The sequence below is a fragment of the Alligator mississippiensis genome, chromosome 7 (assembly GCF_030867095.1).
Source record: "Alligator mississippiensis isolate rAllMis1 chromosome 7, rAllMis1, whole genome shotgun sequence".
In the NCBI taxonomy this organism is placed as follows: Eukaryota; Metazoa; Chordata; order Crocodylia; family Alligatoridae; genus Alligator; species Alligator mississippiensis.
The window spans coordinates 47,976,218-48,120,396 of record NC_081830.1 but is presented as its reverse complement, the minus strand read 5'-3'; the positions used below and the strand labels follow the sequence as shown (position 1 = coordinate 48,120,396).

Sequence of the window (144,179 nt, the reverse complement as noted above, 5' to 3'; positions counted from 1 at the left end):
GGCCTGTCCAGCTGGTGGACTGTGGGCCACATGTAGTCCACAAGTGGTAAACTCATAGCCTATGAGTTTTTCCCTAACCACCACTCCACCATAGCTCTGTGGGTAGCAGTTGTGGTCTCCAGGCTCCCCTGCCATCCTCCAGCTTCTGGCTTCTGCCTTGGCTCCTGGTGGTAATGCAGTGAAATGGGAAGGGACTGTGGTGCTTGTGCCATACATACAGTGGGGCTTCCCCTGTTGTGTACTGAAGGTGGGCTGCCTGTACAACATATGCAGTGGGGAAGGGGCTGGAGCTGCTGTGCATGTGGCAAGGGATTGGATGGTGTTTATTGCCAAGGGAGAGGGGACCATGCATGTGTCTGGTTGGGAGAGGAGGCCTGGCTGTGCATGCAGCAGTGGGAGTTGGTTCCCCCACACAGGAGGACATAGCTGGGCTGCATGCATAACAGAGGGATGCTCAGCAGGGTGGCTCCTGCAGCACATGGCCTCCAGAGCTGCAGTCTGCACTGAAGTTAGACAGCTCTGCTCTATCACATCTACAGTGTCAGAGCTTTGTCTATCCTAAATAGTCTTCAGTTTGGACTGTGTGATGTCCTTTGCTTTATCCTGAGTTAATTTTGAGTCTGGTAGTATCCTTCCTCCAAGTGTTTTGTCCCAGAGGCCAATCCTAACCTGGTTTCTTATCTAGGGATCATCTAGGGATCCCTGAAAGATAAATTTATCAATTTCAGATCAGCTATAAACTCTCCTATGCTCCTACCTTTTTTGTGCTCTCTAAAATTTTACTGCTCATCTTTTTCATTTGTTATGGATTATAGCACTCCTCAAATGTATTTAATTAGCTTCCATAGGTAGCTTCCTCTGCCTGACTTGACTGAAAACTATTAAAACAGGGAGTGCTTTAGAACCAGTTTTTGACAGAAATACTCACCTTTTGACTCTTTTCCTTGTTGTCTGTTATTCACTACTTATAGATGTAAATAAAGTACTGGGCATATCTCCTCCAATCATTCTCCACATGTCTGCAAAAATGTAACTCCTCCGTTCTTTCCATTCAGGGTATTTTCTTCTGCTAATCTTGGTACCATATAGTGTTCAGAAATTACTCAAAGCCACAGAGTCAAGAGGTCATGTGTTTCCTTCACTGTCTGAGCTATAAATGACCAGCATTATGTAACATGAGCCTCTGCAAAACACAGTAATGGGAATTAACTAGTTAAAAAGTTAAAAAGTTAAAGAAATGGCTAACTTTTAACTTTAGTTACATTTTTCAGCTGTCAACTTTTAACTTTAGTTAAAAAAAAGGTTAACTTTTTAAAGTATAAGTTAAAAGTTTTTTAAAAATTGAAATCCGGCTTTCCCAGAGTTTTTCCTGACACAGCCACTCTCTAGGACTTACGTGGAACAATATTTCTTTATTGAAACTCTAGGACTTCTTGTTTGACAGACAGAGAGAAGTGTGCCTTCCTAAGAGATACGGTCTCTTAAGAACTACAAGTCCCAGAGTTCCTTAGTTCATGCTGGCATTTTCTGTGCATTTGCAGAAGTCAACAGGGTAGCCAGTTGGCTGCAGGAGAGGGAACAAGCACAAGCAAGCAGAGACGTTGATTTCAGTAAGAGTGGGAGCAAGTTGTGAGGATGAAGCAGATGATGACTTTTTAAATTTTAATGAAGATCCAAACCAGGGCCCAAGAAGTTGAGCCATGAACAGCGCATGCTCCCAGTGGCTGGGGGGGCACGGTTGCACTGGTGGCAGTGAGAGTGCAGCGGCAGCAGCCTGGCGGCGGCAAGCAAGCAGCTCCTGCAGACACCGCTGGCACTATCTGCGGTAGGGGAGGGGGAGGGAGTAGTAAGCACCGACCAGGGGTTGGCAGCCACCCACAGACGCCACTGGCAGCATCGGCAATGGCCAGGGGTGATCATGGACCGCTCGCAGATGGCACCGGCAGTGCCAGTGGCGGGGTGGCAAGTGGCAACAGCCCAGTGTTGGCTGTGCCTTTTTCCAGGGGTGCACTGCCATGCACAGGGAGTGCACGTGCACCCCCTACACATTGCCCCTGAGTTGAGCATTACTTCTCATCTGTGAGAAATTTATCTGAGATGTCACCTACTATGAGAAAACTATTCATCCATTATAACACAAGCATTCCCTCATCTGCCCATGTAGAGTGATTGTTCAGTAGTGGGGGCTTAGTTTTGCAAGACAGAAGAAGAAAATTGTCAGATGTAAGTTTTGAAAATGCAGCTTTTGCTGAAATTCAATACACATGTTTAAAGAGTTTCTGCTATGCAACTGAACATTCTTTTTCTCATTTAAACTGATTTTCTCATTTCAGTCTAATTTTGATTTTCAGACACTTTCATTATTTCTAATTCAGATGTATTTCATACCCTTTTGTTATCTTTTGAGCAATAAAAATTATAACAACAGAGGTTTTCTGTGGAAATAGCTTTCATTTGTCACCTAGCTATGAATATCTCCTTTCTATTATTCTGGTGTACCTATATGATGCATTGACTTTTACAAAGTACTTCACATAGAAAGGGTGAGAAGGATCTAATATTACATAGGTATTGGTAAATTGTTATTCTGAAAACTGTATGACAAGTATAACATTGTTTTCAGGTAAAGCAGGGTGAGTTCCAAGTAAATTAGCGTGCTTCTGTGGGATTATGGAAAAGAAACCCACTCATTGCATTTGAAAATGAAAAATGGTGCCAAGAGGCAATTCAGCATGTTTCACGCATTTCTCACAAATCAACTTAACTTCTAACTAGTTACTTTCTTTTTAACTTACCTTTTAACTAGTTGAAAGTGGAAATATTTAGCTTTTAATTTAACTCAAGATCATTTTAAAGACTGCTAACTTTTATCTTTAACTAGTTACATTTTTCATAAACTTTTCCCATGACTGGCAAAACAACAATTGGTTTTCATTGGCTTTTGCAAGATTTTAAAGGCACAGCTCTCTACAAATACAAGCAGTAGATTTAAGACAGAGATGTAAGTCCAAAAGACCAGAAATTAATTTATAGTCATCTAAAAAGAAAAGCCAACCATTACAAGATGTAAAAAGATGGGGGTGATGATATCAATCAAAAGAAACTGAATTGATTGCTTTCTAATTCTGTGTTAAAATATATTATAGCCAGCAGGCCCAATATCTCAGAGGAAACTTTAGAGTTACCTTCCATATGACACAAGATATCAAAGAACTCCATAGAGTATAAAGGAGAAAAATTAAACTGCTCATCAGTTCTTATTGTCACTGATTATTGTAGCTGTCCCCTTAATGCTCAGTACTATATAAAGTCAGCAGTCACTCAGGATGATAGAAATTGGAGGCATGTATAATGTATAAATAAATTTGGCATTTGTTCAAGTATACAATCAGCTGTTTATATGTCATGTCACTGGACCCTCTTATAAGCACATTCATGCTACATAAATAATATGTTAACCCATCACTTTGCAGGAGAGTACTTTACTGGGTGCAATTGCTTGTTTTACATATTCCAACCTGAACATATTCAGCAATTATGAACACTGGTATCAGGTACAAATATTGAATTTGTTTGTATATCAAAAGACTTATACCAGGTTATCGGGCACAGTAAATCTCCTGCCACTGCAAGGACAGGAAGTTGTTTGTTATTTACAGATAATAAATTTCAAAATGGAGAGAGCATGATTCTGATCCAACACCAGAGAAATATGGACTTATTTTTTGGACTCCATGAAACAAAATTGATTGATAGCAGTTATATCTGCTGGGTACGCTATAAATTAGATCAGCATAAGATCTCTTACATATAAATATTCATGAAAATGAAATTTTAAATCCACAATTTTGTAGGCTATATGCATGCATTTACCTGCCCTCCAAGTCAGTGGACACTAATAGAGTATTATATAAATGATCTATCATTACTAAAAGCTAGTTCTTAAAAAAAGTCATGATTGGTTCACAATCAGAAAATATTAAAAAATAATCAATGAATAATTTGCTAAAAATTGGAGGAAATCCTGATCTCGCAGACATTCGAGGAACAGAAAAGGCTTTATTTCTGAAATAAATTGTTTGCTGTGAATTATTCTTCCATTTCTAATTATAATCACGCTGAAGAGGAAGGTCTGAATATTTTCCTCTTACACTTCAAAGCGCTTGTTATTTGAGTCACTTTGGAGGGAAACTAAAGTTCTTGCCTGACTATATAACCCCTCTGCCTGTTTGCTAATATGTTCACTGCCTTTCCATCAATGAAAATTAAAATAGCCCAGACTGCAGCATATGACTGATTTGTTAATCTAACAGCCTGTATCCCATACTTCTCTTCTTCCCCAGGAAATGAAGGAAATGGAGTTTTGTATCTTCCAGGGCTATTCTCCCATGACCATTTTTAATGACTGAATCACATTTGCATAGGGTACCATCTGTGCAAATTCATCAAGTCATGGCTGTGAAGACTCTTAGGCTGATTGTAAAAGGAACTTGGGGGAAAAAAAAATCAATATAATATTGTGAGTTTCTTTTAACACTAAAGAAGAGCAGGCTTTGTTTATTAACTGGTGTCACTAGCTAGGACTGAATGTGACAGAGGAGTAAATACCTGAATTATTATATTATTTGAAACTGAATGAGTTGTCTGGCACCAGGATCCCAGCTGAGTAGCATGGCCTGGAATAAGTTTTCTTTCCACTGGCAACAATACCTTGTGACACTGGAGCAAACACCTGGGGAAATTTTTCCTCACCTTGTGGTAGCTGGCTATTACTGCTATACAGACACAATGATTGGAGAAACTCTCTGCTGAGTTTTTGACCTGGATATCGCTAACCCATATCATAATTGAATGTTACTATGGAAGAAAAGGAGTAGGAGGTAGTGAGCAAGATCACTGATGTAAATTTCATTTGGCACTGATAATATGGTATAATTCCCCCATGTGGGGATTTTCTATTATAACCACAACCATCATAACCCATGACAAGTCTTTAATAAAATACAAATGATCAAATTCAATGTACCTTTTTCAGCTTGCAGCTTAATTCAGACATATCCAACAAAGGCACAGACCAGCACAGTACAGATCAGGCCTATCACTCATCTTTATTTAAGGGGAATTCAGGTACTGTTTACCTCTGGGCATGAAGGAAAGTAAAGGGGACAGGAATTTCAACCCTGAGGATATCAACTGAGAGAATGTCTCAGCTATGCCATGTATAATGGCTTTCATTGCCCTAGGCAAACCAGAAAATTTTCCCTCCTTCAGATCACTCTCACAGTATATAGTAGGTCTGTGTGAAGCTTTGGTCCCTGATTCGATTCGGCAGAGATTCAGCCTGATTCAGTGGCCAGATCTCCAAATCCAAATCAAATCAACAGACCCTTTAATCTCTCCAACTCGAATCGGAACCCTCTGAATTGATTTGGAGAGATTCAGAAAGACTCGGTGATAGACAGCTTTAAATGTTTTTTCTACGTACCTCAAAGTACCAGGTGGCTCGTGAATGCTGCAATGCTGGGGCGGATGGAGCGTCCCACAGGAGCACAGGAGGCTCCCAGCGTGCTCGGCAGCAGACCCAGAAGTGGACCAGAAGCACTTCCAGTCCATTTCTAGGTTCACTGTCAAGCACATGGGGGGGGGCGGGGCCCACACTCCTGTGGGACGCTCCATCTGCCCCAGCATCACAGCATTCATGAACCATGCCTGGTACCTCAAGGTATGTAGAAAAAACATTTAACGCTGTGTCTATGTCCGAATCTCTGATTCTCCAAATCAGCATTGAATCTTCAGAGTCGGATTCAGCCAGATTGAACTGGGGACAGTGATCTGAATCAACTAATCGAATCAAATCACTGTCCCCAATTCAGGCTGAACCTGAATCCAAATTGAATACGACCGGCTTTGCACACCCCTACTATATAGCCACCTGCAGCCTGAGCCTGCAATACTGAGTAGTGTCTTTCTCTGCTAGTTCCACCAAGCTGAAACATTTATAATTTCTATTATCCTAGCCTGATCGTTTCTTACATACGGGTGCTGTACACAGAACTTGAATTACCTTAAGGAAGCGCTGAGATTCACTATGGAGTGTCACATACATTAAGGGCCTGATTAAAATCAATGGGAGTCTTCCCAATGCCTGCAAAGAGGTTTGGATTAGGCATTTGGTAAAAATAAATGTGAGCATGGTTTAAATATTACAGAATCCCAAAACAGGCTGGGAGCAGGGTGTCTATCCCAAAGGAATTTACACTTTAGGCAGACATACTAGACAAAAGCAGGGAAGAAGACATCAAAAAATGAACCAGAAGAGGAGTAGAAATGCACTTTTGTTGTTTCAACTATAATTTTCTTTTAATGATGTAAATTGGGAGGTTAGGGGAATTTTCCTAAGTAAATGCTCATCTAGCATAGTAATCAGTTCTTTGTTCTCTAGAAATAAGAATAATGATAATACTAGGAATTGTCAGAAAGATGTAATCTCAAAAGAGCATCAGCTTTAGCACTTTATATGTTGAACCCACATAAGGAACCACTAGCAATCTAGGGCGCTTCAATAGAAACATTTATGAACCACCTGGAGGAATTTTTAAAGCAAGCTGTAAAGCTATATGCTTAATATAGAGCTTAAACTTCTAATTTAGGTGTTGAAAGTCCTGTGCCCTATTACATTAGGACAACAGAAGTATTATATTTGTAAATCACTATAAATATTATGGTGAACACTTGTCTAAAATTAAAATAATTCCAGTCTCCCCACTCAGCTGCACCATAAATTAAAAACTGGCTCCTAGCTCCTAAGAAGCAGAAGCATTTGCAGAGTTCCCCCAGAGCCTAACATGACCCCAGTAACCTAGACACCTGCAAGCTAACTCCTTCAGCTCATGGCCTATCAATACTGACTAATTCCTTAGCCACCTCATGTCTTTAAAATCTCCACTTGCAACATAGACTTAAATCTTGAGCCTTTTCTAATTTCATTGCAAACATTTTGCACACCTCGGATATTAACTCTTAGCAGAATATTTTTTTTCCTGAATGGGGGATTAACCAACCTGATGAATACTGCCTTTTAGTCAGGCTCCAACAGTGAGGATCTGTTTCTTAGTTTTTCATAAAGCCAGTGGTGGAATAGGAGAAGATTTCTTTCCAACACCTACACATCTGAGCAGCCAAATCAGTGAACAAGATTCTCTATGAGTCATCAAACGCGTCACCAGGTTCTCCTTCTGCAGAACTCAGATTAATCTATAGTATAGTGTACTTGGATTCTAAGGTTCATTGTTAATTAAAAGGAACAACTGAAATTCATGAAGCAGACAGACAGGACTTCAGCGAAGGCTGGCATTAAGGTCTTAAACTGAGAATGATCAGCATAAATTTGTTGTGCACATTTAATCCTATAGGAGCCCCAGAGAGTTTTTGCAAAGGGAACAAATGGTATTCCAACTGTATGTGTTATATTATCATTCACCTCTGAGATGAATCCCTGACACCTGGTTGACAGTGCACAGAAATATGACACAGCAGGCTAGACCAGGAAGTAGAACAGTTTTTTATATTAAAACTGCAGGTGGATATTCGACAGAGTGCACATAATGATTCAGTTTGGAATCCAGCCAGAATGCTGGAGTTCACATTCCCTTCACTGCTTTGAGTAAAATCAGTACGACTTTAGGATGTGATCCTATTCCACCTATTAGGTACCTTGCTATGAACCTATTCCACTTTGCTTGGGACCCTGAGAAACTTTTAACATGCCCCTCTTGTAACATGCCATCCCTTTAAGCCTTAAGTCTCCAAAAGCAGTGAGGATGACGAAAACATACTCACCTTCCGTGTTAACAGAAGTTTTCCAGGGACTAACAGAGAAGAATTGGTTCACATTTAGGCTAAGTACAGACAGCCAAAAAGCTGGAGACTGAATTGATTCGGTCATTGCAGTTTAGTCTAAACTGTACAGATTAAATTGAAATAGAAGTGGGCAGACATTTACCTTTAATTGAGGAAATGCAGCCACATGGCAGTGGCTCAGGCCAGAAGTCAGGGGGTGCTAGAGAACAGCTCTCTGGCTGCGTGTTCACTTCCTCTTCCTGCTGCCCCCAAGGTCTCTGGGATTTGCAGTCCAGAATTACAGCTACAGGACTTTGTGGGTTTGCTCATAACTTCCTCTTCCTGCTTCCAGGTGCCTCTGGAATTTGTAGTCCACAGTTGTAGCCAGCAATAAGGTTGAGCAGGAGAAGGGGTATTTAACCCCATTTTCCTGCCCCAGACCACAGCTGGGGTTTGCCTGGGGGGGGCAGTCCCCCTGCCACAAAGACTGCATCCCCAAGGGGGCTTTTTGCCCCCCTCCCCAATCTTGTCAACTAGCCCCCACTGCTCCAGCAAGGGAGCAGAGAGGCAGGGCCAGCCCTGCTCACTGGAGCAGACAGCCCAGCCCAGGGCTGGAAAGCATGCTGGGAGACTGTGATTTAACTTGAACCAGGAAGGGGTCTGGGACAGATGTTTCATAAACTGACTTGACCCAAATCAGTTAAGTCTGATACTACATCCAACCAGGTTTATCTTACACCAGTTTCAGCCATTTTGAAACTGGTTCATGTGCACTGAACCTCTGTTCTGTTATAGGTTTAAACCAGTTTCTGATGACTTAAACCAGTTTATAACTTATGCCCCTAGCCTTAGTCAGCCAAGCCCCATTAGGCCTTGTCTACATCACAGCTGACTATGTTCTTGGAGCCAAAAAGCTGAACATACTCAAGTGTTTTTATTAATATGTTGTCCAAATCTGTACTAACTTAGATTACCCAACTCAATAGTGAAAACACCAGAGCTCTGACCAATCTACACCTTGAACCACAGCTAACAACAGTAGAAGATAGCAGATGCTAAACACAGTGCTAAAGTTTCCAAAAAAATACTACAGTACCTTTAGAACTGATCCTTTATGCATGCTATTTTTCCCTCTCCTGGAATCAACAAGAGCAATAACATAGGACTGAACTGCCTGCTTCCGTTTCTATCATTGTTCAAAGCAACACTGGCCATCATAGTGTTGATAAAATATATGAATGAAAATTGATAACTATTAGCCAAATTCTGTACTTGTTTGTTGAATAGTATCTTACTTCTTAAGTAGTTCCCTTGGCTTCCCTCAAAGTTTTGGGTGCATAAGTTACTGCTCAATATAATCAGCAACTCTGCAAAGTCAGCAGAAGTCAGCTGCACTGGAAGACAATTGTCCTTAATGTTTCAAGATGTGCATGCCATTTCAACACACTGCTCTCAGGATTTTTGATGAGAACTCTATTGATAAATTCTGTGCTTCTCTAGAAATTTAGATAAACATTTGGTTCTTATTAGGAAGACTAATGTTCACTTGCAGGGAAGTGGACTCATTTATAAAGTATCTTACCATAGCAAGGGAACTTTGAAAACTCTATTATCAGGAGACACTTGAAGAGAGAGGACAACAAATGTGGAATAGGGAATAAAGCCTAAATATTGCATTCTTAGCTACATCTCTTCATACTTCTACACTGAACAGGTGTAATGATTTATTGGTTTTGTTTACCTAGCTCTATGATGACGAAATGAATATGTACATGCATGTGTGTACCCAAGCAAATAGTAATCATTTGGATTTATAACAAAAGCCAGGCTTCTGAGAGATTATACCTCCTAAAAAGCCAGCCCCCCCACCCTAAATTGACACCTCTTTAACATACCTTTCTATTTTTAGCATTCTTACTAGGGTTTTAATAGATTATTCACAAACAGATGAGTTATGATCCCATGCACTACTGGATTCTATGCCTGGAAAGCACCTCTTATACACCTTTTACTAAAGCAACCTGAGCTGTCACTAACTTAACAGGAAATATTTCACCCTCTTTAGAGAAAAAGAGAAAAAGAAGTAATGAAAAGTAGCAGATTCATACAGTACAGATTTTTCCCTAGGGAGATTTTGGGCAGGAACCCAGTGAAGAAATCTACATTTGCTACTCCTGAGGGTATTGAGGTTGGAGAGAAACCACAGGCCAGCCAAATTCTGTGGCTTGGTTTTGACAGATGAAAAGTCATCATAGAGTTGTACATGACACGCACTTCTCCACTTTGGAAACTTTAAAGAAGCAGCTGTATGCTTTTGAAATGCTTAAGTAGTTTGCCAGGAGACTGTCATGAAAGCAGCCTAGTGGTGTTTTACACAACGGATATTTGAAATGCACAACTTGAATCCCTTATTGAACTGTAAAAATATTTGAGTTTGTGAAGGCTTGAGACACTTAACAGTACTGGAAAATAAGGCTTCATAGTTATTTTCAAGTCAAATTAAGCTGTACAAAACACTATACCATGATGCATACATATAATTGATACCTCCAACTACAACTCCTGAGAGGTTTTAAATTAATAATATGCAATGGAAAGATCAGCTTAATCATCACTGTTTACCTAAGTATTTGTTACCCTACCTGAGCATAGAGAATAGCATTGGTTGAAAATTTTGGATCCATCATGGAAATTTTTTTCCATCATGGAAATGAATTTTCAAATAAGTTTTTTATTTATTTTTTAGGTGGAGGGGAGGAGAGAGATGCCTAATTTTCTCAAAAATTATTTGGGGATGGGGGGGTGGAAAACCCAAATAACTACTTCTCTCTGAATGTTGGGGTTTCATCATTTTTGCCCATTAAAAAAATAAAATTTAAGAAAAAGTTGACATTTTCTGTGGAGGTTAGACAAATATTTTCTGAGCAGTTCTGATAGATTCATGTTTTGAGGAAGTGGGATCATTGAAATAAGTTCCTTCAGAACATTCAGAGCACTTTGGAAAACTGAGATTATCATCAGAGCTGTATAAAACGTACTGGCATGGTTTCAAGGGAGATCATGAAAACAAATTCCTTGAGGAATCTGTTGAGGGAGCTTAGGTGGTGTTCAGCATTAAGATTTGGGTTCAGAAATATGCTATTACTCCAAATATAAGTCCTAATTGGCAAGTTTTGCTAGCTAAAATCATGGGCCAGCTTCTTAGCAGGTGTAAATTATTATACCTCTGTTGAAATTGATCTTTTTTGCCTGGGTACCTATGAGGTCAGACCAGAGGATTATAATGACACCACTTAGCTTTAAAATCTTGAGCTACAAAATTTTTCACCAGCTGAGACTGAGGCCCAATAAAGTAATCCAAGTATGTTTGGAACTAAGCTAGGTCTTGCCTGATTTCTGAAGAACATTTCAGAAAATCTATAACATAACCATTGTTACAAGGACCTTTGAGGCTTTCAATTAATAGAAGGCACCATTTGATGTCCATAATTGGACTGGAACCCCTAACTCCATTATACACTACTTTCTGGCCCCTGTAAAAGTTGTTTCTTGCAGTTAGCCAAATACAGCAACAAGACAATGAACTAGAATATTGATTAACTATGTAATATTGGGGCATATTCTTATCTCAGTGATCCCAATTCATGGAACATTTAGAATATACTTGTGCGGGCTGGGCCCCGATCCCGCCGCCAAGTGCGAGTCGGGGGGGCGATCCATGGCCCGTCTTTGCGCACACGGGCTGTGGCCAGCAGCTCGGGCACGTGGGGTCGGAGAAAACCGGTGGCGAGCTTAGAATTAGTCACAAACGCGTAGTGGTTGATTAAAAGATGATTTACTTACACCCATAGATGGTAGTGGTGTAGGCTGGACAGCTTTCCAGGTGCAGCTCCGCTTAAATCCTCATTGGAGGACTACGACAAATTCTTTCCCACGGAGTTGTCGAAGCTCCGTGGGCCGTCCGGTTCCCAGGCCCCGGAGTTGTTAAGACTCCGTGGGTTCGAAAATTGGGTTTACAGGAAAGGGATAAGTCTAGGATTGCGCTTGGCGACAGGGAGAGGCTAGAGGCGGTTCGTTCTTTTGTTCCCCCCTCCGGAGTTGTTAAAGCTCCGTGGGTCAGGTTGTTAAGCCTCTATTGCCTGCTTAAGAGAGGCGCGTTGGGTCCTCAAGGGTCCACATCGCTTAGAGATCTTCACACAGCGCGAAGTCTCCTCCTCCTGGCGAGTTCTGTATCTCTCCAGTTTTCCTCTCTCTCCGGCTTGGGCGGAAGCTACCCAAGCCTTTTGTACGGCTAGCAAGCCAATAGCTAGCCGCCACGTATGCCTACATTTAGAACCGGCCAGTAATGTGGCGTGAATATAAATACAAATGGCGGGAACTCCTTTGCAACGTGCATCACTAGTATGCAGCAAAGAAATGCACCCTGCAAAGAAGCTACAAAACGGCGGGAAAGCCTTTAGCAACCGGAGCTCCCCTCCACAGCACAGAACTCCACCATGCAAAGAAACTATAATCTGGCGGGAAAAATAATTTAGCGGTGCCGAAGCACACACAAACAAAAACCACAACTTTGGGTTGTGACAATACTGACCAGAACAAATCCTCAGTATGTAAAGAAGTGTAATCCTGTAAAGTCAAAGCAAGGGAACTACGCTTATTTATATTAGCTGAGATTCTGGCCCGCAACCTTTCAGTAGAGTGGCTAGGGGTTTATGCTAGTGTAACTGAACACAATTTGTTTCCTAAATCAAGCCATTTTGTCTTAATTGGTTCATCTACATAAAATTTATTTAAATTGTTCTTATAATTACTTTCACTAACTGCAAAGATAGCAGAAGAATTCACAAAGGCTCCATGAGTTAAATTGATTTTCCTTTTTCAATGTCATTTCAGACTGATAAAATAATACATTTGGGGAGTTTGAGGAAGAGAGACCAAGTGATCATTTCCATGGTAATTTGAAAGCTTAAAAGTGACTGAGAAATTTAAAAAGTAGATCTGTGTTTATCTCTCACTATATTTATTCATTAAAAGTCAGAAGGGCTAAGAAAACACAACTTGGATGCTATATAAGATAACAGGAATGCTGACACCACAGTAGCTTCCAAAATTTTTTTAATACAATATAACAACATAACTCAGAACTGAGTGAAATTCTCACGCTGAACCATTTATTAAATTAATGTAGCCCCTCTTACTGTTCACAAACAAATTGTAAATTGATGGATTTTTCTAATTTATTATCTTAATGATTCAGCAAATAGATTATGTGATATATTTTGACTTGAGGCTGACATGCAAACTATTCATTATGCCTCTTCCTTTGAGTTTTTACTATGCCTAATTTAATATATGTATCCCCTAATTAACATAGTATTGATATTGCATCTGTTCCCAGTTTGGATGGCTTACAAACAACCAAAAAAAGTGTTCACATGAGTGATTTCAATGATGCAGTTCTGTGAATATGTATCCATATGAGTGCTGGTGGGCCACATTTTTACTAGTACTTATGATATTTTGTCATGATGTATCAATCCCAGACTACTCTGCTGTGGACATTTACCAAGAAAGTCCACTATGTGAATATAGTTACCAAAAGTGTTGCTGAGCAATGTACATCGTTGGTGATTTTATAGATTAAACATCTAACCAGACCATCTTAAAAATCTGGCTACAATTGATTTTGGTGGCATTTAATTTGCAACAACATTACCAATTTTAAAGAAAGTTCTTTGATAATTGTAACATTTCCATTTGAGCAGTTTTTCTTAAATACAAAATTTTACTTCTGCATCTTACACAGAAAGGCAAACACGCTGGTAAAAATAGCTGAAGTGAATTTGCAATTTGTAATCAAATGTTCACAAAAACTTTTTTGCAATATTCACCCATCTTTCATTACGGTGTGTTCTGAGTGGACAGAATATTCTAATCAAACTCTAAGATTTTTACTAATTTGTTCATACATGATAATAATGGCTGAGCTGACCTTAAGTTTGAAACTGTTTAGAGAAGGATGATCCTGGCTTGACCAGGGATTTGGACTAAATGACCTCTTGAAGTCCCTTCCAGACCTATTTATCTATACTTCTGTGATTCTAAAGATGATCAGCTAGATCAGTTGCCTAGCTATCTAAGATGACAAGTTATTCCTAAGACTGACATGCTTGCCTCACCTCCTTCTGTTGAAGGCTGACCTGCCTATAGAATAGACATTTTCAAGGCAAAACAATTTTAGACTCAGCAAGGGATGAACATAAAATGCTGTACTTTTCTGTAATGAAATATTATCTTTTTCACTCTTTCTTTGTTTTATGCCCTGCTTCATGCAATTTCACTGTAGATATAACATCTATTTTACTAAGTGACTGTTGCGGATCTTGACCACTAGAGGGAGGCCAAAACCTTGCTTCCCTGCATGGAAGCCTGTTTAATGATCCAAGGAAAAGAGATAAACATTAACTCCTTTTTTGTGTTCTCTGGCAGTCTGTGACAACTGTGTTACAGGGTGCTTCTCATGCTGCTACAGAGGATAAACACATCACAAACGGGGTAATAATACAGGCCTAGAGTAAGGATGAGATACATGGATGGGTTTTGATTTGACAAAACATGTGGTCAGTTGTCCAGTCAAATATTGGTCACGTATTTTAAGCATTCATTGATTAGAACAGTAAAGAGAGATTTTAATCTTCAATAGGTTAGATACTTGTGCTAATTACAAAAGGTACTTAACTTATTTTGAAATGGTGAAATAATAGTCTAAAAAATTGTAACGAGTGACTATAATAACATTAGCCAAGGGTAAATGTGAAAGATATTCAAGGCTGAAAGTTCTTTTTCTCCTTCTTGGATTTTATGCTGGAATCCCAGAGGCAGCCAGAACAGTTATAAAGTAAGAAGAAAAAGAAAAGAAAAGAAATTAAAGAGATATATAATTCAAAGAGCAAGTATGAAGGACAAAAGTCAGCTTTTTTGCTGCTGCTGGTTTTGGTTCTTCCATGCAGCCCTACATGGCTTAAGAGCTAGGAAGGGAAAGGAGACTCGGAGAACTCAAGGGAGAAGAGCACCTGCTCCTAAATGGAGCAGGGGGGGAGTACGGGGAAAGGGGAGAGAAGGGAGGAAATTTCATGACTCCTACAGATCTGAGGGACAAGGAGCCGTCACTCCTGCCCTTGTTAACAGAAGGCACCACTGTGCAATGAAAAAAGGTAAGCCACCACATACACAAAGGAAATCTTGGCATCATGGAATATTTGACAATATTTAACCATAGTCAAAAAACAGATGAGAAATCAATTAGCTTGCCAACCCCTGTAAAGCACGTTTTGGTTATAAATATCTGTGCTCTGTGTTCCCCAACCATAGAGTCCAGTGAAGCAGGAAACCAGAGAGTAGGTTATTTTCATTATGCAAGCTCAAGCCCTGTTTGTTGTCTATACTATCTGTCTTAACACAATACACTCAAATAACTGGACCTCATCCTTTTCCCTATCCTGAATTTCTAGAGCTGGTGCTACACCCTCCCCCCGCCCCCAAGAATTGTCTTAGAGAGAGACAGTGAAACAGACACAGAATTACAAATCTCAAAACACTTTGCAATTGCCTCATGCCTCCCCTGGGAAGCACATGTGTACTATGTTGTTACAGCCCCTTTACTTGTCAAGTGGAGATGTTACATGAGTCAGAAGCTATATCTAGATGTGGCAGGGATGCCACCGTGAACAAGGACTTACCTTGTGGCCGGGAGCGGAGAGAGATGCACAGCCAATGGGACACTGTTGAGGATCAAAGGCATGGCAGGAGAGAGCCTGCCATGGGAGGACAGGCCGTGCTGAGCCTGGAGGGAGAAAAGCCGAAGCGGCTGCAGCAGGCCGCAGGAGAGCTAGTGCATGCAGCTGTAGCAGCATGGGCATGCTTTATGGCAGTGTGCCAACACCAGTTGGCCAGCTGGCCCTCAGAGGGGAGACTAAAAACCCCACTGGCTGGAAGTGGGTCCTCTGGAAGGCCCAGAGTGTCCAGAATTATACAATGGCCCCAATGGGGGCGAGTGGTAGCAACCCCAGTAGGGGGAATGCCTGGACAAAGCTGGCTTAGCAGAGCCTACACTCTTACCTGGGACAAGACTGTGGATCCTGGATACAGCTGGTGTGGATTGGAAGAGCAGTGAGCCTGGGGAGAAAGAGAGAGGAGAAAACAGTCGAACGCTGTGAGTCGATATTGGGAGCAAAGGGAGCGTGCCTGGGAGTCAGGGGCAAATAGGAAGCCAAACCAGGCTGACATGAGTTCTGAAACAGGACAGTGCATTGTCCAAACTGGACTATGACTGTAAAGCCCTTACCATGGTGAGTGGACTTTGTCTCAGTCAAGGATCAATGCCTCAGGTTGATGCAAGGCAGGGTGTAAGGGAGGCAGAGCCCAGGCAAGAGTGCCAAAGGAGGGAACCAGGGGAGGCAGGATTTAAAAATGTCCTCCCAACAATAACCAGTACGGACAAGACATGGCAGGTGAGAATCCCTGGGGACCTTTCGAGGTAACTGACTGGAAGACAAGTTGTCAACCCAAAAGGAGATGGCTGCCCCCAAATGGCCAGAAAGGGCAAAGTGTGCTAGTGAATGTCACAGGAGGTTACACTAGACCACAGCAGGAAGCTGTGTACTAGCTGCATACACAAATCAGACAGGCTAATTAACCTTGCTAAGTGACAGCTATTAGCCCTGCTATGTAACATCTATTAGCCCACCTCTATTTCTGCATGTACAGTACTTCTTATCAGAATGTTGTTCTACACATGGAGCAGCACTGAATATATGGAGATGCTACTGCTAAGGATTGCCTGAAAATGGCCACCACAAGGGTGCAGACAAAAGTGACAAATTTCACCCCATCTGGCCATTGAAAGTAATCTATAGCTGTGACCAAACACAAGTGGACAACTGCGGACAGCTTTAAAAATGACCAATTGAGTGAAAATCTGACTCCTCATTGCATGAGGTATCAGATAAAGACATTTCAAAATGTAGCATTTTTTGTAACTTGTGTCTGCAAAGCTCCCAGCCTGTCACTGTTTTCAGAATGGGAGGGGGGAAAGGGAGCAGAGGAAGTTCAGTCTAATTTTTTTTCACACATCCCTCCCCCCAGAGGAGGAGCAGGTGTATTGGAGCCCCCTCCCCCTAAGGTGGAAGGGGCTCCAATTCACCCACCCCACCCTTCAGCACCAGCTGGGGAGCCCCAAGAACAAGCTCCCTCTGCTGCTTCCCCCCCCCCACCCTCCCCACCCCAATTCTGAAACAGCAAGCACTGGCAAAGCCTGGACATTTCTATGGGAACCTGGCTGAAGTCTCTCAGCCCACAGCTAAATTCACCTCCTTCCTGGAACCAACAGTGAACTTCTGTTTGGTCTGGAGTAATGTTATAACTCAGAAAGCTTTGCAGAAATTGTTCTGAGTTACAGCTGGGAGCTTCAGGAAACTTAGTCAAGAGCTGGAGAACTAAATGGGGACAAAATAGATTAAATGGGGTCAAATAGTCCTGGCTCCTAGTTTTGTATTTGATCTTTTAAAATATACTTTTGTTTAAAGCATATTAATTGAATGAGAGAAAAGTCAGCCAAGAAAATGGGCTTTGGTAAAGAATGTAATTCATCTCTTGGCCTTTAGCCTTGGCAGCAGGCCTGAACTTGGAAACTAAGGAGTCCTGCATCTACTTATTATGTGAATTGAATTGAAGACTGGATTGAGTAGAAAGCAAAAATTATAGTTTACTGCACAGGAATCCTGCTGCAAGTACAGATTCCAGGTGCCTATTTTGTATGAACCCAAAATCAATGTTTCAGAGCCTAAATACAAACTTACTGGAAACTGCAACGTGGCATCTAACCATCACAAAATAAAGCAGCTAAGACACTGGATTTGTGTCATGACATCAGTAGCTCAAGAGGATAATTTCAGCTGAGACCTAATGAGTCATGTTAAAAAAGACCTAGGGCCAGACCCTCAACAGCTGGTACAAGTGGGCAGATCTCCACTGACTTCAGCTGAGGAATAGTGTGAAAACTGTGAAAGGTTGCTCTGCAGCTGAGCTACTGAGGAAGGAAAAATAATTGGTTTACATGTCACTTGCTTCTGATTCTTCCTGCAATTTCTCTTGCTAGGGGCTGAAGTAACTGGCCACTTGCCTGGCAGATTATAGTAATTCAGTTCTGTGTGTATTATTTTGGCTGCCAAGAGCTGCTTTATGAAGATGGAGGATGGTAACTGCTTCCTTTAACAAGTGGAAGCCCAGTGAAACCCTGAAACACATATTTCATTTGGGTACCAGAACAAGCCAGCACATGGTAATAATTAGCCCATGGACTGTGCCAGTCAGAAAAAATATTGTAAGCAGCAGTGTGTATGCATACTACATTATCATAGTTAATGAGGCAAATTTCTTGCAAGCTACACAAGCAATAGCTATGTGATGAGCACATACAGAAATACAGTTGGTGCAGGTGCATTGGGAATTTTCACCCTGCCCTAGCATATGCTTCGGCATTGTTGAAGGGTGTTGGTGCATGGGCCTCAGAAAGTTAGATGTTGCCATCCATTCCTGTTTATGGCTTAGTTGGTTATACATCTGTCTAATGAACAGGAGCTAGCAGGTTTAAATTCTGATTGAGTCTGCAAGAAACTTTCTTTTTCAGGGCAATTAAGCACTAAAACAAGTTACTTAGAGAGGTTATGGAACTTCTTTTGGCTGGGATACTTGTGACTTAAATGATCGTGCCTTAAATAGAGGTTTGGACTAGATGACTTTATGGTCCCTTCCAGTTCTATAGTTTTATCATTCTGAAGGTGCTGTTTAGAGCTTCACCTTGGAAGCTCTAGCTCAGGTTAGCAGAGAGCAGGGTTTCAAATCACCCCACTGATACACACACATGCAGGAATTTGCATGTTGTGGAGGCATTTTGTGCTGGAGATAATGAAACCACCTCTTTCAGCTTTCCATTGCCCGGATAGTTCCCAACTTAGATAGGGATGTTTTTCCCCAGACTTTTCCACTGGGTATAAATCCACTCTCCATGTGGGACAAGGTGAATCCAGTATAACCAAGGTCCTTGGCATTTTTGCTCAGACATCAGGGCTAGGGACAGACATTACACATAAACTGGTTTAAGTGATCAGAAAGTGGCTTAGACCTGTAACAGTACAGAAGTTCAGTGCACATAAACCAATTTGAAAATGGCTGAAACCAGTTTGAGATAAACCTGGTTGAATGTAGTATCAGACTTAACTGATTTGGGTCAAACTGGTTTATGCCATGTCTGTCCCAGACCCCTTGCTGGTTTAAATTAAATCAGAGTCCCCCAGCATCCTGGAATGTTCTCTGGGCTGGGTGGGACTTTGCTGGCTGCTCTAGAGAGCTCAGCTGACCCCTCAACTCTGCTCCCTGGCCAGATCTCTGAATCTGAATTGAATCAGGAGACTCATTAAAAGGTCCAAATCAGATCTGAAGCCTCTGAATCGATTCAGAAAAGATTTGGAAAGATTCAGAGTATCAGATCAGCCGAGGAGAGGCAGGCACAGCTGGGAGGCTGCAGGTTCTCCCACAGCTCCTCCAGCAGTGCCTGCCTCTCCCCAGGCAGGGGGAGCCATGGGAGAAGCCCCTATGCTGCCCTGCCCGGCCCCACTCCCGCCTGACCCCAGCCTCCTGGCACTTTGAAAAAAAAAAAACAACCAAAAAAAAAGCCCCACACTCACTGGCTGCAGTAGCAGGGATCAGGGCTTCTGACGGCTTGGGGCAGAGTCTCCCCTGTGCAGTACGGGGCAGTGGGGGGCAGCAGGGATCTGCCTCCCGCTTGGCACCCGCACAGCAGCTGTTTTATCATGCAGGTGCAGTGTGACTCAGCAAGGCGCTGCATTGTCTGAGAGCTGGGGCAGCTCCAACAGTAACCCAGAGCCTGGAACCACTCAGCCCCAGTGGCCCCAGCTCCCAGACAGTGTGCAGTGCCCTGCTGAGTCACGCTGTACCCCCACCATGGGGCAGCTACCTCACAGGTGCCAGGTGTGGGGATGATCCCTGCTGCCCCTCTCACTGTCCCACAGTATGCAGGGAGGAGCTCTGCCATGAGCCCTCAGAAACCCTGATAGCCGCTGCTGAAGCTGGTGAGTGTGGGGTTTTATGGGTTGTTTTTTTTTAAAGTGCTGGGAGGCTGGGGCCAGGAAGGGGATCGGGCCAGGCAGGGCAGCCATGGGGGCTTCTCCCATGGCTCCTCTGACTGGGGATAGGCAGGCACAGCCAAAGGAGTTGCTGGACAACCTGCAGCTGCTGGCTGTGCTTAACTCTCTCCAGCTGATCCAAATCTTCAAATCAGTGCCAAATCTCTGATTCTGATTCGGCCAAATTGAATGGGGGCAGTGATGCAAATCACCAAATAGAATCACTGTCTTCTGATTCATCCGAATCCAAATCTGAATGCAATACTTTCCTATTTGCACAGGCCTATAGCATGCCACATGCTGGCTACAGTCTGTGCTGTGGAAGATGGAACAAAGACAGGCAGGACTATGTAGGTTTAGGGCTTTTTGGAGCTCATCAATAGGTAGCTGGTAATGTCCCTCTGTTCCTTGCTTGGAAAGCTGTTTAAGAAGAGCTTGAACTAATAGAGAGAGGCTGTAATTTTCTTAATGGGCTGAGAAACACTGAGTTAGGGATGATAAACACTGCATTATCAACTCCCTGCTGTGCTGCTCAGGAGTCAGGGGAACCCCTCCCTAATCAGAGTGTCCTGCTGGAGCCTGGCCATGCCCCTCCTCAGCTCAGCACTATGGAAGGGAAGTGGCTCTAGCCCAGGGGTCAGCAACCCCCAGCACATGTGTCGAGCTCTAAGCAGCTGTTGCCAGCCACGGAGCCCAGGCTGCTCCCAGCAGGTGGATGGGAAGCTACAGTTTGTAGTGAACCTGTGTAAAATTTTCTGAAATTTTATGAGAAGGCAGGATAACAGTTAATCTCAACTAAGATCGTATATTTTTTTTTTTCAGAGCAGTGAGACTTGAATAAAATTTAAACTTTATCTGCTGTAATAATTACTTTTGCTAACAGAAGGCAGAGGATACTTTCTTGTTTCAAATGAACAGTATGACAAAATGCACTTTCTGTTTTCCAGAAGTAAAGCCTGCCCTTAAAAATCCTGCTATTCAGTGAGCACTGTGTGCTCTGCTTTCACCCTCCCCACCTCAGTCTTCAGAAGACATTCTAGAGTCATTCTCTGCATGGATGGCTGTGGACTGTAGACCATGCCAGGAGACCTGCAAGACTGATTGTTCACGCGACAGAAGCCACTATACATATTCTTTCTTAAAAGCATAAGAAAAATTCTAGAAGTGCAATATCACAGGGCATTTTATCATTTTGCAAGTAGTGATAATCCTGGGCAGACTATCACTACTTGTGCAGCCCCAAGTTCTGGAACAGAGGCCTGCCTGCTGCTAAATCAGATGGAAGTCTCCATACACAATAATGTAAACCTGGGGAAGCTCTGAAAGACAGTGGAAAATCAAGAAGCTAAAGAAAAACAAAACTAAACAAAAGTTGGCAACAATGCTTGCCCAAAGGACAAGCAAAATAAACACTTCAACCTAAATCAAACATTTAAACCAGATCCTTTCCCTTTGCCAGACTCTCTCTCTATGTAGTAACTCTTTTTCAGCCACCCTTACAGGCTATCTGCATGGGAATCGCCACTGCCCCACCAAGATCTGCCATAGAGCCTGCTCTTCTCTCCTGTGGTGATCTTTCAGCAGGGATGGGCAATTCTTTTGGCCCACAGTCCACGTAGGTATATTTTCTGAGCTTTCGTGGGCCAGGTCAGCAACTCCTACCCAACCCCTGTGCAACAGCTCACCAAAACTTCCTATGTGGGATGGGGCCACACATGTGCGGGGAATGGTGTTCGGGAACAGGATGGGCAAATGAGACTGGGATTATGGGGGTCTCATCAGGAAATGAATTGTGGCTCTACCCCAGCCCGGACCCCACGCTGTCACTGCCCCAAGATCCCAGACGTGGCCCTATATGTCCTGGGGGCCCTGCAGGGACCCACACAGCTCCTGGCTGGTTTCGCCATGAAGCTAGGGCAGAGGTGCTTTCTGCTGCCTGCACATCCCTGCCTACAGAACCAGGGGTCTGCCCTGGCCCTGGCCCCCATTGTCACTGCCCTGAAATCCCAGAGTCTCCATTGAGACTGGCCAGAGCTGCACATGCAGCTAGGCAGATGGGCTGTGGCCGCAGCCAGGCAGGAAGCTGCATCCAGGGCCAGGTCCAGGATCTTGGAGCAGAGACAGTGTGGAGCCAGGGCTGGCCCACCCCAGCCCTATCACCTGCAGCTCCCAGCCCAAGTCCTGGGGGCATGGGCAGCCCCATGTGGCATCACAGAGTGGGGAGGGTCCTGGCCAAGATTGGCCAGAGCTCCCTTTCCCCTAACAGGAGTCCCTGTCCCATGGCCTAGTGGGGTCCATATCTAAACTTCCACTCTCATGCAGGGAGTGGGCTGGGAAACCAACCACATGGTTCTTGGGCAGAAGTTTCCTGTCTCCAGCATCCCCTATCTTGGGGCTGGAGGCAGATGAGGTGGGGTTGGCCGGTCAGGCCAGGCTGGAGTGGGGTAGGCGTTGGCTGCATAGCTACCGAAGCCAGAATTGCTGCTGTTGCTGGTGCCTACTGCACGGACAGCTTTCAGAGGGGCAGCCGCAGGTCAGATAGAATTGCCTAGTGGGCCAGATTCAGCCCACAGGCCATATTTTCTTACTTTCATAGATGTTAGGGGCTGGAAGGTACTTTACAGATCATTGGGTCCAGCTCCCCTGCATTTGCATAAACCCAGCAAGATGCCCCTGCTTTATAGGATTCAGCTAGCTACTTGTCAGGACACCTGAAACCTTTCAAACTACCAGGTCCCAACTTGTCCTTCATAGGGCTTCATTTCAGAACAAGGCTGCCCTGCCTCGACCGATTGTTGAAAATGGTCATTCTCATTAAGTTTGCAAGCTACTACCAACATACTAGTAGATGGTCTTTCCTGTTAAAAAATTAATTACCATGTGTTCACCAGTTTAAAAACTAATTACCATGTGTCTACCATGTTACCTTGTCCGGTTCTACCATGTGAACAATATAAGGAAGATAAGATAGCAATTACAGGGTGCAACTATGCATCGCGTTATGGTGACATAACAACACGCTACGTTGCTATACAGCACACTGTGGTGACATAGCGATCACGTGGGTCTACACGTGATCACTAGCTATGTTGCTGTAGAAGCATAGATATAGCTTACTGGATATAGCTTGCCGCTGAGGTGGGAAATCTAAGTATGCACCACCTGCAGGGTGCAGTAATCATCTATACTGAGCAGTTAACTGTGGACGTGTCCTTTTAGAAGTACTAAGGATGTGTAAGGCATTTAGTAAGTGCCTGTTGTGTAGTAGCTTGTGCTCTGTATTGCCCAATATAACTAAAGTCCAGTTGTCAGTGTTTAACAGTTTTTTTAAGAGTAATTATGGAAAAACTGGAATAGTTGAAAATATCCAGGAGTGCTGTCCAAGTACTTTGTCAAAACTATGAATGGTAAGCAGTTGAAATCAAAATTCTTATTTGGGCCACCTTTGGGGGTCCTTAGAGGAGAGACTGTGGGGAGAATGGAATCTTAATACCAGGCTTGGAAGGGGTGAAGAAGGAGAAGCAAGTTTGATGGTGACAGTTCCAGTCTTAGGGGTATAAACATCTTAGGGGTATCATGCGTTTATGAATGGAACAATTATTTATGTTTACAGAGGTTAGTGAGGTACAGTGATAAGTAGAAAAATCTCTGAATATATTGCAAATCCTATAAAAGGGGAACACCTCTGAAAGGCAAGCCTCTGATTTACAGAACCATTTCAAAGAATCCTTCAAATTTCCAGCACAATCTCATTCAGTCTTTAAAAAAACATCTTTCTAATCAACTGATCATTGCTACTCTTTGGTTGGTCCATAAGACAGACAATGATAGAACATAAAAACTAGGGGGATCACTCAGTATGAAATCTATCTGCAAATGAGTGTTCCTATTTTTTTTTTTCCTCTGTGAAATGGAAATATAATTCCAAAGATTTAGCAAAGCCCTGTGGTTTGTGTTGCACACATACATTAATACCATATGAAATAATCGGCAATTCAAGAAAAAACGGTTCTATTGATGTTAACATAGTGACTGAAATTAACTGCAGAAAACTGAAAATCTGTACTCACAGAACAAGTATCCACTAAGAGTACAACAGTAGGTTGCTTCTGACATGCATGACATATACTGTATTTGACTGCACTATTTCATGTCATGCTGTCAGGCTGACTACAGACAGGAGGACAAGATTTCCTTGTAATCTGCTGGAGTGCAGTAGAACCTCTACAGTTCTAGCCTGTAATTCACAGTGTGTTGCAGTGGTTAGCGCAAGTGATTGGGAAATTGAACTTTTAATTCCATTCCTGGTTCTGCCATTTACTAGACATATAACACTGGGAAAGTCACTTAACAGATCAGTGTCTCAGTTTACTCAAGTGTAAAAGTGGTAGTATTCAGGGATGTATTTGATAGTCATGCTGGTCTGAGACAAAAAGAAATGCAAAACTCTAGACCTCTTGGTTCAGAGATGGTACCTTTTATTAGACCACCTCAGACATCACAAAAAATTTATCTTTTTCTACAAGCTTTTGGGCATGCACACCCGTCCTCAGGCTCAGGGAAAATTAAAGATGATAAAAAGTCCCCATAGGTAGAAAGTAAACTTCATTTTTGCACAGAGGAAGCTGAAGGTGGAAGTCTGTTCCTCTGAGTCCATGAGAGTGTCTTTGGAAGTTGCTCTTTGATGTGCAGATAAGCAGGATTCCTTCCTTGCCAGTGTCAGATGGCAGAAAGGCAGGGAGGTATAGAAATCTTTGTTGTTCAGCAATGAAGTTTAATAGCACTCAACTGTCTGCAGGAGGTGTCATTAGTTGTTTTTTTCTGGACCCAATCTTCCATCTAGATGGTGTACTCTCCAACAGGAGCTGAAGGCAATCACCAGCAAATCCATATGACTGAGCCCTCAATGGAAAGTAGGCTTTGCTTGCCCAAAGAAACAATCTGCTCCATTCCTGGCAGTCTTTTTTTCTGTACTGCACTGTGTAAAACTGTAGAAACGTCCAAAAATTGGTGAGGCCAGGGCCTGTTTCCAATGCAATAACCCAAGGGTCCTGACACGGGCTGTGCTAAACAGGGTGTGTGTCATCTTCCAGCTACTTTAAAAGTGACGCGTTGTAACACCCCGTGACAGGACTCTTTTTATGTATATGAGGGGAAAAGGATGAGACTAATTAACAACAGCAAAATAAGTACCCCCCACCCCGGCAGAACACAGATGAGCTGACAGTAAGGGGCTAGGTGTGTGCGTGTTTTGGCATATATCACTGCACTGAACCTGTATTTACGGCACACTGACCAGCAAAATACATATTAGCATTGCATTGTTTTGTCTAGGGCATATTTCTTTTGCTAGGGAAAGAGTGGTTAGTTTTTGGGACTGTTTTTTGCTCCCACTATCACATGATGCTGAAGAAGTGAACTGTAAACTTAAAGCATACACAAGGGAGAACTCTGAGAAAGGGTGTGCTTAGATTACTCCAGAGTCCAGGTATTCATCATTTGTTTGGAGGACCTATGAGAGCTTGACCATGTGGTCCCATTTCTGTAAAGATGTTATACATAAAAAGAGAGAGTTTGCACCTGAGAAGTCTGCCAGACACATTCAGGAAGGAAGAAAAATGGCTAAAGCCAATTCAGTTCAAGGGAAGCTTAAAGCACAAGGTACCAATATGTGAAACCTAAACACAGCAAAATGGTGACCGTCTGCTAGCAGGGCTGGATTAAGGACCCCTCTCCCCCCCCCCCCTTTTTCTTTTATCATCTGTAACAGACAGTGTGGGTAATGCCACCCTTCCTCATGCTGTTCAATCACTTAGTCTCAATCTTGTTCTAAAAGAAGGCCATTAATTTCTCATCCTCTCTGCTGAGACTGCCAATTTATTTCTCACAGACTACTAAACAGCCTTCCAATAGTAACTGATTTAAGACACCAACCATCTGGTATGGGTACAAGTTTAGAAACCTACTTCTCCGCTTCCTGTTATTACTGCCTCATGCCACCCACTCCCCACCTTGTGATTTAGTTTATAATAATAGTAGATGGATAGAATATATTTAGTGTGAAATGTAATTTCTTTTGTTCTGTAATCCTCTTGATGGTACAAGAATTAATGAATTAGTGCCAGTTCATTAGTAGCTTAATGTAAGAAAAAAAGCAGCAGCCACAAAATAAGTTGGTTTTCAAAGCAAGCAAATAACTACCCATTTCCTTAGATGAGGGGTGGGCAAAATATGGCCCATGGGCCAGATCTGGCCTGCCATGGCATTTTGTCTGGCTCGTAGTAGGTCCCTTGGCTCCACGCGGCCCAGGCCTGGGAGACGTGTGCAGCTGGTCCTGCTAACCCCCAGGTGTGCAGTGGGGCTAGGACAATGTGGCAACTGGACTCCATTTACAGGCAGCTTCAGTGGAGGTTCCTTCCAGCTTGCTCCCGGACTCAGCCCTGCTGCCCAGACACTCCACACCCATCTGCCCTGCAGCCATCACAAGGGGTGGTCCTCATGTGGACAGGACATGGATGGGTGGCTGGGATGGGGCTGCAGGTAGACAGGGAGCTGTGTCCAGGAGTGGGACAGGCAGGCAGGGGCAGGGATTGGAATTGGGATTGGGATCCCAGGGCAGTGACAGCATGGGACCAGAGCCCAGGGTATAGGTATGATCCGCTCCCTATATGCCCCTGTCACAGGAGCTAATTCTGCAAACAGGGTGTGCAAGGAGTGGATTGGATTATGGCTCTGCCCTGGGTCCCAGCCCCATGCTGTCACCACCGCAGGATGGACTTACCCACGCCTGCCTGTCCCACTCCCGTATGTGGTTTCTTGGCCACACGTAGCCCTATCCCATCCACCCAGCTGTGTGCCCTGCCCATGTGGGTCCTAGCCAGTCTCCATGGAGATGCTGGGTTCACAGAGAAGAGACAGCACAAGGTGGGGGCCCAGGGCAGAGTCATGATCCGCTCCCTGTCCACAGAACTAGTGCCTATTGCAGGGGTGTGTGGACAATGGACTGCAGCTCTGCCCTAGCCCAGCCCCTCACTGTCACTCCCTCAATCTACAACCTCCAAAGTTAATGGGAATTGCACGTGCCCAGTACTCCTAGAGCAACATCGTTTCTTAAAATGAATTCATTAGACATCAGCAGCTCTTTTTATTTCTGTCCATCTGGTTAAACCAGGCAGATGTTCAGTCAAGGTTTCCCAGCATCTTTGTGTAATTTATCAGTCCACTGAGAGAGAGAGAGAGAGAGAGAGAGAGAGAGAGAGAGAGAGAGAGAGATTGTTTATCAGCTTGGAGCACAGCTAGATTGTTAGTCTTCCAGGTAGTAGAATTTATTGTTACATACCAAATTTAAATCCTTCCTCAATTGGCAATTGAACAATAAATTATGCAAAACATTTTAATCTTGCTGTGAATGAAGTTTCAAAACTCAGTTTAGTCATCATTTCATCTGCACATCAGGGAAAATGGTATAAACGCAACTTAGAGCCATGCAACTGTCTTTGTTAACCCTGTTAGTGCTTGCTGAAAGATGTGTCAAGTCCTGTAGTGTTGAATGAACAGTAGCTCTTGGTGTACTTACATCCTTTTCTTTTGAATGGATATTTTGTTGTTGTCGTTACTATTTAGATGCAAGGTCCTGGGTACGACTGAAAAATTCACTCTACTGTGGTTTGGGTCACTGTGGTGGAACTGCTTATGATGGAGCAGCCCCTAGATAGTGCCACAATGGCCAAACTCCAGGAAAGGGCGAGTCTGGGTCAGCCTAAAATGCAAGTCCCCGCTCCCTTGTGGGTTGCTCCTTGGCAGGGAAAGCTAGGGGAGCTGATCCCAAAATAAAAGTAAGGGCAGGGCCAGATTGTTAACCAGAGTGGATTACACCCTCCCTCTGGAAAATCCTTGCTAATGCATCAGATGGCCGAGCAGATATGCTCATTTCCCTGGCTGTGAAGGCATATGACAAGAGCTGTGTGGACAGTGTAGGGCATCAGTTTGGGTGCAGTAGGAACGGATGGCCATCCACTGCATCCAGATTTGTCTCTAGATGTCTCGATATTGTCATGCCACTGTATTGAGACGGGTCTGGATGAGAGAGTGAGGGTGACTCTTTGCAACTTTCCCTCACTTAAATCCAACTCTTGTGCAAGTCATGACATCATCTGTACCTCCCACAGACACACTCAAGTCCTGTAGTGATGGGTGAGCAGCAAAACAGCAGGTGGATACACTGGGAACTGTACCTGCAGACCTGCACACAGGTGACTCAGGGCATAGGGTTGCTTTTCACTGGACTGAAGCAGCAGTGGAATTTGACATCCCTCATGGGGGACTGAACAGCCCTACTTAGGATCACACTGCTCACCTCTGTAGTATGAGCAAAGGGCTAGAAAAGGTGCCTTAAACATTGTCTGCTTCACCTTACCCCTGGTTAGCATATTATGGCTGATGGGGATCCCATTCTAGTGGTCAAAAATCACACAAAAAGATCAAAAAGACAAAGATGACCCCACTCAACATCGGTGCTTGGGATGTGCGCACAGAAATGGACTGTACAACAGCAGATAGACCAGAGAGAACAGCAGCTATAGTTGGTAGAGAACTGGCCAGAATCAAAATTCAGATAGCAGCCCTCAGTGAAACTCGCCTAGCTGAAAAGGGAGCCGGCTATACCTTCTTCTGATTTGGCCATAGTAAAGAAGAGTGACGTGAAACTGGTTTGCCATCAAACACAGCTACTCAGCAAGCTTACAAATCTCCCACAGGGAGTGAATGACACACTCATGCTAACGGGACTCCCACTGTCTGGGCAAAGATGTGCCACTACCATCAGAGTTTATGCACCCACCATAACCAACCCAAATGTCATTATGGACTAATTTTACGAAGACCTGGAGTCTCTTATTGCAGAAGTACCAAAGGCAGATAAGCTCCTCATCCTTACTGACTTTATTGCTAGAGTCAGTGCAGGTCACCAGGCATGGCCAGGCATCACTGGAAAAAATGGCCTGGGGAAATACAACAGCAATGGGCTCCTCCTGTTGAGGAAATGTGCTGAACACAACCTCCACATCATCAACACGGTCTTCTACCAGCCAAACCACAACAAGATGTCTTAGATACACCTGCGCTGTAAGCACAGGCATCTCATTGATTACATCATCATCAGGAGAAGGGACAGACAGGATATCAGTGACAAAGGCCATGAGAAGTGCAGAATGTTGCACTAACCACAGGCTCATAGTCTCCAAGCTGAATATCTAGTTACATCCTAGTACACAACTACAAAGCAAAAAAGCATCCAAAAGACTTAATGTCTCCAAAGCAAAAACAGAAGAATGTGAAACAGGCATTCATTGAAGAATTATGCAGCCAACTAATAACAATGGATGTAAACTCCAATAACATGGAGGAAAATTGGGCAGCCTTCAGAGATTCTGTAGTGGGCCCTATTTGATTTGGATTTGGATTCAGCCCGAATCAGACACAGTGATTCAATTTGTTGATTCAGATCACTGTCCCCAATTCAATTTGGCTGAATCCAAATCTGAAGATTCAATGCTGATTCAGAGAATCAGTGATTCGGACATAGACACAGATTTAAAAGTTTTTTCTACATACCTTGAGGTAGCAAGCTTGGCTCATGATCGCTGCGATCCTGGGGTGCATGGAGAATCCCACAGGAGCGCAGGAGGGGCCCTTCATGTGCTTGGCAGCGAGCCTGGAAGTGGACTGGAAGTACTTCCGGATCACTTCCAGGTCTGCTGGGAAGCGTGCTGCAGCCCCCACCCCTCGTGCCCCCTCTGGCTCGGCAATCAGCTGCAGGGGGACCCTGGGTGCCCCCTGCCCAGACCCAGGAGGCACCAGTCACCGAGACGGGGAGGCATGGGGGCCCCCCTGCGCGCTCCCCAATGAATCCGGAAGTGGACTGCAAGTGCTTCTGGATCTGCTACTAAGTGTGCTGGGGAGCCTCCCCCCCCCCATGCTTCTGTGAGACACTCCATGCACCCCAGCATCACAGCGATCACGAGCCACGTAGTACCTTGAGATATGTAGAAAAAACATTTAAAGCTGTTTCTATGTCTGAATCTCTCCAAATTGATGGATTGATGGATTCATTTGGATTGATTTGGAGGGTTTTGATTCGATTCTGAGAGATTAAAGGGTCCTCTGATTTGATTCAGCCACCGAATCAGGCTGAATCTCCGCTGAATTGAATCAGGGACCGAAGCTTCACGCAGCCCTAATACTCAGCTGCATCTAATACCCTCAGTTCCACCTCACGTAAACATCAAGATTGGTTTGATGAAAATGATACTGATGTAGGAAGACTATTGAATGAGAAACATTGGCTCTATAAGGCCTGTTTAGAAGACAGCACTTCAACATCTAACAAGACAGCCTTCAACAACATCAAGAGTGTCATCCAACACAAACTCAGAGGTGCAAAACTCATGGCTGAGCAACAAGGCAGATGAGATTCAGCCTTATGCAGACAGAAATTATATGAAGAAATTCTATGATGCTCTGAGGATAATCTATGGGTCACAGTCATCAGGAACATCACCAATACTGAGTGCTGATGGTACCACATTACTCACTGACAAAGGAAAGATACTACAAAGACAGGCAGAACAAAAACATCATCAATCAACAATCATCTATTTGTAAGGAGGTAATTGACTGACTGCCCCAGGTAGACATTAACATCTCTTGCTGGTCCTCCAGTGCTGACTGAGACTGTGAAAGCAATTACCCTTCTGTCAAATGACAAAGCACCTGGAGCAGATGCTATACCAGCAGAGATCTACAAGGCCAAAGGCTTGTACATGGCCCCAAAACTAGCTGAACTCTTCCAGTCAATGTGGACTCAAAGAACTATACCCCAGAAGTACAAGAATGCAGCCATTGTCCACTTGTACAGGAAAGGCAATAGATCATCCTGTGACAACCATTGGGGCATCTCCTTGATGTCAATAGCCAGCAAAATCCCCACCAGAATTCTGTTGAATCACCTGGTGCAACACAATGAACAAGAGATCCTGTCTGAGAGTCAGTGTGGCTTCAGGAAAAGATGTGGGACCATCATAGACATGGTGTTTTCAGCTTGTCAACTTCAGGAGAAATGCCAGGAACAGAATTCCAACCTGTGCATTGACTTTCATTGACCTGAAAAAAGCATTTGATAGTCAGTCAGTCATGAGGTCTTTGGAAGATCATGGCAAAATTTGGTTGCCCAGAGAAATTCATCACAATGGTTTGGCAATTCCATGATGGCATGCTCACTTACATTATGGATGACAGTGAGTCTTCTGAACCATTCCCTGTCACCAGTGGAGTCAACCAGGGCTGTGGGTTGACCCCAACCTTCTTCAGTACAACATTCTCTGCCATGCTTATAGATGCCTTTCATGACTGTGACACTGGGATTGACATCAGATACCAGACTGATGGCAAGTTCTTCAATTTGAGACTACAGGTGAAGATGAAGTTACAGGAAGTGACTGTTCATAATCTGCTGTTTGCTGGTGACTGTTTCCTGAATAGCATATCCGAGTCTGACATGCAGTGGCATATGGACCACTTCTCTTCAGCTTATGACAACTTCGGTCTCACAAACAACACTAAGAAGACAAAAGTGAGGCACCAGCCTGCACCAGGAAAGTCTTACACAGAGCCTACCATTACAGTGAATGGCCAGACCCTCTAGGCAGTAGACAAGTTCACCTATTTTGGCAGTACACTGTCATGTGCAGTTCACATTGACAATGAAACTAATGCCAAAGCAAGTGTGCCTTTGGCAGACTATGTACAAATGTGTAGGAGCACAGAGGCATCAGTCAACAAACAAAACTTAAGTTCTACAAAGCCATTGTGTTGCCAATCCTGATATATATGCAAAACCTGGGCAGTGCACAGATGCTATGCTACGAAGTTAAACCACTTTCACATGGGCTGTCTGAGGAAACTGATGAGGATAAGATAGCAAGACAAGGTCCCAGACACTGAGGTTCTCACACAGGCAGGCATTCCAAGCATCCAGTTAATAAAATCAGATAAGACAAGCAGGCCGTGTCAATAGTATGTCAGATGAGCAACTGCCAAAGATCTACAGCAAGCTAAAGGCGGGAAAGTGCTCTCAGGGAGGCCAAAAGCAACGTTTCAAGGATTCCCTGAAGTCATCCTTGAAACATTTCAACATTCACCTTAAGTCTTGGGAAGATCTTGCTTATGATTGTTCCACCTGGCGAAGCCTTATCCATACTGGAGCTACAATCCATGAGTGAAGGAGAAGTGCAACCAGTGTAAATCTTGCAACAGCAGCACATCCACTGTTGACCAAGCAACCCAAAGAGGCATCTCTTTCTCAGTGTGCAAACAGGCAGTTCAAGGCACAAATTGGCTTGATCAGCCACTCACATGCTCGCAGAAGCTAAACTACCCAATGATGTCATGGTCATCTTTGAATTCAAAGGACAAACAACAACAATAACATTTAGATGTTTATCTCACCCTACCCAGAAAGGCTCAGAAAGGCTTACATTAATAGAGAACTCAGAAGATAATAGCAACAGACTCCCCAGTTTGCACCCTATAACTTTAAATCTCTATCCTATCCCACCATTCCTACTTCCTTGCCTATTACCTGAGAAAGCAAACTCTCTAGTCCCAAACCTCATTCCCACATAGCTATACAAAACCTTTTCCCATTTCCCACATCTGCATGCTCCCCCACTCTCATTCCCCTGCCTACACTCAGGAGAGATCCCTTCCATACACCTCCATCTCCCACAAATGGTCTTGGCTACTCCCTTTAATGCATCGATTCACTATCTTTCCCCAGAAAGAACAACATTAACCTCAAAAAAACATAACAAGGTAGTAACTGAAAAACCCTTTGTCCCCACCTCCGTAAGGCCTGCAGGCTGTCCTGGTTCTTCTCCCTTGGTTTGTGTGGCCAAGATGGTGCCTGGCCTGAGCCCCAGCCCTTCCCTAGATGAGAAAGGGGTCAGGAAGGATCAATGGTATTGGTTCTTCAGCCTAGGGAGAAGAAAAGGACCTACAAACAATCCATAACTGCTTCTCTCAAGCACAGCAATGTCTGGGGCTGACTCTTAACATCAGAAAAGCAATGGAGCTTCACCGGCCTGCTCCTGGCCAATTACACCCACCGCTCCTACCCTCAGCAAATATTCTTATTGCTGACAGGAGCTGAAGAATGTTAAAATTTTGCATACATCAGCTGCCATCTCTCAAAGAAGGTCAATATCAATGAGGAAATCCAGTATAGGATCCGACGTGCCAGCTTTGCCTTCGGAAAACAGAATCATCGCATGTTCAATGGTCATGACATCAGGACTCGAACAAAGCTTCTACTATACAAGGCTGTACTAATCCCAACTCTTCTCTATGGCTGTGAAGCTTGGGTGACCTATAGAGAGCACCTGAAAAGCCTGCAATGCCATCACCAGTGCTATCTCCAAAATATCCTTAGCATAAAGTGGGAGAATCGTGCACAAATGCCAGTGTTCTCATTGACGCAAACACCACCAGTATGGAAGTGTTGATTAGTCAACATAAACTGCGGTGGACAGGGCATTGTGTGCATATGTTTGATGTACATATATCAGAACAAATGCTATACTCCCAATTCAGCCACGGACAAAGGACATGTGGGGACCAGAGGAAACGTTTCAAGAAAACCCTCAAGGCAAACATTAAGAAGTGTGACATTGGCTCCACAAATTGGGAAAAACTAGCCTGGGACAGGACTACATGGCCTTGTGAGAGAAGGACCATCTTTGAGGAAACCCTCTATCCCTGGAGATAGAAAAATGACAGAAATGGAAGGAAAGAAAACAAGACCTAGAAATCCATGGTCCAACCCTCCATTTAACCACCACCTGTGGTGTTTGCCAGAGTCTGTGGGTCTAGGATCAGCCTTCTTAGCCATCAAGGGACTCATTTGCAAACTTTTACTTGACCTATGGGTGTGATCATCCTCAACTGTGAAGGATCACTGACAACAATGACTAATCCACCCAAGGGTTATATTTTTTCCCCACAGCACAACACCCACATTCAACTCTGTTAAACAAGGGTGACATATTGAAAATCTTAAATAAGCCACTGAATGGGCATAGATGGAGACTGAATTAGTCTTCTAGGTTAGTACAAAGGCACATTTGTGGATAATGAAGGCAAGCTTGTAATGCCGGTGCCTATACCACATCCATTCTGTTAATAGAGGATTTCAGTGCCTAGAGCTGACAAGTCTGTTTCTGTCACATTTATAATATTGCACAGATAATATTTTTTGTTGAATACTGGACGACATCCATTAGAAGGAAAACATTATGTGAATTCCCCATAAACTTAAATGGAGCTTAAAACAACATAGCATTGAAATGAATTCCTTATGAACTTTATATAACAGACACATACACTTAACTTTTCATCATAATATAGCCCATAGGCAACGTGGGGGTACATGCCCCCCCCTGAGATTGGCTGCCGCCAAAGTTGCTACCGGCTTCTGCAGGTGGTCACTGTCCCCTCCTCCCCACTTGTTGCCAATGCAGCTGCTGGCAGCTGCAGGTGGTCCCCACTTGCTGTTCACCACTGCCAACACTGTGGGCAACAGCTGCGGGCAGTCTCCGCTCACCACCATGGTGCCCCGCCCCAGTCTCAGGAGGCACCGGTCATTCAGGGTATAGCCTTTATTTCTCATTTTAAAAATAAGTTTCACAACAAGACAACTGAGTATGTTGGAATAGTAGGATATGAAAATGGTAGCAGGCACTTACGTTCTTTAACTATGATGCATACGCACAGCCACATTTGTATTGAGCTGTGTGTCAGAATGGGAATAAACAGACCTTTAAGCCCCATGTTTCATTATTACATGTTGTTCTAGTGATGCAGATCTCCTAAGCACTTCTCTTGGCCTCTGTTTAAATCCAAACGGTAAAAAGTATTCCCTGGTATACGTTCATTTACATAGAATACTACTGGTTCCTTTTCCTTTTTTAGGGTACTTCATATTATTTGGCACTGAGTTGATAGAAATAAGATGTTATGAGTGATCATCATTAGTTCAGTCCATTGCCTTGTAATAAGTAATTAAAGACCCCAGGGTTAAGTGTTTTGAGTGTACAGTTCTAGAAAAAGAAATGTGTGTTTTTCAATCCCCATTTTTTACCTTCTTAATGATAAACAATTCTGTGAGGGGCACTAGTGGTGACTGCTTGCTTTTCTGAAATCATACTGCTTCATATGAGCAAGCTGACATGTTCATTGCCTTAACCACAGCTGTGGACCTCACTCCTGGGAAAAAATCATGGAGCAGGTCCTTAAGGAATCCATTTCTAAACACTTGGGGGAGAAGAAACTGCTCAGGAACAGTCAGCATGGATTCACCATGGGCAAGTCATGCCTGACCAACCTGATGGTCTTCTAGGACGAGATGACTGGCTCTGTGGATATGGGGAAAGCAGTGGACGTGATATACCTTGGTTTTAGCAAGGTTATTTATATATTCTCCCATAGCATTTTTGCAAGCGAGCTAAGGAGGTATAGGTTGGATAAATGAACTGTAAGGTGGATAGAAAGCTGGCTGGATCAATCAAGCTCAACGGGTAGTGATCAATGGCTCGCAATCCAGTTGGCAGCTGGTGTTAAGTGGTATGCCCTAGGGGTCAGTCCTGGAGACGGTTTTGTTCAATATCTTCATTAACAGTTTGGAAGATGGGATGGATTGTAGCTCAAGGAAGTTCACAGATGACACAAAGCTGGAAGGGAGAAGTAGATATGCTGGAGGGTAGGGCTAGGATTCAGAGTGATCTAGACCAGGGGTGTCCAACCTTTTTGAATGTGGGGCCGGATCACAAACTTTTTAATCACCCAGTGGGCCGGTGACCCATATTCAAAGACCTCACAGGAAGTGGTATCATATCAGGAAGTGATGTCACATGACCTTTGACACCAATGAAGTTGCAGGAAGTGACAATGAAATGGGCCTGGAAATGTGGTTTAAAATCCAAAATAAAAACATTGCGGACACCTGCGGGACGCTTTGCAGCCTCCACTGCTCACTGCCTTGCAAGGGGCAGGTGGGAGGAAGGAGCAGGGGCTCCTCAGTGCATCCAAGAGGCTGCGAGAGAGACTTGCGGTTCAGCTGGGCAGAGAGCAGAAGGGGGTGGGTAGAGCTGCTGCCATGCGAGGGAGCCCCAGTCCGGGCTCCTCCTTGTCCTCCTGGCCACAGCCTCCCTAGGATGTGCGGGAAAGGTGCCCTCCGCTCCTCCACTGCCCACCTCACTGCCCCGTGTGCCCGTGCTGCCTCTCATCCCCAGCAGCATATGAGAAGTGGCCCCCTCGGGACTTGGGGCCTCACGTGCAGGCGGCCAGGACCAGACAGCAGCAGCACCTGGGGGGAGACTGGCCGGGGGAGCAGGTACCGCCTTACTGTGGGGCAGGGCAGGGCAGGGCAGGGCAGGGCAAGGCAAGGCAGCAGGGCTGGCTTGAAGCAGGCAGGTGAGGAGGCAGGTATGGGCCGGCAGTGCCAGTGACCACTGCTTGGCCTCCTGCGCGGGGCCGCTCTGGCAGCGCAGGGCATGGGCACGGGCTCGTGTTGGGGCGAGGAGGCGGGGGCAGGAGCACGGGCACTCCTCACCAGCGACTGGCATGTCCTGGGCCCACGAGTGGAGCCGCTCCTCCACCACCCGACAGCAAAGTTCTCACATGAAGGCTCCATCCTGTGCCTGCCCTGAGCCCGCGGCACCAGCTGCGGCTGCCTGGGTGGACACTGACTCCTTGGGGCGGGCAGGCGGGGCTGCTCAGCAGCTGCAGCCAGTGCCACCCCCAGTCGGGGTGGGATCCGGCCCCACGAGGGACTTGGCTGGGTCATGCTGATGCGGTGCGTGTGGGAACCTTGTCCCTTCCCCAGTCCTTCAGCAGCCATTAGGAAACTGCTGAGGGGCTAGGGGAGGGACAAGGGGTGGGAATGAAAGTAAACTGTGTTTACTTTCATTTCCTGTCACAGCACTGCAGGCCACAGAAAATGCCATGGTGGCCCGTGGGCTGTATGTTGGACAAGCCTGACCTAGACAAATTGGAGGATTGGGCCAAATAAATCTCAGGAGGTTCAACAAGGACAACTACAAAGTCTTGCACTTAGGGTGCAAGAATCCCATGCACTGCTACAGGCTTGGGACCAAATGGCTAAGCAGCAGCTCTGCAGAAAGGGACCTGGGGGTTATAGTGGACAATAAGCTGGATATGAGTCAATAGTGTGCCCGTGTTGCTAAGAAGGCTAACAGCATACTGGGCTGCATTAGTAGAAATGATGCCAGCAGACTGAGGGAAGTGATTCTTCCCTTTCTTCAACGTCTGGAGTATTGTATCCAGTTTTGGGCTTCCCACTACAGAAAGGATGTGGACAACCTGGACAAGGTCCAGCAAAGGGCAACAAAAATAGTTAGGGGGCTGGGGCATATGGCTTATGAGGAAAGGCTGAGGGAACTGGATTTATTTAGTTTTCAGAAGAGAAGAGGGGAGCTGTTCACCTGTCCAGAGGTCCAGGGCATATGGGGAAGACAACAGACAACATTAAATCAGTCCCGAACAAGTGAGAGTACTCTTAGAATATTTGGACACATTCAAGTCTACTGGGCCAGATGACTTGCATCCGAGAGTCCTGAAAGGAGTGGCTGAGTTCATAGTAAGGCCTCTGGCAAAGCTGTTACAAGAGTCATGGAACTTGGGAGTGGTCCCAAATGACTGGAAGAGGGCCAATGTGATACCTATCTTTAAGAAAGGGAAGAGGGATGACCCAGTAAACTATAGACCGCTTTGTTTGACTTTGGTCCTGGAAAAAAGTTTTGAAAAGTTCCTGAAAGCAGGAAGCCAGACAGGAAGATTGAAGAAGGGAACCAGGAAAGGTAAAACCATCCGCCCAATAACAAACTTATTCCAACAGGGCATAGTAGGCAAGCACCCCCAGGGACCATCCAAGACATCTGACCGAACGACAAGCTGTCAATCACTAAGGGGAGGGCAATGCCCAAAAAACCTATAAGAGCAAAACGTACTAGTGAGTGGCATGGGAGGTTACAAATTGGTGCATTAGCTGGGAAACACGAGGAAGGGGTGACCCTGGAGGCCAATGTAGAGATGGAGGTAAACCTAGCACCCCAAATCGAGTTGTTGGGCCAGACGTTACATGTTGTTACCAAAGTGCCAGAGGTCCAATAACAAGTGATGCAGCAATAAGAATGGATGCAGCAAAACCGGACCTCTTTCCAAATGCACAAGATGACCAAAGAAAATGATGTCGAGGCATACATTGAATCATTCAAACGAGTGGCAATATAAATGGGGTTAGATAGGCTGCAGTGGGCAAGACAATTAGGGTCCCTGTTAGTAGGGAAAGCTCTAGCGGCATACTGGGCCCTTCCTAGGGAGGAGGCCTATGATTATAAAAAAGTGAAGGCAGCTAAATTACACTGCCTAGTGCTTACATCCGAGCAGTATCAGAGGCTGTTCAGAGCCCAGAAAGGGAAGGAAGACAGGAAGCCCCGGAATTTAATACAACTTGTAAAGGATCTTATGAGTAAGTGGGTCCCACCAGAAAAGCTGGACCAGCTTCAGCCTATCAATTTTGTTAGAGCAGTTTGTGAGGGATTTAGAAGATGAGACCCAGTTATGCGTATGCTGATACCTCCCATGGATGGCAGAAGAGGCCTTGAGGGTCTCTGAGGCTTTTGGGGCATCAGAAGTGGAACACCCCAAAGAAAAGGGGTACAGAAGCATGGGAGCCAATACCAAAAGGGACAGACAGCCATGGCGAGGGCCACCCAGGTACCCGAGAAGAGGGGTAGCATGTTATAGATGCGGAAGGTCAGGCCACATCTCTCAGGAATTCACACTGCTCTGTGCAGTGACGTGTTAATCATTAACACCTGATTTTTCCAAAATGTTTATCCTACAGATAGATGCATCTGAGATGGCCACAGTAGCCACGTTATGCCAAGAATGTGAGGGCATGGAGCAATCAATTGCCTTCACCAGCAAAAAGCTAAACACGACCGAGAAAAAGTACTCCACTATTGAAAGGGAATGTTTGGCGATAAAATGTGCAGTCAATTATTTTTGTTATTATTTGATTGGAAGAGAGTTTAAATTAGTGACTGATCATGCTCCATTACAATGGTTAAATAAGACAAAGAATTATAATGCCCAAATAACATGATGGGCTTTGTCCTTACAGCCCTTTTAATTTTTTTGTTAGTTGCAGGCTTGGGGTAACAAACAAGGTCGCAGATTTCTTGTCCAAATGTAATGAGACAGATATGATGGTGGCAAAACCCATCCAGGACAGACATCAAGGCCACTGATGACCAAAACAGAGATACTCCTCTGCCACAAGGCAACTTAAGTAGGGGGATGTGCGCCGGGGACAACGCCATGAAGAGAAACTTACCAGAAGATGGAGAGGCGTGGAACTGATGGGATGCCGCTGAAGACCAGAGGTGCAGCTGGAATGGGGCTGCGGTGAAAAAAACCCACCGCGCCAAAGACAGAAGAAAAGTTACAACAGGACAGGGGAGAGCCAGGGTCAGCACTGGCTCTGGCACGGACCTGCTTTATGGTGGCGTGCTGGTGCCAATTTGCCAGCCAGCTCCCTGGAGGGGGTATTAAAAACCCCGCCAGACCAAAATCAGCAAGGCCCAGAAGTCGTCTGGTGGGCCCAGAGCGGCCTAGAGCTGTTTGTAGGCCCACTAAGGGAATGTGGTGGCAGACAGAGATAAATTAAGCCCAGGAGGGCCTAGATACTTAAGGACTGGATCCCAGATACAGCCAATGAGGAATGGGATAACAGTGAACCTGAGAGAGACAGAAAGAAGGACCCTTGGGTTGCAGCAGATACCAAGGTGGAACTGCAGTGGTGGAGGAAGAAGAAGGAGACCGACCCAGGGCTGTGAATCCCACTTCCGCGTGCAACATGACCCCATTGCCGAAGAATGTGTGCATCCAGAATCAGGCTCCTCAGTCACCTGAGGACCCATCAAGCCTGATGGATGTCATCCTCAACTTTGACAGACCTCCACCGACAGAGCCAGACTATTCTCAGTGGTGGCAGATCTCAAGTTGCAGCAAGGGAAGTTTAGGTTGAATATTAGGAAAAACTCTCTCACTGGGTGAAGCACTGGAACAGGTTACCTGGAGAGGAGGTAGAATCTTCGTCCTTGGAGGTTTTTAAGGCCTGGATTGACAAAGCTCTGGCTAGGATGATGTAGTTGGGGGTGGTCCTTCTTTGAACAGGGGGTTGGACTAGATGATCTCCTGAGGTCCCTTCCAACCCTAATTTTCTATGATTCAATGCAAAAAATGATGGCCAATTTTTTTGCAAGCACCCACTTATTGTGTATGCCCAACTGGAAGAAACCTGAACCCAATTTTAGAAGTGCTTTTAGAAAGTATGAAAAGGGAGTATGAGAAGGGAAGGGTATAGCAACAAAAGGATCACAATAGGGATGGAGGAGAATACGTGGCCAGCACCGAGTGTGAGAGGCACAGGAGCAGTTGGAGAGGAGAAAAGGCCAATTCAAAGAGACAAAAATGCTACCTGCCCATAGCACTGGTTACTTATGAGCCACCTCCAGACATTCACACACATAAGTGTTCCCCCAGTGTTTAGGCATGGAATCCTGTTGCAAAGCTCCAACACATTTGAAGGAACTCTTAACCCATTGGTTCCTTCTATCCAAGCCATTGCTTTGAACCCCTTATACAACTGTATTCTTCAGTTTTATATTTAGTTACCTTAAGGGACTGAACTAGACAAAGCACTCTCGTTGCATGAAAACTGCACCATTCTTGTGGCTTGGCTTTGCCCTGAGGCCATCTTCTGACTGGAAAAACTCTGGAGGCACAGATTTAGAATCCAGAGGCTGGGGTCCTACATAGACCCTACAGTGGCTCCACTGGCACTTGTGATCAGTCATTAAGGCTAAGCTATCAGCCAGCCTTGATTTTTACTTCAACACCTATTGCCAGTCAGGGCTCAAGTGTAGTGTCCTAACTATCTTTGACAATCATCATGGTGCCCAACTGTTTTGCCCTGTCTAGAGGTCTGGAAAGGAGCACTAATATCTAGTTTCATGGGCTTACCAAAGCCACAGACTATTCTGCCTTTCTCTTCCCTCTCACATAAGGGAAATCTATCTTTCACCTATTCCAAGGCATGGCACTTATGACAGGGTCAGCATGTTACAAAAGAAGCCGACAAGAATTTTAGAGAAAAAGGTAAAATGCTTCTCTGGTGCCAGTGCTGCATCATATGTGCACAACCCCAACTGATGTGGCTTTGGAAAAGGATGCTGTACTTCAAGAACTAAATAGTGTAAATTCTCCCAATTGGAAAGGTACAGAGGTCATCAGTAAAATTCAGGCTGGAAAGATGCTAAAGAGGTTATTATAGAAAACTTCTGTAGCCTTAAAAGAATACAATGTCTGGTTTGGACAAGCCGATCATTTAAATAAATATTGTAGAAAAAGACCCCTAACAAACTAACCATTTGTTCAAACCTACCTATGTGACACTCTTCTCATATTATATCAGCAATATACAACTAGTTCCTTGTACTGAGACAGGAAATCTGTACATTCTCTCAGAATAATATACAATCCATAAGCTTTAGATCAACGTGTTTACCAGCCTCTACAATGTGTCTACCAGCAACATAGTAAGAAACCAGAAAAAGATTTTAAATACACTACTGATGTAATATGATGCCAAATTGATACCAAAATCAGATTGGAATTATGCTAATTGATGCTAATTAATGATGCCAATTGATCCAGGACTGACCCCCTGAGGCATACCACTTGACACCAGCTGCCAATTGATGCCAATCAATGCCAAAATCAGATTGGAAAACAAGGTTTAAACACTGGATACAGTAAAGAGAAGTAAGATGGAACACACAAGTATACGAATAGTCCCCAAAATTTTATTTATAGAAACATGTTCAAATGCAGCATTTGAAAACAAAGAGAGACTGGAATGATAAAAGAGATAGCACGCCGCATGTTCAGGTACATTTCCTCTAATTAACTAGCACCACTGAATCATAAAATCACAGACTAAATCATAGTGATTTCTTGACATGTAAAAAACACCCACCGTTATAAAATTTAATATTCTAGTAATGAAAGTCTTTTCAAATACTTGTCTTAAAAATTGGGTCTAAATCAAATACGTATAGGAGATGAAAGAAGCTGAAAATGGAGTTTTTCATATCTATTATGGTTGCTGAAATTATCCATAAAAGCTAGGTTGTTTCTAAGTCTGTATATTCTGATTAAGGAAAAACCATCTAAAAATTGGCTTTTTGCAACCCTCTGCAAACCAAGCAAATAAGAAAGATTTAGTGTTCTAGAAGTGTACACAATACAGTAGGTACAAGACTAACTTTATAAAATAATATCTTCCTAGTCTATAAAAATACTAACCCAACTACAAAAGTTCTGAGTCTTCAGTCAAACTGTCTGTCTGCTACCTTACACAGCCACCACATCAAACAGTTAACACATTTATTTGTACCACAGTCTAGCAGCTTGAACATGTTTAACAATGGAAAAGAGCCCAACATTTTACCATAAGACTAGCTGATTTATACTTCTAATTTTCCACTCACATTTAGCAGTAACATTAGCATTTACTTTTTGTTTCAAATGACAGTCACAAGATTGCAATCATTTCTAGTGTGTGTTAAAACTATTTCTGAAAGTGCTGGAAGTGCAACCAATGAATAGAATTTTAGATCTGTTTATGGGGCTCACCCATGTGATGGACCTAACACATTATGTTTTCAGAGGTCTGTGTACAAAAGAAAAGTGTGCATTTGCACCCAGCTAAATAAAGCATGCACAATGCATGCACTTCTGAAAAACAAAAACCTGTCCCTTAATATTTCCATGCTGACAGAGGTAAGGTTGTTAATTTCAGGAATTATTTAGTATAGTTATAATACAGATTCAGGGAAATCAAATACTTTAGATAAAATTTGCTGCTTATTTGGTAAAACAACTGACAAGTTACAGTGGAGAAAGCATGCTTTCTTTTTAAACTGGAATTCAAGTTTTCCACATACTGATCTGATCTGGAGTAAGAGAGCAACTAAACCCAACATTTCACACTCTATCAAGCAATATCCAGTTTATAGTAGCCCACTTAATTTCTCAATGTACATCAGGCCCTCTACTGTTGTGGTAGAAAAGAATATTTTAAAAAGTGCTCAGGTACACAGACCTCACGTCATTACACAAATTCACACTTCTTTCTCTCACCTTCCATTTACAGTGGTCTCCTGTGACATGCGTCATAGTAATTAGTACTATTAAAAACAGAAAACATGTCCCTTTTGACAAAATGAACAAACTTTTCTAGAGGACACACAGGTTTGCTGGAATGCATGTTATGATCCTGACAAAATGAGGTCTGGAATGTGACATCAACACCATTGTACAGGATGCGGATAAAGTGTTCTCTGTGTTTTTTTCCATCCTGCCACAGCTCAAAGACTAGTCTGGCAGCAAATCTTGGAAACCTGGCTTCTGTAATGCCCAAAGCACTAAGAACAGGTGACAGTGTGACATCATGAGCTGAGTAAAGAACCAATACTTCTTCTTTCTTGCCCTCTGCAATACGTTGCATCCTGTTAACAGTCTGGTTAAGAAGAGGATGTGTAGCCAGTAGAGCATAAAAGAAATACAGTTTCTTTTCCCGTCTTTCTCTCTCATCCTCTAACTGGTGTGTCTTGATTATCTTAAAATGTTCAACATTAATGCAGCCGTTTTTAGTACAAGGGAAACTGACATTATGGCAAAAATAGCACAACAGAGAATCTATTGGATTAGATGCCCTTAACTGCCTCGTAGGAATGCCTACTATTTTAGCCATATCCACATATACTCTCTCCAAATCATTGTTTTTCACCCTTAAGCTATACTGACGCCGCTGCTCTTCTTCTAGATAATGGTTTCTCATTGGACAATCACAGCTTCCAGAACAAAAAATAGTGCTCCACTGATGTCTCACATTAATTTTCTTCCAATCAAAATCTGGCAGCAAGGTATAAAGAAGAGCCAGCCCACTCTGCAGGGTTCGACTTTTTCCTGTAGACTCCAAGTAGAGGTGCTTTGCTGTCCAGTCGCTCAGGAGCAGTTTATGTTTCTTTATATAAATTTCCCGTAATAGCTGTCCATTTTGCAAGTGTTGCACAACACCTAGAAACAATTGGAAAAAACCATACTGTTAGCATGGTTTACAAACAACTTGTGTAGAGTAGAAAAATATTGCCAGAACTTCTGTGCATGTGCACCAATTTGGTGCAAAGGTGATCCCACCCAGACACCAAATATTATCTATGCAAGGCTATCATCCAGGAAGAGTGCCCAAGCATAAGGGCTTTCTAACTCAGAAAAATAGCTTAGTTCTTATGTGTAGTGAAGTATACATGTAGATTGGAAAACTGAGTGTTCTGTAACTTCACAGTGTAATACATTATTCACAAGTAGTACTAGATACATGCCTCAAAAGTCAGGAAAAAAAATCACTACAATGATATATGAAAGTGCAAACCAGTTGTTTAAAGCAGTGGTCAGTAACTTCTTTAGACCTAGTTTGGGACAGAGATGGGCAAGAGTTAGGACCCAGCCACCAGCCTGTCTCTTTGCAGCATGGGGAAAGTACCTGCTGCTGGATTAGATGGCTGCACAGCCCTGGTTTGAAGGAATCCATGTTCAGAGAACAATTCAACCTCTGGATTGATTCTACTTGCATAAATGATATAACCACTCCATGGGAGAACAGCCCTGAAGTAATGTATACCAAACACTTATTAGGGAAGCATAAGCCAATATATAGATTTCGAGACCAAGAAAGGACAGAAGTCAACTCAATTGGCTTCTTCCCGTACCCCTCTTCAAAGGTGGCTTTATAACCACAACCAAAATACAAAGGCACAACAAACTGACTCAGCTTACTGGATAGTCTCTGACCCCAGGTCTTCCAGCCTTTCCCCACTCTGGCAGCCTCCTTTGCATCAATTTCCTCTTTCCTTTCATAACCCTGCCCAAAGCAATTACATGACAGACAGCAACCTTATATGGCTGGAGTATTTTTTTTACAGTTTGTTGCAGAGCAACTATGTCCTAGATAATAACAGAGTATGTCTTACTGAAGTATAAGCCCTGGGACAGAATAAAGTTGGCCTTCAGCACTGTATACATTATCCTGCTGTATAGATTACTTAAGTATGGAAAAGGAACGTAAAGAGCAGGTGCTGAGGCTGACATTGCTCCGTTGCTTTGATGCCCATGCAGCTAACAGTTTGAGTGCAGAATTTATGGGTATGACACTGTGGGAGCTACCCCAGGTGGCTTCTGGATTAACGCAGCTGGTCAGTGGTCACCACCTGGATCTAGTCTTTGGAATGGATTTGGAGAGGGTATGGTTACGTTTGCTATGGACTGGCAAATGATGACTGTCAGCAGTGTGGGAATGTGGCTGGGTACCTGGTACTAAGTGGAAACAGCAACTTCTGCTTGGCACCACAATCGCAAACACATGGCTACCTGTAGCAGCTGCTTTTTTTTTTTTTTCCCTTCACTCCCCTGCCCCCTGCCGCAAGCTGGCACCCAAGAACTTTGAACCCATCATATCCCCTGCAGTTATGCTACTGAACATTTCTTCCCAGGAGACACCAAAAAATGCAATAAACACATGGAGGTCTTGAAGTAACTTTCAGTAGTACCAACTGAGAATTATTAGAAATTCCACGGTGGCAAAGTTATAACAGAAGCTTCCTCAATACAGAAGAGAGTGAGCTCCTTAGTAGGGCAATCTCCACAGGGGACCCTCAAGCCCTACCCCACACAGCTTCCCTGCAGCTGAGGGCACACTTTAGTATACCCTGGCTTCCGGCCTGAGCCACTGCAGGCACGTGCCAGTATTTCTTGAGTCAAGAGGGAATGTTTATTCACTTGCAAATCAGTTCAACCTACCCAAGTTAGACTAACCTGCAAAGATTTAATCGATTCAACTCCGGCTTTCTGAATGCCTATCCCTAGCCAGGGGGATAGGGCATGGTGTGGGACTTGTTAATTATGGTATAATCATCTTGCATTGTTCATGATGGGAATGAAGAAGGAAGTTAGTGGTTAAGTACTGTTTTACATCTTGAAGAGGTCATGGGAGATGGGTGCTGCTGGTGTTTTGTTTTGTTTAAAAAAAAAAAATCAATATTGATGTGAGAAGTGTGAAAACAGCAAAACTAACACCTACTCCCAACCACATTTTAAACACTTACATTATGGCTATGTTTCTCTAAATTTAGGGATAGGGACTTAAAAAAACATGTTATTTGTGAAGTGTGTGTGCATATCTATATATATCTATATAGATATATGTAGACACACACACACACACACACTGTATATATGTATAAACAGGATTCTGCAAAACAGACTTCAAGCAAATTCAAATGCAGGTGCTAAGATTTTACCTTATGTATTCCATCTCTTGCTTACGTTGCGTCCAGAATTGATAACACACAAATATACATGTAGAATAAAAATAAACTTGAACCCAAAATCTTTACATATATCAATATATGGAATTTGTTTTTATTATTTAGGACATTATATGTGGTTTTACAAGTTGGAAATATAAGATATGCTGATATAGACATGTTACTAGCAAAAATGCATTCAACATTTTTCAAAGTGGAAAAGTCAAAAGTAAATTATGCATATAATATGAAATAGGTATGTATGTAAACCAAAAGCGATTTCCAAAAAAGTTGCAGACTACTTAACCATCTTGTTGGTTTGATTTTTTACCTTGTAATCTCTTAAAGCTCCCCTAATAGTAATTCAGTCCATCTATATAAAATTTAAGGTTAATAAAAAAATAGAGTACAACAAAAGGCACTAATATCATTTAATACAGCTTTTTCACTGCTATATCTACAGTGCCATTGCTTCACATCAGTGGTCTCAGATCTGCTTCAGCTAAAAAAAATGACTGCATCACAGGGACAAACTAAGAATTAAATCTTGACAATGGTTTCCAACTTTGATGCATTGTAGCTGAACCATAAAACAATTAATGGAACACTATATATTCTACCTGGACATTAAACTAATGCGAGTGTCAGAGGGCAGTTCCATATTTGGGGAAGGTAATACTGAATTTTGAATCTGTTAGAAACAGCCCCAGGGGGGGACAGGTTAGTAGCAGAATGAAGGCACGATTTTGATAAAATTCAGTTCATCATAATGCTATTGCTAATCTGTGTGATATACACTGGTTGTATCTTAGATACTCTGGAAGCTGAAAGACTAGAAACTTTCTAGGAAGAATAATTTTTAAACATGATTTACTTTACAGACTTTGAATTCTAGTGTAAACAGGAACTGGAAAGCCCCTTATAACATCTGCATTTAATTACAGACTGTAGAGGAAATTACTAATATTACCTGTCTGTGTAAGTTCTCCCATTTCGCATGAAGCATGACTGGGGTAGCGTGGCAGGCTGCTTAAGGTACCATCCATTTGGGCTTCAGATCCTTTGGACATATGCCTAATGAAAGTCTCAAGCTGAGGATGAGAAGGCTTCCTAAAATGGTAAAGCAAAACAGGAAACTCTCAAACACATAAAAAAAACTACTCAAGAAATGACTTCTAACTAGGTCAATTAAGATTATTTCAAAGTGAGGTGATATATTCTATTGAAAAAACTTCTGTTCATTATCCGTTCTATTAAAGAAATCCCTATGGTGACCCACTGATGGTGAAGAACTTTTGGGAACAGAATAAAGCTGAAAAAATTCTATGCGTTTGAAAACCAAGTTAACTACAGTTTGATTTTGTAAAGAGAAATTCTGAAATTCTCCCTTGTACTCTCATGCCATAATTTATACAGAGTTTTTTAAAGTAATGTTTCTATTGACTTTTGTTACATTAATGCACTAAATCTGATATGAAAACTTATGCCTAGGAAAATTAAGAATTTTCCCTTAAAAGTTTTTTTGAGCCACTAGAGGGTGTGACAACACCATGGTAAAAGAGCATATTTGCTGGAGTCCGATTTTCTCCAATACAAACATTAGTGTTCACATAGGTTCCAGATGGATAGTGCAAAGAGAGAGGGGAGAAATCTTTATTGTAAATAAAAAGAGAAGAAAGGTATTCTAAAAATAAACAAGCAGCAGCACCTCATTTAGAATCAAAATGTCCCTTCCAAACGGTTTGGTTCTGTAAATTTAAAGAGACTTGAAAAGGCATAATACTCTGCATTTTTATAAAAGACTTGGGGAGAAAAAAAATGTATTTTGACATTACAGAACAAATGCAAAAAAAAAATTGTTAAGCAAAAGTAAATATGAGCAAAAAACAGAAAGAAAAAAAGATAAATTTTACAATGCAATCTAAAAGATCGGGGTGAAAGAACAAATATGTGATAAATTAGCTAATTCCATAGCTGTTTCCAGATTTTGGTACTTTTATGCAAAGTGTAGCATGAGGAAGTTATAGACATATTAAAAATATTTTCTTCATTCTCCTGATGTGTCAGTGTTGAACATCATCTACAAAGCTTAATTCTGTTCTGGATTTAAAATGGGACCTCACAGCAACAGGATTGCTAAATGAAAGAATTAAATTTAGCAAAAAGTACAATCCCACCCAGTAGACAGAGAGAGAGAGAGTGTGTAACTGCCAAAGATCTAGGTAGCGAGTGTGTGCGCATGAGCATGTAACTGCCAAAGATCCCGTTAGCACGCACATGTGCATGTAAAAATGCTGAAGATCCAGTTAACATGTATAAACTGCATCTGACTTGAGGGCCTGTGGCAATGTGGTGGGGGTAGCTCCTATAAAATATCACAATATTTCTTCCTCCACAGTAAGGCGAATTTAGGTTACCTCAAAACCCTAGTCCCACTGCCTTGTTAGTATTCTTTTTTTGGAAAAATGTGAAGGGACATCACTCTGACTGAAACATGTCCTCAGCAACAGCTTTAATCTGTTGCTTTCTGGCAGAAGCTACAACCATCGAGGAACTGAACATCTGGACTCGGTTTCGCCTTCAGATTCTGTCTCAATGGTTTAAAGGGGGGTGGTAAGTCAAAGGCAGTCTCCGCTCCTCCATACTCTTGCCTACGCATACACACTGAAGGTCTTGGTGTGATCTACACTGGCCAAAATGAATAAAGCAAGTCGCATGTTGGAATGACCCCTGGGTTCAATTCGGACTCAGACTTACAGAAAACAGCAGCACTACTTAACTATGAATTGGTTAGATTTGGAATTGACATAGCTGCATTATCAGAAATTCCGCTCTAAAATACAAGTTCTATCAAGAGAATGATTACACCATATTCTGATGTGGGAGACCGGCAGGAGAAAGGAGAGCAGGGAGTAGGCTTTTACTGTTGGAAACATCTTACAATCTTTCTGTGTTTCATCGCTGTATCTATTCGACTCATGCTGCTCAGAGTGCACACAAAGAAGAACTTCATCATGTTGTGTAGTGTCTGTGTGCCTACCTTAGCAACAAAGACAAAAATGTTTTCTACCAACAACTTGAAGAAGAGATTGAGAAAACTCACAAGAGATCATTATAATATTTGGCAATTTCAATGCAAAAGTTGGATGTAGTTAGTTTTAAGAATTGGCCTGTTATTCTGGATAACCACAGAATTGGTAATATGAATGAAAATGACCAATGTGTGTTAGAACTTCATGCAAGTCGAAACCTATGTTATCAACACCTCCTTTGCTGGGAATATCACAAGACAGACATTTGGAAACATCCAAGATCAGGACACTGGAACCAATTAGATCTACTACTGACTAGGCATAACCACCTAAAAGAAATCTTGCTTATGAGGTCTTAACAGTGCTGACTGTGACATTGACCATGCACTGTTCTGCTGCAAAGTCAGAATCAATGTAAAAAGATCCACTGTAGCAAAACTGCCACTTGCCCTCAGATAGACACCAGCCAAACTAAAGCCATAGAAAAATGTAGACTAGTCAATGAAGAACTTGTGAAAGCAAGTTTACCTAACAAGTTAGTCACTGAGGCATGGGAAAGCTTAAAAACCAACACCTACAATGCTACTAGAACAGTGTTTAGCAAAAAAATGCAAGAAAAATTCAGGCTGGTTTGAACAGCACTCCGAAACCCTTCTATCACTAGTTGAGAACAAAAGGACAATGCTAACCAACTATAAGAAATCTCCCAACACCATAACACTAAAAATCTGAGAAAAGCTTGAAAAGAAATGAAAAGGATGCTAAGAGGTGTGCCCAAGTTTTTTGGTTGAAACACTGTGATGATATTCAGAAAGCAGCCGACACAGAAATGTATGAAGTCATCAAATGAGCAATTGGTCAAGTTAAGAAGAAAGCAACCCCACTGAAAGACAAACGGAAATGTTGTTACTGATAAACAAAAACAACCTGAGCATTGGATTGAACACTGTGGAATTGTATACTTCAGTGAGACTGAAATTAAACATGAAGAGCTCAAAGGATTACCACAGTTCAAAGTTATGATAGATTTAGATAATGAGCCTACATCAGATTTGCAGAAAGCCTTTTAAATATATTCCTGGGAACAAGACATCCAACGACTTTGCCTGCTGAAATCTACAAATGTTCCAATGACGAATTACTTCAAAAGCTTCATGAAGTTATACTACTCTGTTGGAAAGAGGAATTGGTACCACAAGATTTCAAAGATGCTTGGTTTGTACGATTATACAGAAACAAAGGGGATAGAAATGACTGTGACAACTATAGAGAAATTTCCCTGTTGAACCTCATTAGAAAAAATGTCAATCACATCATACTCCCTAGGCTGCAATCTCTAGGTAAAAGAAGATATCCTGAAAGTTAATGTGATTTTTGCTCAGGACACCACTGATATATTTGGTCAAGCAACTGCAAGAGAAGTGTAGAGAAAAACAGATATCACTGTACAAAGCTTTCAGCAATCTAATGAAGGCCTTCAATACGGTCAACAGACAGGGGCCTTTTTACTGTTCTGAAGAAACTGGGTGGTCCCCCCCAAAACTGTTGAACATCACTCGCTTATTACATCAAGGTATAAAGCAACTGCAATGTATCAAAACAAAGGATCAAAAATGCCTGTGACATCAACAATGGGGTGAAACAGGGTGCATCTTAGCCTCTGCATTTTTTAACGTCTACTTTTCATTCCTGCTTGTTCATGCCTTCAAGAACAGGAATGATGGCATTCATCTTTGAACCAGACTAGATAGAGGCTTGTTCAACACTGCAAGGTGTAAAGGAAAAACCAAGGTGAAAGAACTGGTTCTTAGAGATTTCCTGTTTGCAAATGACATGACCTATGTTGCCCACAATGAATCTTCCCTGAAAAATCTCTTGAGCAGATTTTCCAAACCATGAAAAAGCTCTGGGATGACAGTTAGTCTCGAAAAGAATGTGATCATACACCAAGAGGTAAAAGAACCAATACTTGGCATCATTACAGAGGATACATCTCCTGGTGTCTGACAATTTTTGCTACTTGGCTTCTATGATCAGCAAGAATCTTGACCTTCAGACTGAATGGACTAACAGAATCAGAAAGCAGCTAAGAATTTCAGACTATTACAGAAATATCTATGGAATAACAGCAAACTATCAGCTACGGTGAAGATGAAAATCTACGAGATTTGTGTGCTGTCAACCCTGGACTACATATGATGGGCACATCAAGCGACTGAACACCTTCCGTATGAGATGTCTGCATAAGATCCTGAAAATGAAGTGGGAACACAGAATACCAAACTCCAGAGGTACTGGAGTGCACAGGACTGACACACTTAGAAACCACTGTCAAGAAGAAGAGGTTGCAGTGGATCGGCCATGTCAGGAGAATGGGAAAAGACAGTATCTCCAAGAATAATTTGCATAGTGCTATTCAAGATGGCTCTAGAAAGTGGGGCTGCCCTCTATGCTTGTATTATGACGGGTGCAAAACTCCTATGAGGCTGAAATGAACATCAGCATAGAAAGCTGGGAAGAGTGCACAGAATCCTGTCGGATCTGGAGGAAACATCTGGCACTGGGTGCAGCTCAACATGAAGTGGCTTTTGATCCAGAGAATGGAAGCAAAGTGAGAAAGCAGCAGCATGCTGCAAACTTGGACTGCAACTCAGACAACATATGGATCTGTGAAACTTGTAACAAGCTGTGTCACTTTCAAATTGGGCTTGTCAGCCACACACAGATTCATCAAGCATCTGACTAGACCTCTTACATGTACACTATGATCCAGAGGATCAACTGTTGCCTACACAATCCCATCTGTCAACAGGTTTGCACAAAATCTGGAGACTAAAACATAATTAAAATTTTATTTAACATTTATACTTTGAGGCTTTATAATAAACAATAGTATACATAAACTATTACTTATTATGGTATTTTCTCCAAACAATGCTCACTTTTATGAATTATCCAAATATTTCGTGGTTAAAAATCAACAACCTCAAACAACAAAATACTGAGATAAACTGGAAGAAGCAGCATCCACCTGCTCTGTTGCTTCTGTTATAGCAAGTGTGATTCTAGGGGACTGAAACCTTTGCTGATCAAACTGTTAACAATCATTTAAGGAAAGGTAAAGCCACCAAACTGCAGGCAATTTCTCTCAAGACACACTAATTTAATCCAAGACTGGATAACAGATTGTGTCAATTAAGTGTTCTTTTTCATATATCATATTTAAATGTGTGCGTGTGTGTGCGCACGCGCATTATACTGGGGTGCACCGATAGAGATTTGGGGGGCCAATACCAATAGCCGATATTTAAGGGGACATATCAGCCGATACCGATCCAATATCCGATACAGCTGCTATCAGATGGTAAGTCCAGTGTGGTGGAAAGGGAGAAGGAAGGGAAGAGGCACGGTAGGGGAGGGACAGATCAATGCCCCTGTAGTGAGGGAAGGGGTAGGGGCAGGTGCTGCCCAGCTGGGGCAGGGGAGGAGGGTTGTGACACTGGGAGGAGGCTGCAGCCACCCCAATTTTCACCACAGCTCCGGCGCAGCAACCTCCACCCAAGAGCTGGGAAAAGCTGCAGCTGTGCTGAGCGGCGGCACAGGGCTGGGAGCAGAGCTGTGGCTGGGGTGGCTGAAGCCTCCTCCCAGTGCTGCCAGAGCCTGCTCCGAGCCCAGCCCCTGGCAACAAAGGCCCCACGCAGCACTGGCTCTACCCTGAAGTTGCAGCCGACCCTGCACTGTGTAGATCCGGGGGCACACGCCCCCCCACCATCTGGGATGCAAGTAGCGGTGGGAACTGCCCCTACCCCATGAGATGCAGCTCCATCCTGCATCTCCCCCTGCCCCAGTTGGGCAGCGCCTACCCCTGTCCCCTCCCTTGACTCTGGTGCCTTGATCTACCCCCCTTATACACCTTCCCTCCCCTACCCCCTTCTGACTTACCAGGTAGAGGCAGCTCTCCACACTGCTGGCTCTGCTCCATGCTGTGCTGCAGCTGCACACAGCACGGGCATTTATCAGCCAAATAGGACTGATATCCATTATAGACAATTTTCGTCATATCAGTACCGATCCAATATCGGAGCGATGTATCGGTGTACCTCTATACTATACATATAAATTAAAAAAAAAAAAAATACACACACACACACAGATCTGTATGTGTATATACCTATACACATATGTGAATTTATATATCGTATGTGCACAACTGAGAGAGAGTACACTTACAGAAACTGGTAAAGATTACTCTGTTGGATTCCCTATATTGAAAACTGAATTTTAGGCACTTAATGGAAATCTTTCTGTTTGCTTATTATATTTCAGAAAAATCCAAAAATGAAAGAGATTGACAATTTGGGGCACTCAAGCTAAAATGTGTTTCTGCCTTCTGACTCTAATGCAAACCTCCTGAACACGACAAAGATAAAAGTATGTGTTTTAATGGTGTTCTCTAGAAAGCCACTATCTGTAAAAGCAAGAGAATTTTTTCATAGTGCTGTAAAAAAGCTGTCCTTGCACTAGTACTTCGTGAGGACTTGACAAATTATTATTTTTTTTTTTATTTAGATTATGAATCTTACTGTCGAATTGGCCAATTTACAGATGCCGCAGGAGATGAAGTATCTAGGCAACACTGCTAAGGCTGCTGGGACTGTTTCTAAGCAGGAAGCAAAGAAAATTACTCAGTTGTGGAGTTGGAAAGATTAAGCCCTCAGAGAAATTCTTAAAATTTGATTTCCATAAAAACCACAGAAGAGTGAAAATGCAATAAAAGGTATTCATTGTGTAACTTGACTGAGTTTTTATTATTAAAGGAACAGCACAGTAAATTGTGACTGCAGTAACAGGGGTTAATCAAATGACTATTTCACATTATTTCAGGCTATAATTTGTTTAAATTGCTAGTACATGGTTTATCACTGAAGCTACTGCAGTAAATACACAGAATGTCTTCTTTTTCTAAATAAGATTTAATTGTTCTGAAATTAAGTTATGATTGGCTGAAACAAAAACCAAGACTTATTTCCTGTTAACAATAACATGTTTGGTTTTTCATTTTATTCCTGTTCTTAGCACACTGTATGGCACTGCTATTAGAAAAAGACCCATAGAGGGATGAGAGAACTCATTAGAAATTGGCAAGTAAGTTCCACTTTTCTGAGTTTAATGCATTAGCATGAATGCAGAGACCCATATATGCACTCAACCAAAACCTGAGCCGATTTATCTTTATACGGCAATTTCCCGTGTCTTTATAGGGTTTAAATGTAAAATTAGGAAGTATTTTAATGTTTTGGGACAGATTAGTCAAATTCTATTTCTCTTAACGTATGTAAATGTATAAATCCCTACTTTTGTGATCAGAGTTTAAGAACAAAAATACCAAAGCTACAACATACAGACAAAGGAGGGACAATGGCTGTGTGTAGATGAAACGAGAGGCGTGTGTGCATGACACTTTAAAGCAGGCTAAATGTTTTTGCACCACTTAAATGGTGTCAGTGTTTGCACGCCTCAGCGGCGTACTGCACATTAATTCCAGTCGCTGTAGGAAATTCATCAGCGTAATGCGCCTTAAATGACTTGGGGTGCAGCAAACTAAACTCCTTCGAGGAGTTTTAATTTGCTGCCCCTACAGCTGCGGAGTGAAGAACCGGGTTCTGTGCAGTTCCATGGCTCTGCAGGAAGCCCTGCAGGCAGCCTGGCAGCAGCCCGGGAAAGCAGCGAGCCTGAACTTTCTCCCCCTCTGCCTGCCTGAGTTGTGCAGGGGCCCGGGGCTTCCCTCCGTAGCTGCAGTGGACCCCAGAACCACCTGAGCCGGGTGCCTGCACGCGGGTGTCACCTGGGGGGGAGGGGAGGGAACCACAGCTGCTGAGGAGGGAAGCACCAGCCCCACCACTGCAGCCCAGGGACTGCTCTACCCACCAGCAGCTCGCCCTCCCCTCCCCACTAGAAAGGCAGGTAAGTCAGTGGGGCGTGTGAACGACATGGGGGTTTAATCAGCCCTAAATTGAAGCGGTGTTTTTTAAAACCCACCACTTCAGTTTAGGGCCCCTGTTTCATCTACACCCATCCTATGAGACTTGCCATTAAAATCTGCCATAAGATACATGGCAATGTGACATACATAAAGATGAGTGTTCGTGTTATTTCATACACGCATAAAGAATGCGACCTATGCAGTTCTCAACAACTCAAAGTGAAATCTACAGGCATTCTGCAGCATTGCCCTTTGCTCCAGGGGCACTCTACACCAGTGGGTTGACAATTTTGCAACAGTTACTTAAATTAAGAAACAGGAATTTTTCACTGAATTCAGTAACCCAACTCAGTCCATAGAAATGGTCTGGAAAGTAGCTGAGTCACTTTATCCTACCATGCCTGAGGTTCTGCTCTGAGGTGTTGCCAGAATGCTTGGAAGGCCATTCCATTTAAGAAGATTACCTCATTAAGGTCAATACATGTGTTACAATATCAAGCCTGAAAACAGAGTGCTGATGCTTTCCATGCCATCATTATGATTCAGAGTTAAACCAGACTTGGAACAGTTCATGTATCCCACAGCTAATGTTTCAAGATAGCTCAGGAAATGTATACAAGTCAGTTGATAATATTTACTAGAGCTGTCAAACAATTAAAAGATGCGCAACTAATAGTGATCACAAGTAAAAAAATTAGTTGCACAGCTAAGAAATTGCACAGAAATTGTACAGCTAAGAAATCAAAATTCTATACAAAAAAACTCAGTTATGAAAAATTATGCAGGCACTTTGTATGGTTGGGGGTGGGGGTGGGGTATGAATTTGTGAAGGTGTGGGGAACTGTGGGGGGGGTGGGTTAGACCCTAGGGAGGGGGGGTTCCCACATACCCTGGCAAGATGTGGAGTACTGTGGGTCAGGAGTGAGGGGCAGCAGCAGGAGTGCAGGTGCTGTGGCTTGGGAGTGAAGGACAGACACACACACGCAGACAGCCCAGCAGGTAAGTCTGTGGTAGGGAAGGGGTGTGGGAGAGGGAAAGAATGGGGGGGCAGATCAAGGCCCCATGGTGAGGGAGGGAGTGGGGCAGGAGCTAGGGTGAATGGGGCCTGGCGGCCAGGGCAGGTCATGGGACAGAGTCATGAGCGACTCCTCCAAGGACATGGGGGCGGGGGTCTCCTGCTGCAGCGCACACCCTGGGGGAGGCATGGGGAGTACATGCTCCCTGGATCTGTGTGTGGGGCAGAGGTGGGTTGCTGCTGTGGGCTGAGGAGCTGAGCCCTGCTGCGTTTGCTTCGGGAGCTGCGCATTGGCTGTGCCATGTCCCCTGCCCACCCAGCAGTGGGAAGCACAGCATGGCATTACGCAGCTCCCAAGCCAAAGGCAGTGAGGCACAGAGCCCAGCCCTCAGTCACAGCCTGCCTCCGCCCCACACGTGCCCTGATCTAGGAGGCACGTGCCCCCCATGTCTCCTCTGGGGTGCGCACATCAGCAGGAGCCCCCCTGTACCCCTGGACGAGCTGCCCATGGCTCCATGCCATGATCCACCCTGGCCCTGGGGTCACATTCACCCCTGCCCCACTCCCTCTCTCATCATGAGGGCCTCAGTCTGCCACCCCCTTGCCCCTACCCCTTCACATACTTGCCTGCTGGGCACTGCTCCACATGCCACCGGGCTGTGTTTCTGGCCACCTGCAGACTGCAGCTTCATGTCTGTATTTGTGCTTGTGCATGTCTCTCCCCACCCTGCTGCAGCTGCCTGGAGCCTGTGCCCAGGCTGCCCTGCGGTCCTCTGTGTTGTCACTGCTGCCCCGCAGGGCAACCCAAAGGCAGTGGTGACACCAGCACAGCAGATTAACGTGTTAAAAAAATTAACTCAAACAACAATTAATATGTTAATCGCACCAGTTAATCGTGATTAATTGACAGCTGTGGCAGGGCACTTGTGTGTGCCTGCCACTTTAAGAGCAGAGTCAGGTAGGTACCAGATGCCTGATGGTGGCAGCCATTTTGAGAACAAAGGGATATAAAGCCTGCAGCTTGCTGCTGCCAGACCAGGCAGAAACACTGCTGGGCTGAGCTACAGCAGGAACATCTTGAAGGTAAGAGCAGGAGGATCTTGGTCCTGGGCATGACCTAAAGCTGCACCCTGCCAGGGATGGGTGGCCTGGCAGGGCTTCTAGTGGTGTGGGAGCCCCCCAGGATATGCCAGGCCAATTACCACCCCGGTGAAAGGCAGGTCAAGTTGCCTTAATAACCCCAGCTTCCACAACCAGGTGGAAAACCCCATAGTAGGGCCATGTTAGAGAAAGGGGGCTAGATGCTCAATAGCCTGACTCAAGGCACCCTCGACTAGTCAACGCTGGGGCCAGGACCAGAAGGGTCAAAAGGGCCAGGGGCCCACCATGAGGGATGCCCAGAGCTGAGGGCCTGGGGTTCTGAGTGGCTTTGGAGATGAGGCCATGGCCTGTGTGGCCAAAGGTCCCAGAGGGGCCACACCCAAGACGGGGAAGAGTGCAGGGAACTAGGCAGCTCAGAACGAGGGCAAAGTAAGCCACCAGATAGAAGGGATCTAGTTGGGGTCCTGACTGGAGGGTTATGGGGCCCAGTGTGAGACTGGAGTCGTTAAGAACTTAGATGCCATCTGCGAGGCATGGGGCTGGGAAAGGGCAGCTTTCCGCATTATACCACTGGTTTATGGGGACAGGTGGGCAGGCTCAGCCCCCATTTTTTTTTTCTCCCTCTGCCTATGACAAACTAAACAAATCATTTCCTTTTTCAAAGTAAAATGAATGGAAAAAGACACAGGATCAATTAAGTTACCATAAACTACACAAATAACTCAATTCAGGCTTATTTATCCATAGAACTGCAACACCTAACATTTCTTTTAGAATAAACTGTCCTGCCTTTTGTGTACTCCCTTTTTCTCCTCCTTTCAATTTCAGCAGCATAGTCTCTAACAGAATAGGAACAGGTATCAGACAAGATTATCAGAAAAGGATTTATTTGAAATTTCAGGAAGTGAGGGTAGTTGAGTGCTATGCTCCAGTAAATAACAGTAAAAACAGTAAACTACAGTCAGTCATGAGCAGAACAGACAAGACATGTGCTAATAATATGGGAGAATCCAAACACTGAAATTGGAAAGCAAAACACTGGTGTAAAAAAAAGTCAGGGGTGCACACACTGTTGGTGTTATGAATTAAAATGTGAATTCGTAGGGATTTTTGTGCTTCAGGAGATTTTGGTGACTGGATAAAGTATGTTTCTACATAAAACTGATACAAAGACATTTGGATATACGTAATTAACCAAGCTAATGACAGTGAACCAAACTGCCACCAAGTCAACACTCAGAGTGACTATAAAACCCATGGCCCATATTGGGCAAACATACTGGAAACCTACCACAAAAGGATAGGTTAGTACAACCCATTTGAATAAGATATATAGTAAAGCCCACTACGCTCAGCTCCCTCAGTGCCAACTCTTTTTCACGTCATGGTAGGCCACTACACTGAGTACATTTCAACTTCCTCTTCGTTCCCACAGCTGAGCTGTGCCTTTCTTTCCCATTTCCAATCATTCCCGTTTCTTCACCAGCCTTACATTTTTGGCAAACATCACCAAATGGGACCCCAAACAGTTTGTCCAGAATCCCTCTCACCTTGCTGCATAAGATTAGTGTGGCCCTGCCCTCCATGAGATGAAGCTGGACCAGGCTGCCCTGTGCCTTATTTGAATATAAATTTTGGGAGGATTTCAGGACTCATGATAAGAATACCCAATCCTAGTCATGAGTGGGGAGCTAGATAGCACATGGATCTGGGGGGGAGGTGGTATCTGGAGTACACACACAGGCTAGGTCTAGACGGTCAAAAAGCCCAAGGCTGAATCAATTCAGTCTTTGCAGGTTAGTCTAAGCTGCACAGATTCAATTGAAACAGAAGTGAACAGACATTTACCTTTGATTCAGGAAATGCAGCCACATGCCTATAGTGGCTTAGTCCAGAAGCCAGGGGGCACTACAGCATGGCTCTCTGGCTGTGTGTTTACTTTTTTTTCCTGCTGCCTCAAGGTCTCTGGGATTTGCAGCCCAGAATTTAAAGCAGCAGGACTCTGCAGGGTTGCTCATCACTTCCTCTTCCTGCTTCCAGGTGCCTTTGGGATGTGTAGTCCACAGTTGCAGCCAGCAGTAAGTTTGAGTGGGGGAAAGGGTGTTTACCCCCCCACCCAGCCCCACACCCCAACTAGGGTTTTCCTGGGGGAGGCAGTCCTCTCCTCCCCCCCCCTCCAGCCCACCGTGTAGACTGGGCTGCATCCCCAGCCGGTCTTGTCCCCCACCCCCTTGTCAGCCAATCCTCACTGCTCCAGTTAGGGAGCAGAGGGGCAGGGCCAGCCCTGCTCTCTAGGGCAGACAGCACAACCCAGCTCAGGGCTGGAAAGCCTGGTGGGATGCTGGGGGACTGTGATTTAAACATGAACCAGAAGAGAAGTTTCATAAACCGGTTTGACCCAGTTAAGTCTGATACTATATTCAACCAGGCTCATCTTAAACCAGTTTCAGCCATTTTGAAACTGGTTCATGTGCACTGAACTTTTATTCTGTTACAGGTTTAAACCAGTTTCTGATCACTTAAACCGGTTTATGTGCTACTTCTGTCACTAGCTACGTTCTGAGCAGGGCTGAGCTATAGGGTCAGCATGGCTTGAAACACTGTTGGCACTGCTGGGGTTTAGCCCAATGAACTATGTGGGAAATCATGAGTATTTTGGCTTTGAACTAATATCATGCACAGTTTGTACTATATATAAATAGATACAACAGTGCTGCTTAAAAGTAGGTTTATGGAGTACCTGTGTTCAAACTTGCAGCAGTTTCTAAAAAAGATAAAATGCATCAATTCTGGATGAACTAAGTTTATGGATATCCATAGTAATTTGCCTACATGTTTATTTCAAAGTCAGTGTTTTCATATTTATCCTCACTTCCATGTGCTCAGGGAGAACAGGTTTTGACAGGCAGGGATGGGGGAGGGCAGAGAAGCTGCAGGGGGGAGAATTTGGGAGGCAGAGGGTAAGGGTCCACCTGACCCCCACCTCTCCCCAAGATTTATTTTTCCTGTTGTTGCAGCAGGAAGGGGACAAAGCTTTGGATATACCTAATTAACCAAGTAAAGCTAACCTCCAACAATTAGATTTTATACCTGAAAAATTACTACAAATGTATAACTTTTCTATATGTGAAATCTTATTTAGGGTGGGGGGTTGTCTTATGTTCAAAGTCATCTTATATTTGAGTAAATTCAGTAAAGAAAGACCCATTTGGAAATGTGCATCCAAAATGCTGAAAATAATAAAAGCAGAGGTCATCTTCACAGCATTTCATCCATTTTCCAGTATTCAGGCCATCGTTTATTTATATGCCACAATCCTTAATTCACAAAACCCAACCATGACCTCAAAGCTATTTTACATACCTATTAGAAGTCCATGGGGCTGCATGCAGCATAATCTGTGTAATTAATTAATTCTTTCAGCAGAATATTAAATCAGAGAATGGACTGAGCATCGATGGCATACTTATCAGCAACTAAAGTGCAAACAGATTAAACAAATAGGGATTTTAATTGGACACCTCACTTTAATTATAAAAAGAGCAAAAAACCTTCCATTCAAAAAAGTGACAACTATATAATCATTAATACTCTCAATATAGACAAACTGACAATCAAAAGCCAGCATATAGGCACAAAGGAACAAAAGGCTCACACGCAAAAATATATAACAGCCTCGTAATGCTCGAGACGTAAATAAGCCGTCTTAAACAACAGCAGCATTCTTACTTGGAATATCTAACTCAGCTAAACTTTGAAATGATGGCACATGAATGTCAAACCTTCCTCTCCACTCTCCCTGTTAACTCTGATGGCCACAGGCAGAATATCCTGGTTTACAAAAAAAATTGTTTTCCAATCAACAGTTTTTAAAAAAAGATTTAGACAAGATCTCATTTCTATTCACAAGATGAAAGATTGTAAAGATTTGTACTGCCCTGCCAATGTGACTTCCACCTTACTGGAGAAGGACTGCTTCCAGAGGTAGGACCTTTGAATCACAGCACACATGATCTGTGATTAACAGTTTGACCCAGATATTCTACTAGGGTACCAATCAGTTCCATTTCATGGAAAGTTTTGATGATGCCAGCACTTTCCCACACTGCACTGCAGACAGTGGAGTTGGATGAGAAACATTCCTGATGAATTCTCACTTTCCGACAAAACAAAACAAAAATGAACAAGAAAATTCTAGACCTTTTAAAATATTTTTAACCATGAATGGCAGCAAATCCCCATCAAACAGTAATGCTGTTCAGTCCTCACTGACAACTGCAATTGAACCTATTTTTACAAATCTTTGTACCCATTCAGAACCTTGTTAATATCTGAATAGAATGAGCTGCAGATTCAGGGCCCTGGGCTAATGTGCTATAAGTAAAACATGCTCATCACTATTTCATCACCAGTTCTGCAGTTTTTCTTAAACTGTGAATTTTCAAAAGTATTTTTAAGATCCTAAAATACCATTTTGAGCCTTCTATTACTCTTTCCTTCCCTTTAAAAATGTTGTGCTTAGTTCTTATATCCTGAGTCTCTCGGAGAATGAAGATCCACATAGGAAAGATGTCATATATTATTTGTTCTTACACAAATACTGTCTTCAAGAACAGCAAAAGTGTGAACAAATAAGGAAAAAAGGGCAGAGGTAGAAGGCAGTTTTCTTAAAACTGGGTCAAAGAGGTTATGGAGCCCCATATTTACAGCATTAACTTTGTTCAATATTAATTAATTACTATGAGAGACTCAATTAGAAAACAGATATTTTTAGTAGTAAGTGGTTCATAACCATAGATAAATACTACAACCTCTAGGTTCAAGCACATTCACATTCCTGTCAGAATTTAGGCCCTGATCCTACAAAACACACTAATAAGTAGAGGTGCACAGAAATATTGATCTATATCATATCAGCACCAATAAAAGGAAAATTGACATTACTAGCAATCAGCTTTTTTGGCCAATGTAGCCAGTAATGTCACCGATAAATACGTGTACATGCATACAGGCGCAGCATGCACATGGCCAGGAACACAGCCTGGCAGCTTGGAGAGCAGCATCTGGCCGGTAAGACTGGGGGAAAGGAAATGGGGAGAGGGGCAGACTGAGGCTCCCATGGTGAGGGAGGGAGTGGGGCTACGGTAGGGCATGAGACAGAGCTGTGGGCAGCTCATCCGAGGGGCATGGGGTTGGGGGGCAGCTCCCTGCTGCTGCACGCAAACTTTGTGGAGGCATGGGGAGACATATGCCCCCCAGTTTTTTTCACGGGGCATGGGCAGGCTGCACACTGAAGGCTGGGGGCTATGCCAGCCTCTTTCCAGGAGGGGGTGGGCAGGGTGGGTGATGGCAGGGCTGGAAGGGGAGACTACAGGGGGGCCTATGGCAAATTTTGGGATGGCTGTAGCCCACCCCATAGCTCCCCCCTCCTAGTGCCGCTGCTGGGAAGAGACCAGCACAGCCCCCAGGCCCAGCCCAGCCTTACCCAGTGCACAGATTCAGGGGGCAGGGGCACACACTCCCTATGCCTCCACCAGTGGGTCGTGCAGCTGCAGGAGCCACCCCCTCCCCCCATCCACACAAGCCACTCATGGCTCCATCCCCCACCCCACCCCGGCTGGGCCTGCCCCTACCCCACTCCCTCCCTTGTTGTGGGGGGCCTCAATCTGTGCCCCCCTTCCCTCCCATAGACTTACCAGCCAGATGTTGCTCTCCAAGCTGGGAGGGCTGCATACTGGCAATTGGATTGATATGGGCCAATATGCCTGGTTAATAATTGGCCACCAGTATCAGCCAAAAAAAATCTTTATCGGTGTACCTCTATTAATAAGCAGGGAACCTAGTTTTCTTTGTTTAAAAACCCCAAATTCTCCGATTAAAAAATAAAAATCTACATTTTTCCACAGTTAAACGTCAAACAATTAAAAGGAAATCAGTTGAACGTTATGTTTTATTGATATATTGACAATTTTAAAGCAATTTGGAAGCCCACCAGTGCCTCAATCATTATAATAAATTCTGAATTCCTATATATTTTGGAGCTTGATTTTGATTTCAGAAAATCAGAGCTCCCCTTGCCCCCTTCCCTCATCAGGACATGGGCCCAACTGCAGCTGTTCTCCCCACACTGCTTTGTGGTCCTGAGCAGCCCTATATGCCAATGCCCCTCACTCCCAAGCCATAGCTCCCCCAGCCCTGCCAGTGCCCCTCACTCCCAACCCGCTGCCCCCTTTTCCCAAGCTCCAGCCCCTGCAATGTGTGGGGAAGAGGGAGGTGCCCCGCAATAGGTGATGCCATAGGTGATGTATTGGGGGTAATGGAAGGGGGGCATATGATCATATTTGTGCACCCACAGCAGAGCATGAGGCTGCAGCTTGGTCAGACTGGCACTGGGTTGCATCCATGGCCCAGCGAGCAAGACGGAGCATGGGAGGGCGGAGCAGGGTGGCGAGACTCGCCACTGCTGCCACTGTCACCAGGACCCTTGTGCCTGGCAAGGAGGTCACACTGCCAAGAAGTTGCCAGCAGCACAAGGAGAAAGGACCCCCATGCCAGCTGTGCAAAGGAGGCCATGCCACCAAGGAGTAATGCCACACAGCAGCACAAGGAATAATAGACCGGAGTGGGCGGAAACCTGCACCATTCTCACCTCCTCCCAATGCCAGCCGCTTGCATGCCAAGGCCCTGACAAATTTTGTCCTCCAGGAAACACAGCAGTTAGTGCAGAGCACCTTATTTGCTGTACAAAAGAACATGTGGAGAGGGAAGAAAGGCACTGATGATTTTCCTCTAAGAGTCTCCAATGTGAGGAAAATAGGAGTCTTAAGAATTTTTTTCCCCCCCCCTCACAAAATAATTGAAAAATTGAGCTGATGTTGAAGAGGAGGAGACTGGACACTTACTAGGTTTTGGCTCACTGCTACCAGCAATAAGAGGAAACTCAAAAATGGATGCAGGATACATGTGCAGCCTTAAGTGATACTGCTGCTCAAAGGAATTTCATATTACACACATACAAGGCACTTGCATACTTAAAATGGGATCTATGGTGAGACACACAAAAAATTGATGATTTTACATATTATATGTTATTGGGTTAAATAAAAAAAATTAGCTTAATGCTTGATATTGGGAACTGATTGGCTGACCACTAAAACTATCTTCAACTCCCTAACAAGCACAGTAGTTAAAAATATTCAAAGCCAATAAAATATAAATTATGAACACTGCATCTATACATGTACATTTTTTGCCAAATGGCCCAAATATCTCATGCAGTATTCCATGCAATTCATAAAACATTCCACACTTTAAACAGATGCAATTTAAGAATTTAACATTTCCGTATTAAGGAAGACTAACCTTTAACTACAGTGGTGAAATATTATAGCATGAGATTAATATCCTTGCTTTGGAAAGGAAGCAAATATGTGGCTAATTTGTCTTCCTTAAACACTTACCCATGATATTTTTTGTACCTGCTTACTTGTTTGATTTAAAAACATTGAAAATGAAAGTTATTTTAACATTATCTTCATAGTGCAACTTTATTTGTACTAAGCAGCCCCTGATGTCTGATACTTAATTTACTAATTTTCAACTGTGAAGGAATAAATGCTTTAGGGCAGGTAAGAGAAAAGATAGAAAAAGCCCATCAAACCCTTAAGATTTAAATTTATTTTCAAAACATTAAATGAAGTAATTTGAACCCATTACCAGTGGCTTTAACTTCACCAATAATGTGGAGAGAATGCTGCAGTCATTTGAAGATGGTCCTGCTATAGTATATTTTTCCTGCTTTCTGAAAATGCATAAATAATTTGGACACTCCTATTATACAAGGATCTCATACAAAATAAGGGAAAGCTTATAAAACCTGAGTACCTTCTGAAGTACATTTCCTTCCAGCTGCAATGGCAGATACACTAATTGGGCAAAACAGATTATACATGCTCAACTCTACCTCTCTTTGTGGAGTCACTAAATCACTATTGTAGCTTGGTCATCTGTACAGTTTCTGTTCAATTATTCATGCTAAATTACAGCACTGACTACTACCAAAGGCAATATTATGAGCATAGCAAGTTTCAGGACATCTACCTGCTGCAAAGTTGGCTTCTCTTATACAGTCAGATCTCTTAGTTCTGAATTATATTAGGTCTTTTATTTTATTTTTTTTTAATCCTCAGAGAGATATTGGATTGGTCTAATCAATCTGAAAGCTATGGGACTCTTCTGTATGGAAAAGCACAGGCTCAGGGGTGATCTGATAGCCACCTGTAAGTTTATAAAGGGGTATAACACCAGGATCTGGGGGAACATTTGTTCACCCGAGCACCCCAAGGGTTGACAGGTCTAACAGTTATAAACTCCTGCAAGACCGTTTCAGGCTGGACATAAGGAAGAATTTCTTTACTGTCCAAGCCCCCAAGGTCTGGAATAGCCTGCCGTCGGAGGTGGTTCAAGCATTGACTTTGAACACCTTCAAGACAAATTTAGATGTTTATCTTGCTGGGATCCTATGATCCCATCTGACTTCCTGCCCCTGGGGCAGGGGGCTGGACTCGATGATCTTCCGAGGTCCCTTCCAGCCCAAATGTCTATGAAATCTATGAAATTTCTGCAAGCCTTCCTGCCCATTTACTGTATTTGTCTAGTACCTGATCCTCTTTAATCAAGATTCCCATCCATTTTATGAGTATAATATTAAATTATGCTTAATGAGTCATTTCAGGTGCGTTTTCACACAAGCACTGCATATTTTAGGAACATTCCTATTTTGCAGTGTTAAGTTAGCACTGTCAAACTGGCAGCCTGCATGCAGTCCCTAAGGGGTCAATATGCAGCCCCTGGGTCCCAGTCCAGGTGATGCTCCTACCTTTGCCCTGAAGCTGATGCTGCTGGAGTTCCCAGGCTTCCCCGCTCCCTCCTCTGGTTTTTGCTGCTTGCCCCTGCGGGCACAGCAGAATTGCATGGCCTACAGGGCTGACAGAGCCCATGGATGGAGAGCTCAGAGGAACCTGGGGACCCCATGAGGTACAGAAGCACCAGTGCAGTGCAACAGGAGTCATCTACTGCAGAGAGGGGAAGCACAACAGGCAGCATGTCTGCATGGAATCAGGTCCCTGGGGCTCAGGAGGGGGAGATGGGTAGGGGGAGACTTGCACACAGTGCATGAGGGTCCCATGCAGTGCCTCATGCAGCTCCAGTTGTACGCAGCCTCCATGGACAGCCCTAGTTTAAATCATAGGCTTTAATAAAATGAAAAAAAAAAGAGCAAAGAACTGAAACAGGACTAGGTCTGCAAGTTTGCTAGCAGATTCCTAAATGGAACTAGCCCTAATTTTCAAGCCACAGAGGCAGGGGAAATTACTATTCCCAATATCCTTGGACACTATGCATGAAAACCGCAAATGAAAAGCTGAAGCAGCAAGATGGTTCAGGCTCAATGACTAAGTGACAAATGCTGCTAACAGTAGTGGTGGGTGGAGGGGGACAATAAGTGAGACAACCAGGAATGCATCTTGTAAATCTAGTGAGACAAGAAGCATATGTGCAATCATGTCATGCCTAGACTGAAATTCAATTGTGTCCAGATTCTTTCTCCATCACCATTAAAGGATGACAGAAAAATCTCTGGTTAATTCTACATTGCAGAAGTAAGAACAGTTTGGAAGAAAGGAGTGTATCCTCTATTGTTTTTTAGGGGGAGGAGGAAGAGGGAGAAGGGAAGGAAGAAGAAAGGGGGTACTTATTGCCTGCTCATCTTTTCATCAGATCTTGCCTAAAGTGACATATAGAGGAAGCGCCACCCATCCATCTGTCTTGTTGGCACAGGGAACCAGATATAAACAAGAAAACACTGCAGATCAAACCACCCTACAAACACCTGTGCTCTTGACCCCTGCACTGCTGAGCAGGCAGCAACAACAAAGCTTTGGGTTTTCATTGACCTGCTTCCAACCCTAGTTTAAACACAAAAAATACACTCAGGTTTTCAAAATGTTGCATGACCGGGCTTCTTTAATAACAGAATGCTCATAAACTTATAGGTTTAAAGATTTTCCATTAAAAACCAAAAGCAAGGTTTATAGCAAAACTGGTTTTGAAAGAAGTATGATTTTTATAGGTATTATTCATATGAAAGCCAGTGATGAGAGAACTACATCAGTTCAGTGACAAGCTGATGGCTCTATTCCCACATCTAAATCTGCACCTATTTTCAAGTGTGAAGAGGTTTAATATTCACTGCATTTTCTAGACTATTTTTTACTCCATAACAATTTACGTGAGAAAATTTCTTATTCCAATAACTGCTTAGAAATATTAGAAACGATGTTCCAAAAATCAGTCTTGTTCATACAAAATCTGTAGTTAAACTCAAAACCAGTTACAAAAAAGGGGGAAAGGGGAGAAGAAAGGGGTTTTGCATCACATGACTTTTTCCTATAACTAGGCTCTCATATACTCAACTCACCATGGAAGCTGTCCTAGAAACAAGCCACTTAACCCCAACTTTACAAAAGGAAAACTTCAATCTGAAGAAAACTTTTATAAAAAGCACAAACAGAATGGGTGCAATAATTAGCTCAATAGACCAAGAGAGCCCAAATTAAAGTCTTATAAAAGAATATTTCTGATTGGAGTTCATTTTTGATTTTCCATTTGGATGTAAAAATTCAGTGTGCTCATTGGAAAAATTCTCTGTCTTGGAAAATGAAAGCAGTGAAGACCCAAGTACAATACAAATTAGTGAACTAGGGCAAAGGCTTTTATACTGCATGTCATACTATGTACTTGTTGCTGCTCTGTAGTGTACCTCACAGGCATCAGTAAGCACAAATCTAAAGCAAAAATTGCTCCTGCCAAAAGTAAATGCAGCATCAAGAAAAAATCTGCAAACTGATTTGGACCTGCTACCACAGCAATGCTAAACAGCACAAAGATTCAATTTGAAACAGAAGTATCATACATTCAAATACAGTGATTGATATTAAAATTATATTTACCAGAAAATGATAAATTGACATACCATAGTTTTTTCATTTTACTTAGATTATCATGGTATTTCAAAGTCCACAGAGTTATAACTGTTGGTAAAGGGTGGTTTTTGAATAACATACTGGTTACATCACATCTAAATTAAAGAGCCCAAAATTCCAATAATGACAAATATATTGGTCAGGCAGATCGTGCCTGACTAATCTAGTCTCTTTTTATGACCAGGTTACAAAACGCCTGGACACAGGAGGAGGGGTGGATGTCGTATACTTAGACTTCAGGAAGGCCTTCGATACGGTATCCCACCCCATACTGGTGAACAAGTTAAGAGGCTGTGACTTGGATGACTACACAGTCCGGTGGGTGGCGAATTGGCTGAAGGGTCACACCCAGAGAGTCGTGGTGGATGGGTCATTTCCGACCTGGAAGGGTATGGGCAGTGGGGTCCTGCAGGGCTCGGTCTTTGGACCGATAATCTTTAATGTCTTCATCAGTGACTTGGATGAGGGAGTGAAAAGTACTCTGTCCAAGTTTGCAGATGACACAAAGCTATGGGGAGTTGTGGACACGCCGGAGGGCAGGGAACAGCTGCAGGCAGACCTGGACAGGTTGGACAAGTGGGCAGAAAACAACAGAATGCAATTCAACAAGGAGAAATGCAAAGTGCTGCACCTAGGGAGGAAAAATGTCCAGCACACCTACAGCCTAGGAAATGACCTGCTGGGTGGCACAGAGGTGGAAAGGGATCTTGGAGTCCTAGTGGACTCGAAGATGAACATGAGTCAGCAGTGTGATGAAGCCATCAAAAAAGCCAATGGCACTTTATCGTGCATCAGCAGATGCATGACGAATAGATCCAAGGAGGTGATACTTCCCCTCTATCGGGCACTGGTCAGACCGCAGTTGGAGTACTGCGTGCAATTCTGGGTGCCACACTTCATGAAGGATGTGGATAACCTGGAGAGGGTCCAGAGAAGGGCCACTCGTATGGTTAAGGGCCTGCAGACCAAGCCCTATGAGGAGAGACTAGAGAAGCTGGACCTTTTCAGCCTCTGCAAGAGAAGGTTGAGAGGCGACCTTGTGGATGCCTATAAGTTCATCACGGGGGCACAGAAGGGAATTGGTGAGTATTTATTCACCAAGGCGCCCCCAGGGGTTACAAGAAACAATGGCCACAAGCTAGCAGAGAGCAGATTTAGAGTGGACATTAGGAAGAACTTCTTCACAGTTCGAGTGGCCAAGGTCTGGAACGGGCTCCCAAGGGAGGTGGTGCTCTCCCCTACCCTAGGGGTCTTCAAGAGGAGGTTAGATGAGTATCTAGCTGGGGTCATCTAGACCCAGCACTCTTTCCTGCTTATGCAGGGGGTCGGACTCGATGATCTATTGAGGTCCCTTCCGACCCTAACATCTATGAATCTATGAATCTATATCATCTATTTTTTCCAAGAAAAATCAGTGAACTTGCTAAGTTAAACTCCAGGATCTTTTCCTCTCAGATACAAAAGATAAATACGAAGAAATACAGAAATAACAATAAAATACAATATAAATGTGGAATGTAAACATCTGCAGTGGTTTCAACATTTCATTGGCAGAAGCTGCTCATAAATATACTTCTTAGAGACTGCAATTGTTATAATGCAGAAAAGCAACTTAGACTGAGATGGAAATTCTTTACCATTCATGTGGGAAAGCAGTTCATCTGAAATGCTGCATTTAGACTTTTTAGCAGATCTTTTACATTTGAGGGCGGGTGATAAATGTAGTCTAAATACTCAGTTAAACTGGTTTTGCTCTCTTATAGGCAGATACAATTGCAGAAGGAGAAAGAGAATCACCAAGAACTTCTGCTGCTTTGAACAGGTAACTAAATATGGCATTTTTACATAAATATAATACCATGTTTTGTATTATTTTGACACCAGGGACATGAGTCAAAGACTGGGACCCTACTGTATTAGGAGCCGTATGAACAAAGAGCCTGCTACAAACAACTTACATTATATAATAAGATAAGAAACCATAAATGAGACGGAAGTGGTCAATGGTGATCTGCACTGCTGCCAGTCTAATCCGTGTCAAGTAGTTCTAAGCGCTATAGAAAAGGAGAATCTGAAGGAGTGTTTTGAAGGAGGATATAGAGGTAGCACTGCTGATGTTTATAGGGAGCTCCATTCAGGATAAGGGACAACAGAGGAGGACAGCACAAAGGGACTTATTTGAAAACCTAACAAGTGGACATAGGAAGCCATGTCATAGGTCAGTCAGAGGTAGATACCAACATCTTAATCATGAATGAGAGAGGAGAGAGAAATTGTGGACAGGCCAGGAAGGGCCTTGAAAGCAAAAATGAGCAGTTTATGTTTAATGCAATTGCGAAAGGGCAGCTACAGGAGAGATGATATCCCTCTAGAGAGAGGCAAAGGCACAGGTGATATGGTCAAACAACAGGAAAAGCAATCTTTTGCCAAGCTACTAGAGCAGTGATATTCAATCAGGTTGCCATGACACCCTGGGGTACTCCAGATCCTTTGAAGGGTGCACAGGATGTGAGATAAGTGCAGGCTCTGGAGGTAAGCACTAAATGAGTTTTGGAATTGTGCGCCAAACTCACAAAAGTTATACAGGGGTGCTCCAAGTCCAATGAGGGGTCTCTCAAGCCCATAAAAATGGAGAAACTAGGGGTGCACTGAGAGAGATTTTTGGGGCTGATACTGATAGCCGATATTTAAGGAGGCATATTAGCCGATACCGATCCAGTTTCTGATGCCAGCTGGCAAGTCTGGTGTGATGGACTTACGTCCCCTACAGATCAACGCCCCCCGCGGTGAGGGAGGGGCAGGAGCAGGTGCTGCCCAGGCAGGGTGTGGGGCAGGGTGGAACCGCAGCCCATGCGGGGGAGGCGGCTCCCACCAGTGCTTGAACCCTGGGAGGGCACAGTGGGGCATGTGTGCCCTGGATCTGCATGGGGTGGGGCAGGCTGTGCAGGGCTCTTTTTGTTGAGGGCTGGGCTTAGAGTGGGTGCCAGCAGCACTGGGAGGATGCTGTATCCACCCCAAATTTCACCACCACTCCATTCCCAGCGCCACTGCTGCCAGCCGCCCGGCACAGCCCTGGCTCTTCTTGGCACATGGGTGAAGGCAGGGTGTTGAGCTTGAGCTGTGCCAGGCGGCTGGCAGCGGTGGCACTGGAAATGAAGTGGTGGTGAAATCTGGGGTGAATGCAGCATCCTCCCAGTGCCGCTGGTGCTCATGCTAAGCCCAGTCCCCGCTGAGGCAACCCCACGCAGCACAGGCTGCAGCTCACCTCGCCCCGCACAGATCTGGGGAGTACATGCCCCCCCCCCCCCGGTGCCCTCCCAAGGTGCAAGCAGTGGCGGGAGCTGCCTCCCCTTCCCTACAAGCCATGGCTCCAGCCCCACCTGGGCAGCATCTGCCCCATCCCTCATTGGGGGGGGGTGTTGATCTGCACCCCCAAACCCCTTCCTTCCCCCCTTCCTTTCCACCCACACCGGACTTACCAGCTGGAGGCAGCTCTCCATGCTGCCGGCTCTGTTCTTTGCTGCGACTGTGCGCAGCACATGTATATTTATTGGCCAAATTATTGGCCCCCATCTCCAATACAGCCAATTTTCTTTATATCGGTATCGATCTGATATCAGACCAATGTATCTGTACACCTCTAGGAGAAACACTGTACTAGAGAGAGGAAGTGATAAGAAAGGAAGCTATGGAGGCAGCTGAAGCAATGTTTACCACAAAATGGGGACCAAAAAAGAAGCAGAGATGCGCAGAGTGCTTGAGAGCTCTGCAGAGTAAGAGGAGCAATGAGGTGAACAACAAGTGACACCAGGACCCAACAGGGAATTTTAAGTAGCTTGTACTGCTGAAGCAGAGAAGAGGCAGCTTGCAGAAAAACAGCTTTAAAATTCTGGGTAAGCTAGGGCAGCGGTGTCAAACATACAGCCTGTGGGCTCAATCCAGGACCCAGAGCTAGGTCACCTGGCTCACAGCCTTTGCCCTGCCCCCGGCTGCAATGGGGAACCTTCCTACAATGGCAGCCAAGCCCCTGGGTGACAGCCACAGTGCTGGAGCCCCAGCAGCACTATGGGAACAAGCCTGCTGCCATAGCTTGTTCCCACAGTAGCAGCCAAGCACCCATGGTACCAAACTTCTTCCCATGTTATTGATGAGGCCCCAACACTGCTGTTCTCACCCAGGCAATTGGCTTCTGCTGCCATGGAAAGAAGCTGGGGCTGGGACCCTATAGCTCTCGTATGCTTGGCTACCAAGGACCTGAAAGAAAGCAAGGATTCGTGAGCCCCCGCAGGTATGGAGGAAGAAACCAGGGGCAGGGGTGGGGTCAGGGACAGGAGGGTCCATGGGCTGGAGCCAGCTCTTCCTTCATTTGAACCAATCTAACACCATTCATCCAACACATGCTGAGTCAGCTTTGACACCTTGAGCCAGGAGTAAGAAACCATGTAAAAAAACCAAACAAAAAAACCCCCCAACATCGCACTAGGAGCTGGGTTGCAGTCCAAATACTCTCCTAATACATCAGAATCCAAGACTGGTGACTTACCAGTAACTGGAGGGAAGCTTAGTTAGAGACTGATCACTAAGAAGTGTTTGATAGCAAGATGTAATATAATGACCTTCCTTCCCTGCACGACTCGTGTAACTTAACCACAAGGAATTCTCTTGAGCTACATGTCTGATTGAGGCCAAACTGACTTTAATGTTGAATGCAACAAGTATGTTCTGCCTCATGAATTATTAGAACTACATATTTCAACAATGAAACCAGCAAAGGAAGTTTTTGTAGTAAGAACTACTACAAACAAACAAAGGAGATTATTGTGGAACAGAACCGGTAGGTTCATTTTACTCATCAACAGCACATTCAGTTTTTAGTTCAATCTGCAGTTATGGAAAAGAGGACACTGATACAGCTGTATTTCTCAGGGATATCATCTCCCTTCAGCCCATATTAAAACTGTCTATAAAAGTAAACATGAAACTTAATATAAAACAAAGTTATAGTTACAACACTTTCTCAAAGCCTATTAAATCCACAGAGGAAGCCAAGCAGAGTGGCACAGTATAGACTAATGCCTCTCTGAATTAGTCTACAAAGTGCACTGTCATTGCTTTCTGCCTGATTTCAGATTAACATAGGAAACTACCTCTATTAAATACATGCTAAACTTTGCCTAAACATGGTACACTGAATCAATTGTTTTGAAATGAATGGAAAAGTTACCATGTCGAAATATGTGCTTGGCAATAGGGAAAAATAGCTTATTTCACAAAATATAATTTTACCATACATTGATTTTTTTTAAATAGTTCTCTAAAGGAAATCTGTCACTTGAAAAAAAAAAAATCTGACCTTTCCTTTAAATTGCTTCAAAACCAGGAAATTGAAGACTATGGCTCTCACAAGATGAGATTTAAAACTAAAGCCTTAATAGCTAATAGTACAAAATCTATATATGCAAAACAGTTTGAGTTAAACCTTCTGTAGATACTTTAATTTAGGAGTTCCAGATTTTTGTCCAAATAATTCTACCCAAAACATTCATTAACATGAAGTGCATAATTTTCACATACATGCATTGTTATATACATTTGATTTGTTACATTCTTAAGGACCAAATAAACTTGCTGTCAACAGCATAACAAAATAAGTCATTCTGCTCTTTAAGTCTGTTCATGCTGGATGCCTCGGCTAGCACACAATATTTTGAAGCGTTATAAAAAATAAAATATCAACATGGGGAGAAATGGTTAAGCCAGGAAGCTTACCTGCTAGAAACTAGCATGCAGTCAATGTCTGGTCTCTTTGTCTTGGGGATGGCATAAAGTGGATATCTATCCCCATGGCGAATCAACACATGGACAGACACCAGTTTAAAATAATGGGGTACCTGACCTATGTCAAATAAAGAATAAAATTAAGTGCAAGTCTCTCTATACTCTCCCAGTGTTTAATTCTATTCTTCCAAGTGAAAAATCCATGTAATATTAATGTACTGTACATCAATTTATTCAGTGCTGAACAGACTATAAAGCAGTGACAATCCTTTATACAGAAGGATTTATTTAAAATAAAGTACTAAAAAAAGAAATCCATACTAAGCTCTAGGAGCTTAATGAAGAATTAGTACATGCAGCATTCTAATATTAAATAGACTAATTCCTCAAAAGGGGATTCAGCCAAGGCACCACCTAAACAACTTTTATTCACCACTTATTTATTCCAGGAAGCCTTCCATCTCTCCAAAATCTTTATTGAACACATGCCTTTCACCGCTTACCCATGAGGTACCAAATTTGGACTGGTTTGGATCACATTTGTTGGCTTTGATCTTTACCTCAAGTTTATCTCCTGTACAGACCGACATATTTGCCAGTTAACACTGCCATTTACATTAATAGGAAGCACGGATATAGGTATTTAAGCTATTGCGGGGCAGGCAGTCCAAACCATGCCTTTGCCCTCAACTGAATATGGAAGCTGCTTCACCTTCTCCATCTGCTACTTCGAGCATTGTCTCTTTCCCATGGTTCCCACTAACTTGTAATTTTAGAGCAACTACTCAAACTGACTCTGATCCTGCCCTGAACTTACTCAAATTTATCAGAATTAGGAAGTAATTATAGTTTCAAAAGGTGTTAAAACAAGGTGCTAATTATATTTTAAAACCTATTCAATCTATAACCTACAGATCTTGTAAAGTCTTATAAATAAGCAGTTAACTGTCAGCAGAACCTTTAAAAGTCACCTTCAGTAAGCATCTCCAAAATCAACACATGCCAGCAAATGTACAGAGGGAAGAAAGAATGGAAGGACTGAGTGCTTTGGGCAATTCAATAGATCTCAGCAGCTAACTTATTTCTAGCTCGAAATTCTAAAGTACTGAACAGTGAACAATCAAGGTAATAATTTCCAGTGGCAACATAAGGGAATTAAGACTGAAATAAACTGTCATTTGCCTACCCATTTCCACATGACCTACCTTCCATACTGCGTTCAGTTATGGTAGGAATATTACAGTAAACACGAGCTTCATAAATAGGATCTATTGCAGGGGGTTCCGTCAGTGGATCAGGCATTATCCTCTTGCGGCTCTTCGGATTCAGCACGTCTTCTTTGACTGGGTTGACTGGGATCAAGTGCACTGAAAGAGACAAAATTTAAAAACAGCTGTAGCCAATTATCACTACTTACCTATTCCATTATTAACATAATGCACTCTATATTGTAAGAGCAGACAATTTTACCAGGAAACTGACTTCTGTGAAATCAAATCTGTTGTGGACCACTGATCACTTTTTGTATTTATCCCCGTCAGTGTTTTATGCCTGTACATAATGAAGCTGGCAGACCTCAAGAGAGCTCTCAAGTCACATGTTGCACTTGGAGTAGTGCAAGAATCTCTGGATATTGTGTCACTGCCTTTCCCATTTGTACACTTTTCCTGAAAACTTCTCATTCTTTCATGGGGTGATAAAAGCATCAAAAAAGAGGAGGAAATAAAAATATTACATAAGTTATTAGGCTTTAAGATACAGATCATTATTTCCTACCTGCTCATGGTTACCAATCTCCTAAGAATAGTGTTTGAGAGATTACATTTAACAAACCAAGAGAGACATTCCTTGGTAAAGGCTCACGAACTCTTAGGATGTTTGGAATTCTAATATTTAGAGAAGGAAATCTTTTTTTAGTAGAGAGAACTGGAGATAAAGGACAAATTTTATTCTGTTTTCTTAGGGGAGGGAATGACTATAATTTTCTCCTAATTTCTGATTCTAATGTCAGGATCCATAACTTCAGATAGCATTAACCCTTAGCAGTAATTATCAGAAACTTTTATTTCAGAAACCTGATACTACTGAGTCTTAGAATAAATGTTGCTTTGGTTACTTGCCTTGGGACTTGCTCAAACATGAAGAAAATGATGGATTGTTTGCTTCATGTTTCATCATCTCCTTAGAAACACAAGGGGTCCAGAATGGCAGAAGTGGCAAGAAGAAAAATGTCAGCAAAATTAATTTTTATAATAAACAGTGGGTCTCAGCAGAACCCATCTACCTTCCTGTCAAGCACTATCTATTATTTCTTTTCATATACTCCAAACGCCTTGTGCTTGCTCCTTGGTAGATGAACTACTGACCAATGGCAACTGTCAGATTGGGACTAATACGTGTGCTCTGTATGTTAAACCAGCTGCAGTTAAGCTCATGTATGCCCAGATGTTTTCCCCTAAAAGCTGTCTTGACAGCTCCATGTAGAAACACACCAACCAGTGCTAGTTTGTATACCTGTTCAGCCTATGCAGGTGGCTGCTAATGCCAGTTGCACAACTCAAAAACAGAAGAGAGGGAGAGGGAGGAGGAGGAAGGAACCTCTCCAGAGCAGGAAACAGCAGAAGAAAAAATTAGGGAATATGGAGGGCACAACACCAAAAATAAGTGGAAAAATAAAAAGATTATAACACATGAGGGATGAGAAAGAGAGAAATAGGAAGATGAGAGAAAAGAAAGGGAACATGGATGGGAAAGAAGCAGATAAGACAGAGGAAATTATCTGGGATATGAGTGTAGCAAGATAAGCTACTGAAATATCCAGTTCGATAATCTAATAGACTGCCATGGACAACCGCGTGCAGAAACACATCAATGAGACAGAACTTTTCTCTTTTGCCCTCAGGTTTGGTTTTTTTAATTAATGGGACTGAGACATTTTCCTACAACACACAATACAGTTATAACAAGTTTTCTAAGTTATTACTAGGAGAATACCTGTGGTATCTGAAATTAATATCTGGTCTCATATTCACAATTCATGGATAAGTCCAAGCAACATATTTTTCTAAGTCTCAAGAAACCCCTCCCTCTTGAGGCTCATCAGATCCCAAGCCTGGACATCTTTCAAAAACGCTGCAAGATCTTTCTGTTTGTACAGGCATTTTGCAATCAAAACTAGGCCATGTTGCTTAGTGGGTCCCTGCATTATTTTGCTTTTTATTCCAGTTATGTTCTGTTTCTCTTGCTGTAAGCTGTAAACCTTTGTTGGGAAGGGCAACATATATATTGCCTAAATAAATACGTGCATACATTTTTTTTTTTTTTTACAGTTTTCAACTATTGCCCCTCCTTGGTGTTACCCCGAAAAATAAAATATTTTGGAGAACGACAAAATATATTTCTTTTTTTTCCCCCCACTCACTATAAAGTCACCATTTGACAACCTGAAATTGAAATTCTATACCAAGTTAAAAATGACATCTGCAATCAAACAACATACAAATAAAGCATGGACAAATTCAAACAGGACACAAAAAGGAGTAATGCATCTAAGGAAAAGCTAAATAACACTGTATTTGACAACTAGCAGAACAAGGGAACAGAAATAAGAACCTGCAATGTTGACAGTAATAAATGTAATACACATTGACTTTAGAAAAATGTGTGAAAAAATAAATTCTTCACTTAAATATTCTGGCCTTACCCCAAAAAAGAAGTACATGCAATTATTGAAGAAAAAGCACACAAAAAAACCACTGGTCCTCTCACAGAACACTCTGAAAGGGACGCAGCCAATATAAACCTCACATACCGTCAAACAAGTTAAAAGAAATATTTCTATTCGTCTTTGTGATGGTAAAAGCTTGCTTCTACAAAATCTAAAACGAAGGTCAAAGTTGCACTGACAATGTCCTGTTAGGCTGCCTAGAATTGAAGGCTCTTTTTTCATTAGTAGCCTTGAAAGACTGCAGTCATAATAATGAACTCTCAAAGCTTTGTTCATGCCAGCATATTCTGGTCTTACAAATAGAGAAAGCTTTTATGACTGAAAATGAAGAGGAGAACAGTTCACATCATTTCCAATATTAGTCTTCAACTGCAAGGAAGAGAGACAAATTTCAAAGCCAAGTTCTACTTCTTTTTCTGTCCATAGGAATTCTTCAGTTGCATCATAATTACAAAAGGTTCTGATTTTAGCAGCACAGTTCTTTTAGGGATTGAGGATTTTGTGCGAGTTGGGGAAAACAATCAAAGGAGGGAAACTAAAATGCAACAATTACAGAAAATTGTTAAGAGACAAAGTCAAAGTCAGTAACAATTCACACAGAGACTGCAATAATTAAGATAGTGTTGTAACATACACATTAAGAACAGTCCCAATTGGTTTCTATTCATCTACCAAAATCAAAGCTGAGACCTGCATATTCCTGCTCCAGTTGCTGATGCAGCCAACCATCCATAGTTCTCGAGCTCTGAATTTTACTTATAGATTTTTTAAAATTTGGTACACACACACACACACACACACACACACACACACACACACACACACAGAGTCAAGTGTGGGGTTATGTTAAAGTTAGGTATGGGGGAATCTGTGAGAATGAAATTTGGGTTGCAGATTGCAATGTGTGAAACTGCCAGAGTGTTACAGTAAGGTTTACTTTCCTTATTTGCTATATCCATTATTTCAGGTCTTCCAGGTGGTTGAGCAGAAGTAACCTTACCAAATGATCCCAAAAGAGAATACAATTATACTAGTAAGATTATGCTACCAGCTTCTATGCATGCATAATACTGAAGACTGAAGTAGATGCTATGTCTAACCAAACAGTAGTAACAGAGGCCTTCAAGTTCCTTCTTATAAAAAAAAGAGACAAACTTTAAAATAAATATTTTTAAATACTAAAAGCTAGTGCTTTCTAGAATAGCTAGTTTTAGAGCACATAGCAAGACAGACCATTATCAGTTTAGCTTTAATAATATACAGAATTAGTTTAAAGTAATAGTAAACACAATATCAAGTTCAACTTCATGGTGGGTAATTGGGAGAAATCATATCAACAACTAGCACAATAAAAAACGTAGGGAGCATTTAAAAACAAAAAACAGGCAATCACATTAGAAGTTACACTCTGATTATAAATCATAACAGTTGGAAAAAAAAAAAAAACAAAAAACCACAAATGCACATCACTTAGGGAAGAAGAAAACCAAGGGGTAAAATGGCAAGGTTCAAGGGATTATACAAGCTAAATTTATCCTACAAAAAAATAGAAACATGACTTTAGGAAAGACAGCACAGTAAGCAAAATGAAAAATGGAAATTTAAGTAAGATAGAAGGATCTGAAAAGCCAGTAATGAGAGAGAGAAATTCTTTAGATGTATGAAAATACAATTTAAATGGAGGATAAGGTCACTGAAAAGAAACAATGCTATTTCTTTACCTCAGCCCTCACCACACAGTATATTGGAAAATAACACCCTCCTAAAAAGTCAACTTTTCAGCTACTACTAAGGACTGAAGTGTCAAAGGAACTAGTACAGGAGCAAATAAATATACTCAAAAGCAGCTGGTTACTAGAATCAAATGGTATATACTAAAGAGTTCATTCTAGATTCCTTCTAGGTCGATAAAAGCCTATGACCAGTTTATTTTAGATTTTTAAAAAACAAAATAGCCATGTGTAAAAGGTAAAAAAAACCCTCTTCTGTGACTTGGAAATAAATTAAAGATATAAATAAAAGAGTAGGAATAATGATTAATTTAAATCTAATAAGAAGTTGAGGGGCTGCCTCAGATTCCTATACAGGGATCATTATTAAAAGCAATTATCTGAAAATATGGTAAGCCATTACTTTTGTGTTATCTTGAAATTTTTATTTCAATTTGTAAGGACAGGGAAAACGGTCAGGCACCATGAAGGAACCCAAGAAAATCAGCTGAACAGGGAGCACATTCAAAGAGTGCATTTACTATTGATATATGCAAAGTAATGCACATTGGAAAAAGTACTCTGAGCTATGCAGATCAAATTGCTAGGTCCTGAATTAACCCTGAGCACGCAAAACACAGCCCTGCGCATCACCTGCATGCCAACATGGAAAGATGAGTAAAAATCTCTACTAAAAGCAAAAAAAAAAAAAAATTAGAATGCATAAGGAATAAGACAAACATCAAAAGTCAAAACATTAATTTTGTAATATATATGCTCTCACTTGGAATACTGTATTCAGCTTTGGTCAGACTGGTAGTCTCATCTATTAGGGCAAGTCCATAGCTCCTTATCTTTATCCAGCAAGGCTAATTCTAGTCACCCAGCATATTAATACATAAATAATTTATAGCTTTTTTTAAAGCTTGAACTACACATTTCTTTGCTTCCCTTTCTACTTCCCCTCTCCTTGCCCAATGCAATCTCAGAAGTCCTCTCCTCTGTAACTTCTATTTTTACAGTCTTCTTCTTCTATATCATTTTTTAGTCTCCTTTCTGTATATAGGTGTTTTCTTTCTCCTTGTGATTACAGCCCTTGAGCTCCATGGCTGCCTAATTCTTCTTGGCATACACCTTCCTCCTCAGCTCCTCACTACACAGCACACCTATCCTGTTCTACCTATTATGCCACCTCATCCCTGCTTCATAAGGAGCACTTATTAAAAATCCCAGAGTGGCACTCAGGGAGGGCATTTGTGGCACACCTGCCAAAAAGTCTGGCCCCACTATAGTGGCCTAGGCATGACCCATACAACTTGCAAGTTTTATGGGGGTATGGAAATCACTAAAGAAAATAGCTGGTAGTATTGTGCCACTTGCCCGTTCCTTTTTCTACTGTAAACTGCTAAAAAGATTTAAAAAAACCCCCTATTTTAATGTAAAAAAGGATACAGCACTTTCTAGATATTCATATATTATCTTTATGTGATTTTAGCCTAAATATAATATGTGCAATACAGTGCTGAATGCAAATTATCTAAATAGCATCTCTATGGGACAGACAAGTCAGTGGATGTTCCTATTTTTGGATTTAGAATTTTTTGGACTACACCCCCAGCCTGCCAAGATTTAAGCAGACATCTTACCAGAATAGGGGCCTGAATATGTTAAGATGAATATTTTAAACAGATATAACTATTTTGATCTCTGAGGATTTCCAGGAATCAGGGCAAATTAAAAATGGATTCTGAGGTTTCTGGAAACTTCATTTATATTAAAACTATGCTACAACATTATAAAGTAGCTCTACTGACTTGGATAGAGCTAAAACAATGTCCACCAGCTAACTATGTTCCCGTTTTTCACTTTTAACTTCTTACTACTATTCACTTGAGCTTATTGAAATAAAAAACCTGTGCTTCAGTAAGAGTATGCATTACAAGACAAGTTAGAGGTCTTACAGAATTGGAAAGACGTTTTAAAAAAACCAAACAGTCTGGCCTAAGAAAATGGAAAGAAAATCATTTTTCTGGGTAAAAGTAGCTGCATTAAAAATATTTTAAGATTACTTTGGATAATTTTGCTTTCACTATATGTTAAAATGTGGCCTTTTACAAGGGTGTGATTAACTTGCAACATAATTTTGAATTCCACAAAGTGAACCTGAAGAAGATAAATACCAGAAATATAGTTAATAAGTGAAGGATTCATTACAACAAGCACTTTAAAACAATTGTATCTATCATTATAAAAGAACAAATCACTTTGGGAAGAAATTATAATTATAATTTATAAACCGTTACGTGACTAACAGCAAGAAGGCAGTACTCTAGAGATTTCAAGTATACAAGAGATAGGCAGATGAAACCAAAGGGGAAAAATTACACATGCAGAAAACTAAACTATTATAACTCCAGGTCACAAGGAACAAAGCAAGAATAGTCGATATTCAATATCAAATTACTCCATTACTAGTTCTACTATTGTAGTACAATTTTGAGTATTAAACATAATGGATCTGTAGCCATTTACAAAAAAAATGAATATTGGGAGGGGGGAATAATTATATTAATATTTACCTAGAAGAAGAAAGACAGGAAGCAAAACCATGTCCCGTTTTAGTTCTCCTTTAAAACTCCAGCATGTCTGAGCAGAAAGTGTGAAGCAAGTAGCCATTTTAAGTTGCGCTTTTTCCCCTACTAAGAACGAACTAAAAATGTTCACTATTTACAAGACAGAAGGCTCTTTCAGTTCCACGTTAACCATGCTATTTAAAACACTGACATGGGAATGAAGTTACACAGCAAAAATATGAAAATATTACATAGTAACCTCATGCTAGTCTGTTAAAGCAGGCCACCTTAGGGGAGATACATAAACTTATTTATCCTTCCTCCAAAGTAAATATTTTTGCCATTAGTATGTCATGAATGCGTCACATGGGATTGTGAAAACTAGACAGGTTTCCAAGATCCTGATGATGGCTGCAAGGTTTTTTGGCTTGTAGTTTGAGATGCAAATTAAGCGAAAGGGGAAACAGGAGGACTGGTAAAAAAGAACAGCAAGAAAAGGTAAGGTAGTGTTTTGAAACAAGAAATTAGGGAGGATGGAGCATTTGGAAGATATCCAGCATCAAAAGTGGTCTGGAAGAGACAGATAAGGTATATATGGATCAGAGAGCTTCTAGCTAGTGCAAACTAATACCTATGATACTGTCAATTTAGAAGCGAGGCCAACTCAGAACTGCACGCAGAAACCTTGACATGCTGCCATACCAGTTTTGAGTCCTGCCATCCTGCAATCACTCCTGATGAGTATGTCCCTAGGGTCACTTTTAAAGCTTTAGTTTGGATTACAAATGCATATCTGAACATCAGAGAAGTTCAAATAAGCTTGTGCCTGAGAAAGTATCCAACTTTCTTTTTTGTTATCTGCACATAGGTTTTGCAATCATTATATTAGAATCTCTTGCTACAAGCAAGAACTTTTACCCTTAATGCATGTACAGCAGCATTACAATGACATGTTTGGTTTAAATGCTAAACAAACATTTTAAGGAGATGCTTCTTTGTCTAGACCTGGTTAAATCATGCTGACTCAATAGGTATTGTATTAATAACCAAACAGAGATAGAAACCCTAAAAGAAGAGAACAAGGCAGTCAATATACATCCAGGCAGAGGGGAAAGTATGGTATTCACTGCTTTTTGCTTAATCACTATTTACATTTTTGGGGGTCTTCTGTGCTTTGTCATCAATAATTAGAAGCTTAGATGGAAAATTTATCTTTAGGAACTCTGCTGTGACACAGCAGTAACATGAAAAATGCTACTAGCAAGATAATATTTTTCTTCCTCTGACTACTATCCCATGCTGCTCATCCATGTGGGCACCAGTGATACTGCAAGGGGTGACCCTGAGCAGATCAAGAGTGACTACAGGACTCTGGGTACAAGGGTGAAGGGGACAGGGGCACAGGTGGTGTTATCCTGAATTCTTGTGATCAAGGGGAAGGGCCCAGACAGGAATGGATGCATCCTGCAGATCAATTCATGTCTGCACAGGTGGTGTCGCCAGCAGGGATTTGGCTTCTTCGACCACGGGATGTTGTTCCAAGAACACGGATTGCTAAGAAGATATGGGATCCACCTGATGAAGAAAGGGAAGAGCATCTTTGCAGACAGGCTCGCTCACTAACCAAGTGAGGAGGGCTTTAAATTAGGTTGGCTGGTGGATAAAGACCAAAGCCTTGAGCTAAGTTAGAAAGCAGGAGACCTGGAGGAGGGGGCAACATTCTTCCTGAGAAAGTAAAGCAATCGGCTAGTTACTTTAGGCAAAAACACATAAATGCACGGAGCCTGGGAAACATGCAGGAAGAACTGGAAGTTCTTGCACAGTAGAGGAATTATGGCATGATTGGAATAACAGACTTTGTGGGATACTGGAGTACCATCATCAATGGGTATAAACTGTTCAGGAAGGACAGGCAGGGGAGAAGAGGAGGAGGAGTTGCACTGTAGGTAAAAGAGCCAAATGATTGCTCAGAGCCCCAGTATGAAACTGGAGATGCGCCTGTTGAAAGTCTCTGGGTTAAAGTTGGAGGGGAAAGCAACAAGGGTGATGTTGTGGTGGGTGTGTGCTATACATCACCAGATCAGGAGGAAGTTGGTGGATGAGGCTTTCTTCAAACAAGTAGCAGAAGTTTCCTGATCACAGGCTCTGGTTCTCATGGGGGTCTTCAATCACCTTGACATCTATTGGGAAGGCAATAGAGCAGCGCACACGTAATCTGGGAAGTTTTTGGAGAGTGTTGGAGTCAACTTTCTGGGGCGCGTGTTGGAGAGACCAACTAAAAGCCGTGCTCTTCTTGACCTGCTGCTCACAAACAGGGAAGAATTGGTGGGGAATGTAGAAGTGGATGGTAAGCTGGGCAGCAGTGACAAGATGATCAGCTTCAGATTCTGAGGAAAGGAAGGAAGGAAAGCAGCAGAGTACGGACCCTGGACTTCAGAAAAGCAGACTCCGATTCCCTTAGGAAACTAATAGGCAGGTTTCCCTGGGAGGTCAGTCTGAGGGGGAAAGGAGTTCAGGAGAGCTGGATGTATTTTAAAGAAACCTTACCGAGGGTACAGAAACAAGTTATCCCTATGTGCAGAAAGAATAACAAATATGGCAGGCGACCATATTGACTTAGCAGAGAACTCTTTGGTGAGCTTAAACACAAAAAGGAAGCTTACAAGAAGTGGAAGTTTGGTCAGATAACTAAGGAGGAGTATAAGAATATTGCTCAGGCATTCAGGAAAGAAGTCAGGAAGGCCAAAGAGCAACTGGAGTTGCAGCTACCAAGGGACATGAAGGGTTTCTGTAAGTATGTTAGCAACAAGAGGATGGTCAGGGAAACAGCAGGTCCCTTACTGAATGGGGAAGATAACCTAGTGACTGATGTAGAGGAAATGGCTGAAGTACTCAATGTCTTTTTTACCTGTCTTCACAGGCAAGGTCAGCTCCCAGACTACTGCACCAGACAGCACAGTTTGAGGAGAAGGTAAGCAACCCTCAGTGGTGAAAGAACAGGTTAGGGACTATTTAGAAAACCTAGATGTGTACATCTGAGGGTGCCGAGGGAGTTGGCTGATGCCACTGCAGAGCCTGGTGAACTGTGAAAACCCATGGTGATCAGGGAAGGCCCTGGAAGATTGGAAAAGGGCAAACATAGTGCCCATCTTTAAGAAAGGGAAGAATGAGGATCCAGGGAAGTACAGCATACTGAGCTGCATTAGTAAGAGAGTTGCCAGATCAAGGGAAGTTATTATTTTCCTTTATTCTGCACTGGTGAGACCAAATCTGCAGCACTGTGTCCAGTTTTGCAGACCTTTCTCAGTGGTGACAGATGACAGAACAAGGAGCAAGGGTCTTACTTTGCAGCAAAGGAAGTTTAGGTTGGATATTAAGAAAAACTCTCTCCCTAGGATGGTGGTGAAGCACTGAACAGATTACCTGGAGAGGTGGTGGAATCTCCTTGTTTGAAGGTTTTCAAGGCCCAGCTTGACAAAGCCCTGGCTAGAATGATCTACTTGGGGGTGGTCCTGCTTTGAGCAGGGGATTGGACCTACTGAAGTCCCTGCCAACCCTAATTTTCTAATATTCTGTTATATTAACTAACTTCTGGATTTAATTCTGAATTAAACTGAGGCCCTGGAACACATTACATTTATGCTGCAATTTATGTTAATTACACCATAAGTAGTAACAATGCTACACATTCAGCCATTTTATGCTGCCATAATGCAGCAAACCAGCCACAAAGACATTCCATAAAATATGTGAAAAAACTTTGTGGCTCGTTTTCATGCCCCCATTTTGATACTGACAATCAGGCAAACGCTAGCATTGGGACCATGTCTCAGTCCCAATGCTAAAAATGGACATGGAAAAGCTGCATTTGGACAGTTTCCCATGGCATAAAACACTTTAAATTAGTGGGTTGCAAGGAACCAGATTACATGCAAGGTTTTTAGACATCTCCAGGCACCAGAACCTTTAAAAACTCCATGTGTACCTGGGCTTTGAACTTGTTGCAAGGGGGACGTTGATTGGCTCTCTTCCACATGACCCTTGCAGGGCCACCCACCCACAGCCCCATATATGGGGCTGCAAACATCTGAGGGCTGGAGATAGCTTACGGTAAACTTTTATTTAAAATATGTAGAAGCGTGGCGATCAAATAGTAGATATTATTAAATATATTCTTGTCAAGCCAATGCTTCTTGTCAACAGAACTAAACAAATACTTGCTGTAATAACTTATCTTTTTATACAAGCCACTATAGCAAGCTATATATTAATATATAGCTTGGAGAACAGCAAGCTATACATATGTATAAAATAAGCCACTACAGCAAACATTTGTTCAGTTCTGTTGACAAAAAAAAAAGTCTCGACAAGAATATATTTATTCAATAATATATACTATGTGCTTACAACATATATACACACACACACACACACTTTTTATTGCAAAGATGTGTGCTGCATTATGATTTTATCATAGCATTTTGACAAAAGAACAAAAGTCAAAAAAGGAACTAGAGTAGTTCCCTTAATCCTTAAGCACAAAGTCCCTTACCTACAACAAAGAAATAAATTCATGACTACTTGATGATGATCAATGCTGCAGCAAACACTTGAAAGGGAACATTGTATTCTAACCTCTTAAATACACACATTGTGCTGCCAGCAACAAATCAGCAAAACCCACAAGCTGATTTTTCATTTTAGAGCACTGACCTTTGAAGAATCTATTTCTAGGTCATCCTATATAATGTTAGAAACTCTTGAGCTTATTTTAAGTTTCGCTAATTGCTATGTTTTTATAGCTTTGGGAAGGTCAGGGAACATTTTGCATTTCAAAAATGACAACTGGCAAGATATGTGCTGGTCCTATGTGCTGGTTATTTTGCTTTCCTGTAGCTTGGTGGAGACAACAGATGCTGGTTTCCTTCCTCATTTGCTCTGACAAGACCAGTTATCAGAGTTCAGTGTTACCCCTCCACAAAAATCTGTCCACCTAGAACTGGAAATGCAATCTTCAATCTCCAGAAATGCAGGACAAAGACTTCTTGAGATCTGAGATAGAGAGAGGAGACAACTATCTTCTGAACAGAAGGATAGACATAAGAAACTATGAACAAAGAGCCAAGACTGAGGAAATGAGTCAGCTCATTTAGATTTTTTTTTCTTTTTGCAGTCTGATGGACAATTTCAACTGCTGCCTGTAGGCTTTGAGGAAAACGCATTGCCCTGAATGAGAACTTCCCTATCATTACAGACAGAGCATTTTCAGCCACAGCCATCCAAACTGCTCCCTGCTTTGCAAGCTTTCTTTGATCAAGAGACAAAAAGGAAAATAGTATAGCAGTGTGGTTGTATTCCTGCTGAGAGGCAAAAAAACTAACTTGGAGAACCAGAGCACAGAGTCCTGGAGAATGGAAAATGCTGGTTACTAACTGCCCATCTGAATGGCCGAGGGGCACTGCTCTACCACTTAAAACTACTTAATCCAGATGTTAAAACCTCATAATTTTGATAACCATTTGGAAACTGAAGACTGCTCCACAAAGGAAATTATCACCAACAAATAACACAGTCCGGACACGCTACAGTTAGTCATAACAAGCATTCATAGTAAAAACCCATGTGGTTTCTCCCCTTCAAATCCTCAGTCAAGTAGCCAAACAGAAATAAAGACATTGCAACGTTCTCTCTAAGAAGGTTCAGAAATATTGTTAGAGAAAAATAAGGCAGGCAAGAGCAGTACAGAAGTGTACAAACAAGGGTTATGAGTAATTCTATCAAATGATTAACAAGACTAATGACAGTGATATGCAAAAACTGTAGGTTAACACTTTTTCAGTTATTCCTGTCTGACAAGTTTCTTTGATATTTTCCGTACTCAGAGGGCGTCACCTAGCCAGTCTCCGACGTGCATACTTTCTAGGGACACTGTTACTATCACTGTGTAGGAGCTGTGTACCTGCCTGTATCTTTCCATTCTTGCAAGGACCAAATCGAAGTTCCATATAATTTTCTCAAATCACCATTTTTTTTATATTAAAATTTTTGTTCTGCTCCTAAGAACAGCTCTCTTCCACCCCCCAACTTAGCTGTGAAAAGAGTTCAAAATGTAGCTTTTGCCTAAACAGGGGAGGGAGGGTGAGTGAGCTGAAGATTAGGCTCTGTGCATGCTCTTTGCAGCCATAATTCTGGAAAAAACAATTTTTCTTTTCATTCTGCCCTCCCTAAACCCAAGTGTTTTGAGGATGTGCAGTATGCAAGAAAATACAGTACTGAGTGAACAGAAAGTTTAGTTCTTTGGCTAAAGCATCACAAAACATGTAGCTGTATGATTAAGAAAATAGAATGGAAGTTAAATATTCATAAAGAAGGGAGAACAAAGCAGAAATTGTTTGTTTCCAAAAATATAGGTTGTTCCTCTTTATTTTCTACCCATCCCAAAATGAGTTTTCACAACTGTGTCATTGCTTCTTTTCATTACCATCAGAACATGTTAAGAAAGTCATTTCCCCTCCTTCGGCCAATAATGTCTTGAGACAACTCGATGCCAGACTTAAATCAGTAATAGTGATAAGGTTGAACCATCCTTCAACTGAGACAACATCCAATTCTGAATTCTGCTCAAATTATAGTATGTGGCACGCAACTTTTAAAGTTATTGAATAAAGATGAGACAGAACCACCTTCCACTCAAGTAGGTAGGATCAATCTTCTTTGCGTGAAGCCACAGCTGGCTTGTTTTCATAACGTACCCTCTTATATCCGACACTGGAGAAAGCACTAATGTTTATTTTACAAGAGCAATTCAACATTGCATGGTGCTTGTGAAGCACTGCAGCCCAATCAAATTCACTATCTCCCTACTGATATTTTTGCGGACAGTTTCCCTATTTTCAGATGCATTCCCTGACAATTTCACAAGGGTTCAGTAAACAGTCTTGTGCGACTGGCTTGCTGTGTTTTTAACATACACAAGGCAGGTTTATACACTAAGACAATCACTGCATAGCAGGATATACATTTTGAGACCAAATCTGATCAGATCAGTTAATAGGTGCTTGTACTTAAATCCATTCACAGCTGTGGCTCCAGAACACTTCCATGGATTTTTATTTCAATTGACAGTGCAGGCAATTATATACAGAACTAGCAAATTGCCCATCAAGAATGACTGGGGGGGGGGGGGGGGGGGGGGACAGAGCACTACCACCCACCACCCCATGCTGCCACCATCGCCTCCCAGGAGTGGGGGGAGGGGAAGCTTGCCCCGCCATCCCCTCTGCCAGCACCCCACACCACCACCACCTCCAGCACTGGTGGCCTCACCCCCCCCCACCGCCCCATCCCTGCTGTCATGGCAGCTCTCCACACTGACTGGCTGTTTCACTAACCAGTCAGAATGTTCGAAGAGCATTATGAACAGACAGACGGACTAAGCCCTTTATTATACAAGAACTTCTTAAACACTGAACACTTCCAAATTGTCAGCAATAAAATAGCAATATTAATATTGTTTAATTCTATGAAGAACAGTAATTTCCAAGCTCTGCTGCCCAAGCAAAAAAGCAGCCTTTGTATTTTATTCTATTTTTTTTCACTACCCCACAAATTGCACTGATCGCCTACTAAAGTTTTTGTATTGTTTGCTGACACCAGTAAAACAACCTTTCCCCTTCAAATCAATGAAGCTACTCATTTTTATTTTTTTCTACCACAGAACTAACCAGTTGGTCTGAGGAAAAAAAAATGTTATCAGGCTCTAGTAAGATTTCATTCTTGTAGTCCTGGTCTTTTAGAGAATCATTACATTTAATGTATTGTGTGTTAAAGGTTACCAAGTGACAAAATATGACAATATAATTGCTTGCAATAAAACCAGCATGTTATTTCCGTATCTAAAGGGAGCTTCTTTGAGAATCTTGGCTGAGGTGCTGGGTACAGTGCAACAGGACAATGTGACTTAAATAATATTTACTCTTTATTTAGAACAATTATGCTCAACTTTTTGGCTAACAAGCCAGAGAGGCAGTACCCAGTCCATCTGTGGGCCAGATCTGGCTGATGGTCCCGATCTGGCACCCAGGGTGGTCACAGTTGTCATGACCCAAAGGGTATGACTGTGTGTGCGCTTCGGCACTGCAGAATTATTTCCCGCCATGAGCAGCTTTCTTTGCACGGTGCAATTCTCAGTCACATAGAGACAATCCCGGTGCAAAGGAGTTCCCGCCACCCATATGTAAATTTGTGTCCCACTATTGGCTGTTTCTAAATTATTCCCACGTGGTGGCTAGCGATTGGCTTGCTAGCCGTATAAGAGGCTTGAGCAGTTTCCGCCCAAGTTGGAGAAGGAGAAGGAGGACTTCACATCTCGTGAAGAACTCTAAGCGCGCTGTGGAGCTTAACGAACCCAGCGTGTGCCTTAAGAAGGATATAGGGGCCTAATCAACCTCTAGCCCCTCCCCGTTACCACCTGATCCCTCGATGTACCCTTCCCTGTGCACTCGTGGAGAGTCACCTTTCGGACTCTCATCGTGGTATCCAGAGCTCTTCTCGGGTTATTTCGTCTGGTTGATTCGATGGGCTCGCGGTTCTAGAGCTCTCAGCTGGCCTTTGACAAGAGTTTGCGGTTAGAACTCTTGTCCGCTCTTCTTCTTTTCTATCTGTAACTGCAACGCAAGCAAGTTTTCCTGCCTGCACTGCGACCATCTACGGTGTAAGTAAAATAATCTTTAATCAACCTCTACGCGTCCGGGCCTAATTCTAGTCCGCTGTGCTGAATTCCCCGACCCACGTGCCAGGGCTGCTGGCCACAGCCCGCCGCGCGCCCCCGAAAGCCTTGGACCGCTCCTGGCCTGCACAACAGTAGGGCCCCATCCAGTCATATATAGGGAAACGGGGTGGGAAGAAGACTTAACCTGACCCCAGCCGCCCCCCCCCCCACCCGAGGGTTGGGGGGAGTGGCCCAGCCCCAATCCGAAGTGTGGAGTTTGGAGTTTGGCAGCAGGGGAGGGTGACAATAACTGCCACCGTTCTTCTGCCACCAAATTTCCTGACCCACGGGGAGCCCTGAAGGCTGGATGCCATGGCTTCACAAACTGCATTTGACTCATAGGACAGAGATTGATCACCCCTGATTTAGAAGACACCAGCACTTGATCCAATTAGGACCAACTCCAGACGATATCACAAAGTCTGCCACGCTAGAGTTAAGAATAAATACTGTAGATTCTGCTGCATTCATCTGTGAAATTCTGAAGCTGTTTTAACTAGAGCTCCTGGGCTCCTCACTGATCTCTCACAGCGTTGTCCATTTTAGGACTGCACAGATGAGCAACTGATAAATGAGTTGCTTGAACTGTTCTGGATATTATATATATATACATAGTATATATCTATTCTGCTTATGTTTTAAGGATATGAATGCCCAGCCAAAATGCACAAGCTCCTTAGTCCACCGCTACAGTTAGATACTCAGAGTGTTGTGCATCTCAAAATATATAGTACAGCTCTGAATTAGCATCTTCCGGGAGGCTTCGAAAGTCCAAATGGATTGCGCACCAAAGGTTCAATCTCAGAAGTTCCTGTAAACTATTCCCACATCTACTACACTGTCTCAAAACAGAGGTCAACAGAGAAACAAAGTTACCTGAAATACGCTTACTATTGTGACTATCATTTACTTTATGGGCGATAGGTTTAGCTTGAAGTAGAATACACTAATTTTATTTTATTTTTCCTAGAACTTACAGAAGTATTAGAAAGAGAGATTATGAAGTAGCAAACTACTGATGGTGTGACAATGCATGAAAATATTCTGATAGTCTTAACAGAGAAACAGCACAAGTCAACTTTACTATGTAAAGAAAAATATTTATCAATTGCAATAAATATCAGGTAAAAGAATGGAAAACTGGGAAATCACCATGGTTTCAAGCATGTAAAAACATGGTATGAACATGGATGCTAGAGTCTGTGGCAGGTGTGGAATGCCAGGAGGATGTGAGAGGGGCGAAGTAAGCAAGAAGCAACTCTTGAACTGTTTCCATCATGTCCAGTCCCATTCCTGTGGAGCCTCTACATGCTTCATAGTTCCAGGGGCCTCCTGATATGTAAAATATACATGTTTTCATTTCCCTTGCTTTAGTTCTTTTGAGCAGTTCCCTACCCAGCTCCCACTGCCTCAGTCTCACTAATTCAGTCAGGACAAACGTCTTCCAGCACTTCTTTTGACCTCCTACTTGAAATTGTCTTTGCTTTCAGAATTCCTTTTTCAATGCGGTGTCCAAGTGCAGAAACATATCCCCCCCTCCCCCCTCGCACCTGTCCCCTATCCTTCCTTTCAAACTGGCCCAGGAACTAGGCAATTTTGATCCCACACATCTGGCTCTCCAACTAACCACTGTCCTTACTGTGAAGTGGCCAATGAAATGAAATGAAACACTAAAATGCCAATAGGTATATTAATAGCACAACTAAACTTTGGAAAAAGGAGAAATGTGAAAAGACATTTATTTTTGTTAATGTTACTTGAAAGCCACAAGATACAAAGCAATAAGGGTAAAAAGCAACATTTTCTTCCAAAACGATTTATGTATAGCTCCATATACTTGGAATATTTTCCTTCACTCAGCACATCAAATATATTCTAAACCAATGTCTCAGCCCTTTGGTTGTATTTTTACAGTGCTTGCCAGACAAAGTGAGGCAGTGCTGGACAGAATGTTTATAGAGCCATATGCATGGGTGTTCCAAACTACAGGGCAACATTTGCACTGGGGATGCTTAGTATATGTAAATGTACTTGAAACTGGGTTTTGTACAGGTAGAAATCAAAACCTCAACCATCCTGGCACTTAAAACAGTGACCAATGCACTACGGTGTAGAATCTGGACAAATATTTGCATCATGAGGACACTTGCAATGCAATGGGTGTTGGCTTAAAAATATCATTTAAAGGCCTGTTTTGAGGAATTGGCTTTTAAGTATAGATATATGCATTACAGGGGTTCAAGATGGGCAGTAGGGTTAAAAAGATTTCTAAAGAGCTTGGGAGATGCACACAGCTTCTCGTGGCCCTGAAAACAGATGGGCTTCTAGCACAAGGCCAACGGATGGACACAGCCTGAGAATTGAGGGGGGCATGCCATAACACAAGGTCACAGCCTTCAAGGCAGATGGATTGTCTAACACAAGAAGAACACACAGCCTGGGAGCCAAAGTATGTACCATCCTGTCCCATACCACAAGGTAAGTGACACCAGCTAAAGGGCCCCAGAGCAGCAGGGGGGCCGAGTTCCAGTTTTGGGGGAACAGACCAAATTAGGAGAAGGTGCGGAAGGCTACATAGATGTGCGACCACAGAAAGACAAACAACCAGAGATAGCCACGGATGAAGAGTCATCAGGAGTCATCAGGGGGAAGGAAAATACAAAAGCAGAGACATGAGATTAACAAAGGGTCTCTCCCAGTCCCTCCTCCTCTTTGTTCCTGTCCCTTCCTGTTTTGCTCCCTGAGAGGGGTCCCCATCCCCTGGGAAAGGTCCCCGAGGCCACCATGGACAGAGGGCACACACCAGCAGCCTGTCTCATGCATCCCACTGGTGCGGGGGCTGTGGGCCTCGGCATCCCACCTCCAGACTGCTGACACCTAAGAGAAACCGCCTCAGAGTGAAGCCTGCATCCTGACCAGATGTACTTTGACTCTTATGACAGCCCTAGGATTGGTAGATACAAATTGCTTGATTGTTTGTATTGTTACTTTTTTATCACTCCGTATCAATAAACTCTCCTATTATCAACTGGCAGGTGTTGTGGTCGGTCTGAGGGTTGTGCCCACCTGGAACAAAAGTATAAGGGCTGGGTTCCTAAAATCCAGTGTCAACAATGGGAGTAAATATAACAGTAGCTAACTTTATCTGGCAAGGTCTGGGGGAGCCCTTCTGCAGAATCACATCCTAGCTTACCTAGAAATACCTTGTTCATGTGCCTATACAACTAGTTTTCTCTGTAATACCAAGCTGTGGGAGCAAATGAGATTGATTCCTACATTAGAATTTGAACACACAGTAATCAGGCCTAGACTCCAATTTGTTGCCAGTTGAGTCAGAATGCCAGTTAACACATGTAAATCACTGCTTTCTTCCACTCTCTCAGAGTGAACATTAAGAAGGGGAAGGGGGAGGGGGGAAGAGAAGTAAATTCAGGAGAATGGATTCTTTTAAAAAGTAAGTAATCAAAAACTGCCTGAAGGGAAAGCATTAAAACCCAAAGAATCAGCATGGAATCAGCTTAAGAGATGTTATTAGTCACAGATGATACACAATTGCCAGAACACACACAAAAAAAAAAAGCTGGGGAAGACAGGGGAGAGCAGAAGTGAGGGGATGGTTAAGTGATATACTTTGGACTGAATAAACTATTGTGTCACTTCCAAAAAAACCAAAAAAAATGGAAACCCACAAATAAGGATAAAAAAAGTGGGCACTGGTAGGGGGGGAAATTAATTAAAATGTCTGCGAAAAGGAACGTGAACACCCATGTGCAGAATAAGGAATTTTAAGTATATCAGAAACAGAAGCCTGTAGGTGAGCAAATACATCTATTAGATCAGAGTAGAAAAAGGAGAACTTTAGAGATGATGTATAAATCTCTTTGCACTGCTGAAGATGAGGATATACCTTGGATAGGGTTAACTCTTCACACACATAAAAAAAGGCATGATCAGAGACAGAAGTTCCATACCAAGGGGTGATGAACTATTGTGAACAATTACACTGCATCAAGGGCTGGATGGTTTTCATCCCGACATCTCATAAGAAAATAAAATGAAGTGGGCTAGGCTAATGCATTGTGAATTAATTGTAGACTCTCAGACAATGATCAAGCACCACTTTGGCCAGTAATAGTCAAAAATAAAGTAAGACCCTGCATTTAAAAAAAGCAGACCATAATACAGTGAACTGGAATGTGTATCATTGTGTACCTTGATCCTTGGATTTAGTTTTGATTATATCATCTTAATATAATACAGCATAAACAGAAAAACATAAAGGAAGGCAGCACACTTTAGAGGTAGAGGTAGGGACAGGTAGCAAAGAGACTACAGATAAAAAGAGATTTTAAAAGAATGACTTAAAGCTGGATTCAAGTCCCCACTGCCAGGAAGAAAAAGCCAGCCAAGCAGAGTGGCGGAATAAAACTGCACCCAAAGTGACCACTGCTGGGTGGCCCAGAAACACCAACAGTGGTAGGGCCTCCGAGAAACATCTCTGAGGCAGATTTAAACTCCACTAAGATGAACTACCTAGAAATCCCAAGGAGTATATTCTTTATGGAAAATAAGGCCCAGGGCAGTACAAGGTAGGTAAAGGTGAAATTACATTTACCTTCAGAAAAAGGATATATGCTAAATATGTACAAGATTACAGTTGGAATCTAGTGAAACTTTTCTTATTTAACCTTTCTGTGGGTAAATACAATGTGGCCTCTGAAATTTAAAAGATAACATTTAAAATGGACATACGGATCACATCCACATGAGCATACATGGGCGTTTTGTGGTGCTTTAAAGGCTTTTGAGCACTGCAAAACGCACTCTGTGCACATGATTTGGTTCTCCACACTGCATATTTGCAGTGGAGAGCCAAATTAAGATACCAGGAGAACAAAAAAGCGTGAAGAAAAGAAGCAGGGCAGTGCACCACCCAAAACCAGAGCCTGGCCAGCCAGAGCCATGCTCCAGCTGCTGGCTAGGCTCTGTGCATCCAAATCTCTGCCACTGGAGCCCCAGGTAAGGCTGCTGGCCACGGGCTCCCCTATACCACCCCTGGCAACTTGCCATGCACCAGAGTGTGCATGCAGGGGTGTTCCCTAGGAAAAACTAGCAATGGCACAAATATGTGCGGCAACTATTTGTCCCTGGGGAAAACATCCATGAATGCTTGTCTGGATGTGCCCATGAAGAGTTTTTAAAAGAAATATATAATTATACTACAGAATCCTATTCCCCAAAATACTAAATCAAGGAGCATGGAAGCAAAAAAGGTATCCGAATCATAAATGCATCCACAATTCCCTGTACAGCATCATGACACAGGGCATCCGCCAATCAAAGAGTGGAATGGATTTCTGGTACACTTCTGCCTAGATGAGTATCTGCTGAATTGATCAACATAATGTTCCTGAGATTTACTAATACTTTTAATGGTATGTTTGGGCTCTCAGTGCTTTGGACAAGCATCTTTATTATTTTGATTTAAATAACTAAATTAGAAAAAATACAGTTAAGAATGCTGGCAGACAGCTAAATCTGGTTACTATAAAGAGAAGAACCTTTGTGTGTCCTGCTTTGCTATTCGACTCTGAGACTAGAATTGGCTACTCACAAATTAATATACATTATACTATGTAATGGACTTTTTAAAGACAAAAGATATGACTGACTTAAAATAGTGAAAGCTGCAGCTAATGGCCTGTAGAAGTCAAAGACTGACTGGTAGGGAAAAAACAAGATCCATATCTTGGAATAAGCTCTGCTTATTCCAAGCACAAGATGAGCCACTCAGTTTAGATTAGTTGCAATGGCTTGTTATGCAGTTAAACCCGCAATCAGTGGTTCAAAAAAAATGGCCATCAGTTATTAAAATTGTAAGACCTTGCCAAGATTAACTGTAAAGATAGAGAAGATGATAATAGCATTCAGGAGCTAGGGAAAATAAAAAGTACAATAGTGAGTCATTGCTGGAAAATATTGCATAGTCATCCACCTAAAAAAGTACTTCTGACATTTACTACTCTGCTGCAGAAATTAAGCAAAGGAAACTAGCTGTATGTGCAGCTGTTTCAGCATCAGAGTCTGATCGTGACAGGCCCTTATGCTAGCATCTTAGTAAGCCTTTGAACAGCCCACACACAAGCCTATCACAATTGTAGACCCTGCATTCAGAAGACTGCAGGGTGACTAAATCTTCTGTTGTGATTAAATAGTCAGGACAGCACCTCCAGACATCTTTTGCACTGCTTCTGGCTCAGGCCACTTGTGCTGGCAGACAACATTACAGGGCTGTTTGGACCAGTGACAAAAACACCCCATTTTGGTCCCATTTTTGGGTGCATACAGACGGTTGGGGAAGCTAGGGGGAGGTTAGAGGTGTTAAAAAATGGCCAGCTTAGTTCATCCAGGCGCAGACCTTAAACTTAGATCTCCAGTTAGGTTAAACTAAGTACAAACTATACAGAAGTTTAGGAAGCTTAGATCGATCTAAAAATGGCCAACCTAATCTCAATTAACCCTACCTCTGAGGTAGTCTAACTTAGATCTAGTTGGCTGTTTTAAGACCGATCTAACTGTTCTGAACTTCTGTACAGTTCCCAGCACGGCCCCAGGCCTGGGAAAGCCCAGCTGATGGCCCCAGCCTTGGGGCTGCATTTTTCCTACCCTCTTCCTGGCACCAGGCTATTTTTAGCTCCCAGTCCCTCACTCTATCCCCAGACAGACAATTCCCCCAACCCCATGGACCAACTAGCCCTCCACTGAGCCTGCTAACCCCCAATCCTGCAAACCACTTTCAGTGCCAATTTTAGCAGTGTTTGCTGGTGCTGGGAGCCAAGGAAGTAAGTCACGATGGGGAGAGTGGTGGGACAGATGGGGGGGACAAGCTTACTGGGGAAGGGTTGTTCGTCTGGGGGGGGAGTCAGGGGGATAAAAATAGCTCCTGGTCCTAAAGGGTGGGAAACAGAACCTCTCCAGCCCTTCTGCAGACCCCATGAGCCTCCTGGCCCCACCAACCCCCTATGGACACAGCCTGCCCCCCCAAATGCCCCCTGCAGGCCTTGCCCTGATCCTGCCCCCCAGTCCCCTCAAGCCTGCTTGCCCCCCCCCGCCCATTCCCTCCAAGTCTCCCTCTACAGCCCCCCAATCCTGACTTACCTTAGACTGGGTGACGTAGATCAATCTAACCTCTCCCTAACCTCCCTGAATGTCTGTATGTACCTTTAGAGAAAGTCATTATAGAGGCCCCTGTGGCAAAGTGTGTAAGGGTTTTGTGGGGTTTGTTTTTTTTTAAGAGCATTAGAAGAAATAAAGGTTTCACCCATATTTTCAGAGAAAAAAATTCTAGTTTATACATTCAAAAGGTGCTCATACGCAAAACATCAAATGATTACTGAAATAAATATTAGAAGCAGCACTAAGTTGGAAAATGAAACTCTGGCCCCACTGCATGCCAAAGATTTAATTTTATTGAAATGATGCAAGAATTTAATCCATGGCCTTTAGTAGAAGTGTATGCCAAAGTATAGCACATGTACAAGACAATGATGAAAATCTTGGACAATTATATTATTTTTATTTTATATATAACCACACATGGTTTATTTTTATATATATATAAGGTTTTATATAAAATAAGTGTGTATGTATGTACGTATATATATATATATATATATATATATACACACACACACACACACACACATACACACACACACACATGTACATACATACATACACACACACACACACACACACACACACACACACACACACACAAGTTTTGTCAGTGCCTATGAAACTCAAATCATATTTATGATCATCATATTGCGGCCCTCTGACGGGGAAAAAAACCCAACAACTTATCAAGGAAGAATATATTTGACAAGGATCCATAAACAGCCAAGAACAATTTAGTTACCAAATATGCAAGTACTTCTACCTGTGATAGCTTACCTGTTATTAGTATAAAATAACAGCTAGCTAGCTTAGATATTAGTATACATTTTTTGGTTTTCTGCTAAGATAAATATACAATCAAACCCAACATCAACTGAACTAGGTGGGAAACTCTGGACAATTATAATTCAGTCTCCAGTTTTACCCATGTCAGTTTTCCTGTTTGGACAGGAGCTGTTTGACATTACCATTTGCTGTTTACTGAAAGCCCCAACCAAGAAATAAACTGGAACTTGGTTTACATGTATTTGAATAACAACATTTTATTTTGGAAGCATTTAAAACAGCACTTGCATTTATTCAAATGACCACTGCAAATTAAGAGTCTTGAATAGAAATTTTAATATAAACGTAACTTTTTTTTTTTTGCAGATCTGGTAACCGCATTTGATCCTGTTTATGTAAACGGGTGTGGGAGGGGGTTCCTACTAATGTTCTTGATTTTCTTCTATCATCATCTTTGTCCTCCAAGAATCTACCTACAACATCACTAACTACTGGCTTGGAATAAAGTACCAAACCTTTGGTTTACTTCTATATATGTTTAATTTAATCATATGTTTTAAGATAACTTGCATCAGCGGTGGATCCAAAGGGGGTGAACTCCTCCTTTGGACTGGACCGCACCACAGAAACCTCCAGAGAATTTTTTTAAGTTCCTGAAACAGATGAAAATACTCTCTCCCTTCCCCTTCCTGCTCAAAGAAATGCACCCTCTCCATCCCTTTCCTAAATTCTCACCCCTCCCCACACCTGCCTTTCCCCACTGTCCTGAGGGCAGAGAAGCACCAGAGCCATTGGCTCATTTGGGGATGGGAACAAGGACAGCAGGGATAGACAGGGGTTCTGCTTCCCTGCGCTGTGACTAGGCAAGGTGGGGAGAACTCTGCAGTTGCCCTGTTGCTGCTGTCCCCTCCCCAGCTGAGCCCAGGCCCCGCTCAACCCAGCTGGCTCTGAAACGTCCTGGCACCCCCAGCTGTAGAGAACACAGCAGGGGCAGGCAAAGGAGTGGGATGGGGGAAGGGAAAGAGGAGGGGATAGGGCTGCCTCTGAACAGGAAAGGAAAGGGAGGGGGGATTTTAACCTGCTTTACTACTTTAAAAACTCTCCAGCGGCTCCCACATCGTGGTCTGCCTGTACTGGCGGGGCAAAGGAGGCTAGACACAGGTGGTGCAGCCACCTCTGACGTGTGGGTTGCTGCATCTGCACCCTGCTTTTGGAAATCCTGGATCAACCCCCGACTTGCACCATCTGTTGAAATAGAGTCTAGACAGGGCAGAAAGAATTCAAACACATGCATTAAGGTGGGCCTCCAACATCACATTACAAAATCTCAATATGATGTTTAAGCAAGACCTAACATGTGAAACCAAAAACAAAACACTATTCAAAAATGTGAAGTCAAATAGCAACGCTCCAAAAATGCAACTGGAAACCGCATGCACAGACAATGAAGCGCTGACAAAGGTTCCCCAGAATTAAAAAAAGTTGATGCCAAGGCATTTGTATACATGTTTGTGCTGCAGTGCCAGACACTTTTAAAAAACACCCGGCACTGCAGTGCATACAGCTGTATAAGCAGCAAAATGCACATCAGCACTGAGAAAATGGCGGTGACATTAAATAATACATTAAATAATATCAGCTATCACATGTGTTAGGGTGCAGACAGATGTGCAGTTCCCTACACTAATTGAGAATGCTTTGTAGGAAGCGATCTGAGTTGCAATGATCCCCAAACTAAACAGTCAAAGGTGTTTTAGTTCAAAAGCATACCGCCCGCTATTTTCTGCATGCCGACGTGCATTTTGCCACTTATACAACTACACGCACCACAGCGCAGCGCACATCAGCTCGCGTGTGGAGCAGACTCTATTGATCAAGTCTGCTCCAACCTTCTGGATCTCTGGAGCATTGCAGGACAAAAAGGTATGTGTATAAATGCCCAAATTGCTGAAACAAGCACTGACGTACTACATGTTCTGTGGGTGGAGAGCACAAGGGAAGATATTAAGCACTAAGAAACACCGTGCCTCAGTTAATGCAGGCACCAAACACATTAAAATGTAACAGCAGGTACCAAACCATTGCAAATTAAAAAACAAAGCTGAAGTGTCACAGAACAGCATTAACTGAAGTGCTGAGGCACCTGGAGAATCAGGGCTCACAAAAATAAATATTTAAGAGGCATAAAGGACCTGGCCTGCAAGGCAGGTTCTGAAAAGAAAGGATCATAAAAGTGTTTAAAACAGTCTGGGAAGAAGAACCAGAGCGGCACCAATTAGAGCGAAAAATAAAGCGTTTAGACTCAGCATGTGACATGCACTAACAGTGACAGCTGGCTCATTCTCTACCCACTGCCCTGGGGCCACAGGTCAACAGGGTATTCTAGCAAGTGTACAAGCACGAAAGTAGTTACATTCAGTGGTATACCTCACATATGTAAAGCTAGGAATGTGTTTAAGAACTTGACTGAATTGAGGCAGCCATCTTCAACACTCTGGGAAGTCCTTTGCCTTGTACTTCGCCAAGACTAAGTAACAAGGGTGCAGAGAGAAGTGACAATTTTCACCTGATCTGGCCACAGAAAATGGCCAGATCATAGCCATGACCAAATAAAAGTGCACAGCTGCAAACAGCCTCAAAAATGTTCAATCAGGTGAAAATCTGAACCCTCGCTGCATGAAGGGTCAGATGAAGACATTTCAAAAGAGAGCATCTTCTGTAACTTATGTCTGCACTGCCTCCCAGGCTTGAGCCATTTTTAGAATGGAAGGGGGGGGAAAGGGAGCACAGGGAGTTTGGACTGGGGGTCTTTCCGCCCCAATAGAGGGTGGGGAGGGTGTATAGGAGCTCCCCCCAAGGTGGGGAGAGCTCCAGTTCACCCACCCCACCCTCCAGCACCAGCTGGGGAAACCCTAGAATGAGCTCCCTCTGAAATACAGGCAGTCTGGGAGGGAGCTGGGGCTGCTGCTAGGGAAAACAGCTGCAGGCTCCCAGCCAGCTGCTAGATTCTCCTCCCCCTGGAACTAACAGTGAACTTCTGTTTAGTTGGGAGGATCACTGCAACTCAAAACGCTTCCTGCAAAGCATTCTCAGTTACAGCAGGCAACTGCACTTCTGTCCGCACCCTAACACATCCGATAGCTGATATTATTTAATGCACAAAATTTCCCTTAAAATCGAAATTTTCACTATGTTCAACATCTCCAACTTAAAAAAATCCCCAAAATTTGGAATCAGAATTTTAAAAAAATGAGAAGTGATGCACCTCCCCCAAACAGATGACTGCATCTTTCTTTTGATATGTGTTGTTAAAGCAACAGATTTTTCACTTAAGATTGAAATGTGTATATCATATTTCTTATTAAGCTGATCACAAAAGATCTGTTCAGTGGTCTAAAAAAAACCAAAAAAAAAAGGGGGGGGGGAGGGAGGTATGATTAAAAGATGTGGTAAATGAAGAAGGAATCAACTCCACTAATAATGGCCATTAAGAGTTTCATTTTGTAAACCCAAGACATTTTGTATTACTGTAAACGTTAAATAGAAACTCATTAAAAAAAAAAAAAAAAACCATAAAAACCAACTCGAAGGAGATTTTAAATAGCACTTGAATTCTGCGGCAGGTTTAAAACACCGGAAAGGTGAGAAATTATGGCAACAGGGTCTATAAGTCTCTGTATAAGTAACCCTATAGACTTTGTATAACATCCTGATCCAAAAAGAAAGCACTATTTACGCCTTACCAATAAAAGTAAACAGAATAGCCTTACTACTCCATTACTACTAAATAGATATGGTACAAATTCTTGCCCTTTAGCTAAGTTATGAGGATTCACCTATTCAATACAGAACCAATGAGTGCTGTTCTCTTAAAGCATTTTACAATTTAGCAGATATGGATTTGATTTAAAGATATGAAAAATGGTTAGAATGGATTTTAGGAAAGCCCTTCCATTCTCAGATACTGCATGGTGGAACACAGCACTTGAATTCCCTGGGAAAGATGGCTTGAAGGTATATCTATGTATCATTTAACCCTGGGCTGCTCAAAGGTGCAGAGTACATTTTAAATACTGGTAGTTCAGCAGTCTAAATTATGGCAGCCACTCCTGCTGAATAAGGGCCACAATACTGCTGAGAATCTCTATAAAGCGATGTGCTGGGGCACACCTCTAATATGCCTTCTATATGAGGACCTGCAAGGGACTGTACAGCTTAAGTCTTCAGTTCCTATGCCACGGGATTCCTCCCGAACTATATCCAGTGACTCTGAAGTCCTTTTATCCTTCTCTGGCCCTTTGACAAAGCATAAAAGAGAATAGGACAGGAAGAAGGATTTCACTCCTAGTGCCTTCTTCCTCTTGCTGTTCACCCTCTTTTATGATATGAACACGTTAAACAGCACAGGCCCCAGCACATACCCTTGGGAGTGCCACAGCCCGCATGTGGTCTGTTACTAGTAAAGGAAAAGCCCATGTTTTACTTAATAAAAGCACAGAGAACACTGTATTGACAAGCTTTCAGTTCACTCACCTGTCTCTAGAAGTTACTAGTCACACCATGGGGTAGATCAAGTTCAGTTCTATTCAGATTTCTCTGCTATTTTTTTTTTTGTAAAGTTACTTCCCTTTTTTCATTCAAAATTGTAAGACATTAGCCGCTATGTAGTCTTACGTGAGAATTTCAAATTTAAAAACAAACTATGCTAATCGTACTGAAACCGTATTTTAAAGCACTAAATGTATTTTTATATATAAAAAATTTCATTTAGTACTAAAAACATGGTTTCAATATGATTAGCATAGATTGTTCATATAAATTCAACATCATATTTTCTGCATGGATCAAAAAATTATAATTGATTAAACAGAGCTTAACAGAGAACAAGACTTCATGAAATTTAAATGTAATTTGAATTCTTCCATTCCCATTAGGCAGACAAAGACAGTATACATAAAAAAGAAAATTAATATACAAAAAAAACCAAATGTTACAAATAGGAAGAAAAAATAACTTTATACATGTCACATATTTAAATATTCACATTACTCAGATATAACTACAAATAGATTAACAAATTACTAGCTAATCTACTTCAATTGTCAACAGTTACATATGATCTGACATTCAATCTAACATCCAGTGTGAAATTTTAGGATTGTTAAACTCAAGAGGAAAATACTTTGTAGCATTTAGTAGTCAGAGAAAATTCTCACAAATAGAATTTGGTTCAAGACACTCTTTCTATATCTTTTAAAAATTAAAGCATATCAACTCAGAGGGATCAACTGTTCATGTAAATCTCATTTTATAGCACAGATATTTTGAGTTTAACATGCATTTGGGCAGTAGCTGAGCCAAAGTGAAATCAAACACACATCTGGTCCCCAGTCCTTTGTCTGATCACACAATCTATGAAATACATTATTTAAAAGGTGCCTGGAACTCTGACGCTAGTCTTTAAACAAGTCTTTTTTTCTCATAGTTGAGCAAAAAAGTGTATTACTGTCACTCCCCTGTAGAATTGCCAAAAACCAGTAAATGATGAAAAAAAATATATATATTCATAAAAAAGAGAAATGTTCTGGAAACTTCCAATATAGAGAACACTGAAATGCCACGGCTTCTTGGAAGCCCTCATTACACATGCCCAGGAACAGGAACTGAAGGAGTCATTTTGCATGGAAATAAATATCAGTTATTTGAGAACACGGAACGTGGAAACTTGCTAATTATAAAAATGCATGGTCACCTGCACTAGCTAACGCCTATCCACAAAGGAGAGGTGGTAGCTAGTGCAGGTGACCGTGCACTTCTGGCTCATGTACCTGAAATACTTTGAGTAGGTACATCTGCCAACACTGCGCCCAGTGCAAGTGTATAAAAGAAAAGTGCAGTCATAACCATACCTCTCAAATGCATCAATGGAAAGCAGGCTGAAGGATCTGCATAGACTAAGTTATCCCAAAACATGGTTACTAGAAAGTTAAAAACTTGTCTTTCTTCTTCAAGTATACGTCAGTGTGGGCCCTACTTAGTTGGCAGCTGGCAAGTACCATTCTCTCCAGACAGTGGAAATAAAGTTTCAGTTGCATCAACTGAATATGAAATACAGGTGTCTTTAAACATGCTCTGGGGGCAGGGAGGGGGCACTTTAATTAGGGCGTCTCTTGTTCAACAAGCTTTAAAGTGCCCCTGCCACCATTTTGAAGTGCAGGAACACTGAATACAGAAGACACCAAGACTTCTGGAGGATGCTAATTAGCACGCTCCAGCAGGCTGGATTAATCAAGTGCTCTCTAACACGCTGTAATTACAGCGCGTTGGAGAAGATGTCCCACACGTCTACAGGCACTCTAGGAGAGCAGTATATCACATTTAACATCTCCAAGATGCTAAAGCACTCCAGGGCAGAGTGCTTAACAAATATTAGCAGGTTACTCCACAAAGAAGCCTTAGATTTTCGGTATCACCACATTTCAGAAGCTTATTGGACATGTTGTTTCAGCCCACTGGTAATATGTCAAGACCTAATATGAGTTATTCTGACAGCTTTGGATGAAATACCCTGGCCCTTGAATTGGCTACTCACTGCTGGAGAAGCAAAACATTCAGAATCTGAAGCTATATATTATCAAGAGCTGGGTTTATATCCCATGGCATAGTATGTAACTTTGGGAAGAACACACAAGTTATTTTATGTAGAGGTTGGAAACCATTTGGGGAATTAATCTTGCTTGATGTCTGAGTATCTCCATTTTCTTGGTGAAACAAATCACTTAAGAGTTCAGCAATAGATGCTTTAAGCAAGATCACTCTTCTGCACTAGCGATGCCATGAAAGAAACTATTCTGAGCACAAGGCTGTCAATGAAGGATTAGAGGAGCTTAAAAGGAGGAGAGTACTCCATAATACTATTGCCCTAACACTTAAAATCCCATACTGAAATGCCTTGAGCAGTGGGTAAGTTCACATGAATCCCTTGAAAAACCTAGATGAAGAGCAGAAGAGACAAGAGTGGTTTCTATTGATGCAGGATAGATTGACAATGCTACCAGGTGAACCACAAAAGAACTAAAAGGAATGCGCCAACAATAAGAAACAGCCAAAAATTGTTAGTACTGGCATCTGTACCAAATTTAGGTATTACTGGGTGGGCCTTATTGAAAAACTTTTCCATTCAGGAGGCACCTTTTCCTATAGATTTTTCCCTGCTGTGTATCAAGACTTCATGGATTTGTGAATGCATGCAATTTGTGGATGTGGGCTTAGAAGGAAAAGCTGTCAAAACTCCTTAGGATCCTTACTGATTGGACTCAACACAGAGTAGGAAAGACTTGGAGGTGAAAATGAAGAGTACCCGGAATGGTCATAGTTTTGATAACAGAGATGCAAACACTCAGAGACAGAGCAGGGCACTTCTGTGCCTTTGGCAGATGAAGCAGCATCAGCTATTTTTGTGCCCTCTCCACCCCCGAAGTCAAGGCCTGAGGATACTGCCCTGCCCCCCGCCCCCCCCCCCCCCCCCACACACACACACACACACACACTCACATACTTCTTAGTTGTTAGTTCACTGATTTCAATCCTAAATGTCTAATGAGTGAAGTTGGTGTTTCCAGTCTCACTGCATACCCTGCCACTAGCTTGGGTTCACTTCTTGGTGCTAAGGCTAAGCATCCTCTCCATATTTCATGCAGGCATGGTCCTATCCTGTACAGCCTTCACCAAAAATACTTTGTTCTCTTTTCAGTCTTCATTATGTAAAAAATTCCAAATATATTTCAGCATCAACATTGGCCCTGACTTGTTGAAGTTTAATTTACTTTTAAACAGCCCTCAAATGTCTTAGTCTACAGGAATGATTCTTGAGCACACAGCTTCCTTAAAAGAAGTGGATATCATTTCGCAGTGATTTAAAAAGTTTAAATTCACTTGCCATCTTGTATCCTCTGCTAGTAAAGATGGGGCATGAAGCAGCATCTACTTATATTTCAGGTAATATTTCTGTTTCATATTTTGATCAACCTCTCTCTAGGAGCTGACCTTCTGCATCAGGGTTGTCAAACATACAGCTCATGAGCAGATCCAGCCCACAGAGGTGTTCTATCTGTCCCACCACATCACGAGTTGGGGAGCAAGGTCATGGGACAGACCTGCTGCAGAATTTGGGACCCCTGGACTCCAAAGAACATGGTCATCAGCAGCAAGGGGGAAAGCAAGGGCTGCACAGACATAGCTCTCACCCATGACTGCCATTCCCCAACTCCTGCTGCTACCAGACCCATGGATCCAACCCAGGGGTAGTCCCATGGTCCAGATCCAACCCAAAGTGAAGTGGACACCCCTGTTCTACATGATAGAAAAAGCACAAAACATGAGGACAGAGGCACATAAAGCCTGAAGGGCAAGGCACAGAGAAATTAATGGGAAACAGATCATACCCTGCCTGAGAAGTTAAGAGAATGTTTTGAACCACACGTGCACAGAAGAGATTACATGTTCAAGTAGTACATATTTCCTAGCAAGCATTACTTAGCTTAGCGAAGGTATTAGATAGTCATAGGTCATCTTACATAAAAACGTAGTTGCATTCAAATGCCGGAGTGCAATGTAAAATTCTGTGCTAAAAAACATTTTGTTTTGCATATGCATGTACATGGTAAATTTTAAATACAGGAAATCTTTTGTGTTCTTCTGATCACTAAGCAGAATTTATTTTAATGCATGGATACAGAAGAAACAAAATCTAATAAAATCTACGGAAATACAGTGGAGGAAAAGTAGGTAACCTATATTCTGTTTATTCTGCTTTTAGCCAACATCAGTTTTTTAATTTGCTTGTAACATAAATTGGATCTATTCATGGCCCTGCTTTAAATGGAAAAAAATAGTAAATGTAACAGTCACCTTAGCTGAGACACTGCTGACTGGTCAGCATGGACAAAGACAAGCCATGTTTGTGCCAACATGAAGCTTAATTTGATTTGCCTTTTCCTATATAAAACAGTTGCTTGTGGCCAGCACTGTGTAGGATAAATGAATATTTTTTAAGCTTTATTTAATTTCTAAATGCAGATAAGCCCCAATAAAGGAAGTGTTACAGCACAGATTGTCAGGCCACTTCCCTGGATTCCATCTAGTTTGGTGTAATACAAAATAGGAATTAGTTCCTTTACCTAAAATGGTTCTCTCTCCACTACCATGACTCAATTAAACCTACATAATGAACCTAATAGAGACTATTACTTCTAAAAATTAAATAATCTTATGAAGTGGTTCAGATTTCATAAAAGTTCTATTTTTAGAATTTTATATAGTACATTATAATATTTTTATCTTCATATTATTTTTTTAATTTCTTGTAAAAGTCTAAGTTTATTAGGAAGCCCAACAGTATCTATACAAAACATATGAACCCCCTGCCCCCTTTTTGTTTTGCTTTAAACAGATATAGTCGCATCACTGGCCCATTATAGGCCAAACATCAGGGATATATACTTACAGAATTGAAGACTGAGGCTCAGAAAAGCTAACAAGGCTGCCAAAGCCAGCAATAACAGAAAACGGTTTCGGAAAAGCATTATTATTTGTTCTGATTTCTCTTCATGGTTTCATCTCCATATATGAAGCTTTCTGCAAAGCAAACATAGGCAAATGTCTATTTAATTATGTGGAGGCATAAATTAAACTGAAATAATTCCAAGTATCAGTTTTAACAGAGACATAAGGTCCTTTCTTGAATGCAATTTTATGCGACTCAAACTCTGGCTCAAGGAACAAAACCCCAAGTCTTTTTCCTTGTTACACTAGACTAACCAGCAAACTAAGAACATTCTGCAACACAGCTAATTTCCTGTCAAGTGACTATCCTGCAGCGCAGTATCCTGATATTTTTTAAAGCTAGTTCTGATGGCATACCTAATCTTTTTTAATGAAGTTCAATCTCTGGCCTACCTGCATATTAAATACAAAAATTAAGTAAATAATTGTTTCAACTGTAAAAATGGAAATATTGTTTAAAAAACCATCAAAGCAGAATATTTTGACAAGCACCAGAATCCCCACTTCCAAAAATGAAACTGAAAAAATCCACACAATTTCACAAAAGTGTTCTAAGGTCAAAGAATTGCATTTTCCAATGAAGAATAGATCCGTTTAAGTTTTTCCAGACCACATTCAACTAAATGCAACAGCTGCTTTTTTTTGCGTTGACAGCAAGTTTGGTCTTGAAACTCCAAGACCCCTGTATTTTTATTTGAGGTTGTCTATAGCAGAGTAGCCAATACATTGGCAATGTTTTTTCCTACCCAAGTTTCTTCTTGCCTAAGTTCTTTTATTTTTGCATCGAAAATGGCATTCTTGGTACTTTTCCACTTTTGGGAAAGAAAGAAAAAAAAGCCTGACATACTGCATAATTAATAAGGACCACCTGTTTCTTACAGTCTCTTTGGACTCAAAGAGCTAAACTTCTTGCCAAGATTTTAGTCTCTGGATTTTGGGAACATCAAAATGTCCAATTATAAAATGTTAGACGATTATTTTCTTGTGTTATAAATGAATAAGTCTTTAAAAAACAGTTTTGTGTGTTAAGAATTACTGAGTTAACCACGTTAATATATTCTTTATCTACCAATTCATTTTTCTACAGCTGCTTAGCCAGCACAATCATAGAGACCCAACCTGAGCTGATCCAAGTCCTCATCTAAATCATGATGCTCTTGGTCCTGTCTTCTCTCAGCTGTCTACGAAGTCTTTAAAACTAGCACCATTATAACCCATCACGCAACATTTTTGGGATGTTTTCAATAAACTAATAAGGGGAAAGTAAAACAAGAAAACAGTAATAAGATTATCTGGTTATCTAATCAGAATAATTTGCACCATGAAGAAACACCTTTTTATGATCACGCAAGTCAATGGAACAAACAAGCAGACGAGGAGTCTAGAACAAAAATGCTCACTTGTTAGGAACAGTGAGAATACTACACTAGAATGTGAGGTTCTGGGGCAAAACTAAGGGCACTGGCAGATGTGAGGGTGGGGAAAAAAAAGTGCTTTACCAGAAGAAGTAGTGCATTAGTTCAACCCACCTCCGCAATGTTTGCACAGATCACTTGCTCCAGCAGGGCTTTTTGGTGCTTTTATCTAAAAGCAGATTCAATCAACTATTAGATAAAAGCTAAAGGCGCACTGATATAGGGAAAATTGACAATCTCGGAAACAGGCTTTTTTTTTTGCCTGATATGGCCAATAAATGCCTTATGTACATGCACAGCCACAGCATGAACGTGGCCAGGAGCACAGCCCAGCATCTTAGAGAGCAGCCTTGGCTGGTAAGTCTGTTGTGGGGGAAGAGAGGTGGGAGGACTGTGGGGGAGCAGATCAAGGCCCCCCACAGTGAAGGAGGGAGTGTGGCTGGGGCAGACGCTGCTCAGCCAGGGTGGGGCGGGGGACAGAGCTGTGAGCGGCTCGTCCTGGAGGGGAGGGGGTAGGCAGCTCCCACCCTGCACTAACTCTGGGAGGGCATGAGGGGCATGTCCCTGGATCTGTTCGGGGCCAGCTGCCATTGCAGGCTGTGCTAGGCTCTTCCCGGCAGGGGAGCAGCAGCACTGAGAGGGGGGCTACAGGGAGGCTACGGCAAATTTTGGGGTGGCTGTACGCCGTCCACCCGCCAGCCCCCTCCCAGTGCCACTGCCGTCCACCCCCGAGTACAGCCCAGCACAGCCCCACCCCAAGCCTGCAGCAGCAGCCCACCCCGCCCCATGCAGATCCAGAGACTCACGCCCCCTACAGTCTCCCGGGGTGCACGCAGGGCCAGCCAGGGCCAGCCACCCCCTCGACACCCTCCAGATGAGCCGCTCACTGCCCCATCCTGCGCCCTGCCCGGCCGAGCAACGCCCACCCCTGTCCCACTCCCTCCCTCATCAGAAGGGCCTCGATCTGCCCCACCCATACCTCTTCCCCCATCCCTTCCCCTACACCAGACTTACCAGCCCAACACCATCTCCAAACTGCCTGGCTGCATATCGTAATCTAAACTGTATCAGCCGATATGGCTCCTTAAAAATCAGCCATCATTATTGGTTCAAAAAGTTTCCATCGGTGCATCCCTAAAAGTGCCATAAAAGCCCCACTGAAACACCCAATCTACACAGATATAGGGTGAGCTGGGTCCAACTAACACACTGCCTCTTCCGGGCATGTACTGGGCTCAGTGCAGGGGCGCACAGTTTAAAGTGCTTTTTTTTTTTTTAACGTCCATAAAAAGCCTGAATCCTTCAATGGCCCTCCAAGAGACTGTCTATTCTTTCAGATGTACCAATGAATGTGTTCTAGCTGGAGATCACTGGCTATAAAGAGCTGGTAGAGGTCCCCAGAATTGGGAACGCACTTCCCTGTTTGGTCCTCTGGATGTCAAATTTATCAATTTTTTAGACATACAGAAAAGTTCATAATTTTCCTTTAGAATCTGGGATGCAGACAAGATGAGAATTGTTATTAGAGAATAATTAGAATATGGGGCTGAAATAACTACCCACACACGAAACTAATCTAACAGCAAATTTAAGCAGTTTAATATAATCTTGATTATTACAAGTGTGTGATGAGGACCAAGAGCCTAGGACCGGGGGGGGGGGGTGGGGGGGGCACGCAAAATGTGGCCCAGGGGCCAGATACGGCCCTTCAGGCCATTCTATCCGGCCCACGGGGCCCCTAAAAAATTCAGAAAATTAATGTTAATCTTCCCTGGGCTGCCTGTCATCCAGCCCTGGATGGCTTGTAAGCGGCCCTCTGCCCAAAATAACTGCCCACCCCTGGCTAGGATGTGTTCTCCTATGTATGAAAATCAGATGGACTTTTCCCTATGCAGTATTAGGCATGTGCACATGTCTTTACAAAACCGAGGTCAGTTTGTCTGCCTCAGATTAACAGTTTCATTTGGATAACTCTTTCCATTTTGTTATAATAATTTCCAAGAGACTGTAAAAACTTGTGGAGTCTCAGAAAACAGACACTAAAAATCTGTTGCTATACATGTCTAAAGTATCACCCTACTGCCAAACTTGGGCTGAGCAAACAGTAACGAATACATAACATAAAAAGACATTATGCACAGAAAGAAAAGCTTATAGTTTAATAGTCCCTTTGAACTCGTCAAAAATAATAGCTGTTACCGAACAGTGGTGAAATAGTTTAATGAAAGTTATTCCAGACCACTAACTGAAGTTAAACCAAGCTGTAAAGGGTAAAAGTGAGGCATAAAAACAGATGAGAACACACACCAGGAGAGAAAGAGGCAGTTAAGTTAAACAGATGGAAGGACAGACGGGAAGTTGAAGGAAAAAAAAAATTAAACACGGCAGGGAACTAAAGGTAAAAATACATTAAGAAGAAAAATCTCAGGAATCTATATAAAAATTCCCACAATATAAGATTAGCTAACAATAATTTGCACAAATATAGGATGTTACAAAAAACAAAGAGATTTTAAAAAGTGGAGAGAACGGATGCCTTATTTTTTACAGGGAAATATATGGAAGAGGTTTAATTAAGCTTTACATTTTCATTCTTTCAATTATGCTTAGATTAAATAGTTCAGAAATTGTAAACCAAAGGGAAAAATTACTTTCATATAATACATTTAGGTCTGTTAACAGATTAAGGTTGCTATGTTATGATTGATTTGGAATGGTTCCTGTTGAGTAATTGTGTTCAATAAAAGTCTGTCAGTACAATTTGTCATCACCTGTCACTTGATATCAAACAACATGGGATCAGGTGCACATATATAGTACTGTGAAATGAAACAAATGTTATACAGTACTAATATTCCAAGTGAAAAGCAGAATTAACATTATGAATATTAAGGAGAGACAATACTATGAATGCTGCAGACATTAGTTATACTGCCTGGATATTCAAAAAGAAATCCATAGCATATCCTAATTAAGTAGCACAGGGGTTGTCAAGTGGGGGCACACGTACCCCCAGAGGTACTTGGAAAGGGGCTAGGGGGTACGTGCGGGTGGACGGGGATGGAGCGCTGCCATCCACCACCCCATACCGCCACCTCCCAGGAGCAGAGCCCAGGGGAGGAGGGAAGGGAGGGCACACGGACGAGGGCAGCAGCTCCCCTCTGCAGGCCGCGCAGGCACTGCCCAGCCAGCCGTACATGGGGGAGTGGGAGCTTGCACACAGTGGCAACTGCCACCATCCACCACCCCGCGCCACCGCCGCCATGTGCAAGCCCCTCCCCACCCCCCTGCTCCATGTCTGTCTGCCAACACCCTCTTCCCCCGCCCCGCCAGAAGTGTACCCAGAAGGTACACTTAAGGAGTGTACCCCAGAAGGGGTACACTCCTTAAAAAAGGTTGGAAACCCCTGAAGTAGCACGTAGAAAAAACAAAGTGCTGAAAACAAAGTGCAGACAATAAACTATCAGAACAGAAAAAGAGAAAGAAAGGAAACCTCTCACATGTTAACAGAAAAAAAAGATGAAAAGAACGCAAAGCCAATGCACTTTTGGCACTCAAAATATACTATTACAGAAAAGAGAGATCATGTAACTGCAGAGCAGCAACCGTCTGTGTGACATCTGTAGTATATTGATCTTTATCTATTTACTTTATGGACAGTTCAGCATGCAGGTTATGTCCTAGCCTCACTGTCTCCACCTGAGAGCTCTCAGTATTTAAAAGTCAATTTTAGCAGCAACTAACATAACTCTGACTCTATGAGCTCATGATTCTCCAAGACCTTTCCATTGCTCCCGCCCTCTTTTTTTTTTTGGTCTTTTTTCCCCAGATGAGACTGTACCGTGATATAAGGAAGTCAGCCAGAACTCAGCATTTTCATCACTGGCATTTCAACAACAGCTTTATAAATTATTATAAAACAAAACATTTCTTAGTTCAGCAGATGACATAATTCTAGACTGGATTTAGAAGTTCCACAGAACCACAGATTCAGGTGCTATTGATTATAACCAGCATACCCCCAAAAGCAACCCAGAGTTTAAAAAAGTGGATACCTACGTAATAATGGTCTAATAAAAGATATCAAATTCACCCAAGGAACCTTGTCTACCTATGTAACATGCATTTCTTTGACTAAGTCAGTATCTGTAAAGTACTCTGACATTTCTTCAGGTTTATAATACATAGTGCTGTTTTTGATTATTTCACACAAGGCACTGAAGATACACCTGGGAGAACAATGACTTTCAAAACTCCTAGGAAGATAGACCCATCTTAAAATAATCATTGCTAGTTGTAAGACATCTTGTGCCATATGGCTGATACTGTTATGACTTCTAAGTTAGCTGCATCCATATAAGACAGAAACCTACTATCTTACTTAGAGAACAAACATGCTATCGCACTGAATCACCATGACAGCTTAAATGAATTTACTTGATTAAAATAGCATGTCTCCATAAGAATCAATACTACTCTTCAAAGTCTGCTTCCATAAAATTACTATACTTATCTGGTGTGGCAGATCCAGCAACATCTCATCAAAATGATGCAAATTACCAAGATGCAAGTGAGTGGAAGTGGTCATTATGAAACAGAGGAGGGAAACAGTTATAAAGCAGGAAAACATAAAATTCTGTATCTGAATGAATGCCAGAGACACACACAATAAGTATGAAATGCTATCAAGCTCTGCAGTAGACCAAAATCAGAGTCCAGGAATGGAAGAGAGAAAAACCTGCAGACAAAAAATGAGTTAGTGTGTGTAAGTTCATTTGTGTAGCAGGGCACCACTGGTGCATATTTAAGGGCTGGAACAGGCAGGCGACAGGTGCTCAATTAAGGCAGCCATTTTCCAACTTAGGCAAGGCAGGCCGAGGCAGCAGTTTGCTGCTTGCAGTTGAGGGAGCGACATCACCTGGCTGAGCTGCTTCTCACAACATCTTGGAGGTAAGGGCAGGAGCTAATGGGGATGGCAGGAGGCTCCTGGTCCTGGGCATGACCTAAAACTGCATCCTGCTGGGGTAGAGAGGCCTGGAGGGACTGCCCATGGTGAGGCAGTGTTATTCAAATGCCAGAACCGGTAACCTCCCCGGTGAAAGGTGCGTAGGGGATGCCTTAATATCTCCAGCCCCCAATAACACTGTGAGTAAGCGTGCCAGACACATCTCTGGACACCTGAGCCCTACGGGGTTCAAGGAGACCCAGAAGACCCAGCAGTAGGTAGCGAGGCCAGGCAGGTCTGTGGACATCTGAGCTCAGGGGGATGCACGATTCCACACAGCCCCAAGGAAGAGGGCAGGACAATGGCCCCAGAAAAGGGCAATAAGATATTTGGTGGGTCTGCACAGCATAGGGAGCATCTTTACAAACCAAAGGCCTGTGCATGAGAAAAATGCAGAGTAAGGCTGAAGGCCAGTCTGAAGGGCTGCGTCAGGAGGCGTGTTAAGTAGGGATGAAGGATGGCCAGAACACAGGTCGCTCCCCACAGGAGTGTGTTTTGTATGTGCAGAAGTGCCCAATGAGGAGCTAGGGCAAAGTTAGCCCAACGTCTGGTGAAATGGCTGGTCACTACCTGCTCAGGGCAGGGGGTTGGACTCATTGATCAGTTGAGGTCCCTTCCAACCCTAGCATCTATGAATCTACCCAGATGAGGGTAGTGGGAGAGGCCCAAAAGGCTGCATGTCGGCTAGTCAAGGAGTAAAATTGATAAACCTAATGGCCTATGGGAGCTGCTCAGAGGAGCAGGGCAGAGTGAAGAAGTTCCAGTAGGGAGCAGCGTGAAGGAGGCCCCATGAGAGACGGCAGAGTGCAAGAGGCCCCAGTGAGAGGAGGGCAGTATGAGTGAGGCTCAGAACATAACAGAGGCCTGACAGAGGACTAAGTTGGTCCAGCTTTGGCCAGGAATACAGTAAGATTCTGGATGCCATCTGTGAGGCATAGGCCTTGGTGTAGGGGCAGTACAAAGACATGAATAGCACCCCCTGGCATTGGGGCATAAAATGGGCAGCCTCCCACATTTACCACCACTTTACTTAACCAGCAAGTCACGGCAGAAGAGACTGGGTGGACTGCCCTACGTAGGCAGACTGACACAAGACCCAGCCCCAGGATGGCCCTCTGCCACAATTTGGAATATGGTACGGAAGAATTTAGGGAGCCCACTCAGTCTGAGATTCTCTAGACTGCTGATAACGTCTATCTGCTTTAGAGGTTTTAACTGTCTTTGATGAACCTTGAATCTTTCCATTGCCTCCGAAGGATTTTTTCCCTGTGCAAGTCTTGTTTTGAATGTGAACAAACTGGAAAAGTGGCAGCACTTGACGTGATCACTATTAAAGATTTTACTTTATCTTCAGTATCCATCTTCAGACTTGTAGTATTGTCTTATTTAAAGTAACTATTTTGTTAAAGAAAGGAAAACACTACCAACAAGAAGTCCTCCGAAAACATGTACATAAGACAGCACCCCACAATTACCAGAGCATAGACCACACTGATTTTTTCAGGCTATAAAAATCATCAAATTCAGGAATTAAAACTATAGCTTTAAATGATTCAATTTGGGCAGGTGTACAGTTATCTCATTATCCACTGCATCATAAAGAAGGATAAATATCTATTCGTTTAGTTACATGGATGGGAATTCTCTTGCTCCCCACTTCTTGTTAACCAGGCAAATCACCTCAATTATTTAAGCTCAGAGCATCTTTAAAGAGCGCTAAAACCCAACGTAATACCATTTAAATTCCTAGAAAAAAGTATCACTCAATTATAAGGATACCGCGTTCCATGTAGTACTCTCCTAAATTTTCAATGGCCTCTACACTGCAAAGCGAGTTAAAATCTCTTTAATAATGATCAGCCATCACCTTTCCAACACATGCTAAATATGAAGTATAGAAACAAGTGGTGATGGCATCTGGTAGATGGACTAGCCTAGGAACTTTTCTTCAGTGCACCCATCAGCTTGGCCTGCGACCCTTTTCCTGCAGTACACAGGACTGGATTGACATAGCTATGCCCAAGCCTCAATGAGGTTATTGCAGTATAAATATGGACATGGAAACCTGAGAGAAAAACAAGCAGCAACGCTTCAAAACTTAAATAGAAAAATTAAGCTATGCAGAAATTGCAAGTCAAAGTAAGCACAGGTAACAATACACTAGAAAAAAAGTCAAGATGACCCACAGCAAACCCCCCCCCCCAAACCACACATGCTTAACAGGTATGAAAAAATGCACTGGAACAAGTGCATCTCCGTAAGTCAACAGGAAGTATCTCTCACTACGTTTGTCAAAAGGTAATTAAAAAGTAAATATTTAACAATCTGGAAAGGATTTGAGATGCTTTTGAAAGCTACATATCATATGAATCTCTCTTCTCCATTGCCAGAGTATTTCAGAGGCTACACTGTTTCAGAGCCTACTTGTGTTAGACAGTGTAATCAAAGAAAAGACTCATCACCAAATTGCTGCTTTTATCAGGGAAAGTCAGCCAGTCCTTTAAATTTTCAGGCTGCTCTGACCCCAGACTCTATCCTCTATATGCTGTCCTTGCTCTTCCTCAGCCTCAAAAGAGCTATGTTCAGCCCAATAAGCCTGCCTGTCCTTGTATATTTTCATCTTTAAATCTTCACACTGCTACAGCTGCTCATTTTATGAAGAGTATAAGCCTTTGAAGCTGACATGGCTGTATTGCAGTCTGTCAAAATAACCAACACAAGCTCTCATCTTTCCAATGATAAGGAATCCAAATAGTTTTACAGAGATGAGTTGTTATTTTTTCCTAGCACACCTAGTTCAAAACTTTATTGCACAAACACTGAACAGCTACAGCAAGTCCAGTAAGAGGAAATCTCATCAGTGCAACAAGGTCAGGATCCTGAGGATTAGCCAAAACAGTCTCCATTGTACCAGAGAGCAGAAGCAGACATAAAAAGGAGCAAAAGGAGAGAAAATGTCTAGACTGAGGGCAATGCAAGGAATTGACTGAATTCTTCTTGCAGAAACACTGTCAGGGGGTTTCAACCTTTTTCTGTCATTGTACCCCCAGGCGGCTGGACGCAAAGCAGTGTACACCCCAGCCACCGAGCATAGTGTGGTGGCACACAGCTGGATGCCCAGTGGGGGGGAGAGGGGGCACCACATGCGAGCGAGCTCCCCCCCACCTCCCCACCTATGTCTGGCCAGGCGGGCAGCACCTGCTTGGCACCACGGGATCATGCGTGGCAGCGCTCCATTCCCACCCACCCATGTGTACCCCCTAGGACCTCTCAAGTACCCCAGTTGACAACCCTTGCTCTATGTGAAGACAAGGTAAGAGTTAGAAACTAACAACTTGCATTTGAAGTTGTTAGGAACTGGGAAGTCCACGACCGCACAATTCTTACTTTTTGAGTTTAAAGCCTTAAACCAATCCAGCTATTAATGAAGGTTAAATCCTCCTGACTTAGAATCTTGGGGGGGGGGGGGGGGGGGGGTGTGGCATAAATCTTAGTGGATGCTTTCCTAAAGAAAAAGTTCAGTCTAGATGTCCAGGATAAAAGAGATTCTATTCTTCAGAGCATAAGATTGTAAATAAGCATGGCCTATTAAAACAATCTTTATTATGACAACTGCTGATAAATTATATTTCTAGTTTTCTAAGGCAACTTATTATAATAAAAAACAAAGGGAAAAAACACTTCTGGCACAGCAAAATAATCCAGTTTCTGGATTTTAAATTAATTTTTTTCTTAAATAATTATATTGAACTCATTGATAAGTAATAAAAATAGGGAGTCATAAGTCAAATAGCTTGTCACAAACAATACAATCTTAGAGGACCACACAATTTATTTAACAGGATATCATGGAGTGGGCAAAATGCGGCCCACAGGCCGGATGTAGCCCTCCAGGCCATTCTATCTGGCCCACGGGGCCCCTAAAAAATTTAGAAAATTAATATTCATCTGCCCCTGGCCACCTGTCATGCGGCCCTCGATGGCTTGCCAAAACTCAGTAAGCGGCCCTCCACCTGAAATAAATGCCCACCCCTGGGATAGCATATAGAGAGACACAAATTAGTTTGAAACTCAAATATCAGAGCTCCTGCATTAACACCACAACGCTGGATTTTGAGGAAAGTGACAATTTTCTGCAGCTGAAGTAAAAGATGGAGCATTAGTCATGTTGAAATTTACACTAGAAATATTCTCCTAATTTGAGAAAAAAAGACTCCAGGAATTCGTCAAGACCAGTTTTAAGTTTCACCCAAAACACCAAACACACAGAAAGGTGAGAAGAACATAAGCTTCTTTCCCATGCACCCCCTTAAAAACATTAGCCTAATCACTTAATTTCAAGGTTTGAGGTAAAATGTGACAACTTTGTGTTTACCCTATAAGTTAGTGGAATCACTGACTTAAAATTAACATATAGGGTGTCAGTACCCGAGCACAGAGGCTGCTCCAATGTGCTATAATTGCAGCACATCAGAGCAGATTTAACTAATCCAGTCTGCTGGAGTATGGCAATTACCAGACTCCAGCAGCCTCCTGTGTCTTATGCATCAGCATCCCCGTACTTCAAAATAACAGCAGGGGTGCTTGAACAAAATCTCATAGAACAACCTTTTAGTTCAGGCACCCCCACTACCATTTTGAAGTGAAGGGATGCTGATACACAAACCGCTGTGGTGCTTTAATTAGAACAGCTCTTGAAGCCACTCTAATTAAAGCGCTACCCCCCGCCCCACACACATACACCTCCAGAACACACATAAAAGTGTCCATAGTCTTCCAGAAGTAAAACAGATTTCTAGTTCTGCAGCTCTCTTCAGCAGATGTAAGAACTGTATGTCCCATTTTTGCAAGGTTACTGTTAAACTTCTTAAACCATGTGGGGACCCCATCACTAACAGAAGCAGCACCTCACTGATCACATCCCCTTGCATCTGAATTAATACACCATCCCTCTGACAACTTCAACAATTCTTCAATGAACAAGTAATAAAGGGACATATTTTAGTAATTTTAAGTGTGATAAACATTTTGACATATTGGAAAACAATCAAATCATCTTATTTCTGCATTTCATTTCCCTTCCCCATTTAGAAATAAACAAGCACCACCAAATAGACCTCTCTGTTTTCACATGTGTATTTCAGGTGCTCTGCACACCAATCTAGGAAACACTCATCTATTCTAATATGAAAACCTGACTTGGTCTAGAGAAGTTAGGAAAGGGCACAATAAAAAAATGTTGCTTCTCCTAGAGGTTAAGTTTAAGGTCTGGGACAAACATTGCATAAACCAGTTTGAGCCAAATCAGTTAAGTCTGATACAACCAGAGTCTAACATTACATTCAACCAGGTTTCTCTCAACCCAGTTTTGGCCATTTTGAAACTGGTTTATGTGCACTGAATGTCTGTTCTGTTACAGGTTTAAACCAGTTTCTGATCACTTAAACTGGCTTATGTATAATATCAGTCCCTAGCTTAAGTATAACCTTAAGAACAGGTAAAATGTTTGAAGTTTTTCTCTTCTAGAGAAAAGCAAAGAGATGACAACCTCCAAGATCACCGACAGCAATGATGATATAAAAATTGGCAAAGAAAAACTAGAAAGAGTAACACATTTCAAGTATCTGGGAGCCACCATCACAGAAGACTTGACGTTTGAAAAGGAAGTCAAGACCAGAGTAGCCACTGCCACCAGTCAACAAACAAAGGTAAAGAAACTCTGGACAAGCAGCAATATTACACTGAAGCTAAACTTACATACTACATGCTGTGATCATCTCAACAATGCTTTATGGCTGTGAGGCATGGATGCTTAATAAGAGGTTAGTGAATAAAACTGAGGCATTTGAAATGCCCTGCTTTAAGAGACTGCTGTGTGTCTTGTACATCAAGCACCGGACCAATGAATCAGTCAAACAACAGATCAGTGAAGAAATTGGAACCTGTGAACTTTTGTTGGAGGTTGTGTGATGAAGGAAGCTGCAATGGTTTGGACACAACACAAGAAGGCCAGACACTCTTGCCAACACTATCATGTAGGGCACAATGGAGGGGAAGAGGAAGAGAGACCCAAGAAGAGATGGGGAACTAATATTAAGGACTGGCTGAGGCTTCAACTGATAGAGTGCACACAGCCAGTTAAACACAGGGCAGAGTAGAGGAGAGTTGTTATAGCATCTAAGGTGCCCCAACAGTCGCAGCAGCCTTAGGACTGACTTGTCTTGAAAGGTTTTATAAATGATCCCATTTTATTATTAAAATGTATTTTTAAATCCCAGGTCTTATGAAAGAAGTGCACTTATTTACTGAACTACTAGATATGTAACAGAACTGTTCAAAGACAAGTCAAGTCATGTTTGATATACTTAACTAGAGATGTAATGGTATAGTACTATTATAACTTTCTATTATAACCTATAACTTAAGTTATAATTCAATACCAGGAAGCATATCTATTTTGTAGCAAAAGTCTCCTATGTTTCTGAAATCTCTGAGATCTCCTGGATTTCAATTAGCCCCTTCACATATCTTTATGTAACTACTGATTTAAAAAAATATATTCTGGTCTCTCAAAAACTGGGTAGTCTAAAAGCTTGAGGAAAGTCAGAAAAACCTTAACTTTAACAGTGGAATATTAAAGTTCAAGAAAACTTTCTAACCACTGCTACTGAGATATGAACTCTTGTCTCCGCTTACAAAGCTCGTTAAAAATAAATGAAATCAGAGGGAACGTGAAAAAGCATGAAAGGATCGGTAAGTAATTGGATTCTGCACCTGCATCACACCTTCTGCAAATAATATCCGGGTGATAAACCGCACTTTCAGATAATAGCAGTCAACCCACTAAATCAGGTGTTGTCAACCAGGGGTACTTGGAAAGGGGCTAGGGAGTATGCGCGGGCAGGCATGGATGGAGCACCACCACCACCCACCCCGTGCCGGGCAGCACAGGCACTGCCTGGCCAGCCGAACGGGAGGGGGAGGGATCTTGCACATGGCCGCTGCTGCCACCACACCGCACCACTGCCGCCATGTACAGATCAACAACCCACAGGCTAGATCTGGCCCTTTGAATCCACAGAGTCAGACAAGTTTGAAACCCCTGGTATAAAGGGTAAAAGAGGATAGTGACAGACTTTTCTATGGCTGCAGGTGACAGTAACATTGGCCTTAAATAACACCATGGGACATTTGAGTTGGATATTAGGCAGAAATTCTAAGAAGTATGGTTAAGCACTGGCACAGCTTATCTAGAAAGGCTGTGAACTCTCTATCCTTGGAAGCTTTTAAGGATGGGGGATACACAGTTGTCTGGATGGTTTAAACGTAGATGGATTCTGACTTGTGAAGTGGGGGTTGTATTAGATGACACCTCTTCCACCACCATTTTAACATGATTACATTCTGTAACACTAAAACATGTGCTTCTTCTCACATTACAAAGTCCAAATGTTACCTTGAGGGGCTGGAGGTAAGAGGAGGCAAAGTAGCTTGAATCCTAAAGCATTATTCTGGACAGGCAAACCACAATTAGGCTACTGACAGATGTTTAAATAAATAAATAAATAAATAAATAAACAAACCCCAAAAAACAATCTGCGCTTTACCAGAAGAGACAGCATGTTAGTTCAACCCAGCTCTCCACTGTCTGAATAGATTGTGCACTTCAGCAGGGCTTCTTGGTGCTTTTATCTAAAGTGGATTCAACCAGCTATTAGATAAAAGCGCCAAAAAGCCCCGCTAAAGCTCACGATCTATGTAGATGGTGGGCAAGTTGGGTCAAACTATCACAATGTCACTTATGGGCATGCACTGCACTTGGTGTGGGAGCGCACCAAGCTTAAAGCGCTGCTTGGTTTTTTTCACATCTTTAAGCAGTCTTATTTCTTGTAAGTATAGTCATTATAGGCCATCAATAAATGAAGCCATTTCAACATAATCAATGGTTCTTCAGGTGAGCATATCTGAAAAGAAGATAAATAATTTTTAGTAATAGTAAATTATAGGTTCAGAACACAAGGTACAGTAAAAAAGTTTATTTAGGTCTAGTCTTGGAAGAGAGCTCACTGAAGAAGACTACATTTCTCCTTCACATTCTTAACTATTAACTAAACCTATTACAAATATTATGCCACAAGAGTACCAAAGGTCTAAACAACACTGATCTCACTAAAAAGCCTCTTTCCTTTAATTTAGTTTAGATACTGAAATAAAAATGACAAAGAGTAAAAAAACAACCAAAACAACCAACAAACAACACCAATAACTGAAGCATTCGGGGGGGGGGGGGGGGGATCCTGAACCTTTCCCACTAGAAATGCAACACTGAGATATCCCTGTGGATTGTTTCTAGTATTCCTCTTTTCAATTACCTGCTTATCATATCTATTGGTATGTACTGCATTCATTTTCTTGTATTACTTCAAGTATATTACATTTTGAACAGTGTTTAAACAAGAAAATGCTCACGATTCAAATTCCTCCAGTCTGTAAATTTGCCTTTGAATTTTGTCTTTATGGTAGTTGTGAGGGGGCAGTGAAAGCCCCTCTAGGGGGTCCTGGACCCTCACACCATGAGCCCCGATACCTCCTGATGAGTAGCAGCTGGGAGGAATCATGGGCGCAGGCTCCATGATTCCAGAGTTGCCTGCAGCTGCAGATCAACAAGAGATGTGGGCGGAGCCTCCAAGAGCCGCGGGCTGCTTAAATTGCAGCCAGGAAAACAGCTGGTGGGTTGGCAGAGGGAAGAAAAGACGCCGCCCGGGAGATGCCGGTTGCCGAGATGGAGATCACCCGGCCAAGAGCAGAGGGAAGAGACGACAGCTGCTGGGAGGAAGATCGCTTGGCTGAAGGTGGGAGAGGAGGAGCTGAGTGGAGAGCAGAGGGTTCCAGCCAGACAGGGGAAACACACAGCCCCCGAGAACAACCCCATAGCCCCACCAGGGAATCCAGGTACGGTGATGCGAGGTGTTGGCAGGGAGCGGCTACCCCCCATGAGGGGCACAGCAAGGAGACAAGAGCAACCCAGTGTGGGAACCGCACATTCCATCACTGAGCCGGGGAAGACGGAGAGTGGCCCCGGGCCAGCCAGAGGTCCAAGGGAGGGGTCAAACTGAGGAGGCGAATCCGGGGGATATGGGACGGCGGTCCTACCCCAGTCACCTGGAGCACAGGAATGAGCGAGTCCCCCATCCTTTTGCTTTAGTTTCTTTATTTTTGAGCCATCAAGGGACATGTGGAGACAGGATCCCAGTGGTCCTTCAGCGGATGCCAGATGTTTGTTTCAGTTGGGTTCATTGGACACCCTAGCTAGCCCGGAGACAGGGCAGGCTTACGCACCCCAGCCAGCCTGAAGCCAAGGAACTGGCTGCAAAGAAGGTGGAACTGGATGGGAAGGCCCAAGCTAGTCTGAGGTGGGCAAGCTGGGCGAGAAGGGAGATTGCCCAGGAGAAGATCTACCGAGTCCAGTGGTCATGCGGGCCATGGATGTGGTAAGGGTGAGGTAAAGGGGAGGTTTGGAGCCCCACGAAGAAAGAACCAGGATCGAGACTTCTTCACTCTTGGGGGACCACCTGAAGGGAACTGCCTCTCCAACAAAGAACACTGAAGATGGGGCAGGCGAGTAGGAGCAGTACCCATACCATCTAGGTGGCACCCGAGCCTAAGTCTCACCCTGACGTCGCTTGGAGGCAAGGCGCCCATCAAGAAGAGGCTGAAGCCTTATAACACCTACTCGCAAAAGTAGTACATTTAGTTAAATAGACAATAATGCTTTCTGCTTGGTTCAAAACCAAGCCAAAAATTATGCAGTTCTGAGGGCCTTATTCTCCATCATCTACAGTGCTGACATGAGAGTATGTTTTTAACGCAGTCTACAGAGGAAGCCTCTGTACAGGATACTCCATCCACACAACTAATTACTCTCCCTTTTTGCTAATTAGACCTCATAATTCTGTCACATACAAGTTGTATGTCAACTACCTAGCATATGTATCCCAATATCAAAATGGCTGATAATATAATGGCTTTGTACAGTATTTACCACTTACACCTATTTTTTTTACAGTAACTACAAGAATAGAAGTGTGTTGTGCAATTTGTTTTGCACTGTCAATAATGTGTTTTCTTCTGGATTTCTGTTTATGTTATGGTTTGCAAGTATTAAACAGGGTTAAAGTCAGTTTATCTTTGCAGCTATTGGTCATGAATAGGAGGCAGCTAGGAAATGAATAGTGATAGATGTTGTGATGCTACATGACGTATTTGGGTTTCTTTGCTATGCTTATTTCCAGATCTGTGCCCTGATGTCTAAGCACAAAAAAGAAGTTCATATAAGCTAGGTTAGGCATAATTCTTAATGTCCTTTATGTTATGGCTCTACCAACAGTTATTTTGATGTTTTTAATCAGGTAATACATCTCCTTTGCTTCAATGAACTTAGTCCCGATTTAAGCGTTAAGTTCAAGAATTGTATCTGAACTCCTGGGCTTCATTCCATAACACCAACAGTAGTATGGAACATACCTATATATAAGTCAGACTGAGTAGTTTGTCTTACTCATTAAGCAATTTCAGATTTTATAATTTTGGAGATTTAATTTTCAGCAATTAAGAAAAATGTGAACAAAAATCCATATTAACTATGGGTAGTGAACAAGTAGCAGGAAAGAATAAAGTGAGAAAAGCACAAAAGAATAAAAATGTAACTGATGCTTATAAGCAAAAAATGTCATAAATGAGAAATAAGAATTATTCATGCATGTTGCATACAGATATGACTATGTATGAAAAAAAATCACAGCATTGGGTTTGTTTTTTTTAATGTCCTTTGTCTCATAGGCTGACAACATAGCAAATCCAATAGTACATTTGCTGTAAACCTTTACATTTTCAAGGACAGGATTGGGAGGGGAGGGGGGGTGAGGAGGAAGGGGGAGGAATTAAGATACTGTTTGCCAGCAGTCTCAGTTCTGCTGTATAAAGATTTACACCCTCATCATCCATGTTTGTATTCTTACTAGTATTTAAAAAAAAAAAAAAAGCAAGTTTTTATTACTATTCCCCACTCTACCTCAACCCATATGCTGATGCATTTAAGTTTCAGCCCACTGGCAGTGTTCTTTTGTAGGCTAATCCAGTTCAGAACCTGTCTAAATAACTATCCTTTAAAAAACAAAAACAAAAAAACTCATAAAAAACCTCAAAGGACTCTGCATATTTTAGGTTACTGATATGAAAACTGAGAAACTAGACCTTTGCAGCAAAATGACACTTACATACTGCTACTATTAAATGGTGAAAAAGATACCATTAAGATTTATATTAATTCAAGTTTAAGACAAGATAGGAATTTAAGAACGTTTTAAGTGGAATAGAAGCTAGAACATGAGCTGTTTTCTTCCACGACAGCACACTAAAACCCCAAAAACATGTTTCAACCTATAATCAAACCATCAAATCATGATGTTTTCAATAGACTTTAAATAACCTTGGATCACGAACAGATCTTTCCATCTCAGACATTACAGTGTGCCCAAGCCACAATTTCTACAGCAACCATGCTGAAAAGTCTACTATATCATTAGGAAGCATCTTGAAAACTTAATACCTCCCCTTTCATCTTTACATGCTTATACCCAAACTTAGCAGGATTTTTTTTTTTTTTTAATAATTTTGATGGATAATATCAATGCTTAAGCACATACTTTCAATTTTATCAACTTAAAATTTCAGGATTGCAAGAAATTAGGAGTGGGGGGGCAGACAATTTATCAGTGACAGTATACTATTATTATAGTGCAGTTTAATCGCCTGCCGCAGAAAATGTAGACTGCCACCAGCTAAGCAGCAGAGCTGCCATCAACCTGAGCTCCACTTGCTCATAGCTTCCTCAACCGCTTTGTCACTCCCTCTTCCTTTGTTCCCAGTCCTCTGGGGTTTCTGGGAGTTGCAGTCCAAACTACAGTCAGCATGACTCTGTAAGACTGCTCCACCTGTCATCACACACTTCCATCAGGCATCATTTTTTTTACGTTCCCTTTCTATAAATGTTGATGATTAACGATAGAAAAAAAAATTAGTCGGTCTGTGAGTATGAGGCAAAAATCAACATTTATCAGCATTTACCAATAAAAATTGAAACCTGCCAAGCTTACTTATAACATGATTAACTTGCTGAAAGATTCTTTCTAGAGAATCTTAGGAGCTGAATTTTTTCTATGCTTGCAACTTTAGACTGAAATGGGCTAGGAAGTGTTGAGTTAGAAAGAATCCTTGAGGCAAGTTTTTAACATGCATATAGTATATCTATTGTTACATGAACTAAAACACATATACTCAGACAAACTGTTTCCAAATAAGCAAGCTATGACCACCTACATGGCTTTCTTTTGACCACTTTGTACACCCAAGATCCAGGAACCCTTTGATATAAAAGATGGTCGTTGCTTGCTTTAAAAGTTCAGTTTATTCAGGTAACTCCTCCAAAAGCTAACTGAAAGAGGCAATGACCAGCTCACTTGGCACTGCAAGGTCTATCAGCCATTTGGACCTCAGGAGCTATCTTCCTCCTTGCTGTCTTTCCAAACTGCTGTCTTATATATAACTCAGGAGTCTGCAAGTTCTGTGCAAGCACACTTCACACGCTTCCTGGAATCATCTTTACAGTCAATGACCATTTTACTGGGAAAGACTACAGCATAGTCTGTTTAAATGCACATCTTCAGGACCAAAGAAAGGCAATGCACTTACCTCAAACTGTGAAAATAATGCTCATTACCTATGGAAAAGGCTGCACTCAGCTTTTCACACTCCTAGCTTGATATACATGTAAGCAGTTTATGCACTGAACTTACATGCAAAAGACAAATTAGGACCAATGCTGTGTTATATAGTTAAGATAATTATGCAGTTTCCCCATATGCACACAAGTGGAGTACTGTGCACCATGGCAGTACAACAGCTGTACTCCCGTATCTAGTCAAGAATATAGTGTATTTCTTGAAGTTTATGAGGGGAAAAAATAAACCAAATTCCTTCATTCACCCTTAATGAATGCATGAAATAAAACTATTTTTCCTTTATTAGAAAAAACACATTTAAAAAAACCTCTTAATAAAGCTACTTCAAATTAGCATACAACTTGAAAAGAGGTATGCAGTTAGTTATGGGCCAGACCTAAACCCTAGGGCAAGACCACCATGATTCTATACCAGTGTGGACTGACTGCAAGCCCACTCCACATACATTTCAATTATTCTAAAAATGCAGCAGTAGATGGGTAATGATTTTCAGATTTGTAAATACTAAGACATCCATAAGCTCCTAATTATGGAAAGACCTCCTAAACGTAGATCATAAACAGACAACACAATTTAACTGTATACTGTGGTTAATCAAATAATGTTATGGCTTTAAAAGGTGCAAGTTTCAAGAGAAGATTGTCTTCAAAACGTTGAAAGCCCTCCTCCAGGCGAGTTATTAAACTGCTCATGTGAAGCAGGCATACCCTAATCTTTGGTATCCATTCGCCTCCAATAAGGTAGCACTGTCTTCTATTGCAGAAGCCTCCTCCTAATGCTGTGTTGGGAGATCAGTCTTGCCACTCTGTCACTGATGGTGAGCCAGGGGGGTGAAGTACAGTGGACAGTCCTAGAGCCCAGGTTGGAGCCGGTATCTTTAAGATATCGGGAACAGTCAAGACTTTCACACAATTGTGCAAGTAGTTTGTCCAGGATTTGCATTTATGCTAAAATTAAGGCATCTCTCTCCTTTCTGTGTACCTACTTTCATGCAATTTTTAAAAAGTATTACCCTTCTCTCGAGGAAAAAGTAAGGAAGACTTTGAGTACAAAATCACTTGAGCCTGGTCTGCATTACACAGTTAAATCAACAGAAGGGGTATTATGTCAACAAATATGCATGCAAGTTCACACAAAGCACCTCTAACCAAAAAATCCCAGGTCTGGGTCACTTGAATGACACCATCTGCTCAGGCAACTAAGTCCTCTGTCATCACCAACATGTGAAGCTGTGCCCACAGGTTTCTGTCAGCTATTGCAATCCCACAATGCCCTCTGCCAACTGCTCAACCACAATTCTGAATTCTGAGGTCAAACTGATCAGAAGCTTTTTCCCTTCCCTTTTAAAATTTCACTTTGTTTAGGCAAAGCTTCTTTTCCTTTTAAATTGCTAGGCACACATGGTTTGCTACAAACCCAACCACACACTAAAATCCTGTACTTCTGACTAAAGCAAGGTGGTGCTGGATAGCCTGGCTGCACGGAAGGGAACTTGTAAGCCCAGCTCTACAGGAACTAGGGCTGCATAGGTATTTCTGATACGTATCTCTGAAAAGCAAGACTAATTGATGAAGCAGAGGCTGCTGAGAAGATAAAACAACCAAAACAGATTAAGAGATCTGAGCCCTGTGCCACACGACGCCCACCCACTCCCTTTCAGTGGTTAACAGAATTAGCAGAACTTCAGTGGTTAGCAATGCTGCCCACAACACAGCTCACATGACGCCCAGGCTGGGAGGGAGAAAGTACCTGTGAAAGAGCAGGCAAGGTTCTTTGAGTAGACGTGATATCTTTTATTACACCAACTGAATAGCTGAGAAAAAGTTCTTAGCAAGATTTCTGGTGCAATAGCCCTTCTTCAGGCATTGGAAGTCTCTGCTGTTCTGAGACTCCAAGGAATGAGAGCAGCTAACTGCTTAATTGATGATGAGTCATTAGGCCACCTTATTTTCCTCTTTAATCTCAGGCTCTGGGTACTAGTCCCTCTCCACCCTCCAACCACCTTCAGGTTCCTGCTGGGACAGTGTGTGGCCTCCCTTCTCTGCCAGGCTACACAAGGCCCTGCACTAAATGATAATGGTAAGCTAATTAGTTATCACTAGACTAACTGGTTAAACAATTAATCATGTAACCTTTCACATCCCTATTGCCTACCCTGTGCATCACTGCAGTAAATTTTGTTCACATGATCACAAAATGCCCCTTAGAACAATCTCCAGGAAGTGCTCTAGCAGGAATTGGGATATGGGAAATCTGTTGTTTCTCCCGCTATCATAAAACATCCCTCTGCACTACTATCGTCAGCACCATTCCCACTAAAATGTGGCCTGTAAAGTAGCCCAGGAGCCCTCTAGCTGCCTGTACCATCTGCTTGCACCGGTGAGAGTTCAGCCCAAACCACTATGAACTGCTGCAATTTTCTGGATATTTTTTTAATTTTAGTTTGTTGGCCCTTACTACAGATCCCTAGGATGCCACTCTCCTCCACTGGGAACAGAGAAGGTGTATTTGCCCACCTAGTTTAACATCTCAGGAGTACCCTTTCCTTTCATCTTTCCCTTTGTGCTTCTGCTGACAAATCTAACAATCTCCATGTCTTACAAGTGTCCTCAGCTGAGGTGCTCTCAAGAGGGGTACCTGTGACAGCAGCTGCAAGGGTGATCCTGATGAAAAAGGAAAAGCAGTACTCCAAGAAGGACACATTAACAAACTAATGTGTCCTTGTCATAGCTACTACCAAGAAGCAGTGGAAAAAGAGGGTACTCCAGGAATTGGAGCAAAAGAGTTATCTGCTTAAAAAGAGGCATATGGGGATGGAGGCACAGAGGTGGGAGTAAAAAGACGCAATGAATTGGCTGAAGCAGATGGATGCTGTAGAAAATAATCACCCCTTACAGTAATCCCTTTTTAGAAAAATTCATGTATTTGAAGCTTTACACTTCACCACACTATATGCACAAACTCTACCAACACTGGCAAGCATGCCACGCAATACTGAATGAATGGAAACTATGACTACACTATACCAGTCTTTAGAAAGCATCCTGACAATAACTGCACTCTCATTCTTCCTCCAGGACTTTCTTTGCATGTGCTAGTATTAATGGGGTTTACTTTGCTTTTGGATTTGGTTGATCACTTTGCTGCTCATTAATTTAAACTCTGCTCTGTTTGTTACCTCAAATAATATCTTTTTTATTCCATTTCTTAATTCCATTCTGAGCATTAAACTTCAGAGCCACCTACACACATAGGCACACAATCGTCCTCTCCTTGGCATACATCTGCTTAAGACAGCTTTGCCTTTAAAAGCATACAATGACACAGTTCATGACACAGCACTAAGACATTTGCACACTCAGTTCAACATGTCAGGAGTACCAAAAGTGCTCCAGTACAAGCTCACCTACATGCAGACTGGTCCCAGCAACTCTGGCCATGTTTACCACATGCCCAAAATTTCCCTGAAATTTTACACCTTTTGTGGTGCATGTGATTAGAAAAGTCTTCATGGCTCTCTTTTGTACATAGTCACTTCAGTTTGTTGATCCTCAATCATTAGATAACTTCCAAGTTTGTGGAGACTCCATCTGGGTTTTGGTCTCGAGGAACAAGTGACCTGGTACACATAACTCTTGTGTCAACTCACCAGCTTAGCTAAGAATTTCCAAGCCATCAAGTCAAGACTTGCTTCTAGTCATTAGCCAACTATTCATCAGCCGACTATTCTTTCACCACCAAGAAAGGTTTTAGAATCTGAAGTCTCCAAGCTTCCATGGCAACCAACATACATTCTCTAATGTCTAACCATCAGATATCCCATAACTCTCCACCCTTAAAAATCAAGCAATTTGTTTCTGGAACAGCTGCCATAAAATGTTGCCGTCTTACAACATTTGTCTTTACTGGGTTATTTCCCATTGTGAAGATAAGAAATAATGCTGCACAGCAAGTGTGCATCGTAGCAAGTAATGTATGCTGACTAGGGCACCCTATACTTGCCTTACGCTGGAACTCACAACACTGGAGTATTTTATGAGTTGCCCTGCCACAAGGAGCCCCACCACATTGTCACCAAGTCCTCCAGTCCGATGCAGTTTACAGTCATACCCCAGCCCCCACTGCCTTGTGGTTACTCCTTGGTTGGAGGAAGGCTAAGGACATCACCTTGACAGAAACACACCCTTGCTGAGGCATTAGGCAGTCAGCAACGTTATTTCTTGCTCTCTGGCAGAAGCTACAGCCACCAAGGTACTGAACAGTTAGACTCAGTCTGGTCTCTGGCTTCTGTCTCAGTGGTCAAAAGTGGGGATGGTAGGTCCTGGCCAGCCTCCATTCCTCCATACTCTTGCCTAGACATATGTGTCTGGGTGTGATGGTTGCAGGACATAGTACAAGCGGATTCATCAGGCACCTGACTAGATCTCTTACACATACATCATAATACAGAGGATCGATAGTTGACTACCACTATGCTGCTTATGCCCTACTAATTCTAAGATTATAATTTTGGTCCCTATCTCAAAATGGTTTTTGTTTCTCCTACCCATGTGCTTTACCATGACTCTTGTTCCCTCTCCTTTGCTGGGTTTCCTGATACCTGCACCCCAGTATATTTAACCATACCTTGCAGTCCCACATCTAAAAAACCATGGTGTACAGAAGTGCTCCAAAATGTTCCTACCACCAACTAGCCAGAAGGGCTAAGCAATAAACAGCTAAGAGCGCCCCCTCCCCCTTTCCCCACAGCAGTATATGCCCATCTTCTTTTCCCTTTACCAGTGTTAATGGGCGACAGCTATAACACCCAGGTCTATAAGACAAAGATAGGGGCTGCTTAATACCTTAGACTTCCTCCCCCCCTTCCAGACTCCAGACTGTTGCTGGAGCATCTCCGTTAGAGAGAGGTCTTCTTTCCACCCGACAGAGCTTCAGCTCAGAGCTCTAGATCAAGAGACGCAAACCAGTGGCATAACCAGTCTGTTTGTGGGGCACAGGGAAGGATCAGGTAGCTCTGTGGCAGATAGCACAGGGACTACAGCAAAGGAAGCAAAAAGCAAAAAAACAGATCAGGCAAGGAGCAGAAAGGAGAGCAGCAGATCAGGCAGTGGAAGGTATGAGCCTAATTTGTGGCAAACATGCCAAAAAGGTGGCTCCCACTGCTCCAGATCACCCAGTGGGAACAGAGTTCAGTACTACAGAAAGTGCCACGCTGTCTGGGGAGTTGCATGTTGTGAAAAATACTTTGATTCTCACATAAAATGAACTAATATGAAGAAATGGCTTGAAAACTACTAAAATACTAATTGTACTGGTGGAAAGATTTAGAGTTGCACAGTCCACCTGACATTTTGCTTCCCCCAACTTCTGCGTGCCTAACTGTGAAGTCTTGATGTTCCCCTTATGTAAGGCTTTTTTGTATTTATTTCTATTAAATTACTTCCAGGAACCGCAAGCTGGACAGACAGCCCTAACAATGGTAGTCAAAAAAAGATTAGTGGTAATCTGAATCTATGAAAGCAAAAATGATTATAGAGAAGTGAGAAAAAAGGAAAATGAAGCATGACAAAATTTGGTAGACAGAGTTGGTTTGTGTTCTTAAAATAATCTTTAATACTACAGAAACAATAAAAAAAATCCCCACTGCCTCTTCATTAAAAACAAATCAAGTAGGCAGTGGACAGAACACCATGGGGGGTGGGCTTTCCACCACAAACTCTCTCTCACTTTATTAGTGATAAACTAAATCTCGGTAGTGTTGTGTTTGAGGTTCATTTTCAAAACAGGAGATACTAATCCTGTGGCAAGTTTCTGGGATGTTTATTTTATTCCCATTATGTCAAATGATTGATACTGTTGCAAGAGCTATGTCCCATAGGTTGGACAGTTGAGTGACAGTTACCAACCACTGCATTACTGAAGAGCTGGGGAGGGGGTGTTCCTTTTTTGTTTTTTCTTATTGGTTCAGGAAAAAAAAAAAAAATCCATCACAGCCCCCCCCCCCCCCCCCAAAAAAAAAATCAGTCTTTTAAGGTATACTTTATGTATGAATGCCTATGAAAAATCTACTTTCTGGAACCTTGATTTTATTTTTATTTATTTTTAACACAACAAAAATGATCAGACCAGTCTGATTCTAAGTCCTGTGCCGGTCAGTAGACACCTCTTAAGGCAGCATTTCCAAAACTGTGGACCACAACCCCTTGGCAAAGAGCGGGGGATGCAGGAATCACTGGCAGTGGCAATCAGCAGCTGAAGTTGGGGGGAAGGAAGGTATGGGGCAGTGGGGCATAAATCACAGTTGGAAAAACGCTGACTTAAAGCACAAATTACTCTCCATCCCCCAGCTATCCAATTTGCTGAGGAAATGTTATATATTTCATTACCATTACTGCACAAGGATAATGTTTTTGCTCTTTAAAAATGAACCTATTACAATTAAAATACATGTAGCATATTAAAGCAACAATTACCAAAGAACAAAAAGGACAGATCAGGAAATCAACTTCAACACCTGCCCTGCAGGCACATGGCACTTATTTCTTAAAAGTCTTAGCCAACTGTAACCAACGGTCACATGGCATTTTTTGCAACAAAAAAAAAAAAAAAAAGGAATCTTAATGTAAATCCTAGTCAAATTACAAATCATGATCCTAATATTTCCAACTTGGTATCTGAACTGAATGAGAACTGAGTCCCACGGCATGAAATCCCACTCACTGAGATTTCTACTATCCGTCTAAGCCAAATTCCCTCTGAGGTTTTCTGAGAATAAGGTATTTTCTGCCTAAATGGTTATATATTGTTACAGTGCTCAGTTAAGGAGTCACTATGCGGGTTTCCATCCCAGGGTGACATAATTGTAGAGGTATAGGAAGCAATTAATAGTTTATATAATATTTGGGTATCTTTCTGAATGAAAGCTGCTAAATACATTTAAGTCATTACCGCACCTCACACTTGGTCTTATGAATGACTGCTTTAATTTATGCTTATTTGTGTAATTTATATCATCTACTGGTCTGTATTTCACTCTAAAAGCATTTTGAGATACACTTTGAATGAAGACACTGCACAGAAAAATGCTGCACTATGAAATATGCAATTTAGCAAACAATCTCTATGTTATTTCAATATAATTACCACAGCTCTAAAATTACAAGCAAATAGAAATTCTATGCATTTAGAATCTCCACCTGGGCTTCTGGCATTCCCAAAAATATCTACATAATTTCAACTTTTACTTTTATAGCTTTCCAACCAACCTACAGTGTTATAAAATATAATCTTTTTAATAAGAATGAGTGTAATGCTGCTTTATTGGCTCTGTCTTCTTTAACAATGAGTCATTAATTAAAAGCTGTGTTCAAACACTGTTCAGATACAGGTTGCTCCTGAAGCAGTTTTGAACACAGCCAGCAAACATGGGCAACGTCAGACCATACTCATACCAAGTAGTTTTAAACTTTTAAAACTATCTTACAGAATCTCTAGGAATGCTTATGAACAGTCTAGCACTGCCTATATTTTTAAATCCCACTGCATACAAAACAAATTCAATGGAGCGCCATATTTCTCAAACCCCAAAACAAGATGCCTAGTTTCCAAATCTCTCCTACAACCTGTGCAGGCTCCGTCCTGTTTCATTTTGCCTATGATAGTTGTTGCGTTCACTCCTTTACCCAGTTATTCCCCTATAACTTTAATCAGCTGTGTAAGGACCAACTAGCTTTCCTTTTTGTGGGGTGGTTGAAGATGGTGTTAAAATGTTGACACCCCTACGCAGACAGAGGTAAATTTTCAGCATCTTGACCCTGCAATCAATCGGGTGTGTGCCTATGGATGGAGGAGTAGAGGAGATGTACTGGTAGGGTGCATCTATACGTCACCCTATGGTGACGCAGCAATGTGCTACATCGCCATACGGCACACCATGGTGACGTGATCACAGTGTCTACACGTGATTCCCAGCTACACTGCCGTTGTGGCATGCTCCCCAAGTACAGTGCGCCACTATGGCAACATAGCAGTGAAGTTTAGCTGTGTACTGTGTGCACACAGCAGTAACCACCCATATTGCGCTCTGCTTTAGTACTTCCTTTTGGAAGAACATCGCCATACAGAGATGCAGAGACATGCCCTTAGTGACTTAACAATTAATCTACTACACACAGAGCCTACCTGCATCAGATGTCCAACTGTGTTCATACAAAGTGATTGTGTATTCATTGCTTAGGTTTTTGTAACACTTAAACTGGGGTGAAAACTTGAGGAAGGAGAAAAGAATTTGTAGCTAAAACAACTATAAATAAAATAAAGGCACCCAGAATCAAATTGCTCAGCAGCCACCTCCCCTGTAAAAGTTTTGTGCAGATAAATCATGCCTTGTTTCTGGATCCATCTACATGTGTGCTTTAATGCATATTAGCCTATTTTAATGCATATTAAGGCATCACAAAAAAACATGCTCTTTAGCTAATGCACATTAAAATAAGCTAATCCACATTTTTCCAGTACCTCACAATGGAGGGTGCCTATACACGAGCAGGGAGGCTGCTCCATAGCGCTTTAAAACCAGCACATCAGAGTATGGCAATTACCACACTCCAGAAGCCTCTTGTGCCTCATGTATCTGTGTCCCTGTTTTTCAAAATGGCAGCAAGGCACTTTATCTAAAGCTTTTCTTTGCAATCTTTCCTATCTCCAAAGGCCAAGGATGGTAGAAAACCTGCAAAGGCCACCTACTAAAAGTTAAGAGAAACAAGATTAGATATCGATAAAACAAAGAAAGGGTATAAAAGTTAGCACCAATTGGTCACTTGCTTTTGGGAAGGAGGAGAAGTATGCCTCATTTAAAGACATTTTAGAATGCAACCACAGTTACAGAATTACTATCATGATTGCGTAATAAAGTTGGACTAGTTTGTGGAGGGAATGAGATTATAGAGACAGTGAATGGTCCACAAAAAACATTTCTTCATGTTTGTATCTTTGCTTCTATGTTGACAATTCTTAAACCTGAAAAGGCCATGATTCAAAAACAAGGTGTACAATCAGAGAGATCACTGCTGAGCTTCTCCTCTTTTTTTTAAACTTCTTTTTAACTCTTCCCCTCCTGCCTCCACCATGGTGATGGTTTCTGCCCGTCCCACTCCTGCAATGCTAGAGAGATGTGTCCCACTTCCCCCCACAGCAGCCATCTCCCAGCCCAGCCCAGCCAAAGTGGCTTTTCAGTACACTTGTCCTCTGTGCTTCTCCATGCCATGATGCAAGAAGCCGAGATCGCAGGGCCAGAGGGAGTGTGAATGTGCAGGTGTGTGTATTGAGATGTGTGTGAGCCTAGCATGGCAGGTTCACGAGTTGCTGCTTGGGGTGTTTTTTCCTCCTTTCCCCCCTATCTTCCCAGCATGGACCCAGCTGCTCCCCATCTTCCTCTTTGTTTCCCTGCTGCCCAAGGTACATCTGTTTTTAAGCAAAAATAAAGCAAGCGCCCCCCCTTCCCCATCTCTGTGTGGGCAGCAGCTGCAGGGCTGTGTATGTGCACCATACTGTAATGGCTGAATTCCACCCCCCACCCCCCCCCGTCAGCATGACAGGCATTTCTAGGCCACATGGCTCCCTGTCACTAAGCCCACTCTCAAGACACATGGGGGTCTCTTGGTGGGCTCCCATACATCCAAGAGGCTCTCATGCCTCCCATGAGCAGATGCAGTGACAGGGAGCAGACCAGGCTGCAGATGCCTGTCACTGACTCGGCAGCGCATGACAATCCCCGGCAGCCCAGGGAAGCTGCTGGTCACACTGGGAGGCATGCTTGAGCACCCCTACCCTGCAGGCCCCAGCCAGCCTCCCCCACGCACAAAAAAGCAAACTTCTGTTCTCCTCGCTCCCAACTTAAAGTAGAGGGTTACGGAAACTCGCATAGGTTTGAGCGATTCTGCTTCTGGCTTTTTGAACGTCTGCACTCAGCCCTAGTCACCTTTTTGAGAAGAGATTAAAAGTAAGCGGCTTTTGCTTTTCATTCCCCTGACACCCACCCACTACAAATAGTATCTGAGCTAATCCTCCTTCTACAGATGTCAAAACAGAACAATAATATTAAAGGTACTCATTGACAAAATGTGTTGGTTTAATAGCTAATTACTACGGTAATACTGGCACAAGAAATTATAATATACAACATGTTTTGCAGTCACTCAGTGGCAGATTCACTTATCTCATGGAATTCTTTTCCATGCAGCCCAAGGCACAAATTTTCTTACAAAGCAAAGTTTTGGATCAAAATAACCACTACTCAAATAGGATGCACTTACAGTCAACCTCCTGTTTATTCTTTTGTGCCAACCCTAAGGTAGTGATCCCGCACCTTACACATTACACTATTCAAAAAAATATCCCACGCCTTACACATTACACTGTTAAAAACAGTGTAACTCTAAAAATCCGTATTTACAAAAGAGGGGTCAGACCGCAAAAAGTGTTATGAATTTTATCAGCTCAGAGGGGAAATCACCCTCACAATCACCCACAACTCATTAGCCACTGTCCACCAGAAAAAGCATAATCCCTAACTCAAAGACCTTCCACTGAAGACCCTAGTCCCATGAATACTTAGCCATATACGTTGCCTTGTGCACTGTAATCTCAACTGAATCAATTAATTGTATGTAAAGTCAAACTTGTGAATAAACATTTTCAAGATTGAAGCCTTAGTGCCCGACTAGTCAGTGGCTGGTTAACGCCTTGCAGACATCACAGCACAAGGGAGTCATGAGGGAACATTGTGAAGACAGCGGTGACCTTATGCACCAGCCCAGGGAGAGAATTTGAGGAGCAAAGGACCACATGGAAGAAAGCTGCAAGAGAAGCAGGCAGACAGGATGTCAAGGCTGGCACTGGCACTTGAGGGCGGGAGAACTCTGATTTTAAGAGTTATTATTTACCAGGTCTCTGCCTGGGGCAAAGCTTCAGTCCAGTGTGCATAGGCATGCTAACTTGCTAGCAACACACTGTTCCCCCTGGCAAGCGTCAGCCACCCGCAAACTTTTCCAAACCATGCAACATCTTAGTTTAAAAGCTGACTTAAAGGCCTAACACTCAGTCAGTAAAAATGAAGGCGAAAAGTCCCACTACATCTAAGATTTCCTCCCTATGGGACAAACCTTGCACAGCGCTGTTGTAACTGTGTCAGCAACACTAAAAACGAAGCGTGGACACATTTGTCCTGATAACTGTGGGTTCCTCTTTGTCTGTTCCTCACGCCTTTCAGAGCCAAAGAAAACGACATGCTAGAAAACCCCATCTCGCCCCGCTGAGGGAGGGGGGTGTCAGGGGGGAGGGGGGGTGCCAGCATCACTACCTGCTTTAGGCTCAAAGCCTAAGATCACTGAATCCCCCCCCCCATACACCTTTTCCATGGACAGGAACCAGAGGGCTAACACCTCCTAAAGGGACCTGGGCATCCCGAGAACTCCAGGGGCTGCCTGGGGAGCTGGGCAATGCAAGAGCGGCCGCGCCGGTGCCTTGTCCAGCCAGGGCAAGGCGGACACCTCCGGGGCCCTGCCACCTCCAGACCTGTCTGGGCAGCTCCATCTGCGCTAAATCCCGACAACTGCCCCCTGTCCTGCCCGGCTCAGCGGCTGGATCATCCCTGAGGCGGGCTCGGCGCTGCCCCCAACCGCCGCCAGGATGGGGCTGTCTCCGGGATGCGGCTGCGGGAGCCCCCTGGCCCGGCCCGGCCCGGCCCGGCGGGGCAGGGGCGGGGGAAGCGCCTCGCTGCCCTGCCTGGGGCGGCCCCGCCGCCGCCTCGCTGCTGAGCCGGACACCGGCACCGGGACGGGGAAGGACGCTCCCGGGCTTGCGCAGCCCGCGCCGGCCGGACAATGGCCGGGAGCGGAGCCGCCCGCTCCAGGGACAAAGTCCCGCGGCGCCGCCCGGGGAGACTCGGCTCGGCTCGGCTCGGCTCGCATCGCGGTTCTTACCTGCCCCGCCGGGCCCGGGCCCGGGCCCCACCGCCTCCCGCTGCTGCCGGCGCCCGCGACAGCTCCGAGCCCGGACTCGGCGGCGCGGCTCAAGTTGTGCCGGCGCCGCCTCCTCCTGCCCCGTCCGCAGCAACGCGGAGCTCGCGCCCGCCAGCGCCACCTGCCGCCGCCGCGCCGACCAGGCGCCTCCCGCCCAGCCCAGCCCAGCCCAGCCCAGCCGGGCAGCCCCGCGCCGCGCTCGGCTCCGCCGCCCCTGCCCCCGCCGAGCCCCTGCGCCTGCTCCCGGCGGAGGGGAGGGACTGGCGGGACGGCCCCTCCCCTGGCAAACGGGAGCAGCAGGGCTGGCAGGATCCTCCCTGCCCAAACCGTCCTCTGCAATTCGCGATCCCAGGTCTCCGCACAACTACAGCTATCCCTGGCAGAGCACGAACAGCACCCTGACCTGCCACACACCGCGGGTCGTCGGGGCCAAGTTGGGGGCTACAAAGGTTGTTAATATAGGCTGGAAAGGTCCCAGGAAGAGGGCCAAGAGTCCCCCCCGCCCCCCCTACACACACACACGCTCTCGCTCGCGCTCTCCAGGCCCATCTGACCATGCAGTAAATGCAGATGTCAGGATCAGTTTGCCCTGAGTGGAGGGGCAAGGCCCCCTAGCCAGGAACCTCCAGGTGGAAATCCCAGCAAGAGCATGGGCACACGCCAGTCAAAATCCCCAGCCACTGCTGCAACCAACACAATGTCTCTGGGGGAAGATTTAGAAAACCCTGACCTATAGCAGCAGGAAATGAGAAAAACTCCCTCCCAGCGCACCAGCAAAGCCCAGAAAGATGGAAAATACCCATACTAGAATAGACGTGGCTACACCTAGGTCACCCCCAACCAGTGGCCAGTCCAGCCTCTTCTTGAACACCTCCAGTGATGGAGTCCATACAGACCCTAGGCAGGCTATTCCACTGCCTTGCTGTTCTAACAGTGAAGAGGTTTTTCCAGATATCCAATATCTATGTCTGCTTTACTACAAGTTCAAGTCATTGGTCTGTGTCCCACTTCTCTGCAGCAAGACAGGAAAGGTTCCCTCCCCCCCTTTCTTTATAGAGCAGCCCCTCAAGTATTTGAGGACCGCTATCATGTGCTCTCCTAAGCTTTTCAACAAGCTGAACATGCCTATTTTCTTCATATGTTTTGCCTTTTAAGCCCTTTATCATTTTTGTCTCCCACCTCTGGACCCCCTCTAACTTCTCCACATCCTTTCTAAAATGTGGAACCCCAAATTGCTCCCAATACTCTAGATGAGGCCCGCCCAGTATAGAGAAACACTATCACCTAATGCATCTGTTGATGCATCCCAAAACCACATTCACCTTTTGTGTATTTGCATCACACCGCAGACTCACGTTGAGTCTGTGATCCACCAAGATATCCAGATCCTTCTCGATAGTACTGCTATCCACCCAGGTGTCACCCATTTTATAGTTGCATTTTCTATTATTCTTCCAGAGGTATAGCACCTTGCATTTATCTCACCTGGGCTCCCAAGGCCCACCCCTGCATAGGGGGTTTTCTATGCATCCCCAGAACTGAAACAAATATTGCAGGTTCAGGAAATGCTAGTATAAACCTGCTCTCTTTCTAGCTTATGGTGTAGTGTGCAAGCTACACACCAAGGGCTTTTCTATGCTGGTAGTTTATACCAGTGCAAACCCAGGTGCATTGATATAAAAAAAAATCTGTATCCACATGGCACAGCTGCTCCAGCAACATGAAGTGGCCAATTGCCCAGAGCTTTCCCTGCTGTTGGAACAGGAGTAAATTCACAAGAGTATGTTCCATTTATATAGTTGCATCTGTGTCTTAGGATTGTGGCAGTCCTCCAGCTGCCTTCCCACGCAGACAGAGTGGCCTCCACTGCTCTAGGGTCACAATGACCAGATGTCATTTCACTGTTTAATGCTGGCACACATCCAGATAATGACTTGCTTGTGCTTCAGGCATCAATATATCTAACAATTACACCTAACATAGTTTTCTCGCTAGCCCTGTGCCATGTTTCCAACAAGACCCGTGCTGGAGTCTTGAATCATCTCACTCTCCTAGTTAAGGAGAAAATATAGAAAATCCTGGGGCCTAGACAGAGAACCTGTAACCTATTAGAGGGCCTTGTTACAGGCTGGCATAACTATGGCACTATGCAGTAGCATATCAAAGGCAAAGATATGAGTGTGGTTCAAAAACTGAATCCAGTCTCATTCTACTGCTTCACCTGCAGGCAAAGAAAGTGAAACTGTAGCTACTACAAAAACCCCAGCCACAGCTTCTCAGTAGCGTGACAGCTGGCTTGCAAACCATCCAGTAGCAACCTGACAAACACCTCTTCTCAAGCCTTTACTTACTAGCATCACAACAAGAACCTGTTAAGAATCTGAGCATTAGTGCTGGCTTGTGAAAGAATTGCTCTATGGATGTGCAATACAGACACCAGCTACCTTCTGCTAAATATCTACCATGACCTTCAGAACCAATCCCATAATGCTTTGAGCTCAAGTGTATGCTTCAGAGAAAACTGGCCAAGTGGAAGCAGTGTCTTGTTGTGACTGAGCCATGGAAGTAAGCGTTTGTGAGCAGTCATGCTTGACTGAATGTGTCTGATCTTGGAAGCCTTCCTGGACTTAGCTAATACTGGTATGGGGGACAAGTTTGACGTAAGTCCTGTAAGAACAAGCTGAAGATTTGTGGTTGAATGCTTTGTGAATTCTAAAGTGAATGGTAATTCTTTGTTTCATTTTATTGTTGTTGTTGAGATGATAGAAAGGAATTAAAGGAAATATGGTTCCCAAAGGATTTAGCATTCAGGACCTTCCAAAATGTTAATTTTCTTCATAGCACCCTTTTGTTCTGAATATTTGTAACTTTCTTGGAGATTTATAATAAAGCCATTATTTTACCTGTGAAAAAAATATATGTAGTCTAGCTTATTACTGCACAAATTCTGTGCTCTGAGTCACCTTCACCTTACCTGCACAATCAATGCCGTAGCAAGGAAATTTGGCCCACAGCGGCAGCTCGCCCTCGCCCCACACACAGATCTGGGGAGCACACACGCTCTATGCTTGCCCTGGGGTGCACGCAGCAGCAGGAGCTGCCCCCCCGCCATCCTCACGCCATCTCTCCCCTGTCCCTGCGCCCCCACAAACAAGCCACTTGCTGCTCCATCCTGTGCCCCACCCCGGCTGGGCATCGCCTGTTTGGTGCCCCTTCGCTTCCATGCCCGAGGCGGTCGCCCCACTCGCCCCTCCCTTGCTACAGTACTGTGCATAATTATTACTGAAGTGCTCAGGTTTTATATTGGTGGTGTGTCAAAGCAAACTGTACTTTGACACTGAAGCCGGGGGCTGGAGAGTACATTTCTTTACCAATGTATAATCTGGAACAGAGGCCACAATCTAACTTCATGGCTTGTACTGATTCCTTTAATCTAACTGGGACACAAAATTGCAGTTCAAATCCCTTAGCTGTTTCCAGGAGTAACAGATAGACTCTTTCACATCATATAGAAATGACTGCTGCTAGCATCCTTTGTTCCAGGGTGAATTTCACCCACCATATTCAACAAAAATATTGGTGTGGTGTACCAAACCTGTCAGCAAGGCTAACCTAACTACCATTCCCTTAAATGAATGCTGCTGAGGCAATGCAGTATATTCAGGATCAAAACAACCTGAATATGAACATATCAGACTTCTGTGCAAGTGTACAGAGTGGGAGGAACTGAAAATTCATAGATTATAAATTAGGGGTGTGACCCAAGCCTCTCAGGCACGAGCACCACAGCACTCTTCTCTCTGGAGTGAAGGGTAGAATTGATTTTTATTATTTATCTATAATTTGTATACAATAAAGACTTTAAACAGTTGGATCTTTTGCATTTATCATTATGTTTAAAAATTAATGGAATCCGTTTTAAAAGAAAAATTAAATACATTACCAAGTAACCCTTTGTTTGTATATGGCCTCTGAGTAAGGAGTCTGCCTGTTCTTACTGATATTTTCATGAGACTGTTAGCAATGTAAAAGTGAAGAACAAATACAAGATGAGGGAAAGTAGTATGAAAT

The 144,179-nt window shown here is 42.9% G+C and overlaps 1 protein-coding gene across 1 annotated transcript; it reads right to left on the bottom strand.

The window, feature by feature from the left end:
* Positions 1–42,026: 42,026 nt before the first annotated feature.
* PXYLP1 (2-phosphoxylose phosphatase 1) lies at positions 42,027–140,160 on the bottom strand. Its single transcript, XM_006261318.4, has 6 exons — positions 140,070–140,160; positions 108,810–108,940; positions 75,766–75,927; positions 74,552–74,678; positions 47,580–47,719; positions 42,027–44,324 (listed from the first exon to the last, which is right to left on the bottom strand). Exons 2-6 carry the CDS (start codon positions 108,886–108,888, stop codon positions 43,393–43,395), a joined length of 1,440 nt encoding a protein of 479 aa, XP_006261380.1. The 5' UTR covers positions 108,889–108,940; positions 140,070–140,160; the 3' UTR covers positions 42,027–43,392.
* Positions 140,161–144,179: the final 4,019 nt, after the last annotated feature.

What these genes read in the sequence shown, in the direction of transcription:
- PXYLP1 (XM_006261318.4), bottom strand. Translation starts at nt 108,888, where the DNA reads ATGCTTTTCCGAAACCGTTTTCTGTTATTGCTGGCTTTGGCAGCCTTG. An exon ending in GAGCCTCAGTCTTCAATTCT is followed by an intron (nt 75,928 to 108,809) that starts GTAAGTATATAT and finishes TGTCTCTTTCAG; the next exon opens with TGCACTTGATCCCAGTCAAC. An exon ending in AACTGAACGCAGTATGGAAG is followed by an intron (nt 74,679 to 75,765) that starts GTAGGTCATGTG and finishes TATTTGACATAG; the next exon opens with GTCAGGTACCCCATTATTTT.